General features: G+C 44.8%; 4 protein-coding genes across 8 annotated transcripts in view; 2 read left to right on the plus strand and 2 right to left on the minus strand.

The window, feature by feature from the left end:
* The first annotated feature begins 7,938 nt into the window (after nucleotides 1-7,938).
* OGT (O-linked N-acetylglucosamine (GlcNAc) transferase) lies at nucleotides 7,939-50,346 on the plus strand. Of its 2 annotated transcripts, none has more exons than XM_050776310.1 (22): nucleotides 7,939-8,207; nucleotides 11,003-11,183; nucleotides 12,664-12,907; nucleotides 19,337-19,405; nucleotides 22,672-22,788; nucleotides 29,191-29,270; nucleotides 29,841-30,036; nucleotides 30,599-30,739; nucleotides 31,330-31,430; nucleotides 31,602-31,755; nucleotides 31,845-31,946; nucleotides 32,143-32,322; nucleotides 33,899-34,057; nucleotides 34,203-34,292; nucleotides 36,340-36,465; nucleotides 37,413-37,583; nucleotides 37,696-37,812; nucleotides 37,897-38,067; nucleotides 39,158-39,310; nucleotides 42,138-42,390; nucleotides 42,630-42,753; nucleotides 48,040-50,346. In XM_050776310.1, exons 1-22 carry the CDS (start codon nucleotides 8,171-8,173, stop codon nucleotides 48,212-48,214), a joined length of 3,141 nt encoding a protein of 1,046 aa, XP_050632267.1. In that variant the 5' UTR covers nucleotides 7,939-8,170; the 3' UTR covers nucleotides 48,215-50,346. The 2 variants fall into 2 exon arrangements, with proteins under 2 accessions (XP_050632267.1, XP_050632269.1); XM_050776312.1 differs by having other exon boundaries at nucleotides 7,949-8,207; nucleotides 11,033-11,183.
* Nucleotides 50,347-52,393: 2,047 nt separating this feature from the next.
* GCNA (germ cell nuclear acidic peptidase) lies at nucleotides 52,394-91,872 on the plus strand. Of its 4 annotated transcripts, XM_050776341.1 has the most exons (15): nucleotides 52,394-52,923; nucleotides 55,284-55,344; nucleotides 65,300-65,346; nucleotides 65,720-65,753; nucleotides 68,148-68,194; nucleotides 68,570-68,603; nucleotides 70,608-70,654; nucleotides 71,035-71,068; nucleotides 74,885-74,973; nucleotides 81,441-82,499; nucleotides 83,505-83,580; nucleotides 86,986-87,130; nucleotides 88,696-88,834; nucleotides 90,639-90,843; nucleotides 91,149-91,872. In XM_050776341.1, the coding sequence occupies exons 2-15, from the start codon at nucleotides 55,286-55,288 to the stop codon at nucleotides 91,267-91,269; spliced, it is 2,136 nt and encodes a 711-aa protein (XP_050632298.1). In that variant the 5' UTR covers nucleotides 52,394-52,923; nucleotides 55,284-55,285; the 3' UTR covers nucleotides 91,270-91,872. The 4 variants fall into 4 exon arrangements, with proteins under 4 accessions (XP_050632298.1, XP_050632300.1, XP_050632301.1 ...); XM_050776343.1 differs by lacking the exons at nucleotides 68,570-68,603; nucleotides 70,608-70,654; XM_050776344.1 differs by lacking the exons at nucleotides 68,148-68,194; nucleotides 68,570-68,603.
* A 1,949-nt stretch (nucleotides 91,873-93,821) lies between these two features.
* CXCR3 (C-X-C motif chemokine receptor 3) lies at nucleotides 93,822-96,421 on the minus strand. The gene is made up of 2 exons (XM_050776367.1): nucleotides 96,344-96,421; nucleotides 93,822-95,366 (listed from the first exon to the last, which is right to left on the minus strand). The coding sequence occupies exons 1-2, from the start codon at nucleotides 96,353-96,355 to the stop codon at nucleotides 94,272-94,274; spliced, it is 1,107 nt and encodes a 368-aa protein (XP_050632324.1). The 5' UTR covers nucleotides 96,356-96,421; the 3' UTR covers nucleotides 93,822-94,271.
* Nucleotides 96,422-141,348: 44,927 nt separating this feature from the next.
* Nucleotides 141,349-142,261, minus strand: part of LOC126946234 (uncharacterized protein CXorf49-like) — a 4,172-nt gene continuing 3,259 nt past the window's right edge. The window contains exons 4-5 of the mRNA XM_050776365.1: nucleotides 141,944-141,989; nucleotides 141,349-141,390 (exon numbers count right to left, since the gene is read on the minus strand). Coding sequence (XP_050632322.1) covers nucleotides 141,350-141,390; nucleotides 141,944-141,989 — 87 coding nt within the window. The 3' untranslated portion in view covers nucleotide 141,349. The remainder of the gene's footprint in view (nucleotides 141,391-141,943; nucleotides 141,990-142,261) is intronic.

A 142,261-nucleotide genomic window follows, 5' to 3' on the forward strand; every position in this document is an offset into this window, starting at 1 on the left:
TTAATAAAAAGGGGGCTTCACCATGTTGGCCAGGACCATCTCGAACCCCTGACCTCAGGTGACCCGCCTGCCTCGGCCTCTCAAAGTGCTGGGATTACAGGCGTGAGCCACCACTCCCCGCCCTATCTCTGTGTTTAAATGAGGGTAGAGATAGGAAAACTGTAAAAGACAAAGGAAGAAACACCTTGAATTACATGTTGTATGTGAGATGGAAGCATTTTCCTTTAAAGCTGTGTAACTGGAAACATCTTCTGGACAAGGCAATACAAAAACACTACATTACAGCATTGTGCAATGAATACACACACTGCATTTCACAATAACTGAAAACTATTGGGGATAACCACCTCCAATGACTACTGATTCAGAGAATAAAAAGATTAATGGTTCCAAATTACTTGAGACTTAGGTAAAATAAAAATAAACAAAAAACTTTCTTTTTTTTTGAGACAGGGTCTTGCTTGGTCGCCCAGGCTGGAATGCAGTGGTGTGATCTTGGCTCACTGCAAACTCCACCTCCCTGGGCTCAGGTGATTCTCTCACCTCAGCCTCCTGAGTAGCTGGGCCCACAGGCAGGCGTCACCACACCCAGCTAATTTTTGTATTTTTTTTTTTGTAGAGATGGGGTTTCACCATGTTGTCCAGGCTGGTGTCAAACTCCTAGGCTCAAGTGATCCTCCCACTTTGGCCACCCAAAATGCTAGGATTACAGGTGTGAGGCACCGTGCTCCCCCTCAAAAGAACTATTTTTTAAATGGCAGTATATATGGTATGCCATAAGACTCCCATAAATCTGGCAGAGTCTTTTTTTGTGCGAAGTGGGGAGGGCAGGGGTCAAATGTAGCATATTTAATAGTGACTGCATTCAAGAAAAATATAAATCCAACTTCAAAACAATGCTTTCTTTTTCTTTTTTAAACAATGTTTTATTCAAATCAATTCAAACTTTATAAAAATTTTAATGTTGCAAGATAATACGATCTCTTACGAGAACCAATTGTATAATCAAGTTCTAACCAAGATAATGTTTACTAATCTAACAAGATCAAGATAAAACATTTACCAAAGGAAAATACAGATAATACAAAAAATACTATCATAGGAATCTAAGATCATCTAATACTTTAAAAAATAATAGTTCTAGTTGTCTTTATATGTTATGACAATGTATAGCAGAGTTTAATAACAGAAAAAGCAACAATGTCTATATTGGTGGGATAAATTTCTTTAAGATTTTTATGTGCAAGACCATTTAAAAAGAGGACAAACCACAGATGAAAATGAAGGCAACAGAAAAATTCAACTTTTCACAACCAAAAAATTAGTGCAACCTTAAAATAATTTGGAAAATGATGTTCTAAAAGATATGTTGTGGATCTGTGTTCTCTTGTCTAAGATTATATCAAAGCATAATTCTAAATCTTTCTAAAGTGTAAGATTAAAAATACTTAATCTAATTTACAAGGTATACGTAAATTCTGTGTTTTATCACAGGTATGTCTCTTCAACACTAGCTTTTGAAAATGGGCCATTTGAAGAGACAACAATTTTTAGGCCAGGCATGACCCACGATGCCTGTAATCCCCAGCACTTTGAGAGGCCAGGGCAGGAGGATCATGTAAGGCCAGGAGTTCAAGACTAGCCTGGGCAACATAGTGAAATTCGGTCTCTACTAAAAAAAAAAAAAAAAAAAAAAAATTAGCTGGGTGTGTTGGCTCATGGTGGGAGGATCACTTGAGCCCAGGATCCTCCCACTGTGATCCTCCTACCAAACACCATCATGCCCTGTGATCGTGTTACTGCACTCTAGCCTGGGTGACGGGGTGAGACCATGTCTCAAAAATAAAGACAACAATTTTCATTCGAAAAATTTCATTCAGGCCAGGCGAGGTGGCTCACACCTGTAATCCCAGCACTTTGGGAGGCTGAGGCAGGCAGATCACCTGAGGTTAGGAGTTCGAAACCAGCTTGGCCAACATAGTGAAACCCCATCCCTACTAAAAATACAAAAATTAGCTGGGCGTGGTGGCACATGCCTGTAATCCCAGCTACTCAGGACCCTGAGGCAGGAGAATCGTTTGAACCCAGGAGGTGGAGGTTGCAGTGAGGTGAGATCGTGCCACTGCACTCCAGCCTGGGCAACAAGAGCCAAAGTCCGTCTCAAAAAAAAAAAAAAAAAAAAAAAAAAACGAAATAAAAATTTCATTCAACTTTACTTGAGATTGAATAAATATGAAATGTGCTTTCAATACATAAAAATAATAGTGGATAGCAGCAAAGAAGTGGCGGTAGCAGTGGAGGAGGAGTTGTGGCAGATCAAGGAGAATCTGAGAATTCCTATTGTAATTATTTGGAAATTGATAAAGATAATTCACAGTTCTAAAAACTCAAGACTTTACTTTTTAAAGGACAAAAATAAACTCAAGACACCTTGCCAACACTTTCCTACCTCTCAACAAATTGATTACTCTTTTACACATAAAACTGAAACAGTTATGGCATCAAAATTGATAGCAATGAAAGTTTGTAAAACTGTATTTCAGTCTCTTTTTCTTGATTCCAAAGTGCAAGACGCAGGGTTTTCATAATCTTTTAGCAATGTTTCCCCTGTCAATAAGCCTTCATTTTGTTTGGCAAAGACAGTTTTTGAAATAAGTCTATTCTGGTATGCTGACATAAAACAAATGACATGGGTGCTGCAAAGAACAAATCCTGTATGAATTGTAATATTGGATTGATCAGTCTTAGGGGGTAAATTGCAGATCCAGGCAACCTAGACCTTGAATAAGAAAAAACTCTATTTTCCAGGGTCCCTGGTTGAATGTTCAATTAGATCAACTAATTGTCCTTTTACATCTGGTTGTTCATAAAAGCAAAACCTGCCATTTGAGTGTTCAATTCTAGTGTGAAGTGTTTACTATGGGAGCAAAAGCTTGAGCTTGAAAAATGACGGTCATTAGGGCTATCTGGGACAAGAAAAAAACCATCTAGCACATTTGCTCACTTCTCTTCTGCCTGTCAGCGTATGACTGCCCCCAGCACCATCCTTATTTTGCAAGTTTTTTCAGCTCCTCTGTAAGGCTTATCACAACCATAGTGTCACTACTTTGGACAGAATCATCAACTCTTGCCATCCCAGGAGGAGAGTCGGATCAGAATTCAAATGACAGTGGATACTTTCAGACACATGGACAACTGCACCTGTGAGTCCACAGAAGTTCCTTTAGATTTGATTGTTCTGTATTGGAGGTAGTAATGATGAAAGTGTCTTCAGGAATGTCTTCATGACTTGTTCTTGGGCTCTGCATTGTAACTCCTACAGGTGCCAATTAACAAGCCATTCGGCGATGGATCCGCAAAGATCTCCAGGGCAATGACCAGGTCCTGCTCTGCCCGATTCTCAGCTTTGGGGATAGAATTCCCAGAAACTTCTGTGTTCGGAGTTGGTTCCTTACAGTGGGTTCTTAGTCTCGCTGACTTCAAGAATGAAGCCGCAGACCTTCGTGGTGTTATAGCTCTTAAAGGTGGCATGGAGCCAAAGAGTGAGCAGCAGCAAGATTTATTGTGATAGAGCAAAAGAACAAAGCTTCCACAGCGTGAAAGGGGACCCAAGCAGGTTGCTGCTGCTGGCTGGGGGGGTGGCCAGCATTTATTCCCTTGTTTGTCCCCGCCCATGTCCTGCTGATTGGTCCATTTTACAGAGCACTGATTGGTGTGTTTTTACAGGGTGCTGGTGCATTTACAATCCTTTAGCTAGACACAGAGCGCTGATTGGTGCATTTTTACAGAGTGCTGATTGGTGCATTTACAATCCTTTAGCTAGACACAGAATGCTGATTGGTGCTTTTTTTTTTTTTTTTTTTTTTTGAGACAGAGTCTTGCTCTGTCACCCAGGCTGGAGTGCAGTGGTGCGATCTTGACTCACTGCAACCTCTGCCTCCTGGGTTCACGCCATTCTCTTGCCTCAGCCTCCTGAGTAGCTGGGACTACAGGCACCCACCACCACGCCCAGCTAATTTTTTGTATTTTAGTAGAGATGGGGTTTGACCGTGTTAGCCAGGATGGTCTTGATCTCCTGATCTTGTGATCTACCTGCCTCAGCCTCTCAAAGTGCTGGTATTACAGGCGTGAGCCACCACACCTGGCCAGTGCGTTTTTACAGAGTGCTGATTGGTGCTTTTAGAATCCTTTAGCTAGACACAGAGTGCTGATTGGTGCATTTTACAATCCTCTTGTAAGATAGAAAACTTCTCCAAGTCCCCACCCAACCCAGAAGTCCAGCTGGCTTCACCTCTCACTTCCATGGGAGAACTGTCCAGACAACAGCATGACACCCTTGCAAAGGACAGAGCCTCTCATCTAAAGGCACAGAATACTGAATGTAGTCTTGAGGCATAAGTCCAATAAGTACAGGCACATGTTCATCGAGGTGAAGATGCAAGTCTCCACTCTGAAATTCTGAACTCTTTACTTTGTTCTTTGTATGAAGTTTCAGGCTGAAGATAGTGAAAATCCGTGCCAGACTTGGATTGGAAGAAAGAACCAAGGCTTTGAGTCTCATCGTCTCATTTCTGTTTTGATACATGTTTTCTTAGTTTGTAAGCCAAGGAGAGGACTATAGTGAGGACTGTGGAGGGAAGTGGACCTTATTGGTCTTTAAGCTCTCACATCTTTAAAGACTGTTGGTGCTGAGAGAAAAAGTATCCTCATCTGGCAGAACTCCCATAGGGTGTGCTCCCCTTGCTGTTCTGCTTTTGTTTTGCAGAAAGCTGCCTTTTCAATGTACTCATTAGGCTTTCACTGTTTTTTCCTTTCTTCCTTTTTCATCTTTCACTGTTGATATCACAGGTGGCCATATCTTTACCAGTGCAGCTACCAAATAAGAAATCATCTTTTCCACATTCACTAGCTAGTGATAGTTGTACTACCATGAAATCAGTTTCTTCTTTACTTTTATTCAGGTTACAAGATTTCTGGAAGGTGTTAAGATCGATTTTAATTAGTCTTTGTGACTGGTTACTTCATCCAGGGGAGTAATTTCTCTCTGGAATATTAGCTCCACACCCCTGGAGAGTCTGTGCGGCTGCATCTTCGTCTGGAGTTGGTTCCTTCCGGTGGGTTCCTGGTCTCTCTTACTTCAAGAATGAAGCCACGGACCTTTGCAGTGAGTGTTACAGCTCTTAAAGGTGGCATGGACCCAAAGAGTGAGCAGCAGCAGGATTCATTGTAAAGAGTGAAAGAACACAGCTTCCACAGCGTGGAAGGGGACCTGAGGGGGTTGCTGCTGCTGGCCTGCGGGAGTGAGGGGGTGGGGCGGGGATGTGGCCAGCTTTTAGTCCCTTATTTGTCCCTGCCCATGTCCTGCTGATTGGTCCATTTTACAGAGTGCTGAGTGGTCCATTTTACAAAACTCTAGCTAGCCACAGAGCGCTGATTGGTGTGTTTTTACAGAGCACTGATTGGTGCATTTTACAAACCTCTAGCTAGCCACAGAGCCGCCTGAGGGTGCGTTTTACAATCCTAGCTACAGAGTGCTGATTGGTGCATTTTACAATCCTCTTGTAAGACAGAAAAGTTCTTTAAGCCCCCACCCGACCCAGGAAGTCCAGGGGGCTTCACCTCTCACATCTATGTATTTCTTCAGCTTCATTTAACCTTTGGAGCCATTTTTTTTTCAGCAGCAGCAGCACAGCAGTAGCCACCAGCCACGAGCCCGGGTCTCCTCCAACGCTGGTGCTACTGCTGTGAAATGTTGTGTTGTTTTGAGCAGCTGTATTTGTGATACTTTGTTACACAGCAGCAGAAAAGTATGCAACATCAGTGGTGTTATTGGGTGGCAAAGTTTGGGATTGGGGTTGAAGACTCAACTGATTTAATTATAATTGGTTCTAAATTTAAAATTGCCCACACAAAAAAACCCAGAAATCAATGTGAACAACAAGCACACAAAAGCACTTCCTTCAATGTCCAGATCAACTCGTCTGGAGTTGGTTCCTTACCCCCTCCAACCTTACCTGTTTCCTCCCTAGATATTCATAGAGAGTAATATATTTTATCATCTAAATAGTCTTCTGTATTGCTCTCTAGTAGCTTTTTGTGTATACCTAACTAGGCTTCAGGTTCCTTGAGGGCGAGGATTTGTTTTGTTCATTTTTGTGCCGCCCACAGTGCCTTGCACATAGAGACTCTAGTAATGTTACTTATTGACTGAAGAAGTACGAGCATGACCTGCATTTAACAACAAAAAGAGTTTTAGTTAATTAGCACCCGCTCATCAGCAAGGCCTAAACATCTGCCAGTGGAATCGGCGAAGTCTTTTCCTAAAAGTTGAAAAGCTGAGTTTATTCATCACAGATTGGGAACTTGTAGTAGGTGTGTGTGTGAGCGGGGGAGGTTTTACCAGTTAAATCAAATTACAAGAGGTTGGTGTCCAATTTTCAAGGGAGTTTGTGTAGTGATCTTTGTCTTTTTCACTGCATGATGTGACTCTTGATTATGGGATGGAAGAAATTAGCATTATGAATTTTCTCTGTGCTTATTTCCATAATTAATTGTTTGTTGACTGTTTCGAAGAAATTTAAGCAGAATTTGAGGATTTAGTTTATCAAAAAATGTAGTGAAGGGGCTAGGTAGCAAAAACTTTTTTTTTCTTTTTTATTATACTTTAAGTTCTAGGGTACATGTGCACAACGTGCAGGTTTGTTACATATGTATACATGTGCCATGTTGGTGTGCTGCACCCATTAACTTGTCATTTACATTAGGTATATCTCCTAATGCTATCCCTCCCCGCTAGCAAAAACTTTTTGAAGAAATTCATTGACCTGCTTTCCTAGATCAAGGACTTTTTGAAATAAAAAGGCTCTCAGAGATCCAACTTGTAGCCTCCAGTGGCTTGTAATAATTTCTTGCTGATGTGGCAAGTTACCTTAAATCGTTTCTAGAACAAGACGTGAGGTATAAATGCCAATGTGACAAAATGTCTGAACAGTAGACTTGAAACTGCAGGAGGATCATAAGAACCCATTTGTTCAAGGAAGTGGAGGCAATTCATGACTAAATCTAGACGTGTGGTTTTAGGCAGATGGCAAGTGAATTCATTTATCATTGTTGATCTGCTTTGAGCTCAGTGGAATCGCCGATTGTGACAATCCGCAGAGCTAGTTGGTTGAAATGAAGTCACAACTCGGAGGAGAGTCATGAATTTTGACGAACATGAATCACCTTTAACATTTTTATGGCTGCCTTCGGAGTGCAAACCCCCGGCATGTCCCTGAGTTATTAAGCATTTGCCCTATCACTGTGGGCAGGAGTCTTCTGAATACCAAAACGATTTTGAAATTTCGGGCTATACGGTCAACATTGGAGGTGTCTCCATTCAACTGGCCCCGTGAAAGTTTCAGTCTTTTTCATCGAAGTGCCGAAATCGATGGCCGAGTCACAATGAAGACGGCTTCAATCGGAACCCTCTCGCTCCTCGTTTGGAGCAGCTGTCTTTGCGAGGCAATCTTCTGAATTGACTGGATCGGAATTGATCCGTGAGAGTCGTAACCATCCGTTTTTGTACGAATAAAGTTGACAAACTTTTTTAGACGCCTTTGGCGTTTATGTTTAAAACGACACCACCTGCTAAGTAACAGACTCTTCTTTATCGCCGTGGCAAAAATGTATTCTCCCCGTGTGTGTGTTTGTTTGTGTTTACCCTTCCGCTACACTCTTAAGAAACTTAGCCGCTTCCGCCCGGGAGAGTGCCCTAACCGCGAGTCGGGTTGACAGGGCTGCTCGCATGCGCCGTCTCCACCGTGGTGTTTGTCGCAATGGGCGCTGCGCGGAGGGCTACATGGAATCTCGACTTTGCAGCTTGAAGTCATTTTGTTGGCGGCGCTGGTTACCGCGGCTACCTCCGCGCGGGCACTTGATTGTAACAGAAAGTAGTTCCGGCCCGTGTTGTTTCGGCCGAGGAGCCGTCGCCGCCATTTCAAGACCGTACTAGGTAGATGGCCAACTAGAGTTCCCAGGGTTCGAAGCCTGTAACTGCTGCCGCCGCTGAAGCCCTCCAGAGCATTGCTACGGCTGCTGCCCTTGTACTACTACCTCCAAATACGTTCTTGCCGGTAGTGGCGGCAGCAGGACCAGTTACCTTTTTTTGCTCTCCCTCGAGAAGCTCCAGATGGCGTCTTCCGTGGGCAACGTGGCCGACAGCACAGGTACCGGTGTCCCGTTCTACCTTGGCAGATGCCCCCTTGGGGTCTCGCGCCGTCCTCTACCTTGTATCACTCCTTCCCTCCCTTACCTCGAACCATCCCCATTACATCAGTGACATTGCTGAGCTTCTCGTGGTAGATCGGGTTTTCCGCTGTCGTCCGCTTCCCGAACATTTCCTCCTCCTGCTTTGCTTGCTTTTTGCTCCCTTGCTTGCTTTGTTTTTATTTCGTAAATGTTGTAGCTTTCCACTCTCTCTGGGCGCTTCTATCACACGTGCGCGCTTAGAATGTCGTGGAATGGACTGCATTGGAATCCCTGCCCTTTCACTCCTTTGCAGCGGTTTTCTCCCCTAATTCCAGCTCTTCACCTCTCCTTTTTTCCCTCCGTCTCCCCCTCCAGCCTTTTCCCCTTAGCCAGATTTGGTCCTTCTCTGCCAATCTAGGGCGGGGGTGCCGTTCCGATGTAATCGTATCCTCACTTTGCATCACCCGAGGACGAGCAAAAGCTCGTCGATGGTGCCACAAGTCACCTCGAGAAGAGGGGACGTTGAGCAGCACCCCGCTAGGCAGTGCCTTTCTGGTGTTCTTTCGGTTGAGCGGTCCCGGTTTAGATTGGAAATTTCCAGGGGTTTCCTTTGCCATCGCTCAATTCCACCGCTGCCCTCAGCCTGGATTTCCCACCCTGTCCTCGGGGAACCACACCCTTCCCTTCGCGAGGTTGCCAGCCCTACTGTTCACTTCCTATCCTTGGGGGAGAAACCACCCCGACGCTGCTGCTTTGGCGTTGACCACCCTGCCCGCCCAATTCTCGCTTTGTGTTACTTTCTCGATGTATTCCTCCGCCGCCGCCTCTGGGTCTGCCATCCCCATTCTTTAGCCCAGCATCTCTTTATTCACAGGGTGTAATATTTTTTTAAGTTTCCATCCCTGCTTGAAGAGTTTGTAAAGCAACTGGAGTGTAGCTGCACAAGTACAAGGCGGTTGCCCTTTTAGACAATTCAGTCGCGAGCATTTGGTACTAAAAATACGAAAACAACCAAATTATAGGAGTGTCCTTCAGCTGCCTTTCCATATTGAGTCGATTTGGGCGGAAGGGGGTGGGGAATTGGGCTGCGCTTCTGAGGTTTCCCGCGAGGTTATTTTTTGGTTGTTTCTCAGTTGAGATGTGTGGAGGGTTTTAGTTCCTGTTTCTGGAAGTTGTGCTGTAAGTAGTAGGTGAATCGTCCATAGCATCTTATCCGTAATCGTAGGGAGTGGGATTAATAATTAGTCCGTGCCCCTCTCCCCACTTCTCCACCGTGATTTTCAAAGGTTTGAGATTCTGTACTAGCTTGCCCTTTTTAATGTGTTATTTTATTTGAGGAAGCTGTCGTTTCAAGTGTTAAAATAGATAAGCGGCATTGAAAAGTGACAAAGTAATGTGTGAAAACAAGGAGCTAGGAAGTTCTAGAAACTTAGCTAAAATGTAATTTTAGTTTCTATTAGAGAGATAACCTCTCCCAGATGTGGATGCCAGTCTCAGTGCTCTTTGTGTTGGTGGTCAGCTGTGCATTCTGTCAGGAAATTTACTTTGCTTTCCTCAGTATCCAGAGAACACTCATCAGCTCTAATGATTGGGGAGCTGGGCTCAAGTTTGAACTCGTCACCTTAACCTTGGTAGAATTAAAAAATTTGTCCATGGTTTCCCATTTCAACCAGCTAGTGAAGTGCTACGGTCGAATTCCCAGTTTAAGTATTTACAGTTGTGACAAGCAGTTTTTTTCCCCTCTTTGGGCTTTAGCTATATCCTTTAAAGATCTTGATGTATCTGGATTAAGTCAGTTGCAGCAAAGTGCTTTTATTTATTCGTTATGTTGCGCTTTATCAAATATCTTATATTTTAGCGTCCATCCCCCCTCCTCCCCAACGTTTTGACCATTGCAGTTGCAGATAACTGCCTGGTTTATATAGGCTTGTTTGCACTGTCTTAATCCTTTAGTCAATACCAGAGCTCTTTGGAAAATGTTAGTGCTAAACCAACGTGGGTGGGATTTAGCCAATTTAGTCTCCTTGTGAGTTGGGATGGTAGAGGAGCAGTAAAATCTTGGGTCTTTATTTAAAATGTTTGATGACCCCTTTAACTATTTTGGCTGTTGACAAATGACAAACATCTTGTTTATCAGCTGTTTTAAAAATAGCACTTTGACTTTTTGGTTTTTCCCTTAGGCTCGTTTCTACTTGTCCTTTTAAAGAATTAAATTGTGAAATATACAAACACATTGATAGAATTTAAAGAGTTAACACATCTGGTGTCCTTACTGAGGTTAAGACTGGTAGATTGTTACCAGTACTCCACTTCCACAAATCCAACCTGAAATATGGTACAAAATATTAAGTTTTCCAATATGTTATTCTGGTATTATTAAGTCTTTGTGACCTTGCAAATCACACGTTTAATATTTTGTTTCTGTATGTAAACTAAGATATAAGGAATGATGTTCGGTGAATCCTTAGATGCTACCTATGATTTATAATTTAAAAGTACAAAGTATTTTTGGTCATAAAATGTAATCTCATATGGAAGTAAATATTCCTTTCTAGTTTGGGAAAGTATTAATGGGTGAATTCTAAAAATGTCAATTCTGCACTTGATGTTAACTTGGAGATATAAATAACGTGCAGAACACTCTAGTGCTTTACATAGTTTCAAGCATTTCCATTTTTAAGTTAAATATACCATATTTTTACATTTTTTTGTTTACATTTCTAACTTTTTGTTTTCCCCCCTCCTTCCCTCAAATGTTTTGATGATTCTCCAGAACCAACGAAACGTATGCTTTCCTTCCAAGGGTTAGCTGAGTTGGCACATCGAGAATATCAGGCAGGAGATTTTGAGGCAGCTGAAAGACACTGCATGCAGCTCTGGAGACAAGAGCCAGACAATACTGGTGTGCTTTTATTACTTTCATCTATACACTTCCAGTGTCGAAGGCTGGACAGGTAGGAGATGTGGGGGTACCTGCTCGTGATTGCTGCCTCTGGGTGCTGAGCTTGAAAAATGATACTTAAATATTTGAACTTGAAATTTTTCCAGTACCGGGTTTCAACTGAGCCGCCAACGCACATCTGCTCTCTCTTGCCCACTTGTGACATGCCCAGCTGCCAGTTTTTCTCCTTCCTTTTGTGGTGGTGGTTATATTATCAGTATGACTAGGGACCTTTTCTAGATTTTTCTACCTGGGTCTGCTGCTTTCTAGACTCTGTTCAGGTAATAAATTATTATCAATGTATATCTGAGCATCCAGTCTCCCTTTCATGAGACCTGTCAGTTTGAGGGACTGAAATGCTCAGAAATGGTGGTTATGTATGCTGTGGCAGGAGATGCATACCTGAAGTTTCGTTAAGTTGTTATGGTGTGTTGCTTTTAGTTAATCAGTTGAATTAATCAAAAGGGAAGAATTTGTGTTCTTGTCCTTTTAATAATTGTCATTCTGGCATATTTAGACACTTAAAGATGTGCATCATCAAATCTTAACAAATGGAAAACGAGACTCGTGCACATAGCTTTTCATTTTTCGTCTTAATGATCGTGATTTCCAATGTGTGTGGTTTTTTTTTTTTTTTTTTTTTTTTTTTGTGATGGAGTTTCGCTCTTGTTGCCCAGGCTGGAGTGTAGTGGCGCCATCTCGGCTCACCACAACCTCTGCCTCCCAGGTTCAAGAGATTCTCCTGTCTCAGCCTCCCGAGTAGCTAGGATTACGGGCATGCAACACCACGCCCAACTCATTTTTGTATTTTTAGTAGAGACGGGGTTTCTCCATGTTGGTCAGGCTGGTCTTGAACTCCTGACCTCAGGTGATCTGCTAGCATTGGCCTCCCAAAGTGCTGGAATTACAGACGTGAGCCACCACGCCCAGCCAATGTGGTAGTTTTGTAACAAGACCCTAGTTAGAATTTAAAAAAAAAAATTTTTTTTTTTTTTTTGAGATGGAGTTTCACTCTTGTCACCCAGGCCGGAGTACAGTGGAGCAATCTCAACTCACTGCAACCGCCGCCTCCCAGGCTCAAGCGATTCTCCTGCCTCAGCCTCCCGAGTAGCTGAGATTACAGGCGCCCGCCATCATGCCTGGCTAATTTTTTGTATTTTTAGTAGAGACAGGGTTTCACCATGTTGGCCAGGCTGGTCTCGAACTCCTGACCTCAGGTGATCCTCCCAAAGTGCTGAGATTACAGGCGTGAGCCACTGCACCCAGCCAGTAATTTTGTTTAGTAAGAAAAAGCTTTTCATTTTGAAATCTAGAATACCTCCACTTTTGAAAATCTTTGATTTTCCAAAATTTTCTGGCTATGCACTAGTTAAAAGATAAGGTATTTATAATGAGCAATAGCGCAGGTCTCAAACTGTTTGAGTTGCATATGGGCCATACCTTCTTTTCTGTAATGTGAATACCCATGCATTAACACTTCTCACCTTTTCCAGATCTGCTCACTTTAGCACTCTGGCAATTAAACAGAACCCCCTTCTGGCAGAAGCTTATTCGAATTTGGGGAATGTGTACAAGGAAAGAGGGCAGTTGCAGGAGGCAATTGAGCATTATCGACATGCATTGCGTCTCAAACCTGATTTCATCGATGGTTATATTAACCTGGCAGCCGCCTTGGTAGCAGCGGGTGACATGGAAGGGGCAGTACAAGCTTACGTCTCTGCTCTTCAGTACAATCCTGTGAGTAAAATTTTAGTGGTTATTTTCCCTTCCTAGAAACCCAGAAAGAAACATAGTGTGATATTTCAGACACTAAAGTTGGTTTTCACATGGAATAAAGTCAAAAGTTTAGAAATGCTTATGTACTTAAAATGGTGAAATTGCTTTTAGCTGGTCTGCGTTATGTTAAAATATTTGTTTTATTTAGCAAGTTATATTAAAAAGCATAAAAATTCTTATTGCAAGAAACTACATCAATTTTAAAATAACACCTATAAAGTACAGGGCGCATGACTTTTTTTCTGCTGTGATTAACTTTGGATAAATTCTGGTAAGTGTTTGCAAGTTAATTGATTTTCAAGGAATTGTGGATAATGGGTCTTAATCTGTAAAATTTGTAATATAAAATAGTTTAAAACAAGATGCCACTATATGGAATGATGTGAAAACTAGGCTACAAAATTTCTTCCTCAATATCCTATTCTCTTTTCTTTCAATGTAATTAGAAGTGATAGAATTTACATGATACTACTTACACTGGGCTTTTGATTAGTTTAAAAATTTTTTTTGTCTAAGTTGCAGATGTATTCTGGGAACAAGTGAGGCTCAACTGGCAGACCTTAAATTCATACTGTGTTTAGGATCTCTGAAAGATACAAAAACATAAGACTTTCCCTCAGAACTTATGATGTAGTTAGAGAAAGTAGATGTAAACTTAAGAGGTAGGTGACAGTGGGGTTACAGAAATCTAGAAAAAGTTCCCAAGTTACATTGTCAACATTCAGTTTTGTAACCTACCTGGAAATGGCTAAGTTTATTTTAGCTACCATTTACTGAAAGTCTGTGTGGTCACTCTACTGACAGCTTCAAATCATTGGTCTTAGTTAATTCTCACAATAATTCTTCAAAATAGATGATATTATTTCTGATTTTATCAATTAAAAAACAAACCATGGACTCAGGGTTATGTGGCTTTCTTGGGATCACAAAGCTAGTAATGAAGTATTAATAGATATTAAAACCTGAGTCTGAATATCCTCAAAGCAAATGTCGAAGTGAAAAGAAATAAAAGTGGGATAATGTGCCCAGAGGGCACCTACCCATCAAAGCAGCCCTTAGCACAATCAAAAAACCATTGATCATATCCTGCTGTCCCTTAATCTCCATTTTATTGGTGAGGAAACTAAAACTAAATTTAGTAGTTTGCTCAAAGATCCGAAGTCACTTTTCATGATGACATCTATTAACAATTTTTGTAGTTAATTTTGAGAGTTTAAACATGTCCTTTTAAAAAAATCCATTGCTTTAAAAAAATTTTTTTAAGAGATGGAGTCTTGCTATGTTGCCCAGGCTGTACTCATACTCCTGGGCTCAAGCAATCCTTCTGCCTCCACCTCCAGAGTAGCTGGGAGTACAGGTGTGTGCCACCACACCCAGCTTCTAAATTTTTTGGTTTTTGAATGGATACAGTGAATACCTCCAGTTAGCACTCTTGGAGGTAGCAAATGAAACTAATTTCTTGTCTTTTCAGAGACACTCAGTGTATATATATGTACATTTGAGTGACTTTTTGTAAGTTTTATTGCAATACTAATCTAGCTAGTTACCCACATAAAGTTTTAGGGAGACCAGTATGTGCTGCCACTGGACCTTGGACCCCATTTTTCCCAGGGATCAGGGCTCACCTCTGTACCCAGTTGTCACAGTAAGTTCTTTCCCTTTATTAATCAGGTTGATTCTACTCTTGTTGATAGTGTACTCTCTTACACAGCTGTGATTCTTGCCATCTTTAACTCTGATGCCCTTGGCTCGGATTTCCAGTTGCCTATGTGTGTAGCAGAGCAGTCATTGCTACTGATAGTGTACCAAGCAGTAGGAGCATGTTGAGAAGGAAAACTAAAGTGAGAGATGGAACCATGCTATTTAGTATCTAACCTGCTGTTAGCAGGAAGCTTATTGTTGTACCCTACCAAGGAAGTGAGATAGTACTAAGATAAATCATGGGATTACCTCTTGAATGCATTGAATGGCCATGTGTTCTCATCTGGTTCTATGTTTCTTCTAGTGGAAGGTGCTGCTTTACTTATTTATTACTGTTTTTACCAATAAGAATGAAAATGGGATTGTGCAGGTTCCCTTGATTTCAACTAAATGTGCCATAGTGATCATATTTTAATTTATTTCAGGATATCTAAAGTCTTAACTAGATTTAAACTTACTGTCAAATGCCTGTTGTCAATTCAGTAGTGGTAGAATCTTGCGTCTGTTCCTTATGTTCTTGTTGACAGTGCTTAAATGCATCATTAGTACATTGTGGGCCTGAATCATAGATGTAGTTGGCATTCTATGAAAAATGGTTAAAGAAACTCAGGTTATTTTGGTTTTGCAGCAGTGAAAGAGTAGAATGTTAAGGTAGTATCTTTGGTAACCTTGGTAACTGTTTTCAACAGTGTTTATCTTTTTAAGTTAATAGATACATCAATTTAGAAGTTGTTCTCTGTGACTTGATTAGAGAAATTATCTTTGACACAGCTATCATTTTTTTCATTCTGAATTATCTTCTATAATGTTGGGTGTTTTCATAATTTTGGTAAGATTTTAGTCTGTCTGTTTTTTTTTTTTTTTTGGGAGACGGAGTTTTGCCCTTGTCACCCAGGCTGGAGTGCAGTGGTGCGATCTCGGCTCACTGCAACCTCTGCCTCCTGGGTTCAAACGATTCTTCTGCCTCAGCCTCCGAAGTAGCTGGGATCACGGAGGCCCACCACCACGCCTGGCTAATTTTTTGTATTTTTAGTAGAGACAGGGTTTCACCATGGTGGCCAGGCCTGTCTTGAACTCCTGACCTCAGGTGATCTGCCAGCTTCAGCCTCCCAAAGTGTTGGGATTACAGGCGTGATCCACTGTGCCCGGCCAGTCTGTTATATTTGAAGGTCTTATTGCAGATAGCATCTTGCAGTGGCAGCACATGTTCTTTTACATGATGACTCAGCTAGAGTTGCCTATACCTGGCAATTCCTTTTACAAATTATGTATAAAATTATCTTTTGTGTAACGGCTATAACCCTGAGTTGTTTTAAACAGGTCTGTTTCTGAATCTATAGGTTGTTGAATTGTTGCTTGTGCTTTGATTGTGGATGCACAGAACGGAGAGCTGCTGGCATCCTGGCCATCATGTGTGTTCCTGTCGTGTTATTTATTACTGCTGAGCCTCACTTATACAGCTGCACTGTAGAAAACCATACATTTCGATTCTTTTTGTTCTGCTTTTTGTTAAGGTTGCTGTGCAAATGTCGTATTTAAATACGTGAGTGCTTATTGTGTATGCAATGCTTTGTTAGGAATTGGGGAGATGTGTTGTGGTTGAAGTTGCGGGTTATAATATAAGACAGGACCTAACCCATAAAGGAAAAAATGGTGTAAGCTCCTCGGATGATAATTGTTGGAGAGTATTAATCAGAAGATTTCCTCGAGTGGGTGCTTATAACCTAAGCATTCTGTAGGAAGGTAAATAGCAAGTAGACTTCCTTGGCTGAAGTGGTAGTCAAGTAGTAACAAGAAGTGAATGTAGTAGAGGAGAGTCAATTGGAAGATTTAGAAAGAATAGAGAGGCTGAGGAGTTTGAATTTAATTTGAGAGGCAATTGAGAATTACTGTAGGTTTTTATCGACCTGATTTTACTTCATATGTATGTATGTGTCTAGATGTTGTGGCTGGTGGGGGTGGGAGGCTCTAGGGGGAAAGGCAGGAAACTGATGCAATCTTAGGAGGAATAGTTCTATAGGAAAATTTTACTCATTTCCATCTCCTTTTATTCTCACGATTTTCCCTTGTTTACAGTGCCTCCTCCTTTGTCTATTAAAACCCTTCTCATCCTTCAAGGCCCAGCTTAAACTTTTCTTATGAGCTCATCATCTAGTTCTCTTAAAATTCTTTACTACTGAGTGGGCATTTAGTGTGTGCCTTGTCTTTTCACATAGATTTTAAGTGCCTCTTGATGATAAGGATTCTATATCTTTTCCCTACAGTTCCAGGCATGTTATTGAATTGAATAACAGTTTGCATGAAATGTATTAACCGGGGATGGATAGAATGGGCTAGTTTTGAGAAATATAACTGTCAAAAATGTTTTGATTTGATAGATGAAGCAGAAGTGATATCTTAGGTTTTGAACTTTTGGGAGAATGGTGGTGCCCTTGCGTTTTCTAGAAATTAGCTGTTCATGCACATAGATTTGGATCCCCAGACAGGAGAATTGGATTTCACCGTTACAATTAATATGATGTTTTAGCTTTTTCTAAAACTGTCTTATTGATTATCTTATAGTAATTTGAAGGTAATCTATTTTTAACTACGAGCATTGTGTTAACTTGATTTAGTATACTGTAATGGATCTATATGATAACAACAAAATATAGATAGACAGATACACTGTCAGGACTTAAGTGGCATCCATCCAAGAGTTCATAGAAACTAGAGGGTAATAAAATTATGCATTGGTTGGCTACTATGTATGGCCATTACAGTCATTGTTGGAGAATTATTGCAAGACTTCTGATTATTATGGCTTAGAAAAGGCATAGGAATTGGTAAAAGTCCAAACATAAATAACCACAATTATCAAGTAGTAGAAGGAGCTTGTATGAATGGATTGGATTATACAGTCATGGTCTGCCAAAACAGGGGTAACTCTTTAAGTTTAGAAAAAACATAACCATACAAAGTAGATAGCAAGATGATATAATTCATTACTTCTGAGAGTATAGTGTTAAAAAGTGCTCAGACTAATTAGAGGAGAAGTCAAATAAGATTAATGGTACCTTTGATGTTTTGAGGATTAGTATTAGCCTTTTGTGCTCGAAGTGATGGGAGACAACCTAACTCTCTAGAACATCAGTCATTGCTTGAGGGACAGTACTGAGTCAGGAAGATCATGGAACTGACCCAGTATGGCTGACTGTAAGATTGTTGTGTGGCAGCCTGTACTTTGTTGGCAGACTTTTTGGTTCACCTGATGGATGATATTATACAACCACAAAAGCTGTTTATCAGTAGAATTAATGAACTGATTTTGGAAACCATAATATAGTTCCAGAGCAAATCATATATATGATGATTTTTCGGCACAGTTGACAGAATTTCACTTTCTAGGACTTAAGTCTCTTTCACCCATGGAACAGTTTGGAATAATAAACGTACTTCCTATTGTCATTGTTTCTGCCTGTCGACTGGTAGATGTGACTGACAATGGCAAAATAGGGCAAATAAAAATTTAAGCTCACTGTCGTGATGAGTGTCTCATCCAGATGAACGGACTGGTGAGTCAGATGACTAGCAGCACAATTGAGCTGCTAATAAAAAGCAGAGTCAACTGCTTTTCATTATTCACCCACTCAACTCTAATGGCACTTAATACTAATGAGTAATCTAGTGGCAGGTGCCAGGATTGAGGCTTTGGTTGGATAATTCTTTTGCCCGATAGTGAAATGAAGTCAGGGTTTCTAAATATGCCTGACAGCCTAAGGGGAGGTTTGCTCATAGGTAGTCATTTGCTAAATATGTTTTTTTCCACTCTGGAAAATTTTTGGTCCTTGACACAGGAGTGATTCATCATAACCTTGAATAACATAGTTGGACAAATATTTGAGATGTGTGTGTATATATATATTCCTTTTCTTTTTTTTTTGAGACAAGAGTCTCTGTCGCCCAGGCTGGAGTGCAGTGGCGCGATCTCAGCTAACTGCAGTCTCTGCCTCCTGGGTTCACCCGATTCTCCTGCTTAAGCCTCCCAAATAGCTGGGATTACAGGCACACGCTGCCATACCCGGCTAATTTTATATTTTTAGTAGAGATGGGGTTTCACCATGTTGGCCAGGTTGGTCTCGAACTCCTGACCTCAGGTGATTCTCCCACCTTGCCCTCCCAAAGTGCTGGGATTACAGGCATGAGCTACCGTGCCCAGCCTGATATATATATATATTTTTTAACGTGACTGACATTTGGGGAGGAGAGAAAGAAGTTCTAGTAAGGTCCCATAGTCTTTTACGTGAAGCTAATGGGGCCAAATGCATTTCAACATTCAGAATTTTTAGGATGTTAGAAAGATAATACCATATATAAAACACCCAGAAAGGTCTGGAGCAGCACCTTTTAGTAAAACACATTTATATTTCTGCAGCAAAAGATAGGAGTATTCATACTAAGTGAGATAACTAAATTCTATAAATAGTTTCATGTCACCTCAAGTCAGGTTTAACCCTCAAATGAGTTTTTGGAACTTTTTGGGATTTGGAATTGTGGATGAGGGGTTGTGGTCCTGCACTGAAGTTTGTCAGGCAGTATCTTTAGTTGATAGAATAAAATGGCAGGGAGCTAGATGCTTAAAAGTGATTTGAAGATATTTTTAATTGACAAAGCAGAGTATAATTAATGACAGTGTCTCTGGGTTTCTAGGATTTGTACTGTGTTCGCAGTGACCTGGGGAACCTGCTCAAAGCCCTGGGTCGCTTGGAAGAAGCCAAGGTAGGTGTTTGATAGAACACATTTAAACATCAGTGTTATGAAAACTTGTACTTTTTGCCAAGTCTTCAACTCTTCATTGAGCTATCTTCACAAAACAGTCCTTTGAAACTGAGGAAAACTGACGGCATGAATCGCCTCAGAATAGAGCAAGGCCAGGCTTTGGCATATCTGTTCTAAATCTGGGGGTAAAGCAAGAACCTGAACATTTTGGAGCCTTTCTGCTGAGCTAGACCATCTTTATAACACTGGGCTCCGTCATGATCTTATGTGGGAATAAATAACATTCCTTCAAATCTGAGGCTTGCCTGCTGGTGACAAGCAGAGCGCCTGTGATTTGGCTCAAGACTCCTATATGATGCAGGTGCCATTGAAAATGCTGCTCTTCTAAGTCCTTTGTGGCTTGTAAGTGGAGAAGAATTTCATCCAAATGTTACCCTGTAATACTGGCATTTAAAATTCTTATTTAACCTTCCTCCCTTCATCTTCCTCACCCTTTACAGTGGAAGAAAGGCTGTTAAAATGATTGCAAATTAGTAATTGGAACATCCTGTCCCTTCTTGTCCCCGCTCCCTTCCCAAGTTCCTTTTTCCTCTTTTCCAATCCTAGTTGTCTACCTTCTTTTCTTCCTCATTTCCTTCTTTTATTCCTCCCCACCCCAACCCCTTAAAAAAAGGTCAGAAGGACAAAGCTGGTTTGTTTGGGAAATGGACTGATCGAAAGAAAACTTGCCAAAGTGGAAAGGTGGCTTTTAGCATTCTGTGTTTCAAAATAATGAATTTGAACACCAGGTTGGGTTAATTAAAGCTTTTGGTATAATTTAAAATTAAATTTATAATGCAGTTGTCTTGTTACAAGCCACCTTACGCAACCGCGCTGCAGGGGTGAGGAGTGGGGAGAAACCAGAATGCTTCTGAAACTCCCACCTGTTGCTCTGAGCCCCACGCGCATGCTAATGCGTGGAGTGTATGCGCAGCGTAGCTGTCTGTTTGACTGCTTCATCCAGGGAGGGAGAAGGCTTTTCAGCACCATCTGATGTTAAAAGGCACAGTTTTAAGTGCACAGCTCATAAATTCTGCTGACATTTTGGATTAACCTTATGTAGGTTGCCAGCTAATGAATTGTAATTGATTTCAATCTTAGCCGATAAATCTAATTGGTAATTTATAGAACAAATATTTGATAAGCTCCTATTAATTGTCACCCCACCAAGCGGACAGCTAACATGAATTGCACTTCACTGCAGCTTTAGAGATCGGTTTAGGCTGAGACATTGCGCCTGCCTTAGGTTGCTGACTTCTTTATTTCAGAGCTCTGGAGACACCTAGTTTGAAAAATGTTATTCTGTTTTTTTGTGAGAACTTAGTAAACAAGAAAATACTCTTGAGTGAAATGCAATGTATTTCTTTTGTAATCAGTGCATTTGAAAATTCAAGCCAGCATATTCCTAGTAGATGGAAGCAAAATTAAGTTGTCTTTGTAGAAAATGAAGAGCCTTTCTTCCAGCAAAAATCCCTGCTGTATGCAATAGCCCTGATTAACCCTCTCCCTTCTGCATGTTTCCCATGTTACAGACTTGAGACTGTCCTCATTCCCATATGTAATAGACATCCAAAGAATTTCAATTGCTTTGTTGAACTTTTACTAATGATCTTGTTTTTATTTTCTCTCTTGTTTTTGGTTTTTCACCATTGATATTGTATTTAGAAGGTTTCAGGTGGGTGAAACCTCCTATTCCATGCGTAAGGTGCCTCGCTGAAGGGAGCTCGAGGCCTGGATCTAGGGCAGACACACAACCTCCTCCTCCTCTTCCAGCAAGGAACGCACCGAAAAGTCACATGATGAGAAATATGGTAACGGGTTTGTAACTGCCACAGCAAAACAATTTGCCTCCATGCCTGAATCTTCTGTCTTGTGGCTTCAGAAACAGCTTAAAATAATTTTATTTACAAGCAAGTTATGTAAGAGAATGTTTTATACTATAGCCACAATTCTGTCAAAGATAAGTAAAAGTTAATTGATGTTAAAAATTATTAGAGATAATTTACTTAGTAAAAGCTTCTAACTCTTCTTGTTGTTCATTTTTTTTCCTTTTTTCTTCTTTGTTTGGATTGCAGCATTCTGCTCTTCTGATGATGCGCTGTGACCCTGCAGTAGCGCACAGGCTGCGCAGCGTTAATGCGCATTGCGTGCGAATGAACCCCTGTGAACGGTTGACTAGATGAGTAATCTGATTGACTGGCTCCCTCAGTCCTATTCTGTAGCCTTTTTGGATAAAATTGGGTTTTAACGTACCTCGAGTCCAACTAATCTCATTAAACGAATATTCTCTATGGGCCTGTCTAGTAGATTAATGGATCTGGTTGGCCGTTTGCTGCGTCTGGGGGTGTTCTATGTAGCGCAGCAGTTCGCAGCGATTGCGCAGTGCGATGCTGTTAGGTTGCGCAAGCGATGTTTGCGCTCGCATTACAGGGACCTCAACCTAGGTGCAATCCTGTCATGTGAGGTTTCAGCTTCAGTCCTCCTTGGGAGACAGGGGCATTGTGAGAATGTAACTTAAAGCCTGGCTTTATGGTATCCAACTTGGCAGAAAGACATTTTTCTCTTCAGTAGCATAGTTTTGATGTTAGTGAGGAACGTTGTTGAAGAGCAGCGTTTCCCAAAATGTGTTTCATAGTATTCTAATAAAATGCCCAATGAAAGAAGAGTTCCATGGTCAACTAAGTTCAGGGAACCCTGTTATACTATTAAAGGCTTAGGGAAGTCCAGTAAAGAAACCCGTTTTCCTAATTTATTTGATCATGAACTCCCTTTTTTTCAGCCATACCTCTTAACACCTCATAGAACACACTTTGGGAAACAGTGGGGGTAGGAAAACTCGGCCTCAAGTTGTGCCCTCTAGATAGCACTTGAAAACATGACAAGGGCCAGTAGTTGTTTGGGTAAGAGAACTCCAGCATAGAGCCTTATAGCACCTGACTTCCTAGTTAAGTCCCAGTGTAAGGGTTGGTCTTTGGTTGGCAGAACTGAACATGGTGGTTTGCACTTGGGTTCTGGTGGCGCAGGCGCAGGAGCAGCCAGCTGTGGCAGCGCATTAGTTTTGGCGCAAGCGAGCCTATGCTGCAGGGTCACTTTTGGCTGGTCAGAGAAGGAATAATGATATCACCTTCTTCCCCCCTCCCCCCAATCTTTTTTTTTTCCCTTTACAAATTTTCCCCTTTCCCTTTACCTCCTTTCCCTCCCATCTTCTTTCATTAACCCCTCCTAAGGCATGTTATTTGAAAGCAATTGAGACGCAACCGAACTTTGCAGTAGCTTGGAGTAATCTTGGCTGTGTTTTCAATGCACAAGGGGAAATTTGGCTTGCAATTCATCACTTTGAAAAGGTTAGTCATTAAATTAATAATTGGTATTTTTGAAGTGCTTACGTGTGTAGTGTTTTTACTAGAACTAAATAATAGGTGTTAACCAGTCACATTATATATTTGTTTCTCTGGCAGTATAGGCAGTATGTGACTTACAGAGAGCAATGACTTGACTTAAATATTTTTTCAACTTGACAGTGGTGCAAAAGAGATACACAATAGAAATTGTAGTTTGAGTACCCATGTAGCCATTCTGGTTTTCCCTTTCAGTACAAGATTCAGTAAATTACATGAGATGCCCAACACACTATTATAAAATAGGAAGGAGGCTGAGGCAGGAGGATCACTTGAGCCCAGGAGTTTGAGGCTGTAGTGAGCTATGACCATGCCACTGTACTTAGCCTGAGTGACAGAGTGAGACCCTGTCTCTAAGATTAAAAAATAAAAAGGTACCATAAAGACACATGCACGCGTATGTTCATCACTTCACAATAGCAAAGACATGGAATCAGCCTAGATGCCCATCAATGGTGGGCTAAAGAAAATGTGGTACATATATGCCATGGAATACCATGTAGCCATCACAAATGAAATCATGTCCTTTGCAGCAGCATGGACGCAGCTGGAGGTTATTATCCTAAGTGAATTAACGCAGGAACAGAAAACCAAATACTGCATGTACTCACAAGTGGGAGCTAAGCATTGGATACACATGGACAGAAAGGGGAACAATAGACAGCGGGGCTTACTTGAGGATGGAGGGTGGGAGGAGTGTGAGGGTACAAAAACTACTCACCGGGTGCTATGATGGACAAAATCATTTGTATACCAAATTGCTGTGACACAATTTACCCATGTAACAAACCTGCATGTGTACCCCGAACCTAAAATAAATGTTGGAATTAAAACTCATATTAAAGTTTTAAAAAAGGGCTTTGTATTAGATAATTTTGCCCAACTGTAGACTAATGTGTTCTGAGCATGTTTAAAATGAGGCTAGGTGGGCCAGGTACGGTAGCTCACACCTGTGATCCCAGTGCTTTGGGAAGCCAAGGGCAGATTGCTTGAACTTAGGAGTTGAAGACCAGCCTGGACAACATAACGAGACCCTGTCTCTACAAAAATTTTAGCTGGGTGTGGTGGTGTGCTCCTGTAGTCCCAGCCATTTGCAGGGCTGAGGTGGGAAGATTGCTTGGGCCTGGGAGCTGGAGGTTGCAGTGAGCCAAGATTGCACCACTGCACTCCAGCCTGGGTGACAAAGTGAGACCCTGTCTCAAAAAAAAAAAAAAAAAAAAAATTAGGCTAAGCTAGGATGTTCAGTAAGTGTTTTAAATGCATTTCGACTTAAGGTATTTTCAACTTATGATGGGTGTATTGGGACATCATCCTAAGTTGAGGAACATCTTTATTGCAGTGTTTCCTGGATAGTACACGGTATGGCAGTTTCCAGTTTTGTGTTGAAAATGTACTTTAGGCTGTGTACAGTGGCTCACACCTGTAACCAGCACTTTGGGAGGCTGAGGTAGGAGGACTACTTGAGCCTAGTAGTTTGAGACCAGCCTGGGCAACATAGTAAGACCCTATCTCTACAGAAAATACAAAAAGTAGCCACGCATGGTGGCGCATGCCTGTAGTCACAGCTGCTGGGGAGGCTGAGATGGGAGGATCACCTGAGCTTGGGAGTTTGAGTCTGCAGTGAGCTGTGATCATGCCACTGCACTCCAGCCTGGGTGACGGAGTGAGACCCTGTCTCAAAAAAAATGTGCTTTAGTAATTAAAAAGTGATTTTTATAAGTGGGCTTTAAAGAAGCAGGGCTTCTTGGTGAAAAGGCAGATTCCAAGTCTGGGGCAGGAAATTTAAAAAATGTTTTGGAATGTCTGGTCATACCAAAAAGCAAGGAAGCTTTGACATACTACTTTGTGTCAAAAGGACTCAGGAAGCAACTTGAGGAGGCTCCCACTGGCTAAAGATAAAGATGGAGACTTGAGCATCAATAAGAATAATAACTGAAATATACTACAGCTTACCAAATATGTTTAAATCTATGAGCTCATAATTATGCTAAAACATTCATTGGTCACCTTTGGAAGACTTATATATATATTAAGGAGCAATTAATTGGAAAACTGGTTAAAAAGAGAAGAATAAAGTGTTTGAGGAACCTCTATACTAGTTCCCAAAACGGCTTTACCAGTTTATACTTCCCCCATCAGTTACAAGGCTTCCCTTTCTTTACATCCTCGCTAATACTTGTTATTATTCATCCTTTTGATGATAGCTATACTAACAAGTGTGAGATGCTAACTCATGGTTTTATTTTGCATTTCCTTGATGATTAGTGATGTTGAGCATAGTTTTTATGTATCTTACTTGACATTTTTTTTTTTTTTTTTTGAGATGAGATCCTGCTCTGTCGCCCAGGCTGGAGTGCAGTGGCGTCATAATAGCTCATTGCAACCTCAAACTCCTGAGCTCAAACCTCCCATCCTGACCTCCCAAAGTGATGGGATTACAGACATGAGCCACTGTGCCTGGCCTGTACCTCTTCTTTTGAGAAATGTCTGTTTAGATCCTTTGCCTGTAGTTTAATGAGTGTATTTGCTACTGAGTTGAGTTCCTTATCCCTTTATCAGATGTATAGTTTGCAAATCTCCTAACCCAGAGGTTGCCTATTCACGCTGTGTAATTGTTTCCTTTACCGTGCAGAAGCTTTTTAGTTTGATGCAATCTCATTGCGTATTTTTGCTTTTGTTACCTGTGCTTTATACTAAGTGAAATAAACCAGGCACAGAAAGTTAGATACTGTATTATATCACGTATTTGTGGAATCTGAAAAAGGTGATTTCATAGAAACAGTAGAAAGTGGTGAGGCTTGGGGGGTGGAGGAGGGATGGGGAAAAGGGAGATATTGGTCAAAGTGCACAAAGTTTCAGTTGGACTGGAGGAATAAGTTTTAGTGATCTATAGTACTACATGGTGACCACAGTTGTTAATCATGTATATTTCAAAATTGCAAAAAGAATAGGTTTTTAATGTCCTCAACCACAGAAAATAGGTGATGGATATGTTAATTAGCTTGGTTGAATATTTCTAAAATGTATACATGGATCAAACCATCACATTGTATGCCATAAATATACACAATTATATGTCAACTTTAAATTTAAAAATTAAAAGTATAAAGCATTTGTCTTCCCTCTCCTGTATGAACTGGACCATAGAGTAACCTAATAGTTGATGGGGGAAGCTTCTCTTTATAAAAGCATTCTAGCTAATAAGTGAAGAAGGAATGATAAGAGTATCATCATTAATAGTTAAAGCATTTAGGCCGGACGTGGTGGCTCATACCTGTAATCCCAGCACTTTGGGAGGCCATGGTGGGCGGATCACCTGAGGTCAGGAGTTTGAGACCAGACTGGCCAACATGGTGAAACCCGGTCTCTACTAAAAATACAAAAATTAGCTGGGCATGGTGACAGGAGCCTGTAATCCCAGCTACCTGAGAGGCGGAGGCAGGCGAATCGCTTGAACCTGGGAGGCAGAGGTTGCAGTGAGCCAAGATTGCGCCATTGCCCTCCAACCTGGGTGACAGAGCAAGACTCCATCTCAAAAAAAATAAATAAATAAAATAAATAAATAAAGCATTTCTCAGTGACAAAAACGAGATATAATCAGATATTAAGTACCTTGTGATAAACAATTTCACTGGTGAAGTAGTCTTGCAAAAAGAGAAAAGAACACAAACCTAATTAAGCTTTTGGTTCTACCTACCAATTTATAGGAGATATACGGGACAGGAAACATGTTAAAGGACGCCATAGGGATGCAGTCAGCAAAATTCAAACTTTGGGAAGCTGACCTTACTTCAACAAATTGTAGTAATAAAAATGGAGATTTAAATTAAACTTTAGGCTGGGTGTGGTGGCTCACCCCTGTAATCCCAGCACTTTGAGAGGCTGAGGCAGGTGGATCACTTGAGATCAGGAGTTTGAGACCAGCCTGGCCAAGATGGTGAAACCCCATCTCTACTAAAAATACAAAAGAAAAAAGAAAGCTGGGTGCCTATAATCCCAGCTACTCAGGAGGCTGAGGCAGGAGAATTGCCTGAACTTGGGAGGAGGAGGTTGCAGTGAGCCAGGATTGTGCCACTGCACTCCAGCCTGGGCGACAGAGTGAGTGACACTCCACCTCCAAAAATAAATAAATAAATAAATAAACTTTTAAAGGATTAAAAGAAAGAGAGGCACATTGACAAATTATATGGGTCTTATTTGGATCCTGACTCGATGAGAAATTGGACCACTGAATGGAATTATTATTATTATTATTTTTTTGAGACAGGGTCTTACTCTGTCGCCCAGGCTGGAGTGCAGTGGTGTGATCTTGGCTCACTGCAACTTTCACCTCCCGGGCTCAAGGGATTCACTTGCCTCAGCTTCCAGAGTAGGTGGGACTACAGGCATGCGCCATCACGCCCGGCTAACTTTTTGTATTTTTAGTAGAGACGGGGTTTTGCCATGTTGCCCAGGTCTTAAACTCCTGAGCTAAGGCAGTCAGCCTGCCTCGGCCTCCCAAAGTGCTAGGATTACAGGCATGAGCCACTATGCCCAGCCGATATTTAATATGAAGGAATTGCTGTCTTTTTTTGTTTGTTTGTTAAGTATGATAATGGTATTGTGGTTAGGTTGGGAGGAAAAAGCTTCTTGTGTTGTCCCTGAGATACATACTGAAATATTTTCGAATGGAATATGTCTGAGTTTTGCTTCAAAATGATCTGCGAAGAGGGGGAGTAAGTTGGAATATAGATTAAATAAGATCAAACATGATATATGAATTGTTGAAAATGGATAGTGGAGACTTGGGTGTTCCTCTATTTTTGTATGTGTTTAGACGTTTCTATTATAAAGTTTAAAAGTTTTTGGAGTGGGCATCTATCACTATAGACAATCTAAATTAAATGCATCACACTGTTTACTACAGAGTTGTCATCTAAGTGAAGATGAAGTGTTCTTTATTTTTTTTGAGACAGAGTCTCACTCTGTTGCCCAGGCTAGAGTGCAGTGGCACGATCTCAGCTCACTGCAGCCTCCGCCTCCCAGGTTCAAGCAGTTCTCCTGCCTCAGCCTCCCGAGTAGCTGGGATTACAGGTGTTAGCCGCCATGCCTGGCTAATTTTTTTTTTTTTTTAGTAGAGACGCGATTTCGCCATGTTGGCCAGGCTGGTCTTGAACCCCGGGCCTCAAGTGATCTGCCCGCCTTGGCCTCCCAAAGTGCTGGGATTACAGGCAAGAGCCAGCGCGCCCAGCAGATGAAGTGTTCTTTATCAATCTTTAATAAACATACTCAGTGTCTTAATCAAATACCTTTTTGGTGGTTTTTTTTTTTTTTTTTTTTTTTTTTTTTTGAGATACAGTCTTACTCTGTTGCCCAGGCTGGAGTGCAGTGGCATGATCTTGGCCCACTGTAACCTCTGCTTCTCGGGTTCAAGCCATTCTCATGCCTCAGCCTCCCGAGTAGCTGGGACTACAGTTGCACATCACCACGCCTGGGTAATTTTTGTGTTTTTAGTAGAGGTGGAGTTTCACCATGTTGGCCAGGCTGGCCTTGAACTCCTGACCTCAAGTGGTCCGCCTGCCTTGGCCTCCCAAAGTGTTGGGATTACAGGTGTGAGCCACTGCACCCGGCTGATGTTTTGATTAAAGTTTACATTTACCATCCTGTAGGAGTATCTTTCTTGATCAGTGGTTCTCTTCCTTGGTTACGCATGAGGAGCTTATAAAAGATCTGGATATCCTGACTCTATCTTCAGAGGGTCTGATTTAACTGGCCTGTGATAGAGCCTAGGTACCTTTTCTAGGAGGTAAATTCTTAATATACTGCCAGGGTTGAGAATCACTGCTCTAGACAACATGACAGCTATTTGAATGACACCGTTTAATGGTTAGTTAGTATTTCCTTGAAGTATTGTATCTTACTGTATATACAGCGCTAATTGCATGTCTTAATAACGTCTTGCTGAGCATGTAGTTCTATGCATACAACTGAGGTATGTATTTTCCTTTTCAGTAAGAGTTTGCTGCCTCTTTTGCCACTATTTTTTCAGAAGAGTTAAACTGGTGTAATTGTGAATAAAATAGGGCCAATCATTAGAAGTATTCAGTTTAATGAAATTGGAGCAGGCCCATTTTAAATTTTTCTGTTCAGGACCCATTTTGCTCCTGAGAACATGAGGCATGAGAAGTTACTTTGATAATAATGAGGTTTGTAAAAGTAATGAGAAGGCACTAAATAAATCATTAGTTTATTAAAATGAAATGTAATTGAAACTCTGCAAGGACCTTGGAGTAAAAAAACTGTAATTGGGAAGTTGATCTGGTGAAATCCTAACTTGCTGTGAGTAACTAACTGTCCTGAAATTTTTAGGCTGTCACCCTTGACCCAAACTTTCTGGATGCTTATATCAATTTAGGAAATGTCTTGAAAGAGGCACGCATTTTTGACAGGTGAGAGAATGTTCTGTTTAATAAATTTTCTTGAATCTTTGTTGTATTGACACTTGATAGTTTGGACTGAAATGATGACAATAGTCAATTGAAACACATTTGCCTTTTCTAGTACGTTGTTCCCTGCCCATGTCTGCTGTGTTGCCTTTTATTTATAGGTGTTCATTGCCTGAGTTTTTGTTGTTGGCTTTCCTCAAAGCCATTATCCTTCTCATTGGGAGTTCAGTTGAAATTTTTTAATTGTAAAATGGTTGAAGTGGTTTTTTCTTAGACTAAATTATTCCTTTGACCTGATTTAGAAAGCACAGTAAATCCTGACTTTTAACTTTTTGTTGTTGTTGTGAAAGGACAGCCTATTTTTTATGTGGGAGTACAAAATTTCTCACTGTAAAGACCCATTTTATAAAGGTATGATTTTGGTTTGAGGTTAAAATATAATACAGCATGAATTATGTAATTACAAAGACTTGATATATTTTGATATAGTACAGCTTGAATGAGTTGTAACAAGCCATCCATTAAGAATGAGTTACATTTTGTGTGTGTGTGTGTGTGTGTGTTCATTTACAGAGCTGTGGCAGCTTACCTTCGTGCCCTAAGTTTGAGTCCGAATCATGCAGTGGTGCATGGCAACCTGGCTTGTGTATACTATGAGCAAGGCCTGATAGATCTGGCAATAGACACCTACAGGCGGGCTATCGAACTACAACCACATTTCCCTGATGCTTACTGCAACTTAGCCAATGCTCTCAAAGAGAAGGGCAGTGTAAGGATTTTTACTCATTCTATTTGTTATCTGGTAGGATTAAGAGTCTTTTCTGGCCAGGTGTGGCGGCTTACACTTGTAATGCCAGCACTTTGGGAGGCTGAGATGGGAGGATTGCTTGAGCCTAGGGTTTCGAGACCAGCCTAGGCAACATGACGAAACCCTGTCTCTACAAGAAATACAAAAATTAACTGGGCATGGTCGTGTGCACCTGTAGTTCCAGCTTCTTGGGAGGCCGAGGTGGGAGGATCGATTGAGTCCTGGGAGGTTGAAGCTGCAGTGAGCCGTGATTGTGCCACAGCACTCCAGCCTGGGCAACAGAAGACTCTGTCTCAGAAAATCACAAAAACCGAAAAACAGCAAAAAATGAAAGTCTTTTGTACAAGTATTGAGATGGTATATTGGTTTACTTTAGAGTTTTGGTTGAGGGTAAGAATACCAAAAAATATCAATTTTCTGTAGCATTACCAGCCATTAGGCTTAATTAAGCAATTATTAGAATAGTATCAGTGGAGGCTTTATGATTCTCTACAGTTTTTGAAGACTTTGTTTTGTTTTCTAGGTTGCCGAAGCAGAAGATTGTTATAATACAGCTCTCCGTCTGTGTCCCACCCATGCAGACTCTCTGAATAACCTAGCCAATATCAAACGAGAACAGGGAAACATTGAAGAGGCAGTTCGCTTGTATCGTAAAGCATTAGAAGTATGTGAGGGTGGCGTAGCTGGGTATTTAGCGTGATAGTAGAGGGAAAGCAGTTAAGTTTACCATCATCCACCTCTTTTGTAAAAATAGTGGTTGAATCATTTACAAGAGGATTATTCATTGAAATAGTAATTGAGTACCTAAGGTATGATGTGAGGCCCTATGTGACGTTCTAGAAAATTCCTGCATTCAGAGTTCATTATTCTGTGGATAAGATCTGTACAAAACAATTAAACATTAACCCACAGTTCAAGAGAAGTTACTGATAAGTATATAATCTTAGTGCCTGATGGCTGTATGGTAGTGGTTAGTAGATACGGTAGGAGTTTAGCAGAGAGAGAGCTCAGTGGTGTTGGAGTCAGGTGGTCAGGATAAACTAAGAGCAGAAGAGGTGTACCTCATTATGTTTGAAACAAGAAGAGGTATAAAATAGAGGAAGAGGTAGAATTTGAGAATGAATAGACTTGGAAAAGGTAGAGACAAGTTTAGGGATGTAAACGTACTTGAGCAAAGTTCTTAAGGTTGTGGTGAGTTATTACTGCTGCTTTAGCAGATTTTTTAACCTCAGTTATGATCTTGACTCTTTATAGGTCTTCCCAGAGTTTGCTGCTGCCCATTCAAATTTAGCAAGTGTACTGCAGCAGCAGGGAAAACTGCAGGAAGCTCTGATGCATTATAAGGAGGCTATTCGGTAAGAGACACTAACAGCCTTATTTTTAAAATTATTCTTAATTTTAAAATGTTTGACATTTGGCACATTGCAGATGCTAAAATGGCTTTAAATAACAACAGAATAAGTTAGCATTACAGTGGGTTAAAGATTTTTGTATTGGAGAAATAAAACCTTGGGCTTCTCTTTTAGAATCAGTCCTACCTTTGCTGATGCCTACTCTAATATGGGAAACACTCTAAAGGAGATGCAGGATGTTCAGGGAGCCTTGCAGTGTTATACGCGTGCCATCCAAATTAATCCTGCCTTTGCAGATGCGCATAGCAATCTGGCTTCCATTCATAAGGTACTACTGTTTATTATAATATGTGCAATTTAACACCTAAAATTTAAGTTTTGGAAACTTTTTACCATCCTGCTTTATTTATTTTCCAGGATTCAGGGAATATTCCAGAGGCTATAGCTTCTTACCGCACGGCTCTGAAACTTAAGCCTGATTTTCCTGATGCTTATTGTAACTTGGCTCATTGCCTGCAGGTAAAGAGTAACAGGCCAGTAATTGGCTCTCAGTGTTGTAATAGCTTTTTAATTGTTATGTACCATAAGAATCCAAGCCTGACTGGAAATAGTATTTTTAATAGGCTATCTGACATTACTTTAGGCCAAAGGCATACCAAATATTAAATCCTGGGATAGGGCTTTCTGGATAATAACTTCTTTTTGCTTTCTCTAGATTGTCTGTGATTGGACAGACTATGATGAACGAATGAAGAAGTTGGTCAGTATTGTGGCTGACCAGTTAGAGAAGAATAGGTTGCCTTCTGTGCATCCTCATCATAGTATGCTATATCCTCTTTCTCATGGCTTCAGGAAGGCTATTGCTGAGAGGCATGGCAACCTGTGCTTAGATAAGGTGTGATTCTTTTCTTTTAATCTTTTTGTTGTAAACTAAAACACAAATACAGAAAACTGTGCAAATCAAATCTGTGGATTAATGAATGATTATAAAATGAACACCACCCAAATTGAGAAATAAAACTTGTGAGCCACTTCAGAACCCCTTCCATTGTGTCCTGAGTATAACCCCCTGTACTTCCTAAGATGGAATCCTTAACTCCTTCACTTAAACACTAACAATAGACTGATGGTACTGTCCTTTAACTTGAAAGCCATAATTTTTTTTTCTTTTATCTTTTTTTTTTTTTCCTTGTTTTTGAGACAGGGTCTTGCTCTGTTGCCCAGGCTGGAGTGCAGCGGTGTGATTATGGCTCACTGCAGCCTCGACCTCCCTGAGCTTAGGTGATCCTCCCACCTCAGCCTCCCGAGTAGCTGGGACTACAGGCGCATGCCACCACACCTAATTTTGTATTTTTTGTAGAGATGGGGTTTTGCTATATTGCCCAAGCTGGTCTCGAACCTCTGGGCTCAAGCGATCTGCCCACCTTGCCCTGCCAAAGTGCTGGGATTATGGGTGTGAGCCACCGTGCCTGGCAAGCCATCATGTTTAATGGAGTGCTTGGTATTTTGTATTCACCTTTGAGAATTAGAGCACTACTTGATCAAGGATTGGATCAAGGGTTGGATGATAGATTGGAGTGCTAGGTGTGCTTTTTTTTTTTTTAATTTTGAGACAGAGTCTCTCTCTTTCACCCAGACTGCAGTGCGGTGATGCCATCTCAGCTCACTGCAACCTCTGTCTCCCAGGTTAAAGCAATTCTTGTGCCTCAGCCTCCCGAGTAGGTAGGATTACAGGTGTGTGCCACCATGCCCGGCTAATTTTTGTATTTTTAGTAGAGATGGGGCTTTGCCATGCTAGGCTGGTCTCGAACTCCTGACCCCAGGTGATCCGCCTGCCTCAGCCTCCCAAAGTGCTGGGATTATAGGCATGAGTCACTGCCCCCGGCCATAATTTTGTTTTTAGAAAATGTTTCCCCATAGAATTTTCTAAAATGCTGGAGGGTTTATCATGCTCTGTCCATACTGCTTCATACCTACAAGTTTTAGATTTGCTCACACTTTTTTTTTTGAGACAGGGTCTTGCTCTGTTGCCCTGGCTGGAGTGCGGCTCACTGCAACCTCCACCTCCTGGGTTCAGGCGATTCTCCCACTTCAGCCTCCCAGGTAGCTGGGACTACAAGCACGTGTCACCATGCCCAGCTAATTTTTGTGGGTTTTTTTTTTTTCAGTAGAGACGGGATTTCACTGTGTTGGCCAGGCTGGTCTCAAACTCCTGACCTCAAGTGATCTGCCTCCTTGGCTTCCCAGAGTGCTGGGATTTGCTTGTGCTTTATAGATTTCAGGAGCACATCAAAGTATGAAGCATATTACATGAAGTGCTGAGGTTGCATCTCTCTGGCAATATTAACTAAATGCTCTGGGCAGACCTTTTTCAACAGGTGTGAGGTTTTGGTTGGTGTGTTTTTCGTCAGTTTTCCTAGATGAAAATATATGTGTAGATTTTACTAACAAGCATTGGATTCTGTTGATAGATTAATGTACTTCATAAACCACCATATGAACATCCAAAAGACTTGAAGCTCAGTGATGGTCGGCTTCGTGTAGGATATGTGAGTTCTGACTTTGGGAATCATCCTACTTCTCACCTCATGCAGTCTATTCCAGGCATGCACAATCCTGATAAATTTGAGGTAAGACTAGTGTTTCTCTAGAATCACTATTTGTTTAAAAAAGAAAAAAACCCACAATGTTGGTTTGTCATGAGGCATGGAAACCCAGTGTCTTTTGGAAAGATTTGAGCCAATGCTATTAAATATGCCATGTACTGCCTTTCAGGTGTTCTGTTATGCCCTGAGCCCAGATGATGGCACAAACTTCCGAGTGAAGGTGATGGCAGAAGCCAATCATTTCATTGATCTTTCTCAGGTAGATAAAACTCTCATACTTTAACTTTTTATTTTGAGCAAGTTTAAATAAAACTATTAGCATGTAGTTTACTTTTTGATGATAGGTATTAAATGCTGTAGTACCACATATAGGCAATTGTGTTGATCTTATTTCCTTGGTCATTTATGTTAAATCAGCATGCCTTTTTCCGAGGTTGCAAATGAAACAGAAATGTGTTATGCTTGTGCTTGGACATACAACTTTTGTGGAGATGGAGCCGGCACTTGTGACAGAAGATACTTAATAAATATTAACAAAATGGTGACTTGGGAGAAGAATAAATAGGTCTTTTAAAGAAAATAGGGCCAGGTGTGGTTGCTCACGCCTGTAATCCCAGCACTTTGGGAGGCCGAGGTGGGCGGATCACGAGGTCAGGAGATGAGACCATCTTGACCAACGTGGTGAAACCCCGTCTCTACTAAAACACAAAAAATTAGCTGGGTGTGATGGTGCATGCCTGTAATCCCAGCTACTTGGGAGGCTGAGGCAGGGGAATCGCTTGAACCCAGGAGGCGGAGGTTGCGGTAAGCTGAGATTGCACCACTGCACTCCAGCCTGGTGACAGAGCAAGGCTCTGTCTCAAAAAAGAAAAAGAAAATAGATGAACTATGGTTCATCAGTTTCCATGGGCCTTTGCCTTTGGTTATCTTTATATCTGTATTTGTTCTATTGTTGTATCCTCTAGGAGCATAAGTTTTATGATAAATTAAGATTGAAACCTGTGGGGGAATTAATTTGCTGAGTATGTAGGCTACAGTTTTTTCTTTGTAGACTCTATTAGCCACTTTGACTGATAGAGATAATATACTCTACATAGTGTTTGTGTACACACATGTATGTATGTACATACGCATGCAGGTATGGTATGTATGCATATATGTAAAAATATATGTATATACATATGAATCACTGAAGTCCTAGCAGAAAGATTTTGAGACTTCTCATTTAATAAATAGTATGTACCAACAAATTTTGCAATATAGCTGTTGCTTCAAAAGTTTGTCTGGCCATTTTTGATACACAGTTAGACTCTTTGTGACCAAGAAGCATCCCTCTTTCTATCTCTGAGACCTTCAGGGAGTCACTGCTGATTGACTACAGTCTAAACTCTTCAGCATAGCTTTTGTAACCTTTCTCTGTTTGCCACAACTTTGTCAATACTTTCACCCACCATTCTACATCATGTATACCTTATGTCAAATAGAAGTGAATTACCTTTTTTTTTTTTTTTTTTTTTTTGAGATGGAGACAGGCTGGAATGCAGTGGCACGATCTCGGCTCACTGCAACCTCCACCTCCCAGGTTCAAACGATTCTCTTGCCTCAGCCTCCCGAGTAGCTGAGATTACAGGCGCCTGCCACCACACCCAGCTAATTTTTGTATTTTTAGTAGAGACGGGGGGTCTCACCACATTGGCCAGGCTGGTCTCGAACTCCTGACCTCAGATGATCCACCCGCCTCGGCCTCCCAAAGGTCTGGGATTACAGGTGTGAGCCACCATGCCTGGCCTACTCACCATTTTCTAAACTCCCTCACACTTTACTCTAGTTCTTCATTCATACTGTTCTCTACTGAGATTGTATTCTGTTAAACTCCTTCAAACTCCTATTCGTCTTTGAAGACCTATTTCAAATACCAGTTCTAGGCTGGGTGCAGTGGCTTATGTGTATAATCCTTTGGGACAATGAGGTGGGAGGATTGCTTGAGGCCATCATGGGCAACATAGTGAGACCCTGTCCCTACCAAAAAAAAAAAAGATTACAAATTTCAAATACCAATTTCTCTATGAAATGTTGTTACTCATACATTCAATCCAGAAGTGAACTCTCCTTCCTCTGTGTTCTGTTTCTCTAATGCTTTGGGCCCATTTTAATGGCAGTTAACCATATTTGTGCCCGAATTAATATAGTTAATTTGTGTTCTTACCACTTTTCCATCTGGGAATCTGAATTATGTTAAATGCCATTAAAACTAATGGAATTGATCTGAGATTATACATAGTGAGTTCTTATTTTCTATTCTGTAGATTCCATGCAATGGAAAAGCAGCTGATCGCATCCATCAGGATGGAATTCATATCCTTGTAAATATGAATGGCTATACCAAGGGTGCTCGAAATGAGCTCTTTGCTCTCAGGCCAGCTCCTATTCAGGTAAACAAATTAACAGTCATCACTTATAACATGTATTTGGCTAAGAAGACAGTGATGTGCTGCTTTTCCTCCCTCTGGTTAACTGATATTTGAAACTGTAGGGCAGACATACTTTTTAATTTTTTTAAGTTGTTGAGATGCGCAGGAAAAAAAGAGTGTAGAGCACAATGCTTATAGGTACATGTATGTAGAGACATGCAGTTCATGGTTGGCTATGAACAGTTACTCTGTCTTGCAAATTTGAAGAACATTTTTAGCATTTTGAAAGTTAGTCTAAAATGCAGGCTGGGTACAGTGGCTCACGCCTGTAATCCCAGCACTTTGGGATGCTGAGGCAGGAGGCTCACTTGAAACCAGGAGTTTGAGACCTGCCTGGGCAACAAAGCAAAACACCCTATCTCTACAAAAAATTTAAAAATTAGCCGAAGTGGTGGTATGCCCCTGTGATCTCAGCTATTCGGGAGGCTAAAGTGGAAGGATTGCTCAAGCCTAGGAGTTTGAGGCTGCAGTGAACTATCACTGTGCCACTGCACTCCAGCCCCGGCGACAGAGTGAGAGTCTCTCTTAAAGAACTACTTCATTGCTTTCGACTAAAGAAGTCAGCCTTGCTGTGCCTGTAGCAAGGCCAGTAATCCTGGCTACTCTGGAGGCTGAGGCAGAAGGATTGCTTGATCCCAGGAGTTCGAGGCTGTAGTGATCTACGATTGCACCACTGTACTCCAGCCTAGGGAACAGAGTGAGATCCTGTCTCTAAAAAAGAGTTAGACCTCCTTGTTCATTTACTTATTTAATTTTGGCACCTTTAGGTTCCTTTTTAAAAAACCATTTTATTGAGGTACAGTTGACATACAAAAAGTTGTACATATTTAATGTATATGACTTGATGAATTTAGAGATAAGTATCCTGATGAAAGTTCTTAATCAGTTTTCGATCTGATTTTTTTAAGGCAATGTGGCTGGGATACCCTGGGACGAGTGGTGCACTTTTCATGGATTATATTATCACTGATCAGGAAACTTCACCAGCTGAAGTTGCTGAGCAGTATTCTGAGAAATTGGCTTATATGCCCCATACTTTTTTTATTGGTGATCATGCTAATATGTTCCCTCACCTGAAGGTAGGTATGAAACAGCGCTATGGGGGAATTTCAAAGAACTGTAGCTTTTTATTTCCTTGCTATTGTCTATGTAAGTCCTAAAAGACATGTCTGAAACTATTTTTTCCATTAGAAAAAAGCAGTCATCGATTTTAAGTCCAATGGACACATTTATGACAATCGGATAGTTCTGAATGGCATTGACCTCAAAGCATTTCTTGATAGTCTACCAGATGTGAAAATCGTCAAGGTCAGAACCTAGTCAATATTGTCATTGAAATACAGTTAACTGCATTCATGATCTTTTTCGTAATCATGCATTTTTTTGTTTTAGATGAAGTGTCCTGATGGAGGAGACAATGCAGACAGCAGTAACACAGCTCTTAATATGCCTGTTATTCCTATGAATACTATTGCAGAAGCAGTTATTGAAATGATTAACAGAGGACAGATTCAAATAACAATTAATGGATTCAGTATTAGCAATGGACTGGCAACTACTCAGGTGAGAAGATAATACACCATTATATGTCCCACCAAGTATGCATTTATTTCCCTTAAACCTCATCATAACTCTAGGAGGCAAGTATCATTATTACCATTTTATAGATGAGGAAATGAGTTCGTGGAAATGTGCATCTTATGTAGGTGTGTCTGATTTTAAAAGTCTCCTGGATTCAGCCAGCAGATTATTACTTACTGAGAAACTTCTGTGTTAATATCTTGTTATTCCCTGCCTGTGGCTTTACTGTCTTATATAATGAACTGTCTGTACATACCATACAGTTTCTTGCTTCTGTAAACCCATCCTTTCCCTAGCTAAATCCTACTCAGACGTTCAGTTCAGACAGCTCTTCCAGGAATCCATTTCCGTACTTACCGCTAACGTCTCCATCCCTACTTCATTGGTACCTGTCTTTTATACCTCTGTAATGTTTGGAATATATCATTACATACAGCACAACAGATGATAATTCCCTGTGTTTGTATCCTCTACTGAATTGAATTACTGATGTCTTAATCACAGTAATGTAGTATGTACTCAATAAATAATACATTGCATGCCTAAATAAGTAGCTCTATCAAGAGAGTGTAAGGCAAAGATCTCTGACCTCTAGAGGTCATAGATGTCCTTGCACACCTGTAATAGTTATATAACAATGTAAGGCAGTACTCAAATATGAGAATTGCAAGATAAAACTAATTATGTGTGTAGAAACTCAGAAACAGTGATGATCAGTGTGAAGAGAGACACTCTTGGGAGAAGAGACCATTTGGAGGAGTAATTTAACCTTGAGGAGTGGATGTGATTTAGAAAAGGACATTTCGTTCATGAAGAAAAGAGTGATCAAAAGCTGTTGGATTGTTAATAGGATTTTGAGATCTTTTTTGGTTAGAGCAAGAAGTTTCATAGTGCAGTCTCCCCCAAATTAAGATAATGCTGCAACGGTTTGCCTCTTCTTAAACTTCATATATCGTGAATATTTTCTCATGGTTTGGTGACTTTTAATGGTTAGACCATTTTGGATCTTATGGATTGAAATATTGGACTCCTTTTGCCTTTAAATATAACCATCATCTTTTCCTTGTTTTAGATCAACAATAAGGCTGCAACTGGAGAGGAGGTTCCCCGTACCATTATTGTAACCACCCGTTCTCAGTATGGGTTACCAGAAGATGCCATTGTATACTGTAACTTTAATCAGCTGTATAAAATTGACCCTTCTACTTTGCAGATGTGGGCAAATGTGAGTATGCATAGACTTATTGTTACCATCTTAGAGACTAATAAAGATTTTGTATCTAGAGCTTCTTGCTGAAGATTGTCCTTCCACTCCCATTTAGGAGCTGTTCTGCTCATTTCTTTTTAAAATTTTTTTTTGGCTGATCGCGGTGGCTCACGCCTGTAATCCCAGCACTTTGGGAGGCCGGTGCAGGTGGATTACCTGAGGTCAGGAGCTTGAGACCAGCTTGACCAACATTGTGAAACCCTGTCTCTATTAAAAATACCAACAAATTAGCTGGACGTGGTGGTGGGCACCTGTAATCCCAGCTACTCGGGAGGCTAAGACAGGAGAATCACTTGAACCCGGGAGGCAGAGGTTGCAGTGAGCCGAAATCATGCTGTTGCACTCCAGCCTGGGCAACAAGAGCAAAACTCTGTCTCAAAAAAAAATTTTTTTTTAAATACTTTTTAAAAAATGTATTTTATTTATTTACATGTGACTCAACTGGGTTATGCTCTTTTTTTAAAAAACAGAATCTCGCTCTGTTGTTCAGGCTGGAGTGCAGTGGTGTGATCTTGCCTCATGGCAACCTTTGCATCCCAGGTTCGAGTGATTCTTGTGCCTCAGCCTTGCAAGTAGCTGGGATTACAGGCATGTGCCACCATGTCTGGGTAATTTTTTTTTGTATTTTTAGTAGAGACGGGGTTTTACCATGTTGGCCAGGCTGGACTCGAACTCCTGGCCTCAAGAGGTCTGCCCACCTTGGCCTCCCAAAGTGCTAGGATTACATGTGTGAGCCACCGCGCCTGGCCTTGTGCTCATTTATAATCTTCAAGAGATGTAGTTTTTCAGGCATTTTTGGTTTCTCCTTCCAGTGTCTAAATAGGACATTGTGAACCTTTTAAATTTACATATTCAAAGCATTCTTCTGTCTAAAGGGTCAGCAAACTTTTTCTTAAAGGGCCAGATGGTAAATATTTTCAGTTTTGTGGTCATGCTGTTTCACATCTACTCAGCTTTGCCGTTGTGGCACGAAAATAACCATAGGCATTTTGTAAATGATGTGGCTGTGTTCCAATAAAATTTTATTTATGCGAATTGTCAGTATGTCAGATTTGGCTCACAGGCTGTGTAGTTCGCCAACCCCTAGTCTAAACTGATAGCATATGCTGTCATGTACATCCACCCATTTTTAACATTCTTGTAGTATTGTAGAGTTACAACCAAGAAGGAGTCGATCTATACATAAATCTCTCAGTTCATCAGATAGGTTTGCATAAGTGGGATACCGCATAGCTGTAACTGGCTCTTAATCCATAGAACTAAAATAAAATGGCATGTTTTGCCTTTAGGTAGTCTGGAGATAATTCCTTGGTTAATTTTTTCCTCTGATACCTGTTTTGTTTTATGTTCAGAGGAGAGGGGAGGATAGAAGAGAAGAGGAAGCAGATGAGTACAGGTCTACTGTCCTTAATCCTTACTTCCTGATGTTCACAAAAACTCTGAAAATCAAAAGCTTTTTCATAAGTGTGTGGCAAATTTGTTTGGCAGCAAAACTACCTGAACTAACCCATTAGGGTATGTATTAGTCCGTTCTCATGCTGCTATAAAGGACTGCCCGAGATTGGGTAATTTATAAAGGAAAGGGGTTTAAATTGACTCACAGTTCCCGTGGCTATGGAGGCCTCAGGAAACTTAACAGTTATGGTGGAAAAGGGAGCAAACGTCCTTCTTCGCATGATGGCAGGAAGAAGTGCTGAGCAAAAGGGGGAGAACCCCTTATAAAACCATCAGCTCTTGTGAGTACACACTCTCTATCACGCGAACAGCAGCATTGGGAATAACTGCCCCCATGATTCAGTTACCTACCACTGGGTCCCTCCCATGACACATGGGGCTTATGGGAACTACAGTTCAAGAAGAGAGATTTGGGTGGGGACACAGTCAAACTATGTCAAGATATTTGTAGTCTTTTTTTTATTCCATTTAATATGACTATTCCTGCATCTCAATGCAGAGGCACTAATATGTTTGTTTATACGAAGTTGCTGCTGAGCGTTTTATGTAATAACACACACACACACACACACACACACACACACACACACGGAGTACTACTTTTTTTGAAATCTGAAATATTCTGAATTTGGAAGTTCATCTGTTCTCATAGCTTTCAGAGAAAGGGATTTTGAACTTAAAAATGTACATAGAGTAGATATAAATCTAAATCAGGAGTTGGCAAACTATGACCTGTGGGTCAAATCCAGCCCACTGCTTGTTTTTGTAAATAAAATTTTATGGACACATAGCCATGCCTACTTGTTTACACATTGTCTGTGGCTGCTTTCAAGCTACAACAGAAGAGCTGAGCAGCTATGACAGTCCGTGTAGCCACAGAGCCAAAAATATTTGCCATCTGGCCCTTTACAGAAAAGACCGATTTATATTAGGCAAATAAAGTTAGGCAAGTGTGAGGTAACTTTCTTGGTTGTATCATAGTGGGGGATTTGAAATTTGGAATGCAAAATTCCTCTCTCTCAACAAAACCCACTGCCTCTGTCAATTCCCACAGGAGGTAGCTGCCTCAGATTTTGCCAATTAGTAATTTGTTTTGTCTTCCAACATCGGTCTCCTCTCTTTCTTTGAACTCACTCTGAGGACAGCTAAGCAGAAGAGGGATAATTCAATTGATCTAATTCATCTCTGTGAAGGAAAGACTTAAGTTCACAGCAGGCTTCTATCTGGATGGAAAGAATAGAGTGTGGTAGAATTATTAGAGATCTCTGGGAGTCTTTGTTGAAAAAGGCAAATCTGCTATTAATAATTATTCTTATTTTCCCTATTTTAGATTCTGAAGCGTGTTCCCAATAGTGTACTCTGGCTGTTGCGTTTTCCAGCAGTAGGAGAGCCGAATATTCAACAGTATGCACAAAACATGGGCCTGCCCCAGAACCGTATCATTTTTTCACCTGTTGCTCCTAAAGAGGAACATGTCAGGAGAGGCCAGCTGGCTGATGTCTGCTTGGACACTCCACTCTGTAATGGGCACACCACAGGGATGGATGTCCTCTGGGCAGGGACCCCCATGGTGACTATGCCAGGTAAGTTGCTGATAAATCACTGGAGTCTTCCTTGTTCTTTTGAAAATCTCCTTTAGGGGAGAAACTTCCAAGTGAAGTTATATATACTAGGAGCAACATTAAAGGCAAGGTGATAGAAAGTGAGACTTGTTCTCACTTAATTCTCTTCATCTGCATTGTGTGGAGGCTTAACATAAATAACGTTAACTCTATGCTGTTTTACGTTCTCAGATGTGCAGTTGTTATCTTTTGTATTTCAGGAGAGACTCTTGCTTCTCGAGTTGCAGCTTCCCAGCTTACTTGCTTAGGCTGTCTTGAGCTTATTGCTAAAAACAGACAAGAATATGAAGACATAGCTGTGAAGCTGGGAACTGATCTAGAATAGTAAGTAAACTTTTCCTTGAACAAATTATTTGGTAAAGTAGAGAGAATATAGCTGTTATAAAATGAAGCCATAAAATAAGTGTAATATAAAATAGGTGAACTAGTTGTATGCCCTCTGGATGGGAGAAGTACTTTCTAAACTCTTAGAAATGAAGTAATCAATAGGTTTTGCCATGTGAAAAGTAAATGACTGAATAAAAAATATTGAAGAAAATTAAAATTGAAGTACTTTCTAAACTCTTAGAAATGAAGTAATCAATAGGTTTTACCATGTGAAAAGTAAATGACTGAATAAAAAATATTGAAGAAAATTAAAAGGCAAATGAGGGGGAAAAAACTTTAGTCTCAGATATCAAAGTATTAATTGCCTGGCTATGTAAAGACTGCAGAACATTTAAATTTTAAATCTCCTAGTAGGAAAGTAAAAATGGAAATGACGAGACACCTTGCTAAAGTGGAAATACAAAAGGTTAACAGGAAAGTGTTTCAGGCTCTGTAGTAGAAATGCCAATTAAAATTATACTGAGGCTAGGTGTGGTGGCTCATGCCTATAATCCCAGCACTTTGGGAGGCCGAGGCGGGCGGATCACTTGAGATCAGGAGTTTGAGACCAGCCTGGCCAACATGGTGAAACCCCGTCTCTGCTAAAAACACAAAAATTAGTTGGGTGTGGTGGCGTGTTCCTCTAGTCCCAGCTACTCAGGAGGCTGAGGCAGGAGAATCTCTTAAACCCGGGAGGCAGAGGTTGCAGTGAGCCAAGATCGCACCATTGCACTCCAGCCTGGGTGACAGAGCGAGACTCTTATCTCAAAAAAACCACACACACAAAAAAATCCTAAGGGTATATCCATTATTTGCCTATACAATAGAAAAATTTTTTGTATCAATGAGGGAGCATTGAGGACTAGCCTTTTCATGCATTGGTGAATAAATTGGTACAGCCCTTCCTCAGAGTTTTTAGAGCCTTAAAAGTTAGATCTTTGGGCCTGGCACGGTGGCTCACACCTGTAATCCCATCACTTTGGGGAGGCTGAGGTGGGCGAATTACGAGGTCAGGAGATCGAGACCATCCTGGCTAACATGGTGAAACCCCATCTCTACTAAAAAATACAAAAAATTAGCCGGGCGTGGTGGCGGGCGCCTGTAGTCCCAACTACTCGGGAGGCTGAGGCAGGAGAATGGCGTGAACCCAGGAGGCGGAGCTTGCAGTGAGCTGAGATCGCGTCACTGCACTCCAGCCTGGGTGACAGAGCGAGACTCCATTTCAAAAAAAAAAAAAAAAAAGTTAGATCTTTGACCCTAATACTGTCACGTCTTCACTGCAGTCAGTGTAAGAAATAAAAACAGCATAACTTAAATGCCTGAAAATGAGTAGGAATTACAGTGGTGATGCTTAGATGAGTGAGGATTTATTCATACAATAAACCAGTATTTCTTTCATTATTTTATTTTTTTTGAGATAGGATTTTACTCTGTTGCCTAGGGCTGGAATGCAGTGGTGTGATCTTGGCTAACTGCAGCCTCGACGTCCTGGGCTCAGGATGTCCCGGGCTCAGGACGTCCCACCTCAGCCACCTGAGTAGCAGGGACTATAGGTACATGCCACCATGCCCCATGCCTGGCTCATTTTTAAATTTTTTTTGTAGAGGTGAAGGCTCAGTATGTTGGCCAGGCTGGGTATTTCTGTTTTCTTTTCTTTTTTTCCTGGACAGAGTCTCGCTCTGTTGCCCAGGCTGGAGTGCAGTGGCGTGATCTCGGCTAACTGCAACCTCTGCCTCCTGGGTTCAAGCGATTCTCCTGCCTCAGCCTCCCGAGTAGCTGGGATTACAGACGCCCACTACCACACCTGGCTAATTTTCTGTATTTTTAGTAGAGGCTGGGTTTCACTGTGTTGGCCAGGCTGATCTCGAACTCCTGACCTCGTGATCCACCCACCTCGGCCTCCCAGAGCGCTGAGATTACAGGCATAAGCCATCGTGCCCAGCGGGTATTTCTTAAATGAGGTTTTTCTTTCGGTATAATGGGTGATTTTTTTTCTTTGTGTATTTCTGAGAAGCAGCATATTACATAGAAATTAAAGAAATACACTTTTTGAGTCAGACTACCTGAGTGAACCCAAGCTCTCTACTTACGAGCTTTGTGACTTTGGGCAAGTAAATCTCTGTGTTGTGCCTTGGTTTCTTCTGCAAAATGGAGCATAATATTAGTACCTACTTTGCAGAGATGATGTGAGGATTAAAAAAAACATTCCATGTAAAGTACTTAGAATAGTTCTTGGTATCTGGTAAACATTCAGCAGATGTTAGCTACTTACTATTTTCAGAATTTCCTCCGTAGAACATCACATATGTCTAAGAAAAGTGAGAAATTTGAGCCTAGGCATTATAAAAAAATAAGATTCATGTCCATTAGCCCAGAGATAACTATAGTAAAAAATGTAGTGTGTTTTATTTTCAGACAGGGTCTCACTCTGTTACCCAGGCTGGAGTGCGGTGGCATGATCACAACTCACTGCAACCTCTGCCTCCTGGGATCGAGTGATCCTCCCACTTTAGCCTTCCTAGTAGCTGGGACTACAGGCACATGCCACCATGCCTGGCTTTTTTTATTTTTTATTTTTTAATATTTTGTGGAGACAGGGTCTCACCAATGTTGCCCAGGCTGGTAGCTCCTGGGCTTAAGCAGTCCACCCGCCTTGGCCTCCCAAAGTGGTGGGATTAGAGGTGCGTGAGACACTGCACCCAGCGTGTAGTGCATTTTAAAATTTTTATTAGACTCTTTGGAACTTAGTTTGGTTCATACAATACTTTTCCCCAACATTTTTGTTGTGAAAATTTTTAATTTTATAATAAACACATCTATACCTACTGTTTAGAATCTGCCATTAGCATTTTACTGTTCTTGCTTTATTACATATCTATTCATCCATTTATTCCCTTTATTCATCTGCCAATCCACCTTATTTGACACATTTTGAAATAAATTGCAGACATCAGTACACTTCTCCTTAAATACTTAAGAATGGCTATCATTAACTGGAGTTAAGTATACATATATTTTTTTGAGACAGGGTCTCCCTCTGTTGCCCAGGCTGGAGTACAGTGATATGATCTCCGCTCACTGCAACCTCCGCCTCCCGGGCTCGAGCAATCTTCCCCTCAACCTCCTGAGTAGCTGGAACTACAGGCATGAGCCACCACACCTAGCTAATTTTTGTAATTTTAGTAGAGGCAGGGTTTCGACAGGTTGCCCAGGCTGGTCTCAAACTCCTGACCTCAAGTGATCCACCTGCTTCAGCCTCCCAAAGTGTTGGGATTACAGGCGTGAGCCACTGCGCCTGGCCATTTTTTTCTTTTGAGGCAGAATTCATATACAGTGAAATACACAAATATTCAGTGAGTTTTGAGAAATAACTTTTTTTTTTTTTTTTAGACGGAGTCTCACTGTGTCACCCAAGTTGGAGTGCAGTGGCACAATCTCTGCTCACTGCAACCTCTGCCTCCTGGGTTCAAGCAATTCTCCTGCCTCAGCCTCTTGAGAAGCTGGGATTACAGGCATGTGCCACCACACCTGGCTAAGTTTTCATGTTTTTAGTACAGACAGGGTTTCACTGTGTTAGCCAGGATAGTCTTGATCTCCTGACCTTGTGATCCGCCCGCCTCGGCCTCCCAAAGTGCTGGGATTACAGGTGTGAGCCACCGTGCCCAACCGAGAAATACCTTTGTAACCCAAACTCCTATGAAGACAACATTATCACTCCAGAGAGATTCTTCATGCTCCTTTTCAGTCAGTCTTTTTCACCAACCCCCAGAGACAACCACTGTTCTGGAGTGTTTTTTTCCCTTCCATAAATTAGTTTTGCTTTTCTAGAATTTTATCCAAATGGAACTATGTCAATATGCACTCTGAAGGCTTCTTTCAGCAAGTTTATTTTGCTGAGTGGTATTTCACTGTGTGTATGTACTCCAGTTTATTTTCCTATTGACATAGAATTAAAAAAAAAATGAGTGCACAGGTCTTTCTCTTTGGAGGGTAGCATTAATATGGACATGGTTGTAGTGAGACCAACAGATAATGCACAACCATTTTACTTCTTCTGTCACAACAAACATTAAAACAAAGTTGAGCATGGTGGCTCATGTCTATAATCCCAGCGCTTTGAGAGGCTGAGGGAGGAGGATTGCTTGAGCCCAGGCGTTCGAGACCAGCCCAGGAGTTCGAGACCAGCCTGGACAACATGGCGAGACCCCATCTCTACAAAAAATACAAAAATAGCTGAGTGTGGTGGTGCGTGCCTGTAGTCTCAGCTTCTCGGGAGGCTGAGGCAGGAGGATTGCTTGAGCCAAGGAGGTTGAGGCTGCAGTGAGCTGTCATCGTGCCATTGCACTCCAGCCTGGGCAACAGAGTGAGAGTATTTCAAAAATTAGAAGAAAATAAATAAAAATTATTGCTTTTAAAAATGCATGAAAATGTTCTGGCTTCTGGTTCTAAAGTATTTAGCTCTTCATCTAAGAATAATCTCATGAAAAATAATATATTCAAAAGGGAAGTAGAAATCTTTTCCCCCGTGTTTCCTGAAGAATCAGTTACTTTTTTATTTCTGAACAGAACCATACTCTTGGTGATATTAGCAATTTTTAAAAATCTGAACAACTCAGTTCAGGTACAAGTGGAAAATTATGACAGTAGACTTGCTGTATTTGTCTTCCCCTTGAGTGGTTTCCTATTTCATTAAAATGACCATAAATTGAATACTTCATCTTATATTTATGCTTTAACTTTTGTAAATGATGCTTCAATGAATATCTTTGCATGGTCCTGTATGTTTTTGCATCTGATTATTTCTTTTTAATAGATTTAAAAGTGTTAGTGTTAGGCCAGAGGGTTATGAACATTGAAGGTTAATACATACATTGCTAAATTGCTTACCAAAAAGCTAAGCAGTTTATGTTCTAACAGTACATAGGAATAGTCATGTGCCATTGTCAATTCTTGTTATTTTAAAGGTAGAAATAAAACGAAATGGGGAATGCGTGGTATCCCTTGGATGTACTTGTTTAGGAAAGAACTAAGTTTTTTCAGAGTACATGGAGTTGAGCTCATTTCAGTGATAGCATTATGTAAGCTGTGACCCTTCCCTTTTTAACAGGAAGCCAATCAGGAAATGAGACAGCGTAAAGTTTGGTCATGGATTTTTTGCCACAAAGGGAACTAGGTATTTATAGGGTGTGTTTCTGAGTTTTCTGCCCTGATTTGTAAACTGGTTTCTCGTTTTTTATTACTCAGCCTGAAGAAAATTCGTGGCAAAGTCTGGAAACAAAGAATATCTAGCCCTCTGTTCAACACCAAACAATACACAATGGAACTAGAGCGGCTCTATCTACAGATGTGGGAGCATTATGCAGCTGGCAACAAACCTGACCACATGATTAAGCCTGTTGAAGTCACTGAGTCAGCATAAATAAAGACTGCACAGGAGAATTACCCCTATACCTGAGCCTCAACCTTCTGGGGGAAAGGGAACTAGATAACATACTTCTTACTTGTCTGTACAGTACCTTGTTGCAGATGGGTGATATATAATGGTAATAGAATAGCACAGCCAGACTTGCTTCCTGCATGGTAGGGAGAGACACAAGAGATGGGAAACTGCTGTTCCACAAGGAATCTCCGTAGAATTTTGCAGCGACCAGATGGTGCATAGGTCTGGAAGGTCTGATCTCCCTTGGTCTCTTCCATGGGATGGTTAGTGTGGAGGGGAGATATAGATTGTCCGGCCGCTTTGTGATTCCATGGATTGATTCAGTCTTCTGGATTAACTTTTTTCTTTATATTTTGGGTACTGGAGCTTTTAAAAATGTTTGGTTTCAGGTATTTTTATTCATGTGAAGTGTATATGATTCTCTTGAGATAAGGTTTTAAGCTAAAATGTTACTCCCTGTTTTAGTTTCTGAACTCTGACAGATCGACAGGGACTTTGCTGGTGTAGTCTTTTTATAGGTTTTATAAACCACTTGAGCCTATATCAGTCGTTTTAGTGTCTGACCTAATGTTTGGAGCTATCAGTGCTTTGTTGATTTAGATGATGACTCAAGACTTTTTCTGGTCCATTTCCCATTTCCTTCTCTTCCCTGACCCCCATACCCCCACCCTTAAAATTCTCCTGTAACTCAACTAACAAAATCAAGTCTGATTCAAAACATCCTAGGGTGTTTCTCTTAAACACACCATCTGGTGCCAAATGAAAATTTTTAGGAGTGATGACTAATTATCAAGGGCACAGTTGTGGTACTGTCATTGATAATAATATAGTTTTTTTTTTTTTTTTTTTTTTTTTTTGCCTAATTTTGACCTGTTTCACCAGTGTTTTACCCTTGACTGCCCCTTCTATGCTGCTTCCAAAAGTGATAGTGTGTGTAAGATTTTTACCTTCCTTTCTAAAGTTTTTTTTTTTTTTTTCTTAAAGTGAGTCCTGTTCTTCCTATTTCTTTCAGCAGAAATGAAATCCCAGGTAAGTATAAGTATTCAAGTATTTGATCAGTAAGTCACAGTTATCTCCAGTGCATTAAATAACCTTCATCAAGAAACAGGTTATAGGTAAAATCTCTGAAGGACCATCTGTGTATTCAAGTAATTATATTTTAGATAATAACTGTCTTCTGGACTTGGTCTTGAAGTCTGTACAGATTCAGCCTCAATAGTAGCAAACTGCACTGCTATTTGGTTTGGAGTACAAATTAGACTTATAGTCCTCCTGGAACTTGAGTTATTAAAGTCATAGGAATAAAATTATGGGATCTCAACAGAGTCGAGGGTTTGAGGCTTAAACAAGCCAACATATGAATATATGTTTTGTCTCGCTGTACTGCACTTACGCTATCCAGTCGCAGGTAATTTTTTGTCTGCCAGTAGTGTTCTAGATTATGTCTTTCCAAAGCGCTGAGGCTGTGCACCTATTCTGTAGTTGCAGCTGATGCCTGAATGTATCCTAGCTGACAAATTATTGATTAATAAGAACTTGAATTTCTGAAAGATGCTTACTGTTAACCAAATTTTGAGCTAGGAGTCTCAAAGGTAATTCTGAACCAGAATTACATGTTAATGAACAGTGTACCTTTTAACAATGTAAATCACGGAATATCCGTGAAGGGATTTCTTAATTTATTTTTTACTGGATGATTGAAATACCAGTTAAAGGTTGCCAGCATGGTTGCAGATAAACTGACGTTTGAAATTCACCGAACTACTTAATGTGGAATAGGGTAATATACTTCCAATGCCCTCAAGGCTGTGACCTTACAGCCATTTTACATAGCACATCATTCCTCCTACAGGGATGAACTTTTTCCTGGCACGAAAAGTAGCCGCTCTGGTTGAAGCTTTGCTTATTGTAACAGGCTTTTATTTCCAGGTAACATGTCTGTGGAAGACTTAATTCTGATTAGAGATATAGATATTACTGGAAACTAATTGTTTTTTTTTTTTTTCTATTGTACTCTGCTTTATCAAAGAAGTAAAACATTTAAATCGTGCTACAGAAATTAAGATGTTGTCTTGCGATCCTTAAACAATAAATGAATGATTTCCCCTTAATACGGCTGATGTATTTTGTGTCCTGTTATATTGAGTGGCTTGATGAATAGGGTCATCCAGTGATGAAACCTGTATTTGAACAGCCTCAAACAGCAGCAAAGGACCAAATTTCCCTGCTGTAGCTATGATATTAGGAATTGTTTTCTCAGCCAGGTCTGGTGGAGGGTGGGGGGTTAGTTTATGATCCATTAAGGCGGCAAAGTGGCTGGATGTGGTGGCTCACGCCTGTAACCCCAGCACTTTGGGAGGCCGAGGCAGGTGGATCACTTGAGGTCAGGAGTTCAAGACCAGCCTGGCTAACATGGTGAAACTCCGTCTCTACTAAAAATACAGAAAACTAGCCGGGAGTGGTGGCACACACGCTTGTAATCCCAGCTACATGTGAGGCTGAGACAGGAGAATCGCTTGAACCCAGGAGGTGGAGGTTGCAATGAACTGAGATCGTGCCATTGCACTCCAGCCTGGACGACAGCCTGTGATCCCCAACACACCCATTCATGCTTGCTCCTCTTTTGCTTATGACCTCTCTGCTTTCATTTACCCTCGTAGTCTTGGTCTTCGTGTGGACCATTCTCTTCTTGGCTTTTGGGGGCAAAATTATTTTCCTTCCTGCTCTGTATAGTGGTCGAACTCTGCCACGAGCATCAGGGAGGAAGATACCAATTCATGAGGGGTCAGAACACGCTGTTTGCCAGTTTTCTCAGAGATATAAAAATGAGAGGGAAGATTTTTTTTTCAGTAAAATTTTGCATAATTTACTTCCCAACTTCTTAAAGCCCTGATGTGGATTGGTGTTTGTTTCCTAAAAGATTATTATGGGAAGAAAGCCTACTCAACAGTTTTTACTCCTATCCGCTTCTGTTGAAAAATCTACATTATTTCCAGTTTATTTCCGCTCCTCCTGCCTTCAGTCTAAAGGAGTTGCTTGCACACCTTGAGTAAATGTGTAATTTCTGAACTGCCCATTTTAAGATTTGATTCCAAACCTGACCCACTCTTTTACTTGAAGCATATGCCTCTCAATTATAGCTAACATTTTGGTTCTTTGCCCAAACCTGAGGCACAGTCATGTAATCCCCATTCTTATAAAAGAGGCTTGTAGAAGTTAATTTGCAACTTCATTGTAGAGAGAGAGTAATCAGCCCCCTTTATCCAATTTTTTAATCAACTGAGAAAGTATCTGTATTTAGGTAGGCAATCTGGTGCTTAAGAGCAGGTTTTGGAACTAGAGTTGGAGTTTGAAGCTCAGCTCTGCCATTTTTTTTTTTTTTTTTTCCTTGAGTCTCGCCCTGTCCCCAGACTGGAGTGCAATGGCATGATCTCGACTCACTGCAACCTCCACCTCCCAGGTTCAAGTGATTCTCCTGCCACAGCCTCCCGAGTAGCTGGGATTATAGGCACATGCCACCACGCCCGGCTAATTTTTTTTATCTTTAGTAGAGACGGGCTTTTACCATGTTGGCCAGGCTGGTCTCGAACTCCTGACCTCGTGATCAACCCACCTCAGCCTCCCAAAGTGCTGGGGTTACAGGCGTGAGCCACTGTGCCCGGCCAGCTCTGCCACTTTCTAGCTGTGTGATCTCTAAAATGAGAGTGCTAACAATTGCCTACTTTAAAAAGTGTGTATGAATTAAATCGTGAGACACTTGGAATGATGCTTAGCACAAAATAATATCAAACGCAGGGCCGTTTTATTTGTGTTCTGTTACCCAAAGGCATACATTATGAAATATATGGATGCTCGCTGGAGAAACTGGCACACTCTAGAAAGCGCTGCTTCCCCCGTTTGTTTCTCTCGGTGTGTAGGGAGTGAGTGACAAAAAGCCTCAAGTAACCAACCTTTTTTTATCTCTAGTGTTTGGAGGGTTCTGGAAGTAAACATCATAGTTCGCCGTTGCCAGGCGCTGTTGAGTTGTTGCCTTGCTCTTATCTAGGGGTCTAGGTGGCCTTCCCTGCAACCCCTGCCCCCCCCCTCCCCCGCCCACCCCGCGTTCCCGCCCACGCCCCTGCTCCCGCGCCCTCGCCCCAGTTCCCGCGCCCTCGCCCCAGTTCCCGCGCCCCCGCCCCTCCCCCCGCACCCTCCCCCAGTGTTCGCAATAACGGACTTAGAGGTCTGGACAATTCAAGTAGGGAACAAGGCTCGCTTATCCAAGTAACCGCAGGATAAAAGTTTGTTAGGAAGGATTTCACATGGTTTCTCTATCAGAAAGTTGTTAGGGACTTTTAATCACAGAATTGGCCTCGGGTGCCCACGCTCTAGTATTGAAATGGCGCTTTTGGGACAAATAAGCAACATCCGTGGGAGTGGAAAGCAATAGACCAGATTCCGGAAGCATTACAGCTAGGCGCCAAGTTCACAGGCGCGAAGTTCAAATTTGCCTCGTGACCACACTGTGATAGGTGGGTACAGGGGAGCGCGGGCGGGCACACGTGAGTTCCTACCGCCCCCTAGGTCTGGGCACTATAAAAGGGCCTGCGCCTGGCGTTGTTCATCGCAGTTGCACGGGATCTTTGCACATACTCCACAGGCCGTTGGAGGTGAGCTGCTGCCGGCCACGCCAGAGGCTGCAACACCAGGTAGGTGACCGGCTGGTCGGACTCAAATGGGTGCTGAAGTGGTCCAGAGGTTAATCCTAATTGAGTGACTTAATTGAAATCAGGACCACTGTATACCTTGGACTCTGGTTGCCCATATAGGCCTGAGGTGGGAGTAGAGGAAGTGGCAGCGTGGGGAGAAGTGGAGGCGCCAGTAGTGGCGTTGGGGGAGGTGAGGGGCGCCGGTGGTGGTGTAGGACCATATGGTTGCGCCAGTGGCTGCGTTGGGAGAAGTGGGCCGCCAGTGGCGCCAGTGGGAGATGGGGACGCCAGTGGTGGCGCCAGTGGCGGCGTTGCAGGAAGTGGGGCTGGTGGCGGCGTTGAAGGTGGGGGTGACAGTGGTGGCACAGAAGGAGGTATTGGTGCCAGTGGTGGGTGGGGAGAAGTGGGGGCACCAGTGGCGGCGTTGGGGGAAGTGGGGGGTGCTGGTGGTGTAGGAGCAAGTGGTGGCGCCAGTGGTGGTGTGGGGAGAAGTGGGAGCACCACTGGCAGCCTTTGGGGAAGTGGGAGTGCTGGTGGCCGCGTAGGAGCATGTGGTGGCGCCAGTGGCTGCGTAGGAATACGTGGCACCGGTGGCGGCGTGGGGAGAAGTGGGGGCGCTGGTTGCGGTATTGGGGGAGGTGGGAGCGCCAGTGGTGGTGTAGGAACAGGTGGTGTTCCTAGTGGCGGGTGGGGAGAAGTAGGGGTGCCAGTGGCAGCGTTGGGGGAGGTGGGGGCGCCGGTGGTGGCCTAGGAATAGTTGGTGGCGTCGATGGTGGCATAGGAGCATATAGTAGCACTGGCGGCGTGGGGAGAAGTGGAAGTGCCGGTGGCCGCATTGAAGGTGGGGGTGCCAATGGCGACATTGGGGGAAGTGGGGGTTCTGGTGGCGGCATAGAATCACTTGGTGGTGGCGGAAGTGGCCTAGGAGCACGTGGTGGTGCTGGTGGGCGTGGGGAGAAGTGGGGACGCCAGTGGCGGCATTCGAGGTGGGGGTGCCAGTGGCAGCATGGGGAGAAGCAGGGACGCCCGTGGAGGCGTTGGGGGAGGTGGGGGCACCAGTGGCGGCGTAGGAGCAGGTGGGGGTGCCAGTGACCGTGGGGAGAAATAGGGGTGCCCGTTGCAGCATTGGGGGAAGGTGGAGGGGACAGTGTTGGCCATGGGGGGAGGTGGGAGCCAGTGGTTGTGGGTAGGGGATGTGTGTGTGTGGGGGGGTCGAAGTCTCATTGGCTGAGGACTGAGTGGTGGTGGGAGACAGGAGTGGAGTAGGGCAGAAGTTGGATAGAGGTGTGGGGGGAGTGGAAGCCTGCTTGGAAAACCGGTTGGAAGCAGTTGAACGTGGCTGGAGGTGGCTGGAGGTGCGAATGTGGGGGAAGGGTGGTTGGATTGAGGCCTGATTGGTGGAAGACTGAGGCGAGAACATGGTGGGGGTAGGGTCCAGACCTGATAGGAGGAAGGCGCTGGGGAGGGGCAAGGCCTGTTTGGTGGAAGATTGACTGGAGGCTGGAGGCAGGAATAGGGAGCGGGAAGCGGGTGGCCGGATTCATGTAAGACCAGTGAGAAGCCAGAGTGGCGGGGGGTAAGGGGGCAGTGGAGGTTGGGCAGAAGGAGGAAGGTGATGAGGGGGCGGTGGTAGCCTATTCTGGGTAAGATTGACAGTGGGGAGTAGAGGTGGAGGAAGAGGTTGACAACCGGTAGGTGGGAGACTTCCTTGGAGTGGGAGTAGGGGACTGAAGGTGTAGGGAGGTGGAGGGCCAGTGGGATGTGGGGGTGGTCGAGCCCTGGTACATGGCAGACTGGCAAGTTGAGGTGGAAGTGGAGGGAGTGGGAAGTGGGGGCGCGTGGAGGGTGGGAAGGGATTGGGGTGGTAGAGGCCTGAGTGGGAAAAGTTTGCAATAAAACAAATTTAAATACTTTTCATTTTGCAGAGCAAAGTTTCGGCTTTAAGGTGGGGGAAGATACCCAAAGATAAATGCAGAATGTGAGCTGTCTCTGGTTTTGAGTTCTGGCTTTCTTTTTTTTTTTTTTTTTGAGATGGAGTCTAACTCTGTTGCCCAGGCTGGAGTGCAGTGGCACAATCTTGGCTCACTGCAAGCTCTGCCTCCCGGGTTCGCGCCATTCTCCTGCCTCATGAGGCCTCTTGAGTAGCTAGGACTACAGGCGCCCACCACCACACCCGGCTAAATTTTTTTGTATTTTTAGTAGAGACAGGGTTTCACCGTCTTAGCCAGGATGGTCTCGATCTCCCGACCTCGTGATCTGCCCGCCTCGGCCTCCCAAAGTGCTGGGATTACAGACGTGAGTCACTGTGTCCGGCCGAGTTCTGGCTTTCTTAAGAAAGTGTATCTTTGTCTTTACTACAGACATGGATGGGTACAAAGAAGAGCTGCCCCGTTTGCAAGACCCAGAGGAGGACGAGGATTGGTGAGATTTGGAAAGTTATGTTTTCTTTTAGTTTAGTCTTAACTGTATTGGCAGAACAGCTTTCTCGAGAAGTATATTTATTTCCTTTAGTATCTGTAGAGCGTATAACTTGGTTTGTCATAAAATGAGAATTGTAAAGAAGGATTTTACAAACTAGGAGTCCAGCCTCCTATGAAATTTGTGAATCCGCTATATAATTTCTCTGTTAGTGGCCAGGAAATGATGACACTTGAGGCAACAGTGCATCTTTGAATATATGTGGTTTCTAGAAAGTTCTTCATTCTGATGCAATTAAAACCTGTTGTTCCACGCCAGTATCGATAGTGCTGCCCTCTAGAGGTACACAAGTATTTTTCTTCTCCATGATAACACAGGGTGTTTTTGTTTTAAATTTTTTTATGGAGATGCACCCTGAACCAATAAAGGTTCAGAGAGCTTCCAACATGAGGTATTTTTGTGTGTGTGTGAGAGACAGGGTCTGCTCTGTTGCCCAGGTTGGAGTGCAGTGATGTGATCAGGAGCTATTTTTAAGATAGCTGCCTGTCTCTAAGTTTTTTCTCTTTTGGAACACTACCCTGTTTTCTTCCCTCACAGATCCGCATTTAAGGGTATGATATGGGGGAAGGTACAAACCAACAGAAAGTCTGGAAATAGACCTAAGTACATAAGAAAATTTACTAAACAAGAAAAACGACATTTCAAATCAATGGGGAAAAATATGGATTAGTCAACAAACCATTTGAGGATAACTGGCTAACCATCTGGAAAAAAATGAGACTTGGGTTTTTGCCTTATTATTCCTTATGCCAAAATAAATTACAAATAGATCAAATATTTTATTTTATTTTATTTTATTTTATTTTTTTTTGAGACGGAGTCTCGCTCTGTCGCCCAGGCTGGAGTGCTGTGGCCGGATCTCAGCTCACTGCAAGCTCCGCCTCCCGGGTTCCCGCCATTCTCCTGCCTCAGCCTCCGGAGTAGCTGGGACTACAGGCGCCCGCCACCTCGCCCGGCTAGTTTTTTGTATTTTTTTAGTAGAGACGGGGTTTCACCGTGTTCGCCAGGATGGTCTCGATCTCCTGACCTCGTGATCCGCCCGTCTCGGCCTCCCAAAGTGCTGGGATTACAGGCTTGAGCCACCGCGCCCGGCCATGGATCAAATATTTTAAAATAAAAAATGAAACCATTAAAATGTTAGAAAACAACAGATGGATTTTGTTTCCAATAGTTTTGGAGTAGAAAGGTCTAAGTTTCATATCAAACAAAATATATGGTAAATAAACTGGAAAAAATATTTGTATTACGTATATAAAGGGCTATTTTCCTTAACAAAAAGCTTTCTATAAATCAGTAATTTAGAAAAAGGTGAACAAACGCATGGAACATGACAAAGAATATTAGAAGGTAGCTGTCTAGGAAAAAAAAAAAAAACAGAAACGGACCTCAGACATTAAAATTTTCAGCTTTGGCCGGGCACACTTTGGGAGGCAGAGGCGGGCAGATCACTTGAGTCCTGAGACCAGCCTGGGCAAGATGGTGAAACTCCGCCTCTACAAAAAATAAAAAAAATTAGCTGGGCATGGCGGCCGCACCTGTAGTCCCAGCTACTCAGGAGGCTCAGGTGGGAGAATCACCTGAGCCCGGGAAGTCGAGGCAACAGTGAGCCGAGATTGCGCCACTGCACTCCAGCCTCCGCAACCCAAGTGAGACCCTCTCTCCAAAAAAAAAAAAAAAAAAAAAAAAAAATCAGCTTTTAATTATATTGCTTCTCATTAAATAAGTGATAACTTTTAATTATATTGCTTCTCATTAAAGGAATGATACATCTTATTATTTATTTTTTTCTCCCATTTGGAAAAGTAAAGAAATGATAACTTTTAAAATAAGATACCATTTTTTATAAATTTGCAAAAAGTTTGATGATACCCAGTGTTGTCAATTTATAGGAAAACAGAAAATCTCCTACACTCTTTGTGGGAATATATATTTGGTATAACGTTTCTGGAGGGCTGTCTGGCAGTATCACATTTTAAATGCCCATGTCCTTTGAAATAGCAGTTCCACTACTGAGACTTTTTCTTTTAAAATAATTTTATTTAATTTCTTGATACTTGTACTCCCATATACATGAGTGCATAAATGTGATTATATCATACGTGTAATTCAGTAATTGTAATTCAGTCCTATTTTTTCTTGACTTTTCCCCCCCCCTTCTCCCATGGCCTTTCTCCCTGTAACCCATGCTAAATATTTATGTAGCTAGCCTTCTATACTTTTCTCCATGTTCATGTAATCATATATAGACATTTACAGGTTATTTTGGTCTTTGTTCGCTTTTGTGAAAGAAGGATATATGGGCCGGGCGCGGTGGCTCAAACCTGTAATCCCAGCACTTTGGGAGGCCGAGACCGGCGGATCACGAGGTCAGGAGATCCGAGACCATCCTGGCTAACACAGTGAAACCCCGTCTCTACTAAAAAATACAAAAAAAACTAGCCGAGCGAGGTGGTGGGCGCCCGTAGTCCCAGCTACTCGGGAGGCTGAGGCAGGAGAATGGCGGGAACCCGGGAGGCGGAGCTTGCAGTGAGCTGAGATCCGGCCACTGCACTCCAGCCTGGGCGACAGAGTGAGACTCCGTCTCAAAAAAAAAAAAAAGAAGGATATATGATTTAATTACCAGGACATAGAGAAATATGTACAGGAACATTCATTGCAGCACTGTTTGTAATAGCACAAATTTGAAAAGAGCTGAAATATCCTAAGGGTCTAGTTGAATAAATTATGGTTCATTGCAAAAATGTGGTGAGAGCTATGTGTACTGATAATGAAAAGACTATGAAGAAATATAAAGTGAAAAATGCAAGTTGCAGTACAATGCATATAGCATAATATTATTTGTAAAAAAAAAAAAGAGAAAATGGTGTGTGTACTTGTTATGATGTGTGCTTACACTTAACTTTCTAAAAGGATAAATAATATACATTGTCTCTGGGAAGAAAAAGAGAGTGTCACTCACTGCTGTTTTCAGAGTTCTTTATTAGTTAGAAAAAAAACGACCTGGTAAACATTATTTTGCCATAGTTATTAAAAATGGGGGTAGGGGGTGGGGTGGCTCACGCCTGTAATCCTAGCATTTTGGGAGGCTGAGGCAGGAGGAATGCTGGAGCTTACAAGTTTGAAACCAGCCTGGGCAACATAGCAAGACCTCATCTCTATTTTTTGTTTAAAAAAACGGGGAGGGGTGGAGGGGATTAGCAAAAGAATGAAGCCAACATTGGAAAATATACGTCTTAACAATAAAAAGGAATGCTAATTTAAAAATCATTTATTAGCAAATTTAAAATATTTAATCTTATTATAGTAATGCTGCTGACATCACAAACTGACAACCCTTTAGAAATGATTAAGCAGATGTACCAAGAGCTATAAAATTGGACATACTTTTAGATTTTTTTTTTTTTTTTTTTTTTGAGACAGAGTCTTGCTCTGTTGTCAAGGCTGGAGTGCAGTCACGCGATCTCAGCTCACTGCAGCCTCTGCCTCCTGGGTTCAAGCACTTTTCGTGCCTGAGCCTCCTGAGTAGCTGGGATTACAGGCGCATGCCACCACGCCCGCCTAATTTTTTTTTTTTTGTATTTTTAGTAGAGATGGGATTTCTCCATGTTGGCCAGGCTGGTCTTGAACTATTGGCCTCAAGTGATCCATCTGCCTTGGCCTCCCAAAATGCTGGGATTATAGGCATGTGCCACTATGCCTGGCTCTTTTTTTTTTTTTTTTTTTTTTTGTATTTTTGGTAGAGATGGGGTTTCACCATGTTGGCCAGGCTGGTCTCGAACTCCTGGCCTCAAGTGATCCACCTGCCTTGGCCTCCCAAAGTGCTGGGATGACAGGTGTGAGCCACTGTGCGTAGCTGGACATACTTTTGATTGAGTAATTTGATTTTTGGCAACCAAGCATAGGAAAATCCAGTTTATGAAGCCAATTAAATGCCCAAAGGTGCTTTTCGTAGTATTTAATTTTTTTGTTGTTTGTTTGAGACGGTATTACTCTGTCACCCAGGCTGAAGTGCAGTGGCATGATCATGACTCACTGCAACCTCTGCCTTCTGGTCTCAAGTGATCCTCCCACCTCAGCCTTCAGAGTAGCTGGGACTACAGATGCACCACCATGCCCAGCTAATTTTTGTATTTTATTGTAGAGATGTGGTTTCGCCGCCAAGTTGCCCAGGCTAGTCTAGAACTCCTGCACTCAAGCGATTTGCCTGCTTTAGCCTCCCAAAGTGCGGGGATTATAGGCGTGACTGCTGTACCCAGCCTCGTAGCATTTAATTTAAAAACTAAATTAACAGCCGAGCGTGGTGTCTCAAGCCTGTAATCCCAGCACTTTGGGAGGCTGAGGCGGGTGGATCATGAGGTCAGGAGATCGAGACCATCCTGGCTAATATGGTGAAACCCCATCTCTACTAAAAATACAAAAACAAATTTAGCTGGGTGTGGTGGCAGGTGCTACCTTGGGAAGCTGAGGCGGGAGAATGTCGTGAACCTGGGAGGCAGAGCTTACAGTGAGCCGAGATCGTACCACTGCACTCCAGCCTGGGCGACAGAGTGAGACTCCATCTAAAAAAAAAAAATGATGTGTGTGATCAAAAATGCAAAAGGTGGCCAAGCCCAGTGGCTCATACCTGTAATCCTGGCACTTTGGGAGGCTAAGGTGGGCGGATGGCTTGAGTCCAGGAGTTTGAGACCAGCCTGGCCAACATGGTGAAACGCTGTCTCTCCAAAAAAAAAAAAAAAAAAAAAAAATTAGCCAGGCACAATAGCATACACCTGTAAGCTACTTGGGGGGCTAAGGCGGGAGAATTGCTTGAGCCCGGCAGGTGGAGGTTGCAGTGAGTTGAGATCGCGCCGTTGCACTTCAGCCTGGGCGACTGGAGCAAAACCCTGTCTCAAAAAAAAGAAAAAAAGCAAAAGGTCAAATTGCAGCTCCATGACCCTCAGTCACTTGCCTTCAAATAGGGAGTACCCAGGGTGGATTGTTAGTCTCAGTTGTCCTGAGAGGTAAATGGGTTATGTGTTTTATTAGCCCCTTGTGAATTTGGTTGACAGGAGTCATGCCTTTAGCATTTGATGAATTGATAAATCTGAGTTTCTGAAGCTACAGGTCCAAAAAGCAGATCTTGGGCTTCCGGTTGGAGATAGCCCTTGAGGCCAGACACCAAGCTGCCAGTCTCTAACCCATCTTAGCTCCAAATTGGGACTGCTACTTCCCTTGATGTGGGCATTGTATTTTCGTTAATGAAGATAAGATTGTTAGCTTTTTTTGTTTTTTATTTTGGGCTGACTCTTTACCTCGAACCTTCACATAGATGGGCATAGATGTGTAATGACATGTTTACACACAGAAAATTATTACTTAGTGAGATCTAGTAGGCGGAATTCTTTCACAACTTGAGGTTTCTTCAGGGGATGGAAAATAATAGAAGGGGTCTTTGGAATCACTCTTTGAGATTCATTCATACATTCATTCATTTAAAAAATACTTACTGAATCCTGACTTTGTATGGAACAATGTGAAACAAATACACTCCCAAGTCCTTGCATAGCTTAGTGTCTGGGGTGGGGGTTAGAGACATGTAAACAGGTAGTAAAGTGTGATAAACGCTGCGATGGGGCAGAAGTGCATGATGCCAATAGGAGTACAGAAGTACAGAGGAGGGTAGACAGGATCTTGTTTACTTTCCACAATAGCCCTATGAAATAAATGTTGTTTTTTTTTTAACTGAGGCCCAAGAACTTGGTATTATAAAAGTCTAGAAGTGACGGTGGCTTAGAGTAGGGTACTACTAGTGGAGTTGGAGAGATTTGGATGAATATGTAATATATCGTAGTTCATAAATTCGGAGATGTCTTTTCACATTTTCGCATTTCTGAAATTGGCATGTATCATACATTTGATGGCAGGTTGTAGTTTGGTAGTGTTTTTTTTCTTTCATGGAGGAGGTATATATAATAATATCTTAGATTAGAGGAAATATATTAGAGAAGTGGAGCCAACAGGTCTTGCAAATGGATTGGATATATGGGAGGTAAGGGAAAGAAAGAAATCAAGGATGACTCCTAAGTTATTGGCATTACTGGGTAGATGGTGGTGCCATTGACTGAGATGGGTAGGGCTGTATTTTTTTTTTTTTTTTTTCCTGAGACGGAGTTTCGCTCTTGTCGCCTAGTGATCTTGGCTCACTGCAACCTCCGCCTCCTGGGTTCAAGCGATTCTCCTGCCTCAGCCTCCCAAGTAGCTGGGATTACAGGCCCCTGCCACCACACCTGGCTAATTTTTGTATTTTTAGTAGAGATGGGGTTTCACCATGTTGGCCAGGCTGGTCTTGAACTCCTATTATCCTAGTGTCTTATGAGACAAGGTCATTAACACGGTGAAGGGGGTGGGGAAGGAGGGATTGGCACTTCAAAGGCAGAAGTTGTACCGAAATGCATAATGCAAGAGGTGGGGATCTGATTTTCATTGATAAGCCTAATTAGTACTCTCTGATGCCCACTGACTAGTCTTTTTTAGCCCAAGCAAGATTCTTTGTTTTGTCAATACTATTACAAGATAGCCTTGATGATATGCAGAAATATTGTGTTTTAAAAATTATCCTGTTAGGCTGAATTTAAAATAATCAGAAAAGCAAGTGGGTCACCTAGTGGGTTGGCTATGTTTTAAATTTCTTGACAATGCCAAAGTTACCTAATTAGCATTCTATTGATATTTTCAATTCCTGATTTCAAGGAAAAGAAGGCTGTCACACTTAACTGGTGTTCCTGAAAGTGGGGGTGCTTGTTAAAAATGCAGTTTGTTGGATTTTTTTTTTTTTTTTTTTTTTAAACAGTCTTGCTCTGTCGCCCAGGCTGGAGTGCAGTGGCACAATCTCGGCTCACTGCAAACTCACTGCAACCTCTGCCTCCTGGGTTCAAGTGATTCTTGTTCCTCAGCCTCCCCAGTAGCTGGGATTACAGGTGTATGCCACCACGCCTGGCTATTAAAATTTTTGTCTTTTTAGTAGAGATGGGGTTTCGCCATGTTGGCCAGGCTGGTCTAGAGTTCCTGGGTTCAAGGGATCCACCCACCGTGGCATCCTAAATCACTGGGATTACAGGTGTGAGCCACTGCATCCAGCCAAAAATGCAGTTTCTGATTTCTGTTGTTCTAGAATAAGGCTCATGAATATTGTCTATTTGTTTTTTTGTCTTTGCTACTAGACTGTGAGATCCCTGGAAGTCATTCTTTTTTTTCTTTTTCGTAGCCCCAGTACCAAGTATATAGTAGATGCTTGATAAATGTCGAATTAGTGAATGAATGAACCACAGATATCCTCATCATATTATAACATATTTATTGAGTTGTAAAAATTACTAAGGGAATATAGGTCTGTGGTGGAAATGAACAGTACAGAAGCATATAAAGTAAAAATTGAAAGTCTGCCTTCACATGCATGCATCCTCCCATTCTTCTGAGGTAATATTTTTGAATAATTTGGCAGTGTTTCTTCTAAAGATTTTTCTGTAGTCATATAAAAGCATACATAATCTTTATGATTTATGGCCTTTTAAAGGAGGGATCTGGCCAGGTGCAGTGGCTCACACCTGTAATCCTAGCACTTTGGGAGGCCAAGGCGGGCAGATCACCTGAGGTCAGGAGTTCAAGACCAGCCTGGCCAACATGGTAAAACCCCATCTCTACTAAAAATATAAAAATGAGCCGGCTGTGGTGGCACACTCATGTAATCCCAGCTACTCCACAGGCTGAGGCAGGAGAATCACTTGAATTCAGGAGGTGGAGGTTGCAGTGAGCCGAGATTGCACCACTGCACTGCAGCCTGGGTGACAGAGCGAGACTCTGCCTCATAAATAAATAAAATAAAATAAAATAGATCTTCTTTTTACCTTTTATAAGTTGTTTTTTTAAAGTTTTTTTTTTTTTCTTTGTCAGCCAGATGGAAGTGCAGTGATACCATCATAGCTCACTGCAGCCTCGAGCTCCTGGGCTCAAGGGATCCTCCTTAGTAGCTGGGAGGATCCCACATCCAGCTAATTTAAAAATATTTTTTGTAAAGGCAGAGTCTCGCTATGGTGCCCACGCTAGTCTTGAACTCCTGCTTCCAAGTGATCCTCCGGCCTCGACCTCCCAAAGTGTTGGGATTATAGGCATGAGCCACTGCTCCCAGCTCTTCTACAGTTTTTGAGGTGTTTTTTTTTTTTTTTTTTTTTTAATGTATCTTTAAAGCCTTCCAATGTTATTTCTTAGCCCTTTCATGATAGAGTTCTGGTTCTTGTTCCTTCAATGCATATATTCTTTTTTTTAATGAGGTGTGGTGGGGGTCTCGCTGTATTTCCCAGGCCAGAGTGCAGTGGCTATTCACAGGTGTGATCATGGTGCACTGAGGCCTCCAACTCCTGGGCTCATACAATCTTCTCCTACCCCATGCATAACTGGGACTACAGCGTACCTGGCCTGCATATATTTCCTTGTTTTTTTTTTTTTTTTTTTTGAGACGGAGTCTCACTCTGTCGCCCAGGCTAGAGTGCAGTGGTGCAATCTTGGCTTACTGCAACCTCTGCCTCCAGGGTTCAAGTGATTCTCCTGCCTCAGCCTCCCAAGAACTTGGATTGCAGGCATGTGCTACCACACCCAGCTAAATTTTGTATTTTTTAGTAGAGACAGGATATCACTACCTTGGCCCAGCTGGTCTCAAACTCCTGACCTCAGGTGATCACCCGCCTCAGCCTCCCAAAGTGCTGGGATTACAAGCGTGAGACACCGCACCCGGCCGAAGTCTAACTTTTAATATGTAGAATCTGGACTTCCTCATAGCTATTAGATCCCCCTCCTTTAGCATTTTGATATCCTCTGTGGACTGTGTGTCACCATAACTAGTAACAAGATGACCTATGATGTAGCCAGGTGCCACATCGGAGGAGTGGCAGTGGGGTCACTGCGGTGTGACTCCTCTGGGCTGGAGTTTGGATCTGGCTGACAGTGGATGTCCAGCGGGCTGCTGTCTGGTGAGCTGAAGGGTTCCGAGCAGGAAGTGCTTGGCTTCACCTCAGGCAGTGCCGCATGGCTGTCTGGTAAGCGATGGCAGGAGGCAAAGGAGCCTGCCACGGAGCGGTGGAGAGTGAGTGCTGGGGCCCCTGGCAGATGAGGCGGAGAAGCAAGAGGCCCCAGCATCGTGGCTCACTGCAGGGAGCAGTGGCAGCTTAGAAACCGTCCGTTCACTGGCTCCCCGTGAAACGGAGTTCAGTACTTATCCATTTACCTAGATAGCAATCCCAAACAGTAGGCTGTCTCCAAGAAGTAAACCCAAAAAGGGGACCTCCTTGCCCTTTTGCCCTTTGAATTTTTGACTGCAATCTCCTCTTCCTCAAGTCGTTTCCACCAAGGCCCCTTTCTCAAGACTCACTTTCATGTCTTTATTTTATTATTATTATTATTTTTAGAGACAGGGTCATGCTGTGTCGCCCACATTGTAGTGCAGTGGCACCATCATAGCTCACTGCAACCCTGAATTCCTGGACTCTAGTGATCCTCCCCCCTCAGCCTCCCAAGTTGGTGGGATTACAGGTGTGAGCCTTTATGCCTGGTGTCGCTTTCATACCTTTAAAGGGAGATAAATTACTTGGCAGAAAACAGGCTTTTCACTGATAGCTAATGATACTCAGCTAACATTCTTCCCCTGTTTTTGATTCAGCAGTAAAGACTGAGCAGCTCATTGCTTCCAATTTTTGTTCACTTGTGCTATTGTGATCCTAGTTTCCTAAGGGGTTAAAACCCTTAAAACCTTTTTGCATTTCAGGAATTCTGATTGGTTGTTTCATTCACTTATTTGGGATTTTTGATATTTGGTTGCTTATGCTGTCGGTAGCCCTCCTTTTATAAAGTATCTCTTGTATTTTTGCAGTTACATCCTTAATGTTCAGTCAAGCAGTGATGACACCAATGGGTCTTGTAAGTAGAGTCCACTCAAAGCAGGAACATTTTGAAGTGTCTTTGTAGAGATGACTCAACTGTGACTTGGGATGTCTGGCCTAAGTTGGTTCTAAGTTCATCACCTCTAGGGCTTTCTTTAGGTTGGTGAAATGAAATTTCCTTACCGTCAGGAGTGGAGGAGGTTCTCCGCCTTTTTTCCAACTTACTTCCTTTCCTCTATTTTTTTTTGGCTCTGGGTTTCCTTACTTTTCTTTCCTTTCTATCTTTCATGGGAGATGTACATTTTAAGCAGCTCTAATTTATAGACTTTGGTTTTAGGGAGTTCAAGACGTAGGAAACCAGATTTTATCATGCTTCAGATGTTTTCTAATGCCCTCTTTCTCTGATTTAGCTGTGGCCAGAACAGTTCCAAGGAGACAGGTCAGGTGAGTAGGAGAATTAATGAAACCTGACTTTTTTTTTTTTAATTAAGGGGGAAAAATCCCCATTCTCTGTCTAAGGAAATTTAAGAGTGAACTTCACATTTCCTCTGTGGACAGTCTGTGGTTCTCAGCAGGATCATGATGGCTGTTTGACATCACAACCAGGTTCAAAACATTAGATTCCTTATCCCTGATCCATTATCTAACTGGTCAGTTTCTTTTTTGAGGTATCTCTGTGAACTATGCCTTAACATCCAGGCTCTACTTGTCTAATCAGTGTTTACTCCGTTTTCGTTTTATTTTTAGTTTAGTTTTTATTTTTATTTTTTTTTGAGACCGAGTCTTGCTCTGTTGCCCAGGCTGGAATGCAGTGGCACGATCTCAGCTCACTGCAACCTCCACCTCCCAGGTTCAAGTGATTCTTCTGCCTCAGCCTCCAGAGTAGCTGAGATTATAGTAGCTGGGATTATACTACCATGCCCAGCTAATTTTTGTATTTTTAGTAGAGACGGGGTTTCACCATGTTGGTTAGGCCGGTCTTGAACTCCTGACTTCAAGTGATCCACCCACATCGGCCTCCCAAAGTGCTGGGATTACAGGCGTGAGCCACCACACCTGGCCTAAGTCTAACTTTTAATATGTAGAATCTGGACTTCCTTATAGCTATTAGATCCCCCTCCTTTAGCATTTTGATATCCTCTGTGGACTGTGTGTCACCATAACTAGTAACAAGATGACCTATGATGTAGCCAGGCGCCACATTGGAGGAGTGGCAGTGGGGTCACTGCGGTGTGACTCCTCTGGGCTGGAGTTTGGATCTGGCTGACAGTGGATGTCCAGCCGGCTGAAGGGTTCCGGTCAGGAAGTGCTTGGCTTCACCTCAGGCAGTGCCGCATGGCTGTCTGGTAAGCGATGGCAGGAGGCAAAGGAGCCTGCCACGGAGCGGTGGAGAGTGAGTGCTGGGGCCCCTGGCAGATGAGGCGGAGAAGCAAGAGGCCCCAGCATCATGGCTCACTGCAGGGAGCAGTGGCAGCTTAGAAACCGTCCGTTCACTGGCTCCCCATGAAACGGAGTTCAGTACTTATCCATTTACCTAGATAGCAATCCCAAACAGTAGGCTGTCTCCAAGAAGTAAACCTGGAAAGGGGACCTCCTTTCCCTTTTGCCCTTTGAATTTTTGACTGCAATCTCTTCATCCTCAAGTCGTTTCCACCAAGGCCCCTTTCTCAAGACTCACTTTCAAGTCTTTATTTTTAATTTTATTATTATTATTATTATTATTATTTTTTTTTTTTTTTTTTTTTTTTTTTTTGAGACGGAGTCTCACTCTGTCGCCCGGGCTGGAGTACAGTGGCCGGATCTCAGCTCACTGCAAGCTCCGCCTCCCGGGTTTACATCATTCTCCTGCCTCAGCCTCCCAAGTAGCTGGGACTATAGGCGCCCGCCACCTCGCCCGGCTAGTTTTTTGTATTTTTTTAGTAGAGACGGGGTTTCACTGTGTTAGCCAGGATGGTCTCGATCTCCTGGCCTCGTGATCCGCCCGTCTCGGCCTCCCAAAGTGCTGGGATTACAGGCTTGAGCCACCGCGCCCGGCCAATTTTATTATTTTTTTACGAGACGGGTTCTTGCTCTGTCGCCCATACTGCAGTGTAGTGGCACCATCACAGTTCACTGCACCCTTCAATTTTGGGCTCAAGCCATCCTCCCCGCTCAGCCTCCCAAGTTGGTGGGATTACAGGCGTGAGCCTCCATGCCTGGCGTCACTTTCATACTTTCAAATAGAAATAAATTACTTGGCAGAAAACAGGCTTTTCACTGATAGCTAATGATACTCAGCTAGCATTCTTACCCTGTCTTTTTTTTTTTTTTTTTTTTTTTTTTTTTTGAGACGGAGTCTCGCTCCGTTGCCCAGGCTGGAGTACAGTGACCGGATCTCAGCTCACTGCAAGCTCCGCCTCCCGGGTTCACGCCATTCTCCTGCCTCAGCCTCCCGAGTAGCTGGGACTACAGGCGCCCGCCACCTCGCCCGGCTAGTTTTTTTGTATTTTTTAGTAGAGACGGGGTTTCACCGTGTTAGCCAGGATGGTCTTGATCTCCTGACCTCGTGATCCGCCCGTCTCGGCCTCCCAAAGTGCTGGTATTACAGGCTTGAGCCACTGCGCCGGCCTTCCCCTGTCTTTGATTCAGCAGTAAAGACTGAGCAGCTCATTGCTTCCAATTTTTGTTCACTTGTGCTATTGTGATCCTAGTTTCCTAAGGGCTTAAAGCCCTTAAAACCTTTTTGCATTTCAGGAATTCTGACTGGTGGTCTTCTTCACTTATTTGGGATTTTTGATATTTGGTTGCTTATGGTGCCGGCAGCCCTCCTTTTATAAAGTACCTCTTGTATTTTTGCAGTTGCATCCTTAATGTCCGGTCAAGGAGTGGTGACACCAATGGGTCTTGTAAGTAGAGTCCACTCAAAGCAGGAACATTTTGAAGTGTCTTTGTAGAGATGACTAAGCTGTGATTTGGGATGTCTGGCCTAAGTTGGTTCTAAGTTTATCACCTCTAGGGCTTTCTTTAGGTTGGTGAAATGAAATTTCCTTACCGTCAGGAGTGGAGGAGGTTCTCTGCTTCTTTTCCAACTTACTTCCCTTCCTCTTTTTTTTTTTTTGGCTCTGGGTTTCCTTACTTTTCTTTCCTTTCTATCCTTCATGGGAGATGTACATTTTAAGCAGCTCTAATTTATAGACTTTGGTTTTAGGGAGTTAAAGACATAGGCAACCAGATTTTATCATGCTTCAGATGTTTTCTAATGCCCTCTTTCTCTGATTTAGCTGTGACCAGAAGAGCTCTGAAGAGACAGGCGAGGTGAGTAGGAGAATTAATGAAAATTGATTTTTTTTTTTTTTTAAATTAAGGGGGGAAAATCCCCATTCTTTGTCTAAGGAAATTTAAGAGTGAATTTCACATTTCCTCTGTGGACAGTCTGTGGTTCTCAGCAGGATCATGATGGCTGTTTGACATCACAACCAGGTTCAAAACATTAGATTCCTTATCCCTGACCCATTATCTAACTGGTCAGTTTCTTCTTTGAGGTATCTCTGTGAACTATGCCTTAACATCCAAGCTCTACTAGTCTAAGCCCTTATTAGTGTTTACTCCTTTTTATTTTTATTTTTACGTTAGTTTATTTTTGTTTTGTTGAGACCGAGTCTTGCTCTGATGCCCAGGCTGGAGTACAGTGGCACGATCTCGGCTCACTGCAACCTCCGCCTCCCGGATTCAAGTGATTCTTCTGCCTCAGCCTCCAGAGTAGCTGGGATTATACTAGCATGCCCAGCTAATTTTTGTATTTTTAGTAGAGACGGGGTTTCACCATGTTGGTCAGGCAGGTCTTGAACTCCTGACCTCAAGTGATCCACCCACATCGGCCTCCCGAAGTGCTGGGATTACAGGCGTGAGCCACCGCGCCTGGCCTAAGTCTAACTTTTAATATGTAGAATCTGGACTTCCTCATAGCTATTAGATCCCCCTCCTTTAGCATTTTGATATCCTCTGTGGACTGTGTGTCACCATAACTAGTAACAAGATGACCTATGATGTAGCCAGGTGCCACATCGGAGGAGTGGCAGTGGGGTCACTGCGGTGTGACTCCTCTGGGCTGGAGTTTGGATCTGGCTGACAGTGGATGTCCAGCGGGCTGCTGTCTGGTGAGCTGAAGGGTTCCGAGCAGGAAGTGCTTGGCTTCACCTCAGGCAGTGCCGCATGGCTGTCTGGTAAGCGATGGCAGGAGGCAAAGGAGCCTGCCACGGAGCGGTGGAGAGTGAGTGCTGGGGCCCCTGGCAGATGAGGCGGAGAAGCAAGAGGCCCCAGCATCGTGGCTCACTGCAGGGAGCAGTGGCAGCTTAGAAACCGTCCGTTCACTGGCTCCCCGTGAAACGGAGTTCAGTACTTATCCATTTACCTAGATAGCAATCCCAAACAGTAGGCTGTCTCCAAGAAGTAAACCCGGAAAGGGGACCTCCTTTCCCTTTTGCCCTTTGAATTTTTGACTGCAATCTCTTCATCCTCAAGTCGTTTCCACCAAGGCCCCTTTCTTAAGACTCACTTTCGGCTAGGTGCGGGGGCTCACGCCTCTAATCCCAGCACTTTGGGAGGCCAAGGCGGGTGGATCACGAGGTCAGGAGATCGAGACCATCCTGGCTAACACGGTGAAACCCCTTCTGTACTAAAAATACAAAAAATTAGCCGGGCGTGGTGGCGGGCGCCTGTATTCCCAGCTACTTGGGAGGCTGAGGCAGGAGAATGGCGTGACCCTGGGAGACGGAGCTTACAGTGAGCCGAGATTGTGCCACTGCACTCCAGCCTGGGTGATAGACTCACTGTCTTTTTTTTTTTTTTTTTTTTTTTTTAGAGACAGGGTCTTGCTGTGTCGCCCACACTGCAGTGCAGTGGCACCATCATAGCTTACTGCAACCTTGAATTCCTGGGCTCAAGCCATCCTCCCCACTCAGCCTCCCGAGTTGGTGGGATTATATGCATAAGCCTCCATGCCTGGCGTCACTTTCATACTTTTAAATAGAAATAAATTTCTTGGCAGAAAATAGGCTTCTCGCTGATAGCTAACGATACTCAGCTAAGGTTCTTCTCCTGTCTTTGATTCAGCAGTAAAGGCAGAGTAGCTCATTGCTTCCAATTTTTGTTCACTTGTGCTGTTGTGATCCTAATTTCCTAAGGGCTTAAAGCCCTTAAAACTTTTTTTGCATTTCGGGAATTCTGATTGGTTTCTTCACTTATTTGGGATTTTTGATATTTGGTTGCTTACGGTGCCGGCAGCCCTCCTTTTATAAAGTACCTCTTGTATATTTGCAGTTGCATCCTTAATGTCCGGTCAAGGAGTGGTGACACCAATGGGTCTTGTAAGTAGAGTCCACTCGAAGTGGGAATATTTCGAAGTGTCTTTGTAGAGATGACTCAGCTGTGATTTGGGATATCTGGCCTAAGTTGGTTCTAAGTTTATCACCTCTAGGGCTCTCTTTAGGTTGGTGAAATGAAATTTCCTTACCGTCAGGAGTGGAGGAGGTTCTCCGCCTTTTTTCCAACTTACTTCCTTTCCTCTTTTTTTTTTTTTTTTTTGGCTCTGGGTTTCCTTACTTTTATTTCCTTTCTATCCTTCATGGGAGATGTACATTTTAAGCAGCTCTAATTTATAGACTTTGGTTTTAGGGAGTTAAAGACATAGGCAACCAGATTTTATCATGCTTCAGATGTTTTCTAATGCCCTCTTTCTCTGATTTAGCTGTGACCAGAAGACCTCCGAAGAGACAGGCCATGTGAGTAGGAGAATTAATTAAACTTTTTTTTTTTTTTTTAAGTGGGGGAAAAACCCAATGCTCTGACTGAGGAAATTTAAGAGTAAACTTCACATTTCCTCTGTGGACAGTCTGTGGTTCTCAGCAGGATCATGATGGCTGTTTGACATCACAACCAGGTTCAAAACATTAGATTCCTTATCCCTGATCCATTATCTAACTGGTCAGTTTCTTCTTTGAGGTATCTCTGTGAACTATGCCTTAACATCCAGGCTCTACTAGTCTAAGCCCTTATCAGTGTTTACTCCTTTTTATTTTTAGATTAGTTAATTTTTTGTTTTGTTTTGTTTTGAGACTGAGTCTTGCTCGACTAGGTTCGAGTGCAGTGGTGCAATCTCGGCTCACTGCAGCCTCCACCTCCTGAGTTCTGGTGATTCTTCCCCTCAGCCTCCCAAGTAGCTGGGATTACAGGTACACGTCACCACGTCCAGCTAATTTTTGTGTTTTTAGTAGAGATGGGGTTTCACCATGTTGTTCACGCTTGTCTTGAACTCCTGACCTCAAGCGATCTACCTGCCTTGGCCTCCCAAAGTGCTGGGATTACAGGTGTGAGCCACCGTGCCCAGCTTGTTTCTTCTTTTTAAGTGGCATCCTCACCTTGATCTCTTACTTCTGATCCAGTCTGTGTACCACTTGCAGCTGGATCTCCTGAGGCACTGCTTTGATCATATCAATCCCCAATTCAAATAGGTCATAATAGAAAAATCAAGCTCTTGACCCCAATATTTAATGCCTTCTGTGATCTGGCCATAACCTCTCTTTCAGCCTCATCTGCTACTGTTCCTATTAATGAATCCTCTGCTCTAGCCAGATCTTGATGGAGGGGTGTTTCCCAGGTGCCAAACTGTAGGGGGTGCTGAAAAAAATTGCTGGAGTAAATATGAAGTATGGTGCTACATAACTGTTTTCCACATTGACTCCTTGAATTACTGTACAAATGCGAACTGGTCATTCTTGTTCTCCCCATCAAGCCAAATAGTGCTGTCAAGTGGGAAAATGTTTGTTCTGGCTATCTCTGATTTATCTCTGTTGAGTGTTTTTACAACATATAAGCCACCAACTCCTGACACCAATGTGTGAAATGTCACGTAAAGTCTGCAGTTGCAGGCCGGGCACGGTGGCTTATGCCTGTAATGCCAGCACTTTGGGAAGCCAAGGTGGGCGGATCGCTTGAGATCAGGAGTTCGAGACCAGCCTGGCCAACATGGTGAAACCCTGTCTTTACTAAAAGTACAAAAATTAGCAGGGTGTGGTGGTGGCATGTGCCTCTCATTCCAGCTACTCAGGAGGCTGAGGCACGACAATCACTTGAACCTGGAGGGGGAGGTTGCAGGGAGCCATAATTGCGCCACTGCGCCCCAGCCTGGGTGAGAGTGAGACTGTCTCAATAAATAAATAAATAAATAAATAAATAAATAAATAAAGTCAGCAGTTGCAATCAACTGAAATTCTAGAGCCAAATTATGCATTGTATAAAACTATTAATCATTGATGATCAGTTTTATTAATTGTATTTCTAAAGTCTGGTTTATTCAGGTATGATTTACATATGGCAAAATTCACCCTTTTTTTTTTTTTTTTTTTTTTTTTTTTTTTTTTTTGAGGCGGAGTCTCACTCTGTCGCCCAGGCTGGAGTGCAGTGGCGCAATCTCGGCTCACTGCAAGCTCCGCCTCCCGGGTTCCCGCCATTCTCCTGCCTCAGCCTCCCGAGTAGCTGGGACTACAGGCGCCGCCACCACGCCCGGCTAATTTTTTTGTATTTTTAGTGGAGACGGGGTTTCATTGTGTTAGCCAGGATGGTCTCGATCTCCTGACCTCGTGATCCGCCCGTCTCGGCCTCCCAAAGTGCTGGGATTACAGGCTTGAGCCACCGCGCCCGGCCAAAATTCACCCTTTTTAGGTGTACAGTTTGATGGATTTTGACAAGCATATGCGGTAGTGTAACCATCACCACTGTCAAGATGCAGAGTATTTCCATTGCTGTTATTTATATGTTAAATGTTCTATCATGGCGCCTAAGAAGTATTCCAGTATATAATATTATACATAATGAAGTCGTTTTTGAAATTAAAATGTATCTGAGTTTTAAATAGAAAAAATAGTTTCTTCCAGCCTCTGCTAGATAGATGGTGAACAAATATTTAAAGAAAATCAGTTTTAAGGGGCCTGAAAGGAGTGCCCACAAGTCTTGGTCCAGTCCCAGGTGCCGTCTATATATGGGATACTATAGGAAGAGTAGATTTGGGAGGAAGGTGATGAGTTTGGTTTTGGGCATGCTAGAATCAAGGAGCCTGTAGGCAGGGCTGATATTCAAAACTTTCTTTTTTTTTTTTTTTTTTTTTTTTTTTTTTTGAGACGGAGTCTCGCTCTGTCGCCCAGGCTGGAGTGCAGTGGCGCGATCTCGGCTCACTGCAAGCTCCGCCTCCCGGGGTCACGCCATTCTCCTGCCTCAGCCTCCCGAGTAGCTGGGACTACAGGCGCCCACAACCGCGCCCGGCTAATTTTTTGTATTTTTAGTAGAGACAGGGTTTCACCGTGGTCTCGATCTCCTGACCTTGTGATCCGCCCGCCTTGGCCTCCCAAAGTGCTGGGATTACAGGCGTGAGCCACCGCGCCCGGCCAAAACTTTCTAACAACCAACAGAGCACAGGCAGGAATTAGTCAGGGTGGTTTCCTGCTGGTCAGGACAGACACCATCAATAAACAAATCGGTAAGGCCGTATCTCTGCATACTGACTAGATATCAGCTCTGCCCACAGGATATCCAGGTAGGAAGTTGGAACTGTGAAACTAGAAGTCGGAAGAGAAGTTGGGCTCAATATAATGGATTGGACTGGTATAATTAATAATTGATTGCATTGGCATGAGAGGGCTGGGAATAAGTCCTGGGATTGAGTCGAGGAAGGTGAGTGAGGAGGAGTGAATGGAAAGGTGAGATGAGAACCAAAAGACGACTTTGTCCCAGAAATCAAGAAAAGAGTTTTAAGGATGGAGTGGTCAATAGGATAGCAAAAGCACATCAACTTGGCAGTGTCAAAGTGGTAAACATGGTGGAAGCAGATGAACATGTGTGTCTGTAGCAGGTACAGACATGTCCTGTAACAGTGTTTTAAATATTTTCTTTCATTATGAAAGTATATTATACTTACTATATACTGTTTGGAGACAGGAAGGTGGCCAATTTCATCCTGCTGGAACTTCTGAGCCAAATACCAGGATCAGCTGAGGATGAGGACCCCAGGGGGTGCTTACCACTGGCACCCTGGGTGGTGCAGGTGCACTGCTGAGTTTGACACCTACCAGAGCAGTCTGTCAGTTCAAGAGGGTGGTGCTGGTGTGGGGCTGCAGAGAGTAGCACTGAACAGAAACTCCCTACTTTGAGGTGCCTCTCTCCATCTGTGGCCCTCTACCCTTCTCAGACAACTGGATCTCAAACTTGATAAAGAAAGATGAGAGCTCCCTGATCAATGTTTCCCCTGTGCCAAAACTATCTGAATACATAAAATAGGACAGAACTCATTTCACTCTCAGTATGTGACAGACTCCTCCTTTTTAGAAGGATGTGAGACAGATGGAAAGATGTAGTAGGAAGATGGAAAAATATAGAAAATTAGGTAGAATGGAAGGATTGAGTGGTTCCAAAGGAGGGGAACAGAGTTACTGTGGGAAACAAAAAATTGACGAGTGGTCAAGATCAGAAAAGGTGAGAAATGCCATGAAAAAGAAGACTGTTGCGTTCATACTTCTCTCTTGTTTTTCTCCTGTCTCATCCCTCAGCTCTGTGGTAGTGATTGACTCTGATTCTGATGACGAATGTTACACCTATGAGGAGAAGAAAGCTAAGTTATTGGAAATAAACAGCGACGGCAAGTATATATTACTTTGTTAGATAAGTAGCTGAAATCCAAAGCCTCATCACACATGGTAGTTTCAGGATCAGAGTCTGCAGACTTCCTATTCAGAATCCTTCAGTAGTGAATGCCACCGTTTCTTTCCTCGTATGTGCTGGATGTGGATATGGCTGGGTTCCCTATAACCCTCTGGTCAATTTCCCAGCAGCAGCAACTGTTGTTGCTGCCTGAGACCTTGGGGGCCCCCTCAGTAGAGTTCTTACCTGCCTAGAGCTACATCAGTGAAGCGGGATTGGGGTGGTGGGTCAAGAATTGAGGCTGGGAAGTATGGAGGCTGCTCTGTGACTCCCTCTTCCCCCCTCTATGTGTGGGAATGATGAGGAAGAGAAAAGGAGTAAGAGGCCTGGCTCATTCTTCCTTCCATCTTGAAGGGTGGTGGTTGTGGGCCAGCTGGCAGTGTCGTGTTGAGAAAATTCTTACTTTCTCCATTGAGCTGCTGGTCCTTGCTGTTTGCCAGTCCTTCTGTATTTTCTAGAGATTCTTGTGTTTCTTTAGAGCCTGTTTCCCATGGCAGATCCTTACCTGTTTGGATTCAGAAGCCCCTTTAACCTTCTGGGTGGCTTGGAGCTTAACTCAATTCAGAACTTACCTGCTCAATGGGGATGAAACACAGGAAGACTAGAAACTTTTTTGTGTGTGTGTGTGTGTGTGACAGTCTCGCTGTGTCGCCCAGGCTCGAGTGCAGTGGCGCGATCTCGGCTCACTGCAAGCTCCACCTCCCAGATTCACGCCATTCTCCTGCCTCAGCCTCCCGAGTAGCTGGGACTACAGGCGCCTGCCATCATGCCTGGCTAATTTTTTTGTATTTTTTAGTAGAGACGGGGTTTCACTGTGTTAGCCAGGATGGTCTTGATCTCCTGACCTTGTGATCCACCAGCCTCTGCCTCCCAAAGTGCTGGGATTACAGGCAAGACTAGAAACTTTTTAAGCATTAGGGACAGTATTTCATTGACCTTTGTTCTCTCAGTACAGATACAGGGCATGATATGTGGGGCACTTAGTTAATGTTTGCTGAGCTGAACTCAACTGAAAATGGGAGATGCTTAAAGCGCCAACTACTACTTTTTTTTTTTTTTGGAGACAGAGTCTCAGTCTGTCCCCCAGGCTAGAGTGTAGTGGCGTGATCTCAGCTCTCTGCAACCTCTGCCTCCTGAGCTCAAGTGATTCTCCTGCCTCAGCCTCCTGAATAGCTGGGATTACAGGCGCCCGCCACCATGCCCAGCTAATTTTTTTATTCTTTTATTTTTTTATTTTTAGTAGAGATGGGGTTTCACCATGTTGGCCAGGCTGGTCTTAAACTCCTGGCCTCAAGCAATCTGCCTGCCTTGGCCTCCCAAAGTGCTAGGATACAGGTGTGAGCCACTGGGCCTGACCAGCACCAGCTACTTCTTAGATAACTACCCCAGAGCTATTGTTGGCCAGAGTTTCTTTTTTTTTTTTTTTTTTTTTTGAGACGGAGTCTCGCTCTGTCGCCCAGGCTGGAGTGCAGTGGCCGGATCTCAGCTCACTGCAAGCTCCGCCCCCCGGGTTTACGCCATTCTCCTGCCTCAGCCTCCCGAGTAGCTGGGACTACAGGCGCCCGCCACCTTGCCCAGCTAGTGTTTTGTATTTTTTAGTAGAGGCGGGGGTTTCACTGTGTTAGCCAGGATGGTCTTGATCTCCTGACCTCGTGATCCGCCCGTCTCGGCCTCCCAAAGTGCTGGGATTACAGGCTTGAGCCACCGCGCCCGGCCGGCCAGAGTTTCTTAGCTAACCCAGGATATCAGAGCAGGGAAGGGAGAGGTCGTTTGAAACGCTGGTCTCCTATTGTTCTACCACTTATCCTTTTGGATTTCTTTCCCTGCTTCCTCTCTCTAGCTCTGGATGGCTGTGCCTGAGCAGGACAGCGGTCTGGGTATAGAGTAGAGGGTCTGACATGACAAGCCGTTCAAATGTGAAAGGAACTCCAAGGAGGCAGCTTGAGGGCAGGCAGGAGTAACAGAGCCAGAAACCAGTTCACAACCAGAGGCCGCCAGGTGCTTGACTCCTTAAATCAGAAGAGACAGATTCTTTTAAGAGTGAACTTTTAGCCAGGGCTGCTCTTACCTTGCTGGCCTGTAGACTGTAACTGGGCATCCATCGCAGCAATGGAGGGATGAAGAATGCTCCTATAGGACTGGCTTTGTACGTTTCTTTATTGTTCTCTATGTGGCATTTCTTTCTGTTATAATGAATTTAGGCAATTCTACAGAAAACAAGGCCCAGTGAACTCTAAAACATACCTCCAACCTTTGTCGCTGTATAGTCATTTTTAAATATGTTGTAAGCAGTGTGTCCCTACTTTTTCTAATTTTTCATTTCAACTGCAGGTGGCAAATCTTTTAAGTTTTCTAGGAAGGAGGGAAGGCTTTTTACCATAGGAACATCCACTCCTTTTCTCTTCCCTTACTGCATATTTGAAGTTTTTTCACAGTTAATTCAAGTAACAGATAAGATTCTCAAAATATATTGTCTCAAATCTGCAGTTTTAGGATAAAGAGTTTTTGCACCATAAGTATATCTTTCACATCTTGCCTATGCCATGGTTTAGATTTTTAGATTTTTTTTTTTACATCCAGAATCATAGAAAGCTAGAACTGGAGCTCCAAACAGACTCCAAAGAGTGTGTGGCGTCAGACACACTGGCCTTCATTTCAGTGCAGGCTGTGATGTTCCAAATGTTCCTGAGGCCTCTCAGAGAGTGCTGACATCAGGACGTACTCCTGACTCATATCAGTGGTTCTGAGAGCTTTGCACTTATGAACTAATTTAAAGAATGAAATTTTGGTGACCAACACAGAGTTGTCAGTTTTTAATTTGTCTAATGAAGGAAATTAAAAAAAAAAACTTCAGCTACCATTTACTATCTTTGTAATTTTGTAAAGAACACCAAAAGTTTAGCCAAGACGTAATCACAAAATAAAGGACAGTCCTTTAAATTATAGAAATTTAACTTGATGGGGGAAAAATACCACTTTATTATTCTAATTTGTCTTATTTTGCTGTGGACCAGTGAAAATATTCAAGTCTATAGACCTGTGTTTAGGAAGCCCGGAGCAACTACTACATCTTGCTACTTAGAGGCTATGATTTGAAAATTGCCACATGAGTTTGGTTGCTATTTGATCTGTCACTGCTCTCAGTGAAATAAAAAATAGAGGGAAAAACAATATAAAATAACTTTCTTTTTTAAAAACTAATTTTTTATTTTTGTGAGTAGATAATAGATGTATATATTTATGGGGTACATGAGATGTTTTGATACAAGCATGCAATGTGTAATAATCACATCATAGAGAATGCAGTATCTGTCTCCTCAAGCATTTATCCTTTGTGTTACAAGCAATCCGGTTATATTCTTTTAATTATTTTAAAATGCACAGTTAAGTTATTGACTTATAGTCATCCTGTTGCGCTATTAAATAGTAGATCTTATTCTTTCTATTTTTTTGCACCCATTAACCATCCCTGCCTTTCCACACCCCTCCACTCTCCTTCCCTGCCTCTGGTAACCATTCTTCTATTCTCTATCTCCATTAGTTCAATTGTTTTCATTTTTAGACCCCACATATAAATGAGAACATGCGTGTGGTGGCTCACGCCTGTAATCTCAGCACTTTGGGAGTTCGAGGCAGGTGGATCACAAGGTCAAAAGATCGAGACCAGCCTGGCCAACATGGTGAAACCACATCTCTACTAAAAATACAAAAATTAGCTGGGTGTGGTGGTGTGCGCCTGTAGTCCCCGTTACTTGGGAGGCTAAGGCAGGAGAATTGCTGGAACCCGGGAGGCAGAGATTGTGGTGAGCCAAGATTGTGCCACTGTATTCCAGCCTGGTGGCAGAGCAAGACTCTGTCTCAAACAACAATAACAACAGCAACGAAAAAAACGTGAAGTTTGTCTTTCTGTGCCTGGCTTATTTCACTTTACATAATGACCTCCAGTTCCATCCATGTTGTTGCAAGTGACAGGATCTCATTCTTTTTTATGGTTGAGCAGTACTCCATTGCTCCATTGTGCATATATACCACATTTTCTTTATGCATTCATCTGTTTTTGTTTTTGTTTTGCGACGGAGTCTTGCTCTGCTGCCCAGGCTGGAGTGCAGGGGCGCAATCTCAGCTCACTGCAGCCTCTGCCTACTGAGTTCAAGCGACTCTGCTGCCTCAGCCTCCTGAGTAGCTGGGACTTCAGGCACCCTCCACCATACCTGGCTAATTTTTTTTTGTTTTTTTTTTTTTTGTTTTTTTTTTTTGAGACGGAGTCTCGCTCTGTCGCCCAGGCTGGAGTGCAGTGGCGCGATCTCCACTCACTGCAAGCTCCGCCTCCCGGGTTCACGCCATTCTCCTGCCTCAGCCTCCTGAGTAGCTGGGACTACAGGCGCCCGCCACCACGCCCGGCTAATTTTTTTGTATTTTTAGTGGAGACGGGGTTTCATTGTGTTAGCCAGGATGGTCTCGATCTCCTGACCTCGTGATCCGCCCGCCTCGGCCTCCCAAAGTGCTGGGATTACAGGCGTGAGCCACAGCGCCCGGCCCGCTAATTTTTGTATTTTTAGTAGAGATGGGGTTTCACCGTTTTGGCCAGGCTGGTCTCAAACTCCTGACCTCAAGTGATCCGTGTGCCCTGGCCTCCCAATGTGCTGGGATTACAGGCACTAGCCACCGTGCCCGACCTCCATTCATCTGTTGATGGGCACATAGGTTGTTTCAAATCTTGGCTATTGTGAACAGTGCTACAACAAACACAGGAGTGCAGATATCTCTTTGATATACTGATTTTCTTTCTTTTGGGTACGTATGCAGCAGTGGGTTTGCTGAATTGTATGGTAGCTCTGTTTTTAGTTTTTTGAGGACCCACCAAACTGTTCTCCAGGGTGGTTGTACTAATTTGCATTCCTACGAGCAGTGTACAAGGGTTCCCTTTTCTTCTCATTCTCACCAGTCTTTTGGCTAAAAGCCATTTTAACTGGGGTGAGACGATACCTCATTATAGTTTTTTTTTTGGCTTTTGTTTTGTTTGAGACACTCTCACTCTCACCCAGGCTGGAGTACAGTGGTGTGATCTCAGCTCAGTATAACCCCCACCTCCCAGGTTCAAGCAATTCTCCTGCCTCAGCTTCCCAAGTAGCTGGGACTACAGGCACGCACCACCATACGTGGCTAATATTTGTATTTTTAGTAGAAATTGGGTTTCGCCATGTTGGCCAGGCTGGTCTCAAACTCCTGACCTCAGATAATCCATTTGCCTCGGCCTCCCAAACTGCTGGGGTTACAGGTGTGAGCCACCATGCCCGGTCATTCATTATAGTTTTTTGATTTGCAATTCTCTGATGATCAATGATGTTGAACACCTTTTCATATGCCTGTTTGCCATCTGTATGTCTTCTTTTGAGAAATGTCTGTTCAGATCTTTTGTCCCATTTTTTCATTGGATTATTAAATTTTTTTTTCCTATAGAGTTGTTTGACCTCTGTATATACTTTAGTTATTAATCTCTTGTCAGATGGGTAGTTTGCAGATATTTTATCCTATTCTGTGGATTGTCTCTTCACTTTGTTTATTGTTTCCTTTGCTGTGCGGAAGCTTTTTAACTTAATGTGATCCCATTTGTCCATTTTTGCTTTGGTTGCCAGTGCTTGTGGGGTATTGCTCAAGAAATCTTTGCCCAGACTGATGTCCTGGAGATTTTCCCCAATGTTTTCTTGTAGTAGTTTCATAGTTTGAGGTCTTAGATTTATGTCTTTAGTCCATTTTGATTTGGTTTTTGTATAGCAAGAGATAGGAGTCTAGATTCATTCTTTTGCATATGGATATCCAAGTTTCCCAGCACCATTTATTGAAGAGACTTCCTTTTTGCCAGTGTATGTTCTTGGCACCTTTTTCTAAAATGAGTTCACTGTAGGTGTGTGGATTTGTTTCTGGGTTCTCTATTCTATTCCATTGGCCTATGTTATCTGTTTTTATGCCAGTACCATGCTGTTCTGGTTACTATAGCTCTGTAGTGTAATTTGAAGTCAGGTTATGTGATTCCTCCACTTTTGTCCTTTTTGCTCAGGATAACTTAGGCTATTCTGGGCATTTCATGGTTCCATATAAATTTTAGGATAATTTTTTTCTAGTTCTGTGAGGAATGTCATTGGTATTTTGATAGGGATTGTATTGAATCTGTACATTTCTTTAGGTAGTATGGGCATTTTAACAATATTGATTCTTCCAATCCATGAACATGGAATCTTTCCATTTGTTGGTGTCCCCTTTAAAATAATTGATTCTTAACTGCTGTTCGAAACGCCACAGTTCCTGTCTTGTTTAATTTGTGCGAAATAATCTGCTGAAATTCAGTGTATAAAGGAGGTGGTGGAGGGAGTATATTCATATATGATTGTGTCTCTTGAATTTCAGATGAGAGTCCAGAGTGTTGTTATGTGAAGCCTGCCATCCAGGAACCTCCAATAGTTATTAGTGATGATGACAATGACGACAACAACAGTAATGATTTGGAAGTTCCCAACAAAAACAGCAACGATTCGGAAGCTCCCGACAACAGCAATGATTCGGAAGCTCCCGACAACAACAGCAATGATTCGGAAGCTCCCGACAACAACAGCAATGATTCGGAAGCTCCCGACAACAACAGCAATGATTCGGAAGCTCCCGACGACAACAGCAGTGATTCAGAAGCTCCCAACGACTACAGTAGTGATTCGGAAGTTCTCAATGACAACAGTAGTGATTCGGATGTTCCCGACGATAACAGTAATGATTCGGAAGCTCCCGAAGACAACAGTAATGATTCGGGAACCCCCGACGACAACAGTAATGATTCGGGAACCCCCGACGACAACAGTAATGATTCAGGAACTCCCGACGACAACAGTAATGATTCGGATGTTCCCGACGACAACAGTAATGATTCGGAAGTTCCCGAGGACAACAGTAATGATTCGGAAGTTCCCGACAACAGTAATGATTCGGGAACTCCCGACGACAACAGTAATGATTCAGATGTTCCCGACGACAATAGTAATGATTTGGAAGTTCCTGACAACAATAGTAATGATTTGGAAGTTCCTGTGCCAGCAGAAGATTTGTGTAATGAAGGCCAGATTGCCTCAAATGAAGAAGAGCTGGGTGAGGCTGCTGTCTCCCAGCACGATTCATCTGATGATGCTGGTGAGCAGAATCTTGGTGAGAATCTCAGCGAACCACCAAATGATCCTGAGGCTAACCTTGAAGTTTCAGAGAGAAAGCTGCCAGCTGAGGAAGAGCCTGCACCTGTGGTGGAACAATCAGGGAAAAGGAAGTCAAAAACCAAAACTATTGTGGAGCCACTAAAACAACAGAAGGCAAAAACCAAAACTATTGTGGAACCGCTGAGGAAAAGGCAGGCAAAGACCAAAAATATAGTGGAGCCACTGAAGAAGAGGAAGGCAAAAACCAAAAATGTATCTGTGACACCTGGTAAGTCAGTCATGCCAAGTACGCCTGTCCCACTGAATGTGCCTTGCCTGCCGAATGTGCCTGTCTTATCCAGTCTGCCTGTCCTCCCTGTCAACCCTGTGCCATTTCAACAACTTCCTTGTGGCCCAAGGAGGCATCCATCCAGTGATGGTTCTGGGAACAGGGGAGGAATGCCCACATCTTTCTCATGCTCCTGTATCTTGGTATCTGCTGTTCACTAGCCTGGAGTGCTGTCTCCCTGAACTTTCTGTTCTGAGGATGTCTTATTTTTCTTAGGACCCAGCCCAATGATCACTTCCTCTATGAAGTCGTGAGTCAGAGTGGCTCCTGTCTCCTGAGTTACCAAAGTTCTAGAGCCCATCTCTACGAAAGCACTAGTCATACTGTTAGAATATGTTCCTGAGTCGCTCCCCTTCCCTACCCCGCCCCGGTAGACTGTGAGCCTCTTCGTGGGAGGACTCTTCCTCATCTTTTACTCTCTCTCAGGGTTTGGCCTGGTGCTTGGCACGTGATAGAGGTTCAATAAATTTTTTGGATATATGAATGACACTGACTATTGATACATAAGCCTTTAGCTAGAGCAGCTGGCAGGATGGGTCCTAGGCCCAGGCAGAAAGATCTGCCTTGCCCTGCACACTGAGTGAAGGTGCTGCCTAGGATATGAGCCACTCATCGGAGCAGGTGTGTGAGCTGTACCGTACCACCCCTTCGACTGTGCACGCTTCAGTTGCCCACACCACCTAGCTTCCTAAGGGCACACTCCTGGACCTTCATAGTCCTTGGTGCCTGTGACAGAATCCTGCCCAGCTCATGCTGCTGGTAGCTCTGTAATTCACGTGGGTGAGATGGTTGAGAATGATGACAGCGGCAGTATGCCACTTCAGACAGTTTTGTTTAGAGATGTTGCACTGGGCTTGGCAGTGAGGGCTCCTTTTGGGTTTACCTTTCTGTTAGTCTCTTGATGGTACCAATTTTTGGGGTACAAGTAACCTATTATTTTTTCAGCTGGTAAAGGACGTAAGAAGCGTGGACCTTCAAAGAAGAAACACGGTGCGGCAAAAGTTAAAAAACGCAAAACTAGGTATGTACTACCCATGTTCCGTTGAACAGGAATTTATTGCACAGTTGTCACACTGGGCAGTCCACTGGGCACTTGGATGGGGGTTGTCTATAAGGAGATGGAGTCTGGCTGGGATGGAATGGGGGGACAAGATTTCTGTCCTTCAGTAGGAGGGCCCAAGCAAGGGAGAATACCACCCACTGGCTCCCTTCCCACTTCTTTCCCCACTCTCTGAGGCTGGGCATGGGCTCTCCGCCAAGGTGCCTGCAGTTACCTGGGTAGAGGGGGCCTTTCTGCACCCACAGCAGCTCTGGCCTCTGAGATTGCCCATGGCCTTCAACTCAGATCAAAGAACTATGTGTAGCCAAGCAAGACACTTTTTTTCAGGCTTGATATAGCTTCGTGGCCACCAGTTTATGCTAAACCAAGGCAAAGGCACTGGAAATGGTGAGAAGGCAGAAGCAACACATTGATCTGTTGGAGTTGGAGGGAGAGTGGTCAAGATTGTCTTCCAGGTTTTTCTAGTGCTTTGGCTGAACCCAGTTACTGTTACTACTATGTATATCCTTATGAATTTTTCAGCTTAAATGTTAGGATGAAATGGATTGCTTATCATTCCTTTATTTTTATTAAGCTATATATAGTTGATACTGAAAACAACAACTGATCCTGTAGACCAAAGACATGTTAATACTTAAGGCAAAAAATTAATGTGTTTTCTTATTTAGATTCCAGGAATTTCTTAGTTTTTCCCTTAAAAATTTGATATAGTAAGCATAATTTTTTTTTTCTTTTTTCTTTTTTTTTTTTTTGTGAGACAGAGTCTCGCTCTGTCGCCCAGGCTGGAGTGCAGTGGCGCGATCTCGGCTCACTGCAAGCTCCGCGTCCTGGGTTCACGCCATTCTCCTGCCTCAGCCTCCTGAGTAGCTGGGACTACAGGCGCCCACCACCTCACCCGGCTAATTTGCATAATTTTCTTTGTTTTTACTTTCATTGAAGAGTAATGTATACTCACATCTGAATTGTCTTACAAGACAAGGAATGTATTTGAAGGACTATGTTATTTTTTAACGAATATTTGGGGACAATAAGTATATCTTAAGGGAGGGGAAAAAGACTGATTATGTCAGGCATAGGGGCACCAGCTTACCCTGGACCTGAACAGAAGGGCTGTCTGTTTCTGCACTGGCTGAGGTAGCCGGTAGCAGCTTGCCAAGTGCTCTTTTAGCTGGATCCCCTTTCAGGAAGGTTTCTGCTCCAGGCTCCTAACTACATATTTAAGCTACTTTGCCTCCAGGGACATGTGTCTTGGGTAGCTCCCAGGTTGCTTTGCTGGAGCGTGACAAAAGAAGGGAAAAGCTGTCCCTTGGTGTCATTGTCAGTCTGCATTATCCAAAGGAGGCTAGCCTATTTGGACTCTTAACTGTTGTTTAGCACTTCCTGTGTCGTCTGGAGGCTTCCTGTTATGCTTAGCATTGTTCCTGTGTAGGCTGCTTGCTGGTCATAGTGTCTGATTTTCCCAGTTTGGGGTCTTGTCGGTTCCTGTGATGTGAAGGTGCTCAGTCTGCAGTAAAGAGCCACAGGCCTTGAGGTGAAAGTATGCTGAGCCACAAGGCTGGCGTTCTGTGAGCACCAACACACAGGGGTCTGGGCTCTGCCAAAGTCTGCAGAGGGTTCAGGTTTGCATCTGCCACCTTACATACTGATGTAAGTTTGCTTTCAGACCTAAGTAACTGGAGGCAGAAATATTTCAGTCCCCCATTTCAGGCTTGGGATGAAGACCCTTCCGTAACCTCTGCCTTGTCTGGTACTTCCCCTCTCTGCAGCCCAACTTCCTCACGTAGGGTTTAGTTTGTGACTTAAGGGTTAATAACTGTTCTGGCAAAATCTCAGTCTTAGGAGTTCTGTTAAGTCAGAAACTTGCTGCGTTTGCTCCCCTTTTATCTTTCCAGCTCTTTGGGCTCATCTCTGGACTTAGTGGACTGTTCCAGCTAAGATAAAAATGCTTCTGTTTAAATGGTAGTTATTGCAGCATGAGTCCTTTATGTGCTCAGCATTATTCTCTGTGCCATTTGAATTAGGCCTTGAAAGATGGGGCAGCGATAGTGGTTTAATCAAAAGACCATGAGATTTGGATCAGGAGATTCACTGTCTCTGTGACCGTTGGGCAAGTCACTTGACCTCTGAGCACAGTGGAGATCGTAAAAATAGTAATAGCTTCTTTGAAGGGCGGTTGTGAGGATTAAATATGACAATGCAAAAGGAAGTTCTTTGCGAATGATAAAGTGCTGCGCAGATGGTTATTCTCAGTAGTGGTGGAGATGTAGTCATTGTAAGCCGTGGGAAAATAGATTGTGCCGAGGCACAAATGTGGGAAATTGCGATTTGTGTCCAGGAAACATTTAAGTTGCCCACTTTGGCTAGAGTGGCAGTGGTAGCTGGGAATAGAGCTTTGGACAGGGTTGACCCTGGCCATGAATGTCAGGCCAGGCAGTGAAAAACCAGAGGGGGACAGTAATTGGAGCATGGTCTGCGAAAATGAATCTGGAGGAGTGTGTGTGATTGGATGAGAAGAGAAAGAGCCTGGAGGTAAGGAACATTGGAATGTTCTCATATCCAGGCATAAAGGGTAGGACAAGAACTTGAACTAGAGTAGGAACCAGGGGGATGGAAAGGAGGGGCTGAAGAGAAAGTGTGAAGAAGATAGTCTGTCTCTGTGCCCAATAAAGAGAGAAAAGGAATTTTATTTTATTTTTTGAGACGGAGTCTCGCTCTGTTGCCCAGGCTGGAGTGCAGTGGCGCGATCTCGGCTTACTGCAAGCTCTGCCTCCTGGGTTCACGCCATGCTCTTGCCTCAGCCTCCTGAGTAGCTGCGACTACAGGCACCCGCCACCATGCCCGACCAATTTTTGCATTTTTAGTAGAGACGGGGTTTCACTGTGTTAGCCAGGATGGTCTCGATATCATGACCTCGTGATCCACCCGCCTCGGCCTCCCAAAGTGGTGGGATTACAGGCGTGAGCCACCGCGCCCGGCCGAGAAAAGGAATTTAAAAATGTCTTTGAGGTTGTTCAGCCAATTGTAACACAAGTTTGATAATTGAACACATGTTTAGCTGGAGATACATTCGTGTTAGTCAGTTGGAAGTTTGCACTGGGCAGTTGTAAATTCAGAACTAGGTCTCAGGAGAGCTCCAGAGTGCAGATACAGATGTGGGGATAAGTGTCTTTGAGGTTGAAACCATGGGCTTTATACCTCTGAGGGTTGCAAAGAGTGAAGAGAAAAGGCTGCAAATGAAGGCTTGGGAAATGCCCTCATCTAAGGAGCTGGATGGAAGAGGGAGCGACAGGTCTTGACAAGACGCTTACATGTGCATTCCTTCTCTCTCTTTAGCTACATAAACCTCAGCTGAATTTATCTTTACAGGACTCGTAAGTGCAAAGTCCCTGGATGTTTCTTGCATGGCCTTGAAAAATCAAAGAAATACTCTGGAAAAAATTTAAAGCGAAATAGGGATGAATTGGTTCGGAGAATCTATGATCTGTTTAACAGATCCGTCTGTGATAAAAAGGTAGGATCAATGAATGAGCACTGATTGAGCACCTACTATACACCAGTACTCTTGGTGCTGTGAGGTGCACTAACCATATATACTTCCCGCCCTTGAGCAGAGGCGGTTGAGGTTGGGAGATGAGCCCTGGCACAGGTGAAAGCAATAGAGAATGTGTATGAGTTATAATGTATAGGACAGATGGCTATTACCACAGGAGATCAGCAGAGGGAGAAATCACTGAGAGCCTCAACAGCCAGGAAGTAAGATTACCTGGAGGAAGTGAGACTCTGCTTCTTAAAGGATGGTAAGTGGCGAGAACAACAGGATGGGGGAGAGGGAGAGTTGAGGCTTGACAATCAGGAAGAGAGGATTCTTGTGGAAGGATAATGGAAAAAGAGCTGTGTGACCTTGAACAAGTTACTTGACCTCAGTTTCCGTCAGTTTCTTCATCTGTAAAATGGGGACAACACGGTACATATTACCTTACAGGATTATTGTTACCCTTCCATAAGTTAATACACATACAGTGCCTAGAACAGGGTCTAGGACATAGTAAGCTCTTATTTTTTGATAGTGTAGGACTGGATACTGGAGGGCCTTGGGAATCAGGTTGGAGGAGGTGAAATTTACGTGAGTAGGCAGCACTGCACAGGGATGGGGTGCATCAGGGAGTGAATGAAATTAACCTGCTGAAAGAAATTAACCTGACAGTAACCTGTGGGTATGGACTGGATTGGATAAAATCTGGAGGCAGAGAGACCTATTAGTCATTAGATTTTTCAGACTTTATCATCTCTGGTGACAACACTTTATGGAGGGAAGTTCTTACATATTCCTAAAGGTTCCCCAGCCTTTGGTGCCCTTCCGGATGACAGTGATGTCACATCAGATGGGTGGAACCTGAAGTGTTCTGAGTTGCATTTTCAGTTCAGCCTTGCCCACCTCAGCAGGGTTGTCCTTCTCTCCTTGGCTGCACCAAGGACAAGAGAGCCCAAGTCCTGCACTCACATGTTCTATCAGTCTCCCTTGTGTCCCGATTGCCTGTTTATTGTCTTTACCCAGACTTCAATGCGGCTTTTATTCTCCTCAGAATGTTTTGATTTGTATTCTCTTTGAATAAATTTCTTCTCAAACTTGCTGTGAGCCAAGAACCTGGGGGAGAAAGTTCCTTTTCCTTTTTATTAGAGGGTAAAAAACTCTGGAGTTAATATTTTCTGGTCTGCTTAAAACTGCTTTCTGGGCCCAGCATGGTGGCTCACGCCTGTATTCCCAGCACTTTGGGAGACCAAGGCAGGCAGATCACCTGAGGTCAGGAGTTCGAGACCAGCCTGATCAACATGGTGCAACCCTGTCTCTACTAAATACGAAAAATTAGCTGGGTGTGGTGGTGCACGCCTGTAATCCCAGCTACTTGGGAGACTGAGGCAGGAGAATCACTTGAACCTGGGAGGCAGAGGTTGCAGTGGGCTTAGTTTGCGCCATTGCACTGCAGGCTGGGCAACAAGAGCTAAAACTCCATCTCAAAAAAACAACAACAAAACAAAACTGCTTTCTGATTCCTTCCATTTGCTTTTCATTCTCAGCTGCCAGAGAAACTACGGATAGGCTGGAATAACAAGATGTTGAAAACTGCTGGCTCATGCAGCACTGGTGAGATGTGGCACCCAAAGAGGCAGCGCTTTGCCGAGATCCAGATTGGCTTGAAAGTCTGCGACTCTGCAGGTGATGGCAGGAGTGTGGTAGCTTCACTACTATGCTCTTTCCTTCTGACACTGTGCCTATGAAATCACTCCTAGCTGGTAGCCTGTGTCACAGCTCGAACTGTCATTCTTGGGTGGGCAGGCATGCTGTGTGTTGCTTAGAGGACATAGTTATTGGATGTCTCACCATCCCTGTGAATCAAACCCATCGATCTTTATACCAGGCCTGCCTTTCTCTCTGCATTTCCCCCTTGCCAGCAGTAGCATCTTCATTCTCTCAGGAGCTGAGGTTCAAGGTCCCCTATGTCTAGCCAGTCACCAAATCTTCCTTCACAGTAGCTCACCATTCCTTCTCTATCTGTGCCTCCATCCAAGGACAGGCCCTCATCCCTGCTCCATTTCGTCTCCCATATGTAACTACATTGCTTTCCTGCTGAGAAACCAGGGCTTTTCAAGGCCTAGAGCCTGGCTTTTGAGGCCATTGTAATGTGCTCCTGTTTGGCTTGGCCAATCTTGTCTCTCAGTATTCTACCACTAGCCCACGCCCCAGACAGGCTGTCTTCACACTGGCCTTCAAAACATACCACAGGCTGGGTGCGGTGGCACACACCTGTAGTCCCAGCTATTTGGAAGGCTGAGGTGAGAGGCTCGCTTGAGCCCAGGAGTTCGAGGCTGTAGTACACTATGATCACACCTGTGAATAGCAGTTTCACTCCAGCCTGGGCAACATAGCAAGACTCAGTCTCCAAAATGTTTTTAAAAATGTGCCATATACTCATGTTTTGCCATACCCAGAATGGCCTTTCTAAATTCAATCAATTAGTAAGAACCCCTGAGATCCCAATTTCACCATGGAGCTTCTTTTTTTTTTTTTTTTTGAGACGGAGTCTCGCTATGTCAGCCAGGCTGGAGTGCAGTGGCCGGATCTCAGTTCACTGCAAGCTCCGCCTCCCGGGTTTACGCCATTCTCCTGCCTCAGCCTCCCAAGTAGCTGGGACTACAGGCGCCCGCCACCTCACCCAGCTAGTTTTTTGTATTTTTTAGTAGAGACGGGGTTTCACCGGGTTAGCCAGGATGGTCTCGATCTCCTGACCTCGTGATCCGCCCGTCTCGGCCTCCCAAAGTGCTGGGATTACAGGCTTGAGCCACCGCGCCCGGCCAGGAGCTTCTAACCAAATCCCACGGCCATAGCGATTGCTCCCCACCCTGTCCACCTCTGTTCCTGGAGGGCAGAAACTAGATCTTGTCTGGATATTTTTCTAGAAGTGCCTCACAAAAAAATGAGCATGTTGGAGCTGCTCTGAAAAGACCTGCTCACCGAAGGCTCTTTGCCGTAAACAATATCGGGTTGAAGTAGGTTCACTATTCACTTTGAGAATCCTGGGAAGGTAACACTCATACTTACCTGCATGTGCTTCTGTAAGATAACCTTGTGTCTGGTGGGGCTGAAAGTCGAGGGGTTGTTGGGTAGCAGATAAGAAGAGGATTGGGGCCGGGTGTGGTGGCACACGTCTGTAATCCCAGCACTTTGGGAGGCTGAGGTGGGTGGATCACCTGAAGTCAGGAGTTCGGGACCAGCCTGGCCAACATGGCGAAACCCCGTCTCTACTAAAACAAAAGACCAAAAAATCAGCCGGGCATGGTGGTGCACGCCTGTAATCCCAGCTACTTGAAACCGGGAGGTGGAGGTTGCGGTGAGCCGAGATCACGCCATTACACTCCAGCCTGGGCGACAAAGCAAGACTGTCTCAAAAAAGAAAAAAAAAAAAAAAAAAAAAAGAGTATTGGTTTTAGTGCTCACAATTTCTTTTCATTCTTCTTTCAAGACCGAATCCGGGATACTTTGATCCATGAAATATGCCATGCTGCCTCCTGGCTGATTGATGGTATCCGTGATTCTCATGGTGACACATGGAAGTATTATGCCAGGAAATCCAACAGGATACACCCGGAGCTGCCCAAGGTCACCCGTTGCCATAACTATAAGATTAACTACAAGGTCCATTATGAATGTACTGGGTGCAAAACCAGGTAAGACTCTTCTCCTCAGACTTTTCCCAGTTACGTTTTGCTGGGGCCTCCAAGTGGCTCTTGAGTGATTTCATAAGTAGATGGCTGTCTGAATTGAGGAGGAGAACCTCTCTCCTCCTTTCCATGTTCTCTTTCTCCTTTCTCTTCAGTAATTTGAGCCGGTCTGACCACTGCTGCCACTTGGTGCCTGGGTCTCTGACAACCCAGAGAAAATTATTGCTTTGGGCCCAAGGCCAACATCTCAGAGCCGATGCTGAGGTGCAGTGACTGATTCTTTTGTTGTGTGTTGTTCCTTTCCTTCCCAGGATTGGCCGCTACACCAAATCGCTGGACACCAGCCGCTTCTTCTGTGGCAAATGCAAGGGGTCTCTGGTCATGGTGCCGTTAACTCAGAAACATGGGACCCGTACTGTGCCCCACGTATGACCATTTGCTGTGTATGTGCAGAAGTATTATAGAAAAATTAAGCAGGAGATGGCTAGGATTAGCCACGGGGATATGATGAAAACACTTGGCAGGAATTACAAGGCAGTGAAGAATTCTTAAAGTTATCTGAGAGTATATTCATGTGAGCTATATCCTTTACTGGTAAGAAGTTTTAGAAAAATTTGTTTTTGTGAAGTTAGGAATATTAGAATTTAGGTACTGTTAAGTAAGTAGTATTAGAATTTAAGATTCATGTTATTAATGATAATTGATCTTAACCAGGGACTCTGTTGCTAACTATTCTGTGCCCTTGACAGGGTATTTCTGAAGCCCTTGGGATCTACCTTGGGTCTTACTTGAGTTCCATATTTTTCACATGTAGGACAAAATGCAAAAGAAAAGTGAGTTTTCAAGAGTGGCAGGTTGAGAGAAAGAGGAGAACGCTGGAAAGAGGACAAGTTTTAGAGGCAACACTTAAATACCAGGGCTACTGTGACATCTATGTAGACAGGAAAGACAAACGTGTTTCATAAAATTCGTTGCTGATGGTATTGATTGAAACTATCTGAGCCATGTAATCAAGAAATAAAGTTTTCTGCATCTCACTTGTTAGCAAAGTCTGTTCATTGACTCCCTGCACCTAGAGCAGAACAGACGCTCTGGTCTTTTGTCCAAGACTCTGGACATCTGAAGCCCTCCAGGACTTGTCTAGAGGAGTACGCTGCACTCCGTGTTTCTCTCTGGCTTCTGTGACAGCCCATAAGGACTTAGCAGCCTCCCTACTTCTTGGAGCAATTCAGGATATGGACTGGGATCCACATTGTATTCATTTCCTATGGTTGCCACGACAAATTACCACAAGCATAGTGGCTTAAAACAACACACATATACAGTTCTGGCGGTCAGGTAGTCCATCACTGGTGCCACTGGGCTAAAATCAGGGTGTTGACAGGGCTGTGTACCTTCCTGGAGGCTCTGGGGGAGCATCTGTTGCCTTGTATTTTCCTTTTTTTTTTTTTTTTTTTTCGAGACAGAGTCACTCTGTCACCCAGGCTGGAGTGCAGTGGCACGGTCTTGGCTCACTGCAACCACTGCCTCCTGGGTTCAAGTGATTCTCCTGCCTCAGCCTCCCGAGTAGCTGCGATTACAGGCACCTGCCACCATGCCCAGCTAATTTTTGTAGTTTTAGTAGAGACAGGGTTTCACTGTGTTGGCCAGGCTGGTCTGAAATTCCTGACCTCAAGTGATCCACGTACCTTGGCTTCCCAAAGTGCTAGGATTACAGGTGTGAGCCACCTCACCCAGCCTTTTCTGCCTTTTAGAGGCTGCTCACATTTCCTGGGTTCATGGTCCCGTCCTCCAGAGGCAGCAACAGTTCCCTCTCTGACTCCCCTGCTGCCTCCCTCTTTCGCTTTTATTTTCATGTATGTATGTATTGATTTATTTATTGTCGCCCAGGCTGGAGTGCAGTGGTGCGCGTGGACGTCTTGGAGGCCACATTTTCAGCCGGCCACAAGCATCTTGACTACCCTGATACTTTTTCTAGGCAGGGTGCGTTCTGTCATTTCCCTGCCTTTCTTCATTTTGTAAAAGCTTGGAGTGTCTAGTGGCCACAAAGCGGGATGGTGTGTTTATATGGTGGGACGAGCTTCCCCAGCTAACTCTTGAGATTCTTCCTCCCCATTCCCACCTCCAGCCGTATCTGAAGTTTCAGCAGGGGCCCAGCTGGCCTGTGAAACTGGATCCTAGCACATTGGTGACTTAATTAGGGGGCACTGACAGTGCAGTAGACCCACCCGTCACCTTCTGTTTTAACTCAGTAGCCCTGTCACTTGCCTTTCTGGGAAACCCCAGTTATTTCTTCCCCTCACTTCAGCCTCATTGATAGCCCTGGAAAAATGCTCCCCACAGCCCGCCTCCAGGTGGCTGTGTGCTAATGACTGTTGGCAAGCATCTGGCCTTGCTTTTCTTCAAGCCCGCAGCCATTTCCCTAGTAAGCGCTTGTATCACTCACCTGAAAAACCAGTAGGGCCTTCTGAATGGTCTCCAATATCATCACCTGATCCCAAATTAACCTTTCAGTCTTACTTTCAGCCTTCCCACCTTTGCTACTACCCTCCCTTATGCCTGAAAATACCTGCCCTTTAAGTCTTCAAGAAGCCTTCCCAAATGGCTCCAACCTTCAGTGCCCTGAGCTGTGGGTTCACTGTGCCACTTATTTGCCCCATGGCCCAGGCTGCTGGGTTTCAGTAGTTTCGTACACATCTTGCCTCTTGTCCTGAGCTGCTGGAGTGCAGAGCTCTCGTGTTCATGTCTGATGGCCCCTTCCCCAATTATGTCAACCAGCTGCCTAACTGGTCACTCTGCACCCATGTACTTGGGTGTTTCCCTGTGAGTAGAACAGGAGTGCCCACGGGGGTGGAGACAAAGCTACAGACAGACATTGATGAAGGCGGGATGGGCTGGCACAGACCCAGGGCCAGGCAGGGAGAAGCAGAAGTGCCCCTGGAGCCCAGGTGGGCTGGCTGTAATGATGCACGAACACGCCCTGGTCCTGACGATCTTGTTTATTGAAAAGTTTTAAGCAGGATTTTCGACGTAAAAATAAAAGCAAATATAGAGGTCTTGGGGACCATGGCCACAGTCACTGCTGAACTGGAGGCCTGGGCTGCGGCTTCGTGGGGCAGCGCCCTCTATGCTCTGCCTTGTACTCCCAGCACTTGGGGAAGGTGAAGTTTTAGTTTCCAAATGAGAAGGGCAGTGGGGCTCCACGCAGCCACCTCGGCCGGCAGGATGGGGCTTGGCAGCTAACGAGCAGCAATGGTGCAGTCCTCAGAGCTGGGAGGGTGGCTTCCCTGGAGACCTGGTGGTGCTGGGGCTGCCAGTGAGTCCCGGGAGCGAGGATGTGGGGAGAGCCAGAACTGGCTCAGCAGAGGGAGGGAGGAGCCTGGAAAGCGGGAAAGTCAGACTGTGTGGGTGAAAGGGGAGCCCAGATTCTGGCCTCACAAGCCCGAGTAGGAGGCCTCTGAGGTCTCAGACCAGGATGAATCCCGGCGGGAAGACGATGGCTGCCTCTGGAGCCCTCTCTGGTTGGGGCAGCCCAGGCGCAAGAGCAGCATCCACATCCGCTCCCGGAACTTGACCCCTACAAAGGCATAGAGCAGCGGGTTGAGGCAGCAGTGCATGTAGCCCAGGCCTGAGGTGACCGACTTGGCCACGTCTACCCTGCTTTCTCGGCCACAGTTCCGGGCTAAAGCGCCCAGGTCCATGAGGATGTCCACCAGCACCACCAGGTGATAGGGGGTCCAGCAGAGGGCAAAGGCCACCACGACCACCACCACCAGCCGCATGGCCCGCAGGCGCCGCTGGCCCCTGGAGACCAGCAGCACGGCCAGGATGTGGGCATAGCAGTAGGCCATGACCAGCAGGGGCAGCAGAAAGCCAGCCACCAGCTGCAGCACCCGCAGAGCCGTGCGGCCCACCTGTGGGAAGTTGTACTGGCAGTGGGTGGCGTTGAGGCGCTCGTCATGGTGGGCCGACAGGAAGATGAAGTCTGGGAGGGCGAAGAGCAGGCAGAGCCCCCAGACAGCCAGGCAGGTGAGGGTCACGCGGGCCGGGGGCCCCCTGCGGTAGAGCTGGGTGGCGTGCACTATGTTCAGGTAGCGGTCAAAGCTGATGCAGGCCAGCAGGAGGGCCCCTGCGTAGAAGTTGATGTTGAAGAGGGCACCTGCCACTTTGCAGAGGCCAGAGCCAAAGACCCACTGGACGGCAGCGTCCACTGCCCAGAGTGGGAGCGTCAGCACCAGCAGCGTGTCTGCCACAGCCAGGTGGAGCAGGAAGGTGTCGGTGCTGCTCAGGGCTGCCCGCCGGCTCAGCAGCACCGCTGCCACCGCGCCGTTGCCCAGCAGCCCCAGCAGAAAGAGGAGGCTGTAGAGGGCTGGCAGGAAGGCCCGGTCGAAGTTCAGGCTGAAGTCCTGTGGGCAGGGCGGGGAGGTACAGCACGAGTCACTCTCGTTTTCTCCATAGTCATAGGAAGAGCTGAAGTTCTCCAGGAGGGCAGCAACCTCGGCGTCATTTAGCACTTGGTGGTCACTCACCTGTGAGGGAGGGAACGCAGAGGAAGGGGCTGTGTAAAGGCCCGCCAGGAACTCCTTTGTGACTGAGTCTGATTTAGACTGTGATTTACTCTGAGCAGCTCCTCCTATAACTGTCCCCGCCAGTCTTCCAGGGCCATACCTCCTCAACTCCATCCGCTCAGCCTGGGCTCTGGAATGGTAACTTCCCTTCTCAAAGACTCCTTCTCTTGAACTCTTCTGGGTGATCCCATAGGCCCAGGGACCCCTGGGCAGGAGGAAGAGCGTCCCCCCGGTGCCCAGAGCCCTCTCTGCCCACTGTCCTCGCTCTCCCCGCTCTCCCTTCACAGCTTGCCTTGTATCCTCAGTGCCCCACCCCCAACACATAGTTCAATCACCTTCCTCCCCAGCGCCTCTCCACAATCCCCTTTTCCAGTCACTGACCCTCCTCTTCCCTCCTCGGCCCTTGTCCGGGGACCCCAACTTCCTGCCCCCTTCTCCCCGTGTGGCCTCTCTACAAGTCACCACGCCCCCAAATGCATGCAGTCTGCCCAGTCCTTCCCCCTCCCTACACTGAGGCTTGCACGGCCATTTAGTTGCCCACGAGGGGATCCCCCACTGAGCTTGAGAAGGAATCTTCTTTATCCCCTCACCCCCAGCACTACGGACCTGCAGGCCTCCCCAGTGCCAATTCAATCCAGCACGCAAGAGTCAAAGTTCCAAGTCGCCTGAAGGGAGCCTTTGAGTCTACTTGCCCCCTGCCCTCCCCCATTTTGCAGACGAGACACCAAAGCCAGAGAGGAGAGGAGAGGCACCCAGGGTCAGTGGCCAAGCTGGGTTCCCAATTCCCCAGTGCTGTTTCTGCCACAACCCATGCAGCCTCCAGCTACTCACCCAACCCTGTGGTGACCCTGGGCTGTGGGCGAGCCGTGGTATTCCCCTAGTGCCCCGGGTTCTCCACTTCGAACTCTGTCCTGGCCTTGCTGGGCAGCAACACTTACCTCAAGGACCATGGCTGGGCTGGTGCTCTGGCTGCTGGGTGGTGTGCTGCCTGCCCCTCTGCTTTGGTGCTTGTGGTTGGAAACCTGCAGTCACAGAGGAAGTGAGAGTTTCAGGCAGTTCTCAGCAGCAGCCTCTTCCAGGGAGTTACCTCTACCAGACCTCCCTAAACCTTAGGCCGCAGAGTTTCCGTGGCTGGGTGAAGCCTTTCTGGAGGAGCTGGCCACAAGCTTGGGACCAGAAAAGCTGGGCAGAGGATGACTGGCTGGGGGCAGGTCCTTTGAGAAGAGAGGTCCGAAGAAGAACCAGTGCAGCTGAGAAGTGAAGGGCAGCCCTGCTGCCTGCACTGGTAGGGTCAGTGCTCCATAGATTGGAACTCATCTGTTCTGATCTTGAGTTGATCTTTGCATGATTGTAAAGACTGGGTAGAGAAATAAGTCTGTAGAGGAGATCCACCTTCTTAAAAATTTCGGTCAGGTGCAGTGGCTCATTCCTGTAATCCCAGCTACCGGGGAGGCTGAGGCAAGAGGATCACTTAAGGCCAAGAGTTTGAGACCAGCCTGGGCAGCATAGCGAGGCTCCATCTCTACCAAAACTAAAAGAAGCCAGCCAGGCATGGTGGCATGTGCCTGTAGTCCTAACTACTTGGGAGCCTGAGACAGGAGGATTGCTTGAGCCCCGGAGTTCAAGGCTGCCTTGAGCTACAATTGTACCACTGCACTCCAGCCTGGTGACAGAGTGAGACCCTGTCTCTTAAAAAGGAATTAAAATATTTTTTAAAAAGTCATTACCCTAAATCTAGCTCTTTACCATCGCCCCTCCCTGCTAATCAATGGAGAAAAGGAAAGGGAACTACCAGTAATGAACTTGCTATGTGCTAGACATTGCTTTAGGTGCTTTCTCTGACACTGCCTTATTCCAACCACACAACTCACTTGTGAAGTGCGGGGTTATCTGCATGGATGATTCAGAAAGGGGACAGGCCTTCCCCAGATACAGCAATTAAAGGTGGGCGTGAGGATTGATCCCACGGCTGTCTGATTCTCCTTTTCCTACTCATGACACTGTCTTCAGTTTCTTTTAAGTGAATAAGCTATGATATATTCATGCAGTTAAAAACAAATGAAATAAAGCTACACATTTTAACATGGATGCATCTAGAAAAGCCAACGATCACATGGTAGAAGAGGCAAGTTACAGAATGCCATGTATAGTTTGATGCCACTTACATAAACTCTAAAAACCACTGCAAAATCAATACCATGTTGTTTTGGGTAACACTCTTTGTTCTCAAAGTTTAAAACAGGGATGGGAGAGACCACAAGTTCATAAAAGCAGTTGCTTCTGGGGCAAGAAGGATGGGGTTGGGGAGGAGGCCATAGGAACCTCTTGACCTTAAGGAAAAGCTGTAAGGCAGCCTTGGTAGAGCACATCAGTCACTTTATGGCGGAGAGTGGTGAACAGTTCCTCTCCCCACCTGCCCTCAGCGCTCCCCTTCACCCTCTTCTCCCCTCCCTGTTGCCCTCTTCTCATTATCAGTGGGCAAGGCTACCTGTAACTTGCTTCTCCCAAGCAGTTTCCTCTTTCTATCTCTCCCCCAGTTGGAAAGCAGGGGTGGAGGGAGAGAAAGACGAGAGAAGAGAGAGAGAGAGAGAGAGAGAGAGAGAGAGAAGCAAATGCTAGCCCATGGTCTTGGGGCCAGTTTTCAGCCAGACTGCTCCACCAAAGCCTCTAGGCTAGGGCCTGGAATTCAATTTACACCTACTCACATGATGCATACTTGCAAGGCATCAAGGCCCTTCCCCTCCTGTGGACAGATGTGACTCTCCTTGCTCTAAAACAGCTTGTCACCTGCAGGTTCAGGCCAGAGGGAACTGAGGGCCTGGCAGAGGTCAGGAGCAGTGCCAGTGGAGCAAACAGGAAGGATTCCAGAAACCAGGCCAGTTAGGATGAGCAGGACTCGGCCAGTAGCTACCTATGGGGGTGGAAAAGGGATGGGAGCTGGGACCACAGTTTCCCAGTGCTGACCTGTGAAGAGGTTTGAGTTCCCTAGGCTTCTGCAAATGAGAAAATTGACCACAGAAAGCCACATCTGTTCCATTTAAAGGCCTGTCTTGTATTCAGCAATCATGTTATTTGTCCCCTTTTTTTTGGTATCAAAAGGGCCTTTTCTTTGTGAAATGATGGGGAAAATAGATGGTAGTTTTGGAAATATCTTGTGATGGCAGAAGTTGACAACCCAATGTGGGTCCTCTAAATCAGCAGTCCCCAACCTTTTTGGCACCAGGGACCAGTTTCATGGAAGACAATTTTTCCATGAACTGGAGCGGGGATGGTTTTGGGATGAAACTGTTCCACCTCAGATCATCAGGCATTAGATTCTCATAAGCAGTGCACAACCTAGATCCCTCCCATGTGCAGTTCACAACAGGATTTGTGCTCTGCTGATCTGACAGGAGGCAGAGCTCAGGCAGTAATGCTCCCTTGCCCTGCAGCTTACCTCCTGCTGTCCAGCCTGGTTCCTAACAGGCCACAGACCGGTATACTGGTATACTGGTCCACGGCCTGTGGGTTGGGGAGCCCTGCTCTAAATAGATGTTGAAATGTTACTGGTCCATGTGAAAGATAAAAATCCAGGCCAGGCATGGTGGCTTATGCCTGTAATCCCAGCACTTTGGGAGGCCAAGGCGGGTGGATCACCTGAGGTCGGGAGTTTGAGACCAGCCTGACCAACATGGAGAAACTCCGTCTCTACTAAAAATACAAAAATTAGCTGGGCATGATGGCGTATGCCCGTAATCCTAGCGACTCGGGGGGCTGAGACAGGAGAATTGCTTGAACCCAGGAGGCGGAGGTTGTGGTGAGCCAAGATCACGCCATTGCACTCCAGCCTGGGCAACAAGAGTGAAACTCCATCTCAAAAAACAAAACAAAACAAGACAAAAAATTAACCAGGCTGGCACATGCCTGTAGTCCCAGCTACTCGGGAGGCTGAGGCAGGAGAATTGCTTGAACTCAGGAGGCAGAGACTGCAGTGAGCTGAGATCGTGCTACTGTACTCCAGCCTGGGTGACAGAGTGAGACTCCGTCTCAAAAAAAAGAAAAAAAGGTAACCCTGGTGTCCTCCCTGGTGTCCTTCCAGTCTCCTCACTTGTTTGTCGCATGTCCTTCCCAGGTTTCTGGCAAGGATACATGAGAGAAAGTAGGGCAAGAGCTTTGGAAAGGGGCAGAGAGCTTTCCTTTCTGAGCTTGGACACCCTGATATCAGGGCCGTGTCCTGATAGCCCAAGCTGGGCTATGGGGCTGAGCTGTTCCTGGTGAGGCCATGATGTTGTGGGAAGAATGCTAAACTTGTCTGAGTTCCAGCCCTGACTCCACCCTGTTCAACCTGTGTGACTTTGGACAAATTACATAGCTGAGTTGAGCCAGTTTCCTCAGCAGGGTTGTTAAAAAGATGATCTGGAATAACCAAGGCTGTAGGCTTCTAGCACAGGGCCCAGGGCTTAGTAGGAGTGCAATCGAGAATGTTGAGTGAGAGAGATGTTGGCTACAAACCCGGAGCGACCAGGAGCCTTTCCTATCAAGGGAGCCAGGGATAGAGGGTGGCACTTGTGGGGCATACAGGCGTGGACTTGGCCGGAGGGCTGGTTTTCCAGAGAGGCCACCTCCTGCCTTAACTGGGGGTGGAGGGGGACGGTGGGTTTGCCAGTCCTAGCCGAATCCTCTGGCTGCCCAGCTGTGTAATCTCAGGCAAATGATTCCATCTCTGTACCTTGGTTTCCTCATCTGAAAAATGGGTCTAAGGATAGTATACATTTGATAGGGTTGCTCTGGGGACTGCAAACGATATGTGTAGAAAGTGTCTGGGGCAGGGTAGGTGCCCAGTGAGCAGCAGTCTCCTCCTGCTCTAGGAACTTTTCAAACCGACCCCTCCCAACCTCCCAATCGCAAGTCTATGGTGGGCTTCTGCCGTCATGTACAGCTAAGATGCCTTAGAAGGTTCCTGCGTTACGGGGCCGAGCCAAACCCTTGACCAGCTGTCTAATTTGGTTCTTTCTGGTCCCAAACAGCTCCCAGACCAGGACAGAACCAGGCCCAGCTTAGGGGAGAGCCGCCTGGCCAAGGGCCTGCAATCAGAGTTCTGGCCGGTGAGCCTCCTGCCTCCGCCCTCCAGAGCAGCTGACAGGGAAGCCTGAGGAGGAAGTTAGTCAGAGTGAAGCTGCTCCGGGCCCCACCTGTGGTCAAGGTGTGAAATGTGCACCTGGCTCTTCTCTGCCACCCCTCCCCCTGTTTTTTTCTTTTTTTCACACCTCTGGGCTGTGGTTTGAGGAGATGAGAGGCTCAAAGGTTGAGGCCTGGGCCCAGTGCCTCACAGGAAGGAGGGCCCCTAGTGCTGTCTGCCACGCCGGCCAGCCCGGGAAAAGGGCCATTTCCTCCTCCTCTCTGTCAGAGTCAGCTGCTTCACAACCTCTCTCACAGCTCCTCTGAATGCCTCTTGGAGCACTACTCCAAAAGCTCCTGGACTCGGCCGCAGGCCCCAGGCTGTTAGGGGAGCAGGCTCAGTCAGGCCTGAGGTTCCCGTGTGGCCCAGGCTGGGGCTGAGACTCTCTTACGTGAAATTAAGAAGAGTCCGAGCCCTGGGCAGGGGCGTGTATCTGCTCCAGACAGTGCTGGGACCCTGGGCTTCCTTCTCCTGGTCCTGAATTTCCCTTGAAAGATAGCTGAAGTCACAGGGAGACCTGGGGCCTGGGGCCTGCCTCTTCCTCTGCCCACGTCCTGCAGCTCTATCTAACCCCTCCTGGGAGGCAAGTCCATTTTAAGTGCTGGGGGCCATGGGCTGGGGCCTTGGGAGCCCAGGAGGTGGGACAGACAGCCCCAACCCATGAGGGTGAGTTCCCAGACGTGTGGGGACACTGCTTTTTGGGGGACTGGAGAAGGCCTCACAGGGGAGATGAAGTTTGAGCTTGGTCTTGGAGGACGTTGCTGCTGTTTGTCATGTGGCAAAGGGAGACGAGGCTGTTCTCAGGCTGGGGGAACACCAGGTGCCAAGACAAGGAAGTAAGGAAGAGCTCCTCACACCAGGGGCGGTCAGACTGGTTAGAACGGAACATTCTTGTGAGGGCAGCAGGGTAGAGGGGGCTGGAAAGCAGCTCAGGACCCAAGCCCCACCACCGAGCACAATGACCTTCCTGTCATCCTGTCTCTGGCAGTTCCCTGGGAACTTTTTTTTTTTTTTTTTTTTGAGACGGAGTCTCGCTCTGTCGCCCAGGCTGGAGTGCAGTGGCCGGATCTCAGCTCACTGCAAGCTCCGCCTCCCGGGTTCACGCCATTCTCCTGCCTCAGCCTCCCGAGTAGCTGGGACTACAGGCGCCCACCACCTCGCCCGGCTATTTTTTTGTATTTTTTTAGTAGAGACGGGGTTTCACCGTGTTAGCCAGGATGGTCTCGATCTCCTGACCTCGTGATCCACCCGTCTCGGCCTCCCAAAGTGCTGGGATTACAGGCTTGAGCCACCGCGCCCGGCCCCCTGGGAACTATTAAATAAAACGACTTCCATTCTGCAAGGCTTTACTTTCATACACACGATCTCCTTTAAACCGTTCAGCCATCCAGTGAGGGAGAGGCTACTGCGCCCATTTTGCAGAATGGAGGTTCAGAGAGGTGAAGTGATCTGTCCAAGCCTAGTCAGCCAGGAGGGCTGTGTCACACTGCCAGCCCTCCAAACATCCTGCTGCTCAAGGACTCATCAGGAGCTACACCTTCCTCATCACACAGCCCTAATCAGGCATCTTGTCTGGTGAGAGTGGACACCCACTTGGCGGGGCTGGAGCCATAGAGGGGAGTGTTGACATAATTTGCTTCTTGCATTTCCTTGGGTTTCCCCACAGGATGGGGTCAACCAGGGTCATAAGAACTGAGGACATTTATTTGTTTTGGGGCTTTTTTTAGTTCTTTTTTTTTTTTTTTTTTTGCTTGTTTTTGTTTTCTGTTTTTTAGAGACAAGGTCGCACTCTGTTGCCCAGTGAGGAGTGCGATCATAGTTCACTGGAGCTTCGACTCCCTTGGCTCAAGCGATCCTCCTGCCTCAGCCTCCTGAGTAGCTGGGACTGTCGGCATGTGCCACCATGCCCAACTTATTATTATTATTTTTAAACTTTTTGTAGAGACAGGGGTCGCCTCGCTATGTTGCCCAGGTTGGTCTCCAACTCCTGTACTCAAGCCATCCGCCCGCCTCAGCCTCCCAAAGTGTTGGGACTATAGGCGTGAGCCACCTCACCGGATGGACATTGATTGATTACCTATGTGCTAGGTGCTGTTCTCAGGGTTTTACTGGGATGAATTCATTTAATACCCACAACTATGTAGTAACTACGCAGCCGTTACTATCATCATCATCCTCATTTCACAGATGACAGAAACACAGAAAGTTCAAGTCACATAGCTAGTTAGTGGCACAGGCTCCTCACCCTCCCCCATTACACTCTACGGGGACGCTGTGTAAGGTCAGAGGGGCTGGGAGCGAGAGTGTCCTTCAAAGAGGAACTACTTTGGCCTTGTCTGTATTGTTTTATTCAGAGACTGCATTCATGTATTAGCTGTGTGATTAAACAGTCATCAAAAAGGAGAATAAGGCCGGGCACGGTGGCTCACATCTGTAATCCCAGAACTTTGGGAATCTGAGGTGGGCAGATCACAAGGTCAGAAGTTCAAGACCAGCCTGGTCAATATGGTGAAACCCTGTCTCTACTAAAAATACAAAAATTAGTCAGGCTTGTGGCAGGCGCCTGTAATCCCAGCTACTCAGGAGGCTGAGGCAGGAGAATCACTTTGACCTGGGAGGCAGAGGTTGCAGTGAGCTGAGATCACGCCACTGCACTCCAGCCTGGGCAACAGAGCAAGACTCTGTCTCAAAAAAAAAAAAAAAAGGAGAATAAGCTGGGCATTGTGGCTCACGCCTGTAATCCCAATGCTTTGGGATGCCAAGGTCAGCAGATGGCTTGAGCACAGGAGTTTGAGACCAGCCTGGGCAACACAGTGAAACCCCGTCTCTACAAAAAAAAAAATACAAAGATTAGCTGGGCATGGTGGTGCACACCTGTGGTCCCAGCTGCTCGGGAGGCTGAGGTGGGAGGATCACCTGAGCCTGGGAAGTTGGGGCTGCAGTGAGCCGAGATCACACAACTGCACTCCAGCCTGGGTGACAGAGCAAGACCCTGTCTCAAAATAATAATAATAATAAAAGAATAAAATTAAGCTAAAAGATTGGGACAATTGGTAAAATTTGAATATGGCCTGGAGATTAGACAAAAACCTTATATTCCTGTTATTTTGCTAATTTGGATAATGTAAGAGAATGTCCTTGTTTGTAGGAAATACACATTGAGGTATTTAGAAGTTAAGGGTCATGATGTCTGCAATTTACTTTTGTGTGACTTGGAAACCAAATATGCAGAGCAAGAGAGAATGCACAAAGGATAAAGCAAATGGGGTGACATGCTAACAACTGGTGATACGGAGGAAGTACATAAAGGAAATCTTTGTACTATTCTTGCAACTTGTTTGTATTAGGTTGGTGCAAAAGTAATTGCAGTTTTTGCAATTAAAAGTATTGCAAAAACCACATTTAATTGCAAAGACTGCAATTACTTTTGCACCAACCTATAAGTTTTATGTTACATCAAAATAAAAGGCCGGGCACGGTGGCTCACGCCTGTAATCCAGCACTTTGGGAGGCCGAGGCGGGCGGATCACAAGGTCAGGAGTTTGAGACCAGCTTGGCCAACATAGTGAAAGCCCGTCTCTACTAAAAACACAAAAATTAGCCGGGCATGGTGGCACGCGCCTGTAGTCCCAGCTACTTGGGAGGCTGAGGTGGGAGAACCATTTGAACCCGGGAGGCGGCGGTTGCAGTGAGCCGAGATTGCACCATTGCACGGGTGACAGAGTAAGACTCCGTCTCAAAAAAAAAAAAAAAAAAAAAAAAAAAGTACCAAAAGAATCTCAGGCAGGATGGGTTTGATATCGGATGCTATTATTCCCTGAATCAGCTTAGAGGCCGTTTGAGAAGAAGGTGGGGTCAAGCCTGCCTGGGAACACATCTTTTCTGGCAGTGGCCTCTGGCCTCATCCCAGTCCCAGGAAAGCACCACTCCCTCATTCACTTGGTTCCCACCTTTCCTGCTTGTGGCCTCACTTTGTGCTTCTAGAGTCCTGGACTTCTTCCCTTTTCCCACTGTCTGGCTACCTCCAACCTCTCAACCAAGTTCCTCTTGACTTCCCCTGCAGCCTTTTGAACCAGGGAGGGAAGGCTGCCTGCCCTCCAGCTGCAAGGCATCAGCAGCCCGCTTCTCCAAGCCACTCAGGGCCCCTCAAGGAATACAGGCCATGCCAGAGGCTCCCGGGGTGACCCTATCCTTGGCTCAGACTGGCTGAATAGAAGGGATTTGGGTTGTGTTATTCAGAAAGTGTCATCAGCTGAGAGCCTGAAGTTCTTTTTCCCAGACTGAAGAGGGCCTGCACAGCTGGCTAGGGCCCCTTCCTGAGGAGCAGGTAGTCTGGACTGGGCATGGCCTGGGGCTCTTGGCTGCTGCTGGGCTTCCAGGAACAGGGAAAGGCACACCCTGGAAACCATGGTGCCCAACCCAGACACTTCACTGAGCAAAGCTGCCGAGTAACGTTCTTCCCGGGGTCCATACCTTCTGAGACACCCAATAATGCTTGAAGCTGCCCTCCCAGGACCTGCACGAGGCCTCTTAATTGCGGGCCTGACTCTGGGCTGAACTTTACCTGCTTGGACTCTCAGGCCTTCTGGAAAATTCCTCAACAAGCCAAAACTCGTTTTCTACAATCCCAAGAGGGTGTGGTGTTGGCCTTGGGGACTTTGTCCGCATGCCCTGTGCCGAGGTGCCGCGGCCCAGGCCCTGCCTCCTCTTAGAGTGGAGCCCATATTTCTCCAACTAGGCAGTCAGCCATCTGTACAGGCATAGGCATCAGTGGCAGTCTGGCCAGATCCTGGCTAGTCCCACGCAAGGCAGGGCAGCAGAGTGGGTAAGCACATGGACCCTGGAGCAAGCTGTCTGGATTGGGTTCCTGGTCCTGGCTCTGCCATTTACTGGCTGTGTGACCTCGGACAGGTTATTTCACCTCTCTGCCTTCTGGACTAAGAGTCAGTCTAGGGCTGGGTGTAGTGGCTCATGCCTGGGTGCTCCCAGTACTTTGGGAGGCTGAGGCGGGTGGATCATTTGAGGTCAGGAGTTTGAGATGAGCTTGACCAACATGTTGAAACCCCGTCTCTACTAAAAATACAAAAAATTGGTCGGGCGCGGTGGCTCAAGCCTGTAATCCCAGCATTTTGGGAGGCCGAGACGGGCGGATCACGAGGTCAGGAGATTGAGACCATCCTGGCTAACCCGGTGAAACCCCGTCTCTACTAAAAAAAATGCAAAAAACTAGCCGGGCGAGGTGGCGGGCACCTGTAGTCCCAGCTACTCGGGAGGCTGAGGCAGGAGAATGGCGTAAACCAGGGAGGCGGAGCTTGCAGTGAGCTGAGATCCAGCCACTGCACTCCAGCCTGGGCGAAAGAGCGAGACTGTCTCAAAAAAAAAAAAAAAAAAAAAAAAAAAAATTAGCCAGGCGTGATGGTGGGCACCTGTAATCCCAGCTACTGGGGAGGCTGAGGCAGGAGAATTGCTTGAAGCAGGAGGTGGAGGTTGCACTCCAGCCTGGATGACAGAGCCAGACTGTCTCAAAAAAAAAAAAAAAAAAAAAAAAAAAAAGAAGAAGCTTGAGGAGACACCAAATTAAAAACATGCTCTCGCTTGTGGCACCCACGAATTCCTCACTCACAAAATCCCAGACTAACTGCTGACTAAGCCAAAACATCTGAAGATGGGTGGACAGATGGATGGCCACAACAATAATATTGACCAGGAATGCTCCCCAAGTGCCAGGTGGTGCTTAAAGTACTTTTACAGCCAGGCGTGGTAGCTCACGCCTGTAATCCCAGCACTTTGGGAGGCCAATGGGAGCGGATCACAAGGTCAGGAGATCGAGACCATCCTGGCTAACACGGTGAAACCCTGTCTCTATTAAAAATACAAAAAAAATTAGCCGGGCGTGGTGGTGGATGCCTGTAGTCCCAGCTACTCGGGAGGCTGAGGCAGGAGAATGGCGTGAACCCAGGAGGCAGAGCTTGCAGTGAGCCGAGATCGCACCACTGCACTCCAGCCTGGGCGATAAGAGCGAGACTCCATCTCAAAAAAAAAAAAAAAAAAAAAAAAAAAAAAGTACTTTTACATATATGTATTCTCGTGAAAACTCTTTGAAACAGGTTCTATTTTTATTTCTCTTTTAAGGATGATAAAACAGACTCAAAGAGGCTAAGTCACTTGCCCAAGATCAAACAGCTAGTAAGTGACAAAGCCTGGCTTTCAAACCAAGCCGTCTGGCTTCAAAGTCCACACTCCTAACCAGCCCACCCTTCTGTCTCTGGAAACACGTTTTATTTTGTGAATACCCTTCCTGCCTCCAACTGGATTTGAAAAGACCATGATATGAATTAAGGGGCTGAGGACACCCAGTCCGGGACCTGGTGATGGGCTCTGGAGTGGAGCACTGAGACAGCGCAGGGGCTGGGGTGAGAACCACGGCAGGGCGTCTTCCTGGAGCCAGGGAGTGTGGGAGTGCCTCAGACACTCTGCAGTTACTGAGGACAGCAGGTCTAGGGGTCAGAAACTAGAGGTGGTTACCAAGGAAACTAACAGTGCAGTAAAGCTCTGTCTAGTTCTAAAAAAAAAAAAAAAAAAAAAAAAAAGCAAACGATATTTTTGAAAAGTTAAGGCTGGGTGTGGTGGCTCACGGCTGTAATCCCAGCACTTTGGGAGGGCAAGGCGGGTGGATCACCTGAGGTTGGGAGTTCGAGATCAGTCTGACCAACATGGAGAAACCCCATCTGTACTAAAAATACACAATTAGCCAGGCATGGTGGCACGCGCCTGCAATCCCAGCTACTCAGGAGGCTGAGGCAGGAGAATTGCTTGAACCCAGGAGGTGGAGGTTGCAGTGAGCCAAGATCATGCCATTGCACTCCAGCCTGGGCAGCAAGAGTAAAACTCCGTCTCAAAATAAATAGGTAAATAAATAAAAATAAAAAGTCAATTTTTTTTCAAGGATGGCTTAGGACAAACCCTCCTTGAGACTCAGACGAACTTTTAGCATATTTGCTAGTGAGTAGTGGTCTTTCACATAACTGGAAAGTATTTAGCCATTACCATAGCTTATAAAATAGCTAGAGAAGCGCTTTCATCTGAAGAGGCACAGGGTAATGGGATGGTCGAAGAGGATGGCTGTGGTGCCGGCAGGGAAGGTGAGTCTGGAAGAGGGGAGATGGTATGGGGGCAGGTAGGTTCAGGGAGACCCGTTAGAGGGCAGGAGGGTGTTAGTTGAAGTGGAAGTAGCAGGGTGGCCGAGAGCGGAGAGAGGAGGCGATAAAGAGCCGAATCCACAGGATTGACTGGCCATCCCCAGGCCAGTCTGCCTCTAGCGGGGCTCCATCCATGTTCACTGTGAGGATGGCACTCACCGTGACCCATTGGCTTGCCCTCTGGCCGTCATGCCAGGTCAGAGAAACCATGCACAAAAGGAATCTGTTCACGTTCACTGAACCTCAACTTATTTAAGAAGGAACCTTCACCTTCTCACAAAAGACTACCTCCTGTCACTGCTATCACTATCCCCAAACACGAATGGTCTGCAGGACACGCTTTGGCAAACACCAGCCCAGAGAATGGAGGCTGTTCTCCTGGCCTGGCCATTAAGGCCTTCCATGATCTGGCCCCAGCCTCCAGGCCAGCCCGATTCTCCACTCTGTCTTGTGCATTCTATATTCCAGCCGGACTGGGCCTCATGCTGTTGTAGACCTGCTCCAAGCTTCCACTGCTTGGCTGGTCTGTCTGCCGGAGTCCCACCCACCATCCAGGACTCAGAGATACAGCTCAGAGCCACAAAGGCATAAAAAGTATCTTTAACTGGACTCTGTGGCTCTGCCTGAGGGCCCCAGGTGACGGTGCAGGACACAAAGGAAAGATGAGGAGACCCAGGGGAGGAAGCAGGAAGTTTCGGTACCCTATGACTGCCTTCCAAATATAGAACTAAGTTGAAGCGATTCTGCAGGGCAAGTCTCTGACTAGAAGTGTCCTTTGCCATCTGATCCCCTGCCTCCAGATTTCTTACCCTCAGAATCATTAGTCAATGATTTCCCAAACTCCACTGGGAATCAGTGAACAACTGTAGTAGAAAGGACAAGGCAGGCTCTAGTGAATTCCAATGGGAGTTCAATTGGGTACAGGAACCGTGTAGCATGGTAGTAGTAAATGGGCTTTTTTTGGTGTCAGACCCGCCTAGGTCTCAATCCCAATCCCATATCGACCAATTCATAGCTGTGTGATTTGGACAAATCACTTCACTTCTCTGAGCCTCAGTTTCCTTGTGTACAAAGTAGAGATGACACCTACTTTATATGATAATAATGAAATGGGTTGTTGAGAGCATTACATGAGATTAATTTGGGTAAATAACCTGGTGAAATGCCTTGCCTTCTCTGATCACCCACTGTAAAATACACCCTGCATCCCTCTCTATCCTTTTGGCCCATTATATATACGTGTATATATATGTGTGTGGGTGTGTGTGTGTGTGTGTGTGTATATATATATATATATATATATATTTTTTTTTTTTTTTCCTTGAGACAGAGTCTCACTCTGTCACCTAGGCTGGAGTGCAGTGGCGCGATCTCGGCTCGCTGCAACCTCTGCCTCCTGGGTTCAAGCGATTCTCCTGCCTCAGCCTCCCAAGTAGCTGGGACTACAGGTGCACACCACCACACCCAGCTAATTTTTTTTTTTTTGTATTTTTAGTAGAGACGAGGTTTCACCATGTTGGCCAGGCTGGTCTCAAACTCTTGACCTCAGGTGATCCACCCATCTCGGCCTCCCAAAGTGCTGGGATTTACAGGTGTGAGCCACTGTGCCTGGCCCATTTTATATTCTTTATAGCATTCATCACTACCTGCTACTTATTTGCTTATTTGTTTATTGATTGATTATTTCACTAGAATATACTTTTCACAAGAGATATAATTTGGGTTTTATAAATCACTATATCACCAGGGCCTTGAATCATTTCTGATGCATAGTAGGTGCTCATTCAACAAATACATTTTTATTTATTTAAATATTCAATAAATAGGCTGGGTGCAGGCGCTCATGCCTGTAATCCCTGGACTTTGGGAGGCCGAGGCGGGCAGATCACTTGAGGTCAGGAGTTTGAGACCAGCCTAGATGACATGGTGAAACTGTCAGAGGTATTTAAACCAGACAACTCCATTTTGAACAGGGGCTGGGTAAGATAAGGCTAAGACCTGCTGGGCTGCATTCCCAGGAGGTTAAGGCATTCTTAGTCAGAGGATAAGAGGTCAGCATAAGATACAGGTCATAAAGACGTTGCTGATACAACAGGTTGCAGTAAAGAAGCCGACTAAAATCCACCAATACTAAGATGGCGACAAGAGTGACCTCTGGTTGTCCTCACTGTTCCTCTCCCACCAGTGACAGTTTACAAATGCCATGGCAATGTCAGGAAGTTCCCCTATAAGGTCTAAAATGGAGAGGCAGGAATAATCCACACTACTTGTTTTAACATATCATCAAGAAATAGGGCCAGGCTCGGTGGCTCACACCTATAATCCCAGCACTTTGGGAGGCTGAAGAGGGCGGATCACCTGAGGTCAGGAGTTCAAGACCAGCCTGGCCAACATGGCGAAACCCTGTCTCTACTAAAAATACAAAAATTAGCTGGGCATGGTGGTGGCTACCTGTAATCCCAGCCACTTGGGAGGTTAAGGCAAGAGAATCGCTTGAACCCAGGAGGCAGAGGTCACAGTGAGCCGAGATTGCGCCTCTGCACTCCAGTCTGGGGGACAGAGGGAGACTCCGTCTCAAAAAAAATAAAAAATTAAAATTAAAAAATAAAATAAATAAAAATAAAAATGGGCAACCAGCAGCCCTTGGGGCTGCTCTGCTTATGGAGTAGCCGTTCTTTTATTCCTTTATTTTCCTAATGTGCTTTCACTCTACTCTATGGACTCACCTTGAATTCTTTCTTGCACGAGATCCAAGAACCCTCTCTTGGGGTCTGGATCGGGACCCCTTTCCGGTAACAAAACTTCATCTCTACAAAAAATACAAAAAATTAGCCAGATGTGTTGATGTGAACCTATAGTCCCAGCTACTCAGGAAGCTGAAGCGGGAGGATCACCTGAGCCTGGGAGGCAGAGGTTGCAAAGAGCCGTGATGGCACCACTGCACCCCAGCCTAGGCAACAGAGTGAGATTGCCTCAAAATAAATAAATAAATATTCAATAAATAATTCTTTATTGGAATGAGTTAGAAAATGAATAAATAGTCTCATGCATAAAGGTCTTGCACACATACAATCTGCGGTGCTGAGAGCTTGGTTTGTGGCGGCTGGCTAAGGTGTGACCTATCACAGGGTGTGTTCTATGGAGCACTTGTCTGGGGCCTGTATTTGGAAAACAATGCCCATTAGCATAGGAAAGTTTTCAGGACATTCTGCTATAGACAGAGTCACCAAATTCATTTGGTCACTGTATTAGCTTCCTGAGGCTACCGTAACAAATCACCTCAAACTAGGTGGCTTAAAATAACAGAAATTTATTATCTCAAAGTTCTGAAGACTGAAAGTCCAAAATCAAGGTGCCAGCAGGGCCATGTTCCCTCCAGAAGCTCTAGGGGAGAATCTATTCTTCACCTCTTGTAGCATCTGGCAGCTGCTGGCTGTCATTCCTGGGTTTGTGAGAGCATCACTCCAGGTTCTGCCTTCATCTTCATGGGGGCGCTCCCTCTTCCGGGTGTCTGCTCTCTCTTTGTCTCTCCTTTATAAGGACACACTTGTGAGGCCATTTAAGTCCCACTTTAAGTCCAGATAATCCAGGATAGTCTCCTCATGGCCAAGTATTTAACTTCATTACATCTGTAAAGACCCTTTTCCCTAAATAAAGCAGCATTCACAGGTTTCAGGGGTTAGTACCAGACTTATCTTTGGGAGCCATTATTAGCCACTAACTACTGTCACTAACTACTGTGTTTTTCCCAGCTCCCCTGCACTCTCTACAGAATATATTCTGAGAAATGTTGACTTGAGGAAATGGGTTTTTAGAAAGAATGGGGTGGAGATGGGAATAGAGTACAGGAGGAAAAAATTTCTCAGAAATTTCAAAGAATGCTACACTTGCCAGACCTCCTCAGGATGGGAGGGATGGGGCTGGATATCGACCAAGTGCTGCTGCTGATTCTTTTTGTGTGTCAAGGACTAGGACCCACAGCGCACAAAGACATGGAGAGGTAATTATGTCTGATAGAGAGCAATGAGGATGCAGTGCTTCTCATTTAATTAGGCCGGGGAGAGTGTCTGGCTCTGGGTAGTTTTCAAGAGCTCTCTAGGTAATTGTAATGCACATCAAGAGTGGAAAGCCACTAGACAATAGTGCTGAGGCAATGAGAATTTCAAAACAGCTGTTAATGAATATTATCTTTAAGAGTAGTAACAAGTTTCATAACATTGTCATCAATAATTAACCCTCTTGACCTTCTCAATGAGATAATAATGAATGTGAAAGACCAAGAGCACTGGCTGCTCTGGGGAGAAAGTCTCAGCAAGCATGAGGGGCAGTGAAAAGCACAAGAGAAAAAGGGTGCCTCAAGCCACAGCCTTGGCCCCTACATGGAGACTACAGGGCCAGGGGCGGCGGAGACGTAGGGGACCAGCAAGAGCTGCCAGGAGTTGCCTGGAAGAAGAAAGAGATGTTCTTCATTGTTGTTGTTTGTTAGTTTCTGTTTCTGTTTTTTTAAAAGGGAAGCCCCTGGTTTGGGCTCAGTGGTCAGCGGCATCTACTCCCTTCTGCCCCTGGGGGATTGGGACAACCCTGTCATGACCGCCGAGGCTGGAGGCGAGGGACTGCAGTATCTCTCCTCTGATTCCCTGCAAGAGAAGTTGACCTTTAGGATGGGCCAGTGCTTTTGGTGCCAAAATATTAAATGTACATGTGAGGTTCAAGCTAACTGGTATGAGGCCTCACGAAGGATTTACTTCCACCCTTTTGAGGTTGGCACTTCCAAAAAGGAATGCTCCTTCCTTTCTCTACTGGGTCCTATGCAGGGCCTAGCTCCCTCAGCCTCCCAGCTCCCTGGGGAGAGAAATCAGGCAGATTCTTTTTTTTCTCACTTTTTATTGTGAGGCTGGGGCCAGAGTCTGTGTTGCACATGTTTGTGCCTGAAATGAGGAAAGCTCAGGCACTGCCTCTCGTGGCCACATGAGTGAAGAGGCTGACTAGGAGACAGAGAATCTGGTAAGACCCAGAGCCTGGTGTGCTGGCACACGCCTGTAGTCCCAGGTACTTGAGAGGCTGAGGTGGGAGGATCGCTTGAGCCCAAGAGTTCGAGACCAGCCGGGGCAACATAGTGGGAGCCCGTCTCTATAAGAAAAAAAAAAAATTAAATCAGCCAGGTGTGGTGGTGTGGCTTGTAGTCTCAGCTACTCCGGTGGCTGAGGCAGGAGAATCACTTGAGCCCAGGAGTTCGAAGCTGTAGTGAGCCATGATTATGCCACTGAACTCCAGCCTGGGTGACAGACTGAGACCCTGGCTCTTAAAAAAAAAAAAAAAAAAAGACCCAGATTTGTCAGGCCAAGCCAGACTAGGCTATGCTGTAAAACAAAAAGTACCAAACCTCAGAGCGTTAATCAAACAGAACTTTGTTTTTTATTCACATTAAATGTACAGCACAGGTTAGCGAAGGCTTGGCTCACTGTTGTCACCCAGGGACCCAGGCGCTGACAGTGGCCCCATCTTGGCACATTCGCTCATGCTCATTGCAGCAGGGGGATGAGAATGAGATGGATTGTACACTGTGTCTTAAAGCTTCATTGGCAAAGGCAAGCCACATGTCCACATCCAATTCTAAAGAGGTTCCCTGGGATGCGCAATCTTACCACAGGCCTGGAAGGAGGACCTATTTGTAGATTCAGCAGCTGTCAACACTCATCTCTAGTCAAGACTTGGCTTTTACATGGCTTAGAGGGAAAGGGGAGACATGGGTTTCTATGAGCCCACAAGGCCAGGGCCAGAGGCAGACCATGTGTCCTATCCCCATCCTCCACCACCCTAAGTTGTGGGAGAAAACAGGATACCAGCCATGCTCAGGGCTACCTTCAAGCCCCAGAATGGAAATAGTTACACTGAAAATCATAAGAAGAAATTAAAAACCATGAATTTCCTTTTGTAGCTTGCATTCATTTCCTACTGCTGCTGTAAAAAATTATGACAAATTTAGTGGCTTCAAACAATACAAATTTATTATCTTTTTTTTTTTTTTTTTTTTTGAGACAGAGTCTCGCTTTGTCGCCCAGGCTGGAGTGCAGTGGCACCATCTCGGCTCACTGCAAGCTCCGCCTCCTGGGTTCACGCCATTCTCCTGCCTCAGCCTCCCAAGTAGCTGGGACTACAGGCGCCCGCCACCACGCCTGGCTAATTTTTTGTATTTTTAGTAGAGATGGGGTTTCACCGTGTTAGCCAGGATGGTCTCGATCTCTTGACCTCATGATCCGCCCGCCTTGGCCTCCCAAAGTGCTGGGATTACAGGCGTGAGCCACCACGCCCGGCCCAAATTTATTATCTTATAGTTCTAGAAGTCAGACGTCTGAGATGTGGACTGGGTGTGGTGGCTCATGCCTGTAATCCTAGCACTTTGGGAGGCTGAGGTGGGCGGATCACCTGAGATCAGGAGTTCAAGACCAGCCTGGCCAACATGGTGAAACCCCGTCTCCACTAAAAATAAAAATAAAAAATTAACCAGGTGTGGTGGCACGCACCTGTAGTTCCAGTTACTGGGAAGGCTGAGGCAGGAGAATTGCTTGTACCCAGGAGGCGGAGGTTGCAGTGAGCCAAGATCCTGCCATTGCACTCTAGCCTGGGTGACAAGAGCGAAATTGTCTCCAAAAAAAAAAAAAAAAAAAAAAAGCCTGAGATGCGTCTCACTGGACTAAAATCAACGTGTTGGCAGGCTTGGTGTTTCTTCTAGAGGCTCTAGGGAAGAGTCTATTTCCTTGCCTTTTCCAATTTCTGGATGCCTTGGCCCATGATCCCTTTCCCCATCTTAAAACCTGGTAACATCAGGCCAAGTCCTTCTCACACGGCCATCTCTCTGGTTCGTTCATTCTGCCTCCCTCTTCTACTTATAGGGCACTGAGATTACACTGGGCCTACCTGGATAATCCAAGAGAATATCCCTGTCATAAGTGTGCTGACTGGCAACCTTAATTTTATCTGCAACCTTCATTCCCCTTCGACATGTAATCTCACACACACACAGGTTCTGGGTTAGGATGTGGATGTGGATATCTTTGGTAGTTGGGGAATTATTCTGCCTACCACACAGGCCTAGGAAGAAAAGGGTCGTCATTCTAAGAGGAAAAGTGGCAAAGTCCCCTGGAAGATTTCCTGTGAATCCGTGATGCTGGGCTACACTCCCACTTATAAGTATTTTAAGCTTGGTTTTTTCTTTTTGTGGAGACCGGGTTTCACTATGTTGACTAGGCTGGTCTCGATCCTCCCACCTTGGCCTCCTAAAGCGCTGGGACTACATGCATGAGCCACTGTGCCTGGCCTAAGTATTTTAACGTTAGATTGGATGTTGACATTTTATTTTATTTTATTTTTCTTTTTTTCTCGAGACAGAGTCTCGCTCTGTCACCCAAACTGGAGTGCAGTGGTGCGATTTGGGCTCACTGCAACCTCTGCCTCCTGGCTTCAAGCGATTCTCCTGCCTCAGCCTCCCAAGTAACTGGGACTACAGGCACGTGCCACCACACCTGGCTACTTTTTTTTTTTGTATTTTTAGTAGAAAATCAGTTTATCCCTTTAGATGCCATAGGCTGAAGCCTGTATCTTCCCTCCTTGTGTTTCCCTCTTTCTCCCCACACTTTATCAAAATGAAGCCTGCTATGTGCTTTATTGCCTCAGGAGAGGTATACAGCCTGAGTAGAAGGAAAAGAGGGAGAAGAGAGAGAGCTGTGGGTCCCTGGGCCCTGCTTCCTAGTAACACTATTAGGAGGTGGTAATTCCCCAAAGAGGAGTGGTCCCCTGGTGTGTGCAGAGAGATGCACCAGAAACTGCAGGCCTCCCAGCTGCCTGGTGGATTTCCTCAGCCACAAAAGCAGCAATGAACAGGGTAGAATGAATGGCTTAGCAGAAACTTACAGACAACAAGACCCTCTACCCCTCTGCTCCTAGATGTCTGATACTGTGAAAAGTCCCCAGACCTCTTCTTGACATCAGGGAAGCAGGAACTGTGAAGATGACTCAGGGTGAATTTCCCAGACTCTGCCAAGATGGAGTGCAGAATTGAAATTAGATTGATATAGAAAAACATAAAGAGAGGCCATGTTTCTTATATACCTAGATTTATAGTCTGGGATGACTAACAATAAAGAAAGATACACCTTTCAATGTACTGAGGAGCCTGGGCATAGTAGAAGAGAAAGCAGGGACGAGCCATGCGTGCTACACGGGGAATCACAAGTTTAACATGAAGCTTTTGATTTTCTTTATCATCAGAGAATATGATTCTCCTTCACAGGGCAGTTGATATGCAATAGCATTATGGGAAGACTGAGAGAGAATGAAAAATAGCTGGGATGCTCTAAAGAACATTTCCTATGTAAATTGGTGCAACATTTTTGGAGAGCATTTGGGTAGTATTTAGGTAACAGATGCATCTGTGATGATTCAGCAGCCCTACCAGCACAAGTGCTCAGAAACCTATGTTCTTAACTAGGTTCCCTCCTCTCTGCCCTTCCTCCCGAGGCTCAAGCTGGCATCTCTCAACTGGCCCACCGCGACAGCCCCTCTTACCTGATTCCCCTGTGCCCAGTCTGCTTTGATATGGAAAGATTGCTCAGAATACAAATCTAATCATATCATTTCCCTGTTCAAAACTCAACAGTGCTCTTCCCCATGGCCCTGTGTATATAGGTCGATGCCCTGAGCCTGACACACAAGGCCCCAGTGGCCTGGCTCTTTAACAAGAGTCCCACTTACTAAGCATACTGTCAAGTTTGTTCACCAAATGGGTCAACAGGCTCCTCTCCATGCCTCTGTGCATGTTGTTCCCATGTGCTCTGTCCTAACTCAGTTGCCTTATCCATTGGGAATCTCTTCCTTTCAGAAGTTGGCCTCAAACATCCAATGCAGTAGTGACTGCTTCTTTTTGGGCTCCCACAGGACAGTGTGCACCAGCATAGAATAGAAATTTGGATATTGGATTTTAATTTTTTTTTTTTCGAGACACAGTCTTGCTCTGTCGCCTAAGTTGGAGTGCAATGGCACCATCTTGGCTCATTGCAACCTCTGTCTCCCAGGCTCCTGTGATCCTCCTACCTCAGCCTTCTGGATTGTAAATTTTTAAAAAATTCTTTCTCTTCCACTTAAAGAATGCTTTGAAGGTACAGGCTATGCCTGGTAGCTCTATATTCCCACCATCTTGTAAGATTCTCAATGATAGGCCGGGCACGGTGGCTCAAGCCTGTAATCCCAGCACTCTGGGAGGCCGAGGCGGGCGGATCACGAGGTCAGGAGATCGAGACCATCCTGGCTAACACGGTGAAACCCCGTCTCTACTAAAAAAAATACAAAAAACTAGCCGGGCGAGGTGGCGGGCGCCTGTAGTCCCAGCTATTCGGGAGGCTGAGGCAGGAGAATGGCGTAAACCCGGGAGGCGGAGCTTGCAGTGAGCTGAGATCCGGCCACTGCACTCCAGCCTGGGCGACAGAGCAAGACTCCGTCTCAAAAAAAAAAAAAAAAAAAAAAAAAAAAAAAAGATTCTCAATGATTCTCTCCAAGGACCTGGTTTCAGGCCCTGGGGCTCTGCTCCTCATTCTCCCAGATCACCTCCTTCTGGTCTCAGTTACCTCAAGCTGAAGGGACTGGAGTTAGAGATGACTTCAACACCAGAGGGGTGGCACAGGCAGTAAGTCCTGCTTTCACTCAGATGGATCAACCAAAAAACACGATATCTGGACTGCATGCCTGTATCTGTCACTTCCTGTGTGATCATGGACAGATCACAGTCTTTAAGGCTGTTTGTTCCTCAGTAAAATGAGCAAAATAATAATAGCTACCCTCAGAGACTGTTGTGCAGATACTGAGAGACGAAGTGAAAGTGCTGCACACTGATAACCTCCAAAGAACCAAGTTAGTTAAATGTGGCCCAGAAAAAGAAATGAAAAAAAATTAAGTTCCTAAGTTAGGAACTTGTTCATACAGATTAAATCCTCCCTATTCCTTTCCCAGTCTTTAAACTAACTTCAAGCTTAATTCTGCCTCGACCTGCCTTCGTCGGCAGGACATTGTCCTCCCCTCTCCATGTCATCTTTTTTTACCCCCTTCCCAGATCTTATCTTCAGTGAGAGCAAAGCACCATCTTCCTTTCATGACACCATCAACTCGACCTGAGAGTTACAGATCTGGTCAAAGCTCACCTCCTCCATTTCCCAGCTGCGTGACTTTGGACTGGTTACTTAACTTCTCAGTACCTCAGTTTTTTTCATCTCTATGGCCTACATATATGATGAGGATTAAATGAGACCCTGTGACTATTCCTTTCAATTTCAGTCATCTCCATCTTGACTCTCATTCAGCCTCCCACACATTTAATCACACTTAGGATGCCTTCTTCTTCAGTCAATCATTGTTTCGTTTTCAAGATTTTAAACTTGGAAATCCTCTTATTTGAGTATAACCTCTGGTTCTTCTTCTTCTTTTTCTTCGAGACAGAGTTTTATGCTTGTTGCCCAGACTGGAGTGCAATGGTATGATCTTGACTCACTGCAATCTCTGCCTCCCAGGTTCAAGCGATTCTGGTGCCTCAGCCTTCCGAGTAGCTGGGATTTCGAGCATGCACTACCATGCCAGACTAATTTTTTGTATTTTTAGTAGAAATAGGGTTTCGCCATGTTGGCCAGGCTGGTCTCAAACTCCCAACCTCAGGTGATCTGCCTGCCTTGGCTCCCAAAGTGCTGGGATTACTGGCATGAGCCACCTCCCCCGGCCAACCTCTGGTTCTTTCAATTCTCTTCCTTCCACCAAACTCACTCTGTCTCTAGCTTGGGTTCCAGCCCCTTGAACCATTCTCATTCTCCCAGACCATCTTTTTCTGGTCTGTCACCTCTCTGCCAAGACAGAACTTCGTGGCCAGACGTTTCACTGTGCGCTCACTGTTACTTTGCATTTCCACACTCCCTGTCTCTGGGTGGTTTCCAGGCCCAGGTAACCCCTGCTTACTGTTTTAACTTCCAAATGTCCAAGTTTGCAGGAGGAAAAGTCCTTCCCTCTTACGCTATGGGGCCACTCCCATTACCAGAAAGCCTCTCTGCCTCTCCTTGGTCTCCTCCTGTCATGGCTGAGGAAGAATCATCCCCTTCCTTAACAACAGTGTCCTCTGACTCTCACCCCAGAGTGCTACCTCCAGGCTTTGTTCCAACCATGATCTTACATTTCATTTGCCTCTTCAGTTGTTCTTTCTCCATCTCCTTTCCTTCTGCTTATAATACACTCAGATCTCCTCCATTCTATAGATACCTTCTCAGCTCCATGCCAGATACCACCCTATGCTGACCTATCCCTTCATTAAACTCTCTTTTTTTTTTTTTTTTCAAGACAGAGTCTCATTCCGTCGCCCAGGCTGGAGTACAGTGGCACGATCTTGGATCATTGCAACCTCCGCCTCCCGGGTTCAAGTGATTCTCCTGCCTCAGCCTCCCGTGTAGCTGGGATTACAGGAGCACGCCACCATGCCCAGCTAATTTTTGTCTTTTTAGTAGAGATGGAGTTTCACCATGTTGGGCAGGCTGGTCTTGAACTCCTGACCTCATGATCCGCCCACCTCGGCCTCCCAAAGTGCTGGGATTACAGGCATGAGCCACCGTGCCGGCCTATTAAACTCTTTCAAAGGATAATCTACACATGCTCCTCAACCTGCTGATCGACTATTCACTTGTTAATCCCTTGCAATCTGACTTCTACTCCCACCACTCTACTTGATCACCAACCTAACGACCACTAACATGACGACCTCTCGCCTCCCAAATTCAGGCATCAGTCTTCATCCTCTGTCTAGCACTTGGCACCCTGGCCCACCTGTCTTTTTTGAAACACTCTCCTTCCTTGATATCCACTGCTGCTTTATTGTGGTTTTACCTCTGTCTATTCTCTTCCTCAAGCATGATGCTCCTCTCTCGACACCACTCGCTTGGTGAGCACCTCTACCCTCATGGTTTTGACGGGGCCTTGGCAGACTTTTCCTAAATGTCAGAGAGTAAATCTCTTTGACTTTGTGTGCCGAGAGGCAAAATCAAAGCAATTCTGTAGGTCTTTATATAAACATTTAAAATGTAAAAACTAGCTGGGTGCAGTGGCTCATGCCTGTAATCCCAGCACTTTGGGAGGCTGAGGTAGGCGGATCACTTGAGGCCAGGAGTTCGAGACCAGATTGGCCAACATGGCGAAACCCTGTCTCTACTAAAAATACACAAAATTAGCTGGGTTTGGTGGTGTGTGCCTGTAGTCTCAGCTGCTTGGGAGGCTGAGAGGCACAAGAATCACTTGAACCTGGGAGGTAGAGGTTGCAGTGAGCTGAGGTGGCACCACTGCATTCCAGCCTGGGTGACAGAGTGAGACTCTGACTCAAGCAAAACAAAATTTTATATATGTATTTATATATATAGACTCAACTGTGAGTCTCACTATGTTGCCCAGGCTGGAGTGCAGTGGCGAGATCTCGGCTCTCTGCAACCTCTGTGACATTTGTTATAATGTCTCTCTCTTCTCTTCTCTTCTTTCTTTCTTTTTTTTTTTTTTTTTTTGAGACAAAGTCTCTGCCACCCAGGCTGGAGTGCAGTGGCATGATCTTGGCTCATTGCAGCCTCTGCCTCCCGGGTTCAAGCGATTCTCTCTCCTCAGCCTCCTGAGTAGCTGGGATTACAAGCACCCACCACCATGTCCAGCTAATCTTTGTATTTTTAGTAGAGATGGGTTTTCACCATGTTGGCCAGGCTGGTCTCGAACTCCTGGTCTCACGATCCGCCCGCCTCGGCCTCTCAAAGTGCTGGAATTGCAGGTGTGAGCCACTGCTCCCAGCCTTCCTCTTTCATTTCTGATTTTAGTTGGAGTCTTTCCTCTTTTTTTTTTTTTCTTAATCTAGCTAAGCATTTGTCAGTTTTGTGGATCTTTTCAAAAAACAAAATCAGTTTTATTTATTTTTATTTTTTATTTTTTTTCTGAGACAGAGTCTCGCTCTGTCACCCAGGCTGGAGTGCAGTGGCTGGATCTCAGTTCACTGCAAGCTCCGCCTCCTGGGTTTACGCCATTCTCCTGCCTCAGCCTCCCGAGTAGCTGGGACTACAGGCGCCTGCCACCTCGCCTGGCTAGTTTTTTGTATTTTTTTTATTTTTTTTTTTTTTTTTTTTTTTTTTTTTTTTTTTTTTTTTTTTTTTTTTTTTTTTTTGAGACGGAGTCTTGCTCTGTCGCCCAAGCTGGAGTGCAGTGGCGCGATCCTGGCTCACTGCAAGCTCCGCCTCCTGGGTTCACGCCATTCTCCTGCCCCAGCCTCCCGAGTAGCTGGGACTACAGGCGCCCGCCACTGCGCCCGGCTCATTTTTTGTATTTTTAGTAGAGACGGGGTTTCACCGTGGTCTCGATCTCCTGACCTTGTGATCCGCCCGCCTCGGCCTCCCAAAGTGCTGGGATTACAGGCGTGAGCCACCGCGCCCGGCCTGTATTTTTTTTTGTAGAGACGGGGTTTCACCGTGTTAGCCAGGATGGTCTCGATCTCCTGACCTCGTGATCCGCCCGTCTCGGCCTCCCAAAGTGCTGGGATTACAGGCTTGAGCCACCGTGCCAGGCCTTATTGTTTTTTCCTACTGTTTTTCTATTTAATTTATCTCTGCTCTAATCTTTATTATTTCCTTCCTTTTGATAGCTTTAGGTTTAGTTTGTTCTCCTTTTTCTAGCTTTATGAGGTGTAAAGTTAGTCTGTTTCTTTGAGATCTTTCTTTAATGTACGACGCATTTACAGCTATAAACTTTTTTGTTGGTACTGCTTTCGATGCATCCCATAAGTTTTGGTATGTCGTGTTTTTATTTTCATTTGCCTCAAGGTATCTTCTAATTTCCCTTGTGACTTCTTTTTTAAAAATTTTCAATAGCTTTAGGGGTACAAGTGGTTTTTGGTAACATGAATGAATTATATAGTGGTGAAATCTGAGAGTTTAGTGCACCCATTACCTGAGTAGTGTACATAGTACCCAATATGCATATTTTTATCCCTCGCCCCTCCCACCAGCCCCCTTTCTGAGTCTCCAATGTCCCTTATATCACTCTGTACGCTTTTGTGTACCTATAGCTTAGCTTTCACTTAATGGCCTCCAGCTCCATCCAAGTTACTGCAAAAGACATTATTTTGTTCGTTTTTTATGGCTGAATATTCCATGGTGTATGCCACATTTTCTTTATCCACTCGTTGGTTGATGGGCACTTAGGTTGGTTCCACATCCTTCCAATTGTGAATTGTGCTGTGATAAACATATGTGTGCAGGTGTCTTTTTTTTTTTTTTGTATAATTACTTCTTTTCCTCTGGGTAGATACCCAGTAGTGAGATTGCTGGATTGAACGGTAGATTCTTTTAGTTCTTTTTTTTTTTTTTTTTTTTTTTTTTTTTTTTTTGAGACGGAGTCTCACTCTGCCGCCCAGGCTGGAGTGCAGTGGCCAGATCTCAGCTCACTGCAAGCTCCGCTTCCCGGGTTCACGCCATTCTCCTGCCTCAGCCTCCCGAGTAGCTGGGACTACAGGCGCCCGCCACCGCGCCCGGCTAGTTTTTTTGTATTTTTTTAGTAGAGACGGGGTTTCACCGTGTTAGCCAGGATGGTCTCGATCTCCTGACCTCGTGATCCGCCCGTCTCGGCCTCCCAAAGTGCTGGGATTACAGGCTTGAGCCACCGCGCCAGGCCGATTCTTTTAGTTCTTTGAGAAATCTCCATACTGTTTTCCATAGAAATTGTACTAATTTACATTCCTACCAGCAACATATAACTGTTCCCTTTTCACCACATCCATGCCAACATCTATGGGATTACAGGCGTGCTCCACCATGCCCGGCTTACAAGCCATCCAGAAACAGGCGGTAGGTTTGATTTGGCCTCTGGGTTGTAATTTGTTGATCCTTTGTATTTTGGTTTTTTAATAATGGCAATTCTGGGCCAGGTGTGGTGGCTCCCGCCTGTAATACTAGCGCTCTGGGAGGCTGAGGCAGGTGGATCACCTGAGGTCAGGAGTTCGAGACCAGTCTGGCCAACATGGTGAAACCCCGTCTCCACTAAAAATACAAAAATTAGCCGGGCATGGTGGCAGGCACCTGTAATTCCAGCTACTTGGGAGGCTGAGACAGGAGAATCACTTGAACCCGGGAGGTGGAGGTTTCAGTGAGCTGAGATCGTGCCACTGCATTCCAGCCTGAGTGACAAGAGTGAAGCTCCATCTCAAAAAAAAAAAAAAAAAAAAAAAAAGAGAAGAGAAAAGAAAAGAAAAGAAAAAAGGCAATTCTGGCTGGAGTTAGGTAGTATCTCATTGTGGTTTTAATTTGCATTTCCCTGATGATTAGTGATGTTGAACATTTTTTCATATGTTTATTGGTTATTTGTATATCTTTGTTTGAGAAACATCTATTCATGTCATTTGCCCACTTTTTGACAGGATTATTTGTTTTTTTATTTTTTTTCGTGCTGATTTATTTGAGTTCCTTGCAGATTTCTGGATATTAGTCCTTTGTTGGGTGTATAGTTTGCAAATATTGTCTCCCATTCTGAGGGTTATCTGTTTACTCTGATGATTTGTTTTGCTGTAGCACAAGTTTTTAGTTTAATTAGGTCTCATTTATTTATTTTTGCTTTTGTTGCATTTGCTTTTGAGGTTTTAGTCATAAATTCTTTGCCGAGGCCTATGTCCAGAAGAGTTTTTCCTAGGTTTTCTTCTAGAATTTTTTTTCTTTTTTGAGATGGAGTTTCGCTCTTGTTGCCCAGGCTAGAGTGCAATGGCACGCTCTCCGGCTCACTGCAACCTCTGCCTCCTGGGTTCAAGCCATTCTCCTGCCTCAGCCTCTCGAGTAGCTGGGATTACAGGCATGTGCCACCACACCCGGCTAATTTTGTGTTTTTGGTAGAGATGGGGTTTCTCCATGTTGGCCAGGGTGGTCTCGACCCCCCAACCTCAGGTGATCCACCCACCTCAGCCTCCCAAAGTGCTGGGATTACAGGCGTGAGCCACCAGGCCCGGCGGTTTTCTTCTGGAATTCTTATGGTGTCAGGTCTTAGCTTTATGTCTTTAATTCATCTCGAGTTGACTTTTGTATGTGGTGACAAATAGGGGTCCAGTTTCATTCTTGTACATGTGGCTATCCAGTTTTCCCAGCACCATTTATTGAATAGGGTATCCTTTCCCCAGTTTATGTTCTTGTATGCTTTGTTGAAAATCCACTGGTTGTATGTAAATATTTGGCTTTATTTCTGGGTTCTCTATTTTGTTCCATTGGTCTATGTATCTAGTTGTATACCTGTACCATGCTGTTTTGGCTACTATAGCCTTGTAATATAATTTGAAGTCAGGTAATGTGATGCCTCCAGATTTACTATTTTTGCTTAGGATTGCTTTGTCTATTCAGGCTCTTTTTTGGCTCCAGATGAATGTTAGGATTTTCTTTTCTTTTGTTTTTCTTTTTCTTTCTTTCTTTTTTTTTTTGAGACAGTCTCACTCTGTTACCCAGGCTGGGATGCAGTGGTATGCCCATGGTTCACTGCAGCCTCAACCTTCTGGGCTCAAGTGAGCTTCCCACCTCAGCCTCCTGAGTAGCTGGGACACCAGGCACATACCACCATGCCCAGCTAATTTTTAAATTTTTTTTTGTAGTGATGGGGTCTTGTTTTGTTGCCCAGGTTGGCCTTGAACTCTTGGGCTCAAGGGAGTCTCCTGCCTCAGCCTCCCAAAATGCTGGGATTATAGGCATGAGCTACTGCACCTGGCCTCTTTTTCTAATTCTCTGAAAAATGATTTTGGTATTTTGATAGGAGTTGCATTGAATTTGTAGATTGCTTTGGACGGTATGGTCACTTTCACAATATCAATTTTTTTTTTTTTTTTTTTTTTTTTTTTTTTTTTGAGACAGAGTCTCACTCTGTAGCCCAGGCTAGAGTGCAATGGTGTGATCTTGGCTCACTGCAACTTCTGCCTCCTGGGCTTAAGCGATCCTCCCACCTCAGTCTCCCAAATAGCTGGGATCACAGGCACATGCGACCATGATCAGCTAATTTTTGTAGTTTTTGTAGAGACAGGGTTTCACCATGTTGCCTAGGCTTGTCTCGAACTCCTGGGCTCAAGAAATCCACCTGCCTTGGCCTCCCAAAGTGCTGGGATTATAGGTGTGAACCACTGCACCCAGCCTTGATTCTTCCAATCCATGAGCGTGGGATGTATTTCCATTTGTTTTTGTCATCTTTGATTTCTTTCAGCAGTGTTTTGTAGTTCTTCTTCTAGAGATCTTTCACCTCCTTCTCAAAGGAAATGAAATCACAATACTGCCATGTCCATTGCAGCATTATTCACAATAGCCAAGATATAGAAACAACCTAAGTTGATTTTCTTTATCCATTTTCACCTACACACACACACACACACACACACACACACACACACACACGAATATTATTCAGCCTTAAAAAAGGAGATCCCGCCATTTGCCACATCATGGATAGACCTGGAGTACATTATACTAAGTGAAGTAAGCCAGACACAGAAATAAAAATATTGCATGAACTCACTTACATGTAGAATCTTAAAAAAGGTCAAATACATATAGAGAGAATACAACAGTGGTTACCAGGGGGAGGGTTGGGGGAAGGGGAGGAAATGGGGAAATGTAGGAGAAAGATTTTAAAGTAGCAGTTACGTAGGATGAACAAGTCTAGAGACCTAAGCTACAACATGAGGACTAGAGTTAATAAAATTGTATATATTAAGGATTTTTATTAAATAAGTAGATTTTTAGCTGCTCCTGTCACAAAAAAGTAACTGTGTGAAGTGATAATGTTAATTTGCTTCACTATAATAACCATCTTATTATCTATATGTATCCCACAACATCATGTTGTAAACCTCAAATATATACAACAAAACTTATTTAAAAATATTCTATCTGAAGAAGGTGGGATTCACAATAGTGGTGAGTTAGCATATTTCATTGATTCTAAGATATACTTTTTTTAAAAAGTTTCATGTCTCTGAAATCAGAATGCTTCTGACAGTCAGTGATGACAGTTGACCATTTGATAATTTTGTGATCCGGTTGTCATTGCCTGTGCATGAAATCCCCTTAAAAGATCAAGAAAGCATCTTCATTGAAAGGGTGCAGATGGGGTCTCAGCAGCTTGGAAGGAAATCTTGGAACCAACAGTGAAACAGTCTTTCAATAAATGATGTACCACCAAAGGATAGCATAGGGTGCAGATCCAGCAACACAGACAACGCTAATGCAAAAAAGGATTCAGAAGAGTTCTATACTAAATATAAAGAACTTCTAGAAATAAATTCACTGATTTATTTTGCTTATGTGGACTAACACATTTAAAAAATGTATGCGCAGAAGAGATAAACAGTTCAGTAAATATAAATGAGATATTTCAATAAAAACAAAATAAAAATTCCAAATTATAAGAAAAAATAATCTAACTATTGACCCAGTTACACTACTCTAGGGAATTTAACCTCAAGAAATTGTTTAAAAGAAGAAAAATTCTCTATGTACAAAGAAATTTGATCACAGCAATATAATTTATAAAAGCAAAAAACCTGGTAACAACTTCAGTATTCAACAATGATAAGAGCTACTAATATTTGTTGAAACTTTAATATATTCCTGGTCCTCTATATACAGTATGTCATTTGATAATCATCATGGCTACCTGAGATAGATAGTGATAGGGTTTGGCTCTGTGTCCCCTCCCAAATCTCATCTTGAATTACAATCCCTATAATCCCCATAAGCCAAGGGCAAAGCCTGGTGGGAGGTGATTGGATCATGGGGGCGGTTTCCCCCATGCTGTTCTCATGGTAGTGAGTGAGTTCCCGTGAGATCTGATGGTTTTATGTGTCTGACAGTTCCTCCTTCACACACTTGCTCCACCTGCCGCCATGTAAAACATGCCTGTTCCCCTTTCACCATAATTGTGAGTTTCCTGAGGCTTCCCCAGCCATGCAGAACTGTGAGTCAGCTAAGCATCTTTTCTTTATAAATTATCCAGTCTTGCAGTTCTTTATAGCCATGTTAGAATGGACTAATACAGATACTAATCTTATCCCCATTTTATTTTTATTTTTTTGAGATGAAGTCTCGCTCTGTTGCCCAGGCTGGAGTGCAGTGGCATGATCTCAGCTCACTGCAACCTCTGCCTCCTGAGTTCAAGGGATTCTCGTGCCTCAGCCTCCCGAGTAGCTGGGATTACAGATGTGTGTCACCACACCTGGCTAATTTTTATATTTTCAGTAGAGACAGGGTTCTACCATGTTGGCCAGGCTGGTCTCGAACATCTGACCTCAGCTGATCCTGTCGCCTCAGCCTCCCAAAGTGCTGGGATAACAGGCGTGAACCACTGCACCCAGCTCTTATCCCCATTTTATATACAAGGCACAGATACGTTATAACTTGCTCAAGGTCACAGAGGTAATAAGTAGGTGGTAGAATCAGGACTTAAACTGATATGGGTTTATATAGATCCAGACTTGTGCTATGCAACTGATAGAAAACACAGTATGTTGCAATAATAAATATGCTGCCCAATTCTGAGCAGAAAAAAGGGAGAATATATTTGTATATATGCTATAATCACAATTATGTAAAATACGTGTATGAAAGGTTCAAAACTTAAGAAGTCTACAAAATATCTAGAGACACATTGCTGCAGAACATGAATGCCCAAGCTTGGTATCTGGGGATGAGTGGATCTAGTGACTGAACCTTTTCTGGGTTGTGGGACTGGTATTAGTCAGCTCAGGCTGCCATAACAAAATGCCACAGGCTGGGTGGCTCAAACGAAGGAAATCTTTCTCAAATTCTGGAGGCTGGAAGTCCAAGATCAAGGTGCCAGCAATTAAGTTCCTGGTGACAGTCTTCTTTCTGGCTTGCAGACAGTCACCTTCTCACTATGTCCTTAAAGGGGTGGTGGAGAGAGAGAGAGAGAGAGAGAGAGAGAGAGACAGAGAGAGCACTCTGGTGTCTCTTCTTCTTCTAAGGGCACCAGTCCTATTGGATTAGGCCTCACCCTCATTTAACCCTAGTTACCTCCCTAAGGGCCCTGTCTCCAAATACAGTTGCATCAGAGGTTAATATTTAGACATATGAATTTTGGGGAAACACAGTTCTGCCCATAATAGGAACTCTTTGAGAATGAGATGACAGCTCTATACACTCTCCCTAGGAGACTGCAAGCACCACTTCCCACAACTCTGCACACAATTTCAGAAAGTTCATGGACCTCAGGTTGAGAAGCACTGTTCCAGGCCACCTTTCTGTTTTCACAGATGGAGAAATGGAGGTTCTGTAAGGGGAAGTGCTTTTCAGCAGGTTAGGAGAGAGCCTTTTGATTCCTCGTCTAGCGCTTGTCCTATCTTACTCTACCATCTGTTGTGCCCGTACAGAACTGTACAATACCAAGAGACAACCATCCTGGGTGACCCCAGGTCCTGTGGATGGAGTAAAGGCAACAGCTGCTTCTTCACCCAAGATACTCTCATGGGCTAATCTGGCTCTAGTTGTAACTGACAGCAAATGGGATAGATTGTAGCGCTTAGAACTAGTCAAGAGGTTGGGAAGAAGCTGCACCAACTTCGATATCAATCCACATGAGGCCTGCGTATGAGGAGATAGAGTGGCTTCTGCCCTGCTGAAGGACAAAATGGAGACTGAGGAGGTGCAGCCTTGAACTATCTGGTGGCCTCAACATGGCACTGCCCCTCCAGCTCTTAGATTCCTCACTCGCATACTGACCATGAGTTGGCCTGTTAAATTTCTCCAAGAGTTCTTCTAGTTCCAATATTCTGTACTTCTATGATCTTAGAGCAAGAACTATGGAGAAAAAAAATCAGTTGAGGTGTTTGGGTCCTAGAATTATTTGCAAAATAATTTTCCCCTCAAATTTCTTCTAATGGTATGATAGAATTAGCAATAAAGAAAATGTAGTTTAAAGGGATGAAAAAGACTGGGTGTGCTGCCTCGCAGCTGGAATTCCAGCACTTTGGAAGGCTGAGGCAGGAGGATGGCTTGAGCCCAGGAGTTCGAGACTGGAGTGAGCTATGAGCATGCCACTGCACTCCAGCCTGGGTGAGAGGGTGGGACCCTGTCTCAAAAAAAAAAAAAAAAAAAAAAAAAAAAAAAAAAATGTAGTTGGAAAAGATGAAAAATCCCTAATGAGAATCTGAGAAGACTCTTTACTTAAGTAGTAAAGTAAAGTTTCAACATAAGTGGTTCCTTGATTTCTGCTTCTCACTCAACCTTAAGTAAGTCCTTACAGTTGCTGGACTTGTAAATAATGGAATCAGGGAATGGAGTGGTACTTATCATGGAAATTGCTATTTATCTCTAGGCAGAGGGGTGGCTCCCAGATAACCAGTAATAGTTTTTTCATTTTTTTTTTTTTTTTTTGAGACAGGGTCTCACTTTGTCATCCAGTCTGGAGCGCAGTGGTGAGTGGTGATTTTGGCTCACTGCCAGGCTCTACCTTCCAGGCTCAAGCGATCCTTCCATCTCAGCCCCACAAGTGGCTGGGACTACAGGCATGTGCCACCACACCTGTCTAATTTTTTGTATTTTTCCTAGAGACAGGGTTTTACCATGTTGAACAGGCTGGTCTTGAACTCCTGAGCTCAAGAGATCTGCCCCCCTTGGCCTCCCAGACAGGCATGAGCCACTGAGCCTGGCTCCAGGGAATAATTTTTATTTCATTTCATGAATTGATGAAATAAATAATCACAGCATTCTTCCTACTTGACCCTATTGATGCCATAAACCAGTGTGGAGCCTTCACTCAAGCCACCCTGGGGGAGTACAAGGCTAGAAACAAAAGCCGGGGAAACTCATCCTGGGATGGAGGTTGACTTTTTAGGAAAGTGCCTCTGGCTTTATTCACAACAAACAATAAGGCCCCAAAGGGCTGTGCGCTCCAGCCTGCTATCTCTCTGTCTGTCAGGGCCCTGTGCTTTGTCTAGCACATCAGTGGTCTTAGTTGGGCCTGAGGAGAAGAAACAGGAAGAAAAGAGTTGCTGGGGAAAGCAGCTGGCAAGGTTGGCGTTAAGATGGAAGTGCCAAACAGGCAAAGGAGCCCATCAGAAGGATTGCCAACGCTGCTTCCACTTTAATTTGGCACAAATGGCCCTTTAAATCCCAGCAGCTAACAGTAGAGAAGAGGAGAAGCTCAAAAGGCATGAAATCACTAGCTGCCTCCACTTGCATCCCAACAAACGGCTTAAAACGGCACTGCCCTCACCTGGTCAAATTAATGTATTACATTGAAGGCACATGTGTTTAGATTTTGTTTTTTTGGTCTTTTGCTCCAGTTCGTGGTCCTCCACCTCTGAGAATAGGTGGATGGGGAGGTGACAAATCTCCCCTGAGAAATTGTACCAAGTGCATGAGATTCCAGCACAAAGTCACAAATTGTGAATGAAAACTTGCCACCCAAATATAAAATATTTACCAAAACATCGAAATTAATATCACAATTATGTAAGCATCATTCCTATGATGTTTAGTGAAATCTATGAGAATTTGAAAATAAAACTCTTATTATCAATAAATGGATATTACTACTCTCAAAGAGATCTGCTATAAATAGAGAAAATAATTTGGTTATCCTTCTGGTTATAAAATACTTAACTGTTTAATGCAATGTTACTTCTCTTAGCACTATTTTTTCTCCGCTTATGGTGGTAGGCAACGCACAGAAAGGAAACATCACGATCTATGTGCATAGTTTAATAAATAATTATCAAGTGCACCCGTATGGGAACTCCACTAGGCAGTCGCCCAGTAGTGACTCTGTGTGGTGGCTCTGACCCTACATTTCCCTTCTGTGCTGCCCTAGCAAAGGTTCTCCGCAAGGACTGCCCTCTGCAGCAAACTTTTGTCTGAACATCCAGGTATTTCCATACATCTTCTGAAATCTAGGCAGAGGTTCCCAAACCTCAATTCTTGACTTCTGTGCAGTCACAGGCTCAATACCTCAGGGAAGCTGCCAAGGCTTGGGGCTTCTACCTTCTGAAGCCACAGCCCGAGCTCTACATAGGCCCCTTTCAGCCATGGCTGGAGGGCTGGGCACCAGGTTCCTAGGCTGCACACTGCATGGGGACCCTGGGCCCAGCCCACAAAACCACTTTTTCCTCCTGGGCCTCTGGGCCTGTGATGGGAGAGGCTGCCTTGAAGTTCTCTGACATGGCCTGGAGACATTTTCCCCAGGGTCTTGGGGATCAACATTAGTCTCCTTGCTCTTTATGCAAATTTCTGCAGCTGGCTTGAATTTCTCCTAAAAAAAAATGGGTTTTTCTTTTCTACCTTATTGTCAGACTGCAAAGCTTCTGAACTTTTATGCTGTTTCCCTTTTATTTATTTATTTATTATTCTTTCTTTATTTATTTATATTATACTTTAAGTTCTAGGGTACATGTGCACAACATGCAAGTTTGTCACATATGTATACATGTGCCATGTTGGTGTGCTGCATCCATTAACTTGTCATTTACATTAGGTCTATCTCCTAATGCTATCCCTCCCTCCTCCCCCTACCCCATGACAGGCCCTGGTGTGTGATGTTCTCCACCCTGTGTCCAAGTGTTCTCATTGTTCGATTCCCACCTATGAGTGAGAACATGTGGTGTTTGGTTTTCTGTCCTTGTGATAGTTTGCTCAGAATGATGGTTTCCAGCTTCATCCATGTCCCTACAAAGGACATGAACTCATCCTTTTTTACGGCTGCATAGTATTCCATGGTGTATATGTGCCACATTTTCTTAATCCAGTCTATCATTGATGGACATTTGGGTTGGTTCCAAGTATTTGCTATTGTGAATAGTGCCGCAATAAACATATGTGTGCATGTGTCTTTATAGCAGCATGATTTATAATCCTTTGGGTATATACCCAGTAATGGGATGGCTGGGTCAAATGGTATTTCTAGTTCTAGATCCTTGAGGAATCGCCACACTGTCTTCCACAATGGTTGAACTAGTTTACACTCCCACCAACAGTGTAAAAGTGTTCCTATTTCTCCACGTCCTCTCCAACACCTGTTGTTTCCTGGCTTTTTAATGATTGCCATTCTAACTGGTGTGAGATGGTATCTCATTGTGGTTTTGATTTGCATTTCTCTGATGGCTAGTGATGATGAGCATTTTTTCATGTGTCTGTTGGCTGCATAAATGTCTTCTTTTGAGAAGTGTCCGTTCATATCCTTTGCCCACTTTTTGATGGGGTTGTTTGATTTTTTCTTGTAAATTTGTTTGAGTTCTTTGTAGGTTCTGGATATTAGCCCTTTGTCAGATGGGTAGATTGTAAAAATTTTCTCCCATTCTGTAGGTTGCCTGTTCACTCTGATGGTAGTTTCTTTTGCTGCGCAGAAGCTCTTTTGTTTAATTAGATCCCATTTGTCAATTTTGGCTTTTGTTGCCATTGCTTTTGGTGTTTTAGACATGAAGTCCTTGCCCATGCCTATGTCCTGAATGGTATTGCCTATGTTTTCTTCTAGGGTTTTTATGGTTTTAGGTCTAACATTTAAGTCTTTAATCCATCTTGAATTATTTTTGTATAAAGTGTAAGGAAGGGATCCAGTTTCAGCTTTCTACATATGGCTAGCCGGTTTTCCCAGCACCATTTATTAAATAGGGAATCCTTTCCCCATTTCTTGTTTTTGTCAGGTTTGTCAAAGACCAGATGGTTGTAGATGTGTGGTGTTATTTCTGAGGGCTCTGTTCTGTTCCATTGGTCTATATCTCTATTTTGGTACCAGTACCTTGCTGTTTTGGTTACTGTAGCCTTATAGTATAGTTTGAAGTCAGGTAGCATGATGCCTCCAGCTTTGTTCTTTTGGCTTAGGATTGTCTTGGCAATGCGGGCTCTGTTTTGGTTCCATATGAACTTTAAAGTAGTTTTTTCCAATTCTGTGAAGAAAGTCATTGGTAGCTTGATGGGGATAGCATTGAATCTATAAATTACCTTGGGCAGTATGGCCATTTTCACTATATTGATTCTTCCTATCCATGAGCATGGAATGTTCTTCCATTTGTTTGCATCCTCTTTCATTTTGTTGAGCAGTGGTTTGTAGTTCTCCTTGAAGAGGTCCTTCTCCTTGTAAGTTGGATTCCTAGGTATTTTATTCTCTTTCAAGCAATTGTGAATGGGAGTTCACTCGTGATTTGGCTCTATGTTTGTCTGTTATTGGTGTATAGGAATGCTTGTGATTTTTGCACATTGATTTTGTATCCTGAGACTTTGCTGAAGTTGCTTATCAGCTTATGGAGATTTTGGACTGAGACGATGGGGTTTTCTAAATATACAATCATGTCATCTGCAAACAGGGACAGTTTGACTTCTTCTTTTCCTAATTGAATACCCTTTATTTATTTATCCTGCCTGATTGCCCTGGCCAGAACTTCCAACACTATATTGAATAGGAGTGATGAGAGAGGGCATCCCTGTCTTGTGCCAGTTTTCAAAGGGAATGCTTCAAGTTGCTGTTTCCCTTTTAAAACTCAATGCTTTTAACAGCACACAAGTCACCTGTTGAATGCTTTGCTGCTTAGAAATTTCTTCCACCAGATACCCTAAATCATCTCTCTCAAGTTCAAAGTTCCACAAATCTCTAGGGCAGGGGCAAAATGCCACCAGTCTCTTTGCTGAAACACAACAAGAGTCACCTTTACTCTAGTTCCCAACAAGTTCCTCATCTCCATCTGAGACCACCTCAGCCTGGACCTTATTATCCATATCACTATCAGCATTTTGGGCAAAGCCATTCAACAAGTCTCTAGGAAGTTCCAAATGTTCCCACATTTTCCTGTCTTCTTCTGAGGCCTTGAAATTGTTCCACCCTCTGGCTGTTACCCAGTTTCAAAGTTGCTCCGATGTTTTTGGGCATCTTTTCAACAATGCCCCACTCTGCTGGTACCAATTTACTGTATTAGACAGTTTTCACACTGTTGATAAAGACATACCCAAGACTGGGAAGAAAAAGGTTTAATTGGACACAGTTCCACGTGGCTGGGGGGGCCTCAGAATCATGGCAGGAGGCAAAAAGTGCTTCTTATGTGGTGGTGGTAAGAGAAAATTAGGAAGAAGCAAAAGCAGAAACTCCTGATAAACCCATCAGATCTTGTGAAACGTATTCATTATCACGAGAATAGCACTGGAAAGGCTGGCCCCCATGATTCAATTACCTTCCCCTGGGTCCCTCCCACAACACGTAGGAATTCTGAGAGATACAATTCAAGTTGAGATTTGAGTGGGGACACAACCAAACCATATAAAATAGAATAGCAGACAGTTAATGAGAAAAAGTTTGAAAAACAAGAGCAACATAAGACCAAGGAAAGTAGAAGGAAATAAGGTAAAAGCAGAAATCAGTGAAAGGGAAAACAAGCATAAGGATCACAAAACCAGAAGTTGGGTGTTTGGAAGAAGAATGAAATTGTTAAAACTGTTGTGAGACTGGTCAGGAAAACAAGGGAGAAGGGCACCGCTATCAGGAAAGAAAAGGGAGAAATAAGCACAAATGATATTACATCCATTCTCGTGTTGCTGTAAATAAATACCCAAGACCAAGTCATTTATAAAGAAAAGAGTTCATGGTTCTGTAGGCTGTACAGGAAGTGTAGCGGCTTCTGCTTCTGGGAGGACCCAGGAAGCTTGCAATCGTGGTGGAAGGTGAAACAGGAGCAGGTACATGTTACATGATAAGAGCAGGAGCAAGAGAGAGCAGGAGGAGGTGTCACACACTTTTAAATGACCAGACTCATGAAAACTCACTTGCGACTGCGAGGACAGTACCAAGTGGATGCTGCTAAACCATTCCTGAAAAATCCAGCCCCATGACCCAGTCACCTCCGACCAGGCCCCACCTCCAACATTAGAAGTTACAGTTTGACACAAGACTTGGTGGGGACACAGATCCAAATCGTATCATATGCAGACATCCAAAAGACAGAAAGAGGATATTGTGGGGGAACTGCATATTCATACAGTGCCCATGCAGTAACAGCACATAGCTAATTAAATACAAAGAGAAGATGGCACCTTCACAATGGAGTAATCCGGAACAGCACTCTGACCACATGGTCAAGATGAACATTGCCAGTCATAAGAGAAGCCTACATGGAGAATCTGCCGATGTCATGCACCGAGAAGGACAGCACGTCTGCTATGCAGTAGTCTTGCCAAAAATGTTAAACTTACCTGAGTTTAATCACAAGGAAGACATTTGACAAACCTAAGTTCAAGGGCTTCCTGACAACAGCTGCAGTGATTTAAAGCACACTTTAAACATTGCTTTAAAGCACACTTGAAAGGCCACTGAAGAGACTTGACAGGCCGGGAACCATGGCTCACGCCTGTAATCTCAACACTTTGGGAGACCTAGGTGGGTGGATGGCTTGAGCTCAGGAGTTCCAAACCAGCCTGGGCAACACGGTGAAACCCCGTCTCTACAAAAAGTATTTTAAAAATTAGCTAAACATGGTGGCGTGTGCCTGTAGTCCAAGCTACTCAGGAGGTCCAAGCTTAAGCTTGGAGGATGGCTTGAGCCTGGAGGTCGAGGCTGCAGTGAGCCGGGTTCGCGGCATTGCCTACCAGCCTGGGCGACAGAGGGAGACCCTGTCTCAAAAGAGACTTGACTACTTTTTTTTTTTTTTTTTTTTTTTTTTTTTTTGAGACGGAGTCTGGCTCTGTCGTCCAGGCTGGAGTGCAGTGGCCGGATCTCAGCTCACTGCAAGCTCCGCCTCCCGGGTTTACGCCATTCTCCTGCCTCAGCCTCCCGAGTAGCTGGGACTGCAGGCGCCCGCCACCTCGCCCGGCTAGTTTTTGTATTTTTTAGTAGAGACAGGGTTTCACCGTGTTAGCCAGGATGGTCTCGATCTCCTGACCTCGTGATTCGCCCGTCTCGGCCTCCCAAAGTGCTGGGATTACAGGCTTGAGCCACGGCGCCCGGCCGAGACTTGACTACTTAATGCAAAGTATGATGTTTGGTTGGAAAGAGAATTTTGTTAGAAAGCAACCATGAGGGACACTATGGGACCATGGGGAAAATCGAAAATGTTTCATGTGATTCTACAGTAGAAAATTGTGTGATTTCAATGTTACATTTCCTGAGTGTCATGATGGCATTAAGGTTTTGTGGGAGACCATGCTTCCTTGTAGGCGATACATGCTGCAGTATTTAGGGATAATGGATCTAACTGATTCAAATGGGTCTCAAATGATTCCACAAAGCATTGAAAAATAGAAGCACGCACACATGCTCAGAGAAAGACGGGAGTGCAGGATGGAGGGAGGGATGAAGCAAATGTGAGAAAATGGTAACAACTGGAGGATCCAGTAGAAGAATACACGTATGGGTGCTCCTTGGGCTTTCTGTGCAACTCTCCCATGGCTCCCTAATTTTAACAAATGCAATCTGGGATGAAGGGGGATATTCTGGACCATTTTATTCCAGTCAGTTTGAAAACAAAGCAAAAGGTAACCAGTCACTAGGAAACAAAACCCGCCAAGACTGACACAAGAAGGCATAGCCAACCTGAACCGTTCCAGAATCGTTACAGAAAGATAGCAGTAGTCACATGCTTTCCACTAAAAAACTCCAGGATTCCGCACCACATCCTGACAAACATCCTAGGAATACATATCTTCCATTTGACACAAACTCCTGCAGAAAATTGAAAGGGAGGGGCTGGGCGTGGTGGCTCACGCCTGTAATCCGAGCACTTTGGGAGGCTGAGGCGGGTGGATCACGAGGTCGGGTGATCGAGACCATCCTGGCTAACAAGGTGAAATCCCGTCTCTACTAAAAATACAAAAAAAAAAAAAAAAAAAAAAAAAGAAAAAATTAGCTGGATGTGGTGGCAGGCGCCTGTAGTCACAGCTACTTGGGAGGCTGAGGCAGGAGAATGGCGTGAACCTGGGAGGCAGAGCTTGCAGTGAGCCAAGATCGTGCCACTGCAGCACTCCAGCCTGGGCAACAGAGTGAGACTACGTCTCAAAAAAAAAAAAAAAAAAAAAAAAAAAAAAAGGAGGAACAATCCTCCACTCACTGTATGAGCTTGGCATAACCTCGATACCAAATCCTGCAAGGACACCTAGAGAAATATTGCAGATCAATCACAGGCTCATGACATAGAAGTAAAAATCGGAACCAGAATCTTAGCACACGGAAGCGTACAGGATATGAAAAGGAAAATACCTAATGTGGCATGAGTAATATCGGCTTCATCCCAGAAATACTAACTTAATTTCGCTTCAGAAAATACAGTGGTACAATTCTCCACATTAACAGATTCAGGGAGAGAAACATGCTCTTCGTAGTCACAAAAGGTATTGACTAAATATCATTATCCATTCGAGATGTATTGCTGACATTATTTTTTTCCTAAAAAGTTAGGACTATTGGGCTATAACTTACTTAGAGGTCTATGAGATCTTGCAAATGCATATGGCTGTAAAAACACCAGCACAATATATATAGATACAGAGCATCGCCATCCCCCCCAGGTTCCCTCACGCCCTCTTGTAGTGAACTCCTCGTCTTAACCCTCAGACCCTGGCAACTACCAATCTGTTTTCTGTTCCTAGAATTTTGCCTCTTCCAGAATGTCATATAAGTGGAATCACACAGTATGTAGCATGCGTATTTGGCTTCCTTCAGAGAAAGACACTCAGAGCCCAATTCTCTAAAGGTGCAATGTACAGTTTCATGACCTGGGTAGTAGTTACCTGGCTTGATCACCTTATAACTGTCAAATGGCTGGCTTCTGAGTTATCCCCGTGTGTGTGTGTGCGCGTGCGTGTATGTGTGTGAGAGAGAGAGTGTATGTGTGTGTGTGTATTATGTTTCAAACATATAATTTTACATTTAACTGCCTCTAACTTTTATATGTTGGTGAGGGTTATTAAATGGCAATTATTAATACTTAAAGGAAAGTGAGTGATTATTGGAAAAGTCAGCAGAGTGATTTCCTCTGGGGTGTGCAAAGTGGGGGGGTAGTGATCGGGATGGGGCAAACAGGAGGGTTCCAAAACCCTGCTAACGTTCTGTTCCTTGCTCTGCATGGTAGTGACCTGGACTTCAACACTGCACAACCACATGGGCGCCGTTCACGCTGGATCATGAGAACGGGGCACCCTGGGATCCCACAGATAGAGTTTGCACGGCCACCCTGGCAGCCACAGCCTACGCAGCCGTACCTGGCAAACACTGGTATTGGCCTCATCCTTTGAGGAAAAGGATAATGAGAAAATGTGTGGGGAAAAGGAGGAGTTCTTGGCCTGGAGGCTGAGGACAGATGTGCATGAGGTTGTCCGAGTTCACCCAGGAGTGTGTTCCAGGCGGGCTAAAGTTCATGGCTGTTACTCACCATGACCACTATGATCCTATGAGTGCCATCTCACGTCCCTGTGTGCAGTGCCCTGGGCCTCCGCCACACCCTGGAAGGCCACCCATGGGGACTGTGGCTGGCGGGCGTGCTAGGAGACTCACACACTTTCAGCCCTAGCTGGAGTCTGAAGAGGAGACGCTCTTTTCTGCCAACAGAGTAAGAAGTCTCATGTAGAAATATACCTGTGGCAGCCCTGGCACCGGGTGTAGGTGGGATTCTGCTCAGGGCTCCGACACCCGTGGCTGCATTGAGGGCAGGCACGCAGCTCACCAGACCTCCGGAGCCCCTCTGAGCTGAGTGGCAGGACAAGGCGGGAGGGGATCTAAGTCTCTCCAGGCTGGACCCCACAATCCTCTTGGTGGGAAAGGAGGCTTGAGGGAAAAGCAAAAGGGGATCACTGAATGAGTGGAGGTGCTCGACCTCCTCCTCTCCACTGGGGCCCAGATGGATTCCTCTAATCCAAGGAGCCTCATATTCTGCACTTATTTCCCCTAGAAGAGGAAGGCTGCGCCCGACCATGGCCTGGAGTGTACATGTTACAGCTCCATTATTGTGCGGGAAGTGGTCTGACTATGGAACCGAGGTGGTGTGCTGAGAGGCGGGACTGGCAAATCCAGCCACCGGGGGATGGGTTCATGCCTTCCGTGACTCTGTCCACGGGCTTCTCCCCTTCCACACCGTGTCGACCATGGCCCATTCCCCCCGGGACAGTGACTGGGGCTGGAGTTCTTCCCCCACCAGAACCTGCCTAGATGTCTCCAGTGGCAAAAACCCAAGCTGGAGAGTCCCTGACACATGTCTTCCCCCAGACACCGGTCTACTGTGTTGTCTCTGCAAGAAAAAACCACCTGTGTCAGGGCCAAAGCCTTGGCCTGAGGAATGAAGCCAACTCTCTCAGGCAAGGGGTTCGATGTCAATGGAGTATGTCCCCACCACTGTGGGTAAACAGAGATGTAAACAGCCCTTGATTGGCCCTCCACGTGAGTGATGGTCTCACCCCGTCCCAGCAGTGAGACACAGTGAGAGTATGTGGGAAGGCGGGTACCGAGCCTGACCAGCTGTCCCAGGGTAGTCCCTCTTTCCGGCTTTCCACCTGCACTGTTCCACCTGCCTGTGTCTCCCTTACCTCAAGTCATGGCACCTTCCCATGGGAGCTCCCTGCTTCCTAGATGAAACATCAACCAGCGACTCTGAGGCATTATCACTGCACCCACACACGGGAGTGCTGATACATCCCATTCATCCCGTGGAGGATCGGGATCCTACTGTGGCACCTTCAGCATTCTGAGAGCCTGACACCCATTGCTGTGTTTGGGGACGTCCCACTCGTCCCACTCTGCACCCTCCTAGGTGTTAGAATTGAACACCACCTCTTGTCAAAGGTAGATCCCAGCCCTCCTTTTACACATTTGATCCTTCATGGATCCTTCATCACTGCCTCCACTCTGTGAATCAGCCCTTTCTTGCTCAAGGGAGAGCACCCCCAATTAATTTGATTCCCAAGCGGGTGCATGCAGGGGCATGCTCATGCAGTGCGCGCGCGCGCGCGCACACACACACACACACACACACACACACACACACACAAACCTTGAATGGTATCTGCATTTCGATTGTCTTTGTCTATTCAACACCCAGTCTCTTGGCGATGGGAGCAGGGAGAACCTACACACACCTCCTCACTGGAATCGGAATCTGTGCCCGAATCTGGGGCCCACCCAGTCCAGGATTCGGGCTGAAGGTAGCGGGCGATCCCAACTGTCAGGGAGGATGAAGGCAGAATAGGGAGCTCAAGGAAATCTCGTGTGACCTCGAGAGGCAATCTGGAAGACTGAGCAGGGACATGGAAATATCACATGAATAAAAACCTGCGAACTTGGGGGTGGTGAAATGATATTTCACGGGGACCATCCAAGAACAGCCAGACCTAGCATCGACACTTGCCCTGGAAAGCAGCGGCCATTTTCAAATCAAGGGTATGGAGCTGACCGGCTGCTGAAGGGACTGTTGGCTGGATGCCAAGGATGTGGAAGCCGCCTTCCGTGTATCTCCCGGCCCGCAGTTACTACCTGGTTGGCCCGCAGGCACCAGAACAGATCCAGTGTCCCCATCTCCAACCAAGAGTCTACCCTGCCCTTTTCTTCCGCACTCCATGTATCTTCTCTTTGGCTCAGCTTCCCACCAGGATGTGGCTTCTGCCTCCACCTGGCTACTAAAACTAAGGAGGAGACCTGACTGGATTTGGTAACTGAGGTTCAAAGGTGAGGGCTAAGAGGAACCGAGGATGCCACGCAGGTTACTGGCCCAGATGACTTGACTGTGTGCGTGGTGGCACCGGAGGGACATAATAGCTACAGAAAGAAGACTGGGCTCTGTCGTGTTCCTCAACAGCATGGAAATAACCGTGCAGGAAAGGCCATCCACGTGAAGCCACTGGGAGAGCAAGGATGCTCGTGATGGAAAGGATGGTGACAGGGCAGAACCGGGACAGTGAACCGCAGGAGGAAAGGTGAGAGACAGGGGTTCGGGAAGGAGGCTGTCAGTTCCTGCTGAAGGAGAGGGAGAATAGCACTGAAGAAGGGGACCTGCGAGACTCCAAAGTAGGAGGAGAAAAGGAAGGAACATGAGCAGGGTGTGTAGGAGAAAGGCAGGAAATGTTCCTGTGGCGGGGCAGGGCCCCCACAGCACCTAGACCCAGGCACTATGGTGACTGCAGGGCTGCTGCTCAGAGGCCGGCCCAGGCGACCTGCAGGGAGAGGCCCCACCACAGAGCGTCAGTGGAACTGTTCTTCCAGCTCCAGGGAACGGAGCAACACCTGGCACACCCCAACACTCCCAACAATCACAGAGAGGGTAGACCAGAGACCACAGAATATGAGAACGACTTTATTTCAAACTGCTTTCAACTACGTTGGGAAGGGGGCAAACGCAGTGGAAGAGAGGAAGCCCTGGCTGAAGAGGATACGGAGGGAACCCGCTTGGCTGCAACTCTGGAGCTCCAAAGTTGGCAGCTGTTCATCTTGTAGGAAGATGCTGGCTCCAACCTGTGAAACAGAGCAGGCTCAGGGACGGGCCCCCAGCCAGGGCCAGCCCACAGCCCTCCTAAGCTACCGGGACTGTGGGAAGGGGCATGGTGTGTGCAACACTCACTTCAAAGGTCCTGGAACTTGTCAGTGAAGGACTTCATGGCCGCTGAAACAGAGAGGCAGAACCGGGTGCTCCAGACCCAGGGAAACAGAAACCCACCCCCTGCCCCGTGGGGAATCACCTAGCCCTGCAACCAGAAACCCCTCCAGCCTTGGTACTGACTCACCCACCCGTCACCTGAATTAAATGTGGAAATGCCTTTTAAGGAGGAAAGTGGTTCTCAGGTGTTGGGCCATCCCAGTACTGTTCAGAACGTGTTCCAAAGACAGATAAGCCAGCCAGCAAGCAAAAACCGTATAAGCCATACCAGGCAGCAGTTAAAGGGAAAACACATGAGGTGTCTCTAACTGTTGTAAGAGAAGGAGAGTTCTGGGACTCGTGGACAAAGTATACACAGAGTTCAGATGACACATTGCTGTCTGTGCACACCCCTAGCTGAAAAGGCACAGAAGGCTCCAGGGCCAGGCCTGCTTGGTTCTCTTCCTCAAAGGAAAGTCAGTCCCAGTGATGCCACCTGTACCTGCAGCCCACCCCCATCCCCGGCACCTGCAGAAAGACACCGCTGTCCATCCCTGCCCCAGCCAGGGCTCCATCATACCTAGTTGGTCTCTAAGGTCCTCAACTTCCCTCTGCAGCCGGATGCACTAGCCCAGGAGACACCGGAGAAAGAGAAATGGTTAGTCAATTCTGGCCTTCTCTCTCCCTGTCCTCCCTCTTTCCCCCAGCCCTGACAGCCCCCACAGCCTGCAGCCCAGTGGCGAGGTGGGTTGGCATGAATCCCTCGATGTAAAAGAGGCATCCTCTCTCTGTGGGGTGCAGAAGGTGGTGATGGGGCGGGGCGGGGGGACACAGATATCAGTTTAACCTGGACACGGATCCCACCATCTAGTGTGGACCTGGATTTCTAGGAGCCACA

The sequence above is a fragment of the Macaca thibetana genome, chromosome X (genome assembly GCF_024542745.1).
Source record: "Macaca thibetana thibetana isolate TM-01 chromosome X, ASM2454274v1, whole genome shotgun sequence".
NCBI lineage: Eukaryota > Metazoa > Chordata > Mammalia > Primates > Cercopithecidae > Macaca > Macaca thibetana.

Excerpts from the sequence above, each read along its gene's own strand:
- OGT (XM_050776310.1), top strand. The coding sequence starts at position 8,171 with ATGGCGTCTTCCGTGGGCAACGTGGCCGACAGCACAG. Across the intron at positions 22,789-29,190 it reads CAATTCATCACTTTGAAAAG|GCTGTCACCCTTGACCCAAA; the intron begins GTTAGTCATTAA and ends TGAAATTTTTAG. Across the intron at positions 34,058-34,202 it reads ACAATCCTGATAAATTTGAG|GTGTTCTGTTATGCCCTGAG; the intron begins GTAAGACTAGTG and ends ACTGCCTTTCAG.
- GCNA (XM_050776341.1), top strand. The coding sequence starts at position 55,286 with ATGGATGGGTACAAAGAAGAGCTGCCCCGTTTGCAAGACCCAGAGGAG. Across the intron at positions 88,835-90,638 it reads GAAAGTCTGCGACTCTGCAG|ACCGAATCCGGGATACTTTG; the intron begins GTGATGGCAGGA and ends TCTTCTTTCAAG. Across the intron at positions 90,844-91,148 it reads TGTACTGGGTGCAAAACCAG|GATTGGCCGCTACACCAAAT; the intron begins GTAAGACTCTTC and ends TTTCCTTCCCAG.